This window comes from Rhipicephalus microplus, chromosome 10 (genome assembly GCF_043290135.1).
Source record: "Rhipicephalus microplus isolate Deutch F79 chromosome 10, USDA_Rmic, whole genome shotgun sequence".
In the NCBI taxonomy this organism is placed as follows: domain Eukaryota; kingdom Metazoa; phylum Arthropoda; class Arachnida; order Ixodida; family Ixodidae; genus Rhipicephalus; species Rhipicephalus microplus.
This window is the reverse complement of record NC_134709.1, coordinates 56,799,490-56,943,668: the sequence shown is the minus strand read 5'-3', so window position 1 is coordinate 56,943,668 and position 144,179 is coordinate 56,799,490. Positions and strand designations below refer to the sequence as shown.

Here is a 144,179-nt window from a genome sequence, read left to right as displayed (position 1 = left end):
TTTTCTACTCACCGCCTAACTGCGGAAACACAATTGAAATTGGTGATTTCACACTCTAATATTAAGACTCTAGTGAGCGTCATAATTCTGTGCGTGGTATTTCTCTTCCTACCTTTCTTTTAAAGAAGCCAGCAGTGTTATAAAGCTGAAAGTACTCCAGCCTCCATAAATGATTTTGCTAGAAACTTAGACAAATTTGGTTTTTACGTGAAACTCAAGTAAAAGCCCCCATTGGTAATTTTGAAGACCCTGCCCCACCGTAGGGGTCTAGCGGCTGAAGCATTCGACTGCTGACGCGCAGGTCGCGGGATTGAATCCCGACTGCGGCAGCTGAATTTTAGATAGAGGCGAAAATGCCGTAGGCCCGTGTGTTCACAGCTGAATGCACGTCAAGGAATTCTCGGAGCCCTCCCCTGCGGCGTCTCCCATAATCATATGGTGGCTTTGGGATGTTTAATACCACATATTGTTATCAATTTTGAAGACCCCAAACATGAACGCAGACACTAAATTTAACATTACTCGGCTCTAGTTGCGTCATCACCAAGAATCTCGAAGCTACTGTTGCGCTGCCCAGTGAACTCAATCCGGCATCTGTGATTGGTGCGGCGCACCATGACGTCAATACAAGAACTCACCATGACGTTGGCAGCTTCCGACCACGCAGTACGACGACGTCCATGAAGCTCTGAAAAGGTTTAAACGAAGTGATCAGTCACGTGCACTCTAAAATACGTGCATTTCTGGCTGCTTTTTGTCTGTGAAATTTTCGAATTATTTTACGTAACGCTTCATTAGGAAAACCAGAAAAAGGTACGAAGGGGAAGATGGAAGTTTGCTATAAAAAATTCGTAAACAGGGGTTGTGCTGAGCAAGCGTTTTGACAAGCATTCTTGTATTTCTCAAGGCTAGAACAGAACTGATTTCTTTAGCGCTAGCGAGACTACGTTTTATACCCTCCCCTTCTTTCGTTAAAATGGAAGAGATGGTACAAATCGTACACACGCTTGCGCTAAAAAAAAATCGGTTCTGTTCTAGCCTTGAGGAAGACAAGAATGCTTGTCAAAACGCTTGCGCACCACAACCCCTGTTTAGGAATTTTTCACTTTCATTGGGAGAAAAGAATTTCTGTCACCTGTGTATTCTGACCTATACTGATTGCTCACATCGCGCAGGTATAACCTAGCCAATCGAATTCGGAGAAGGTGGTTCGCTACCTCGCGGCGGACATGGCGGCGTCAACTATCAAGAAAGCCACCATCACTGCAGTGTTTCTCGCTATCGCTACGGTGACCGCCACGGCACAGAAGCCATTGCATTTCGGTAAGATACACCTCTGCCCTTACTTCGTGATCAGCACTCGCTTCGAAAACTTCAGAGTGGGAAGGATGAATTGCTACACAAACTCACAGGGTATCTTATGCATAATACCCTAATATGACTCAAAGTTCAAAGTCATATTCTCGTTCTTTCGATTCTCAGACAAATGTATCGCTTCAAAAGGGGCCAACATTTGGCGTGTTAGTGCTTTAGAGCCAGAGCGCAAAGGAGGAAACACCAGACAAGATGAAGACATGATAACCACTTGTGTTTCTTCTCTGCCCTGTGGTTTCTTAAGTGGGACTCCATTGAGTTCTAAGCCCCTTATAGTTGTGGAACGGGCCGGGTTACTTTCATTTATTTATTTTTATTTTCTGTGCCCCACAATAAATCAATGTATTGATTCCCACACACCCCAAAATTTTCTGCGCGCAAAACTTTTCTCGGCCAATTGTAGGACTGTCGTCTAAAAGCAATTTTCTCCTATCAAGACGTTACTGAACAAATGACAGAGTAGATGTCTGAGGTGCTACATCGGGATCTTCACAATCTTCCAAACGTATTCAGTTCAATTCAATTTATTTCATCTCAAGGACGAGGGTAGGTTCGGGAGAGAAGTGACGTGTGCCACTTGAGGAGAACCCGAACCTCCATAATACATGGCGAGCAACAAGGACATGAGTAAACATAGATCATGGATCATAGGCTGTGAACCAAGGCTGTTTGATTGCACTGGTGTCAACTTTATTTACTTCTGCACGGCGCTTTTGTGCATGAGTCTCAAGGTTTTTCTTGCTCGTGAACGAAACCTCATGGGCGTTACAGATAAGCAGGTTTTCTTTGTTATAAGCGAGCATGTACCTGTGAAGGCATTTCTCCTTAGGAAGTTTGCTGTCACACACAGCGAATCCACGGGATCCATCGTCGAAACGACGCACTGCACTTTTGGCAGATATGTCTATTATCGATCATGTCACCACTGAAACATCTTCAAATCTCTGCCGCACTGGCGAAAACCTGCTCGCAAGCGATGCGTCCCAGGTGTGACGTCATGCTGGATTCCTTACGGCTTGCACGATGCTTCCTCACTCTTTGCAGCAAACCAGTGATATAACGAATACGATGCATGACTGAGACGCTTTTGCTGCAAAAGCTTACAAAGTTCATTTTGAATTACCATGGGACAACTGAATGGCGAAATCCATTCTTTTCTTTTCATTAGATGTGTGGATCTTCTCCCACTTCCCTCTACAAGCTTTATGCGCCTAACAGGTTTTCACACTGCCTCTGGGATTAGAGACGTTGCAAGATATCGGCACGGCGCGTTTCTCAGCGATGACCAAGAAACGATGACATGAGATGAAGCTATTTGTGGCGTTGCGAGGGGAGGCGACGTCACCGTGAAGTCATGATGATGTAACAAGTTTTGGTCGCCCGTAACGTCGTGATTCAGTCACAGGCTAATGGCATCCAGATACTTTTCATGGGCGGAGCATCTTAAGACCTCAGGATGTCCATCCGGCCGCTGTAGTCTACATCAGATGTAGAGCTGGTGCATGCAGTCAAACCGAAACACCTGTGAACAACAAAAAAGGTTATTGAGAGGCTGTTAATCAGAACAAATAAAATAAAGAGCCGCAATAACGTAAAACACTATCATTTATTTACCTATCAATCAAAGCATATGACAAAAAAAAGTTGACCAGAATAAAATAAAACGTGAGGCTACAATTCATGATCTGGTACAACTGCTTCTTCCCATCAATAGAACTCATTTTGTGGGTATTTGAATTTTTCGTTCACGCCACCAACAGTGATGGTCACTTTTTGCGTTCGATGAGGCATATGTGCATTTATCTTTAACAAGCGAACATGATTACAGAAAAACAATTTCCGCAGAAGTATCTTTTTAGATGAGAATTGAGTACAGTGTGGAGTTTACACCCCAACCTGCGTGGGGCTTATGTTCGTGGATCGCTGTGTTATAGCTATCCTGCTCACTCTTCAGTAATATAACGTAACGTAATGTGAATAATAAAGCATGTGGATGCGTTCGTAACGAATACTTCTTTTGTCTTGATTGCAGTCGTTGTAGTGGAGAAAGGCAACGATGTTGCTGCGCTAATGATAACCGAAACGCTCAAGAAGAGCACCAAAGTAGCTCTCGACTACTCTCTCGTTGAACTAGACCCAGACGAAGCCATCATTGCAAACGGTAAGTGTTACGACCTACGTCTCGGCAGTTCTCCTTAAGCGTTATTTTGGAAGACTTCGCTACATTTACGGGAAACTGGATGACATTTGCAAGCTGAGTTCGCGCTCGTTCTTCAGCCGGCTTGGCTTGGTTAGTTGCGCTGTCTTATGAGAGCCGTGGTGTCACGTAAAGGATCTCATTTAAGAAGCTCTGTACGAGATTGTTCTAAAACTCAACGTTACCAAAGTGAACGCCAGACATGCGAACTACGGAAATCTGCACATTCGGAAAGCGAATGTCTGGAAAATGGATCAATGAAACTGGTGAGGACATTGACTCCGTCCAGCTCTGTGACGGTGCGTAGTATGTTCAGTGCGACAGCACGCGAACCATATATCGCCATCACATTCTTATGCAGCTTCAGATCTGATGTCGTCGATTTAATCTGGCACCTGTCCCTCGAGCAGCACCGAAGCAGATTGCCTGTTGAGGCGCTTCATGTGGCTGTTGGGGTCAATAGGCACGGTAGTGGTAGCATCGACCTCAAGTCTTCAGGCCGCTTTTTCATTCAATGGGCTCGGTAATGAAGAGGCTTGCCCTGGTGTTACGTCTTGTCGCCTTTTGGTTCATTACAAGTTCAAAACCGTCGTCCAATGGCCCCTCGTCTGTCAGCCAGTAGACATCAGTGTCCTCACTGTCGCAGTAAGGGCCCGTCCACTTCTTGGACGCGGCCGACACTGACACCGCAGCACCAGGCAGGTACCCTAACTGGTCCATGTTCATCACCGATGAACGCTGCAGTAGACTTCGGGAGGTGCACATAATATGGCACAAACGTTCATGAGATACTAGAACAGCGCACTGGTAGGCCTCAACTTATCGCAAAATAATAATACGTAAGCAGCTGCCCTCAGAATTCACATTGGGAAGTGTCCTAATAGGATGTAGATTTTTCGGAGAGTCATGCCTATTACCAAAGCTCAGAGAAAGGGGTTTATGGTGGTATCTAGGGAGCCTTCATTGACGACGAGTGCACTTTAGGACATGGGTGTATTTGTTCCGTCTTTCCATCACCCCACAATACTCGCATTTCTGTTGCTCTAGTTTCCGTTGCGACAATGCCCATTCCTGCTGCTTTCCCATCAAGAAAAGTCGCGCTGATATCCCATGTCATTAGTGACCTGGAACGGCCCGGTTGTTGACGATCACGCTAGAGAAGGCACGTGAGATAGAGAGCAGATATTACAATACTTGTAGTGCATATTTTTTTTTCAAAACAGCGCGTATTCGTTAGAAACATTACACAAACAAATCAAGGCCGTTTGGCACTGGTGGTGTCAAGCCTGTAAAAATAGCTGAACAGCATAGTGTTTCTTTGTGTGTGTTTATCGTGTCATTTTTTCTTCCTGTTTTCTCTCTATTTTCCTATCTCTTTTCTGTCGCTTCTTTGCGCTCTTTGTGCCCTTTCGGTCTTTCTATCTCTATTTGATGATTCATTTTTATTTCTAGCTTTCTCTCTATATATTTCGCTCTTTCTTTTTTGTTCTGTCTGCTCTAGACTTTCCTCTCTCTGGTTGCGTCTGTCCCTGCCTCTCTCTCCCTGTGTGTGTGTGTGTGTGTGTGTGTGGGTGTGTGTGTGTGTGATCTTTTTCTCTATTTTCTCCTTCTTTTTTTTTTTTGAACCCCATGTCTCTCTCTTTCTAGCGCTTTTTCGCTCTCTGTGCTCATCTTGGCCATCGGAATTATTGCATTCTACACCGGAAAAATCGGTGCAGCGGGAAAGCTCATGCCGCGCGCGCGTATTCGGGGAACAAATCCGAAAAGAAAAAAATTGACGAAGACAGCACGCACAGTTCGTGGTGATAGTTTTCTGAATGATCCACGCAAACAAAAAGCTTCTAAACAATGCTGCATGAAAAACACTTGAATCATCTCCCCGAAGGGAATTCTGATGGTATGACCCCGCCGCGGTGGTCTAGTGGCTAAGGTACTCTGCTGCTGCCCCGCATCCCACGGGATCGAATCCCGGATGCAGCGGCTGCATTTCCGATGGAGGCGGAAATGTTGTAGGCCCGTGTGCTCAGATATGGGCACACGTTAAAGAACCCCAGGTGGTTAAAGTTTCCGGAGCCCTTCACTACGACGTCTCTAATAATCATATGGTGGTTGTGAGACGTTAAACCCATCATATCAATCAATCAAATCCTGATGGAATGCGAAGCAGCAGCGTTGCGCACGGGTGGCGTCACGGGTTGAACGGCGCTAACACGGGTGCTGCGGTGAGTGCTGGAAGATTCGTATAAGCAATGGCTGGCGTAGGTCATTCAAGTGACACGTACACACATGTTTCTACGCGTACGTTAGGCACGCATCATGTTTATTGCACGGGAACCGACTAGTTGGCGGTGTAGCGAGTGGCGGTCGCAGCAGCTGTTGCGGGCGAACGGACGATGCGGCAGCTGCGGGAGCTGCTGCGAGGGCGCAGCAGGCCAGGGAGAGATAGACTTCAGCGCGCACTGCGAGAGGAGCGTTACATCAACGCGGAGCAGCGGCGTGACCTACTTGGCACCGCGCCAACGCCCTCGGTGTGCGGCGCGTTCGTGCGGAGGACCGCTTTACACAGGCTTAGTCAAAGTGCTGTTTCGCATCTAAAATCCCGCCATCTCCGCAAAGTTAACGTTGATGAGTGGGGCGGAGCTCGAGTGCATATCGGTAAAGCGTTGAAACTCTCTTCGGAGCACAGCGGTAGCTTTGACGGGTGACTGCTCGTTGTGAATGGAGGCGATGGTGGTGAGGTTGTTTTCATACCAGAAGTGGTCGCATACCTTGATGCATTGGCGGAACGAGCTATCGATCAAGTCACGCTTAAAGCCCGCGTTGGCACCAGGAACATCACTTAGCAACTGCTTTCGGTGCCTGACCACTGCTTCTCGCGCGCCACTCTCATTCAAGGTTCTCTTTCCGTTGTATGCGTGCCGCCTCTGCTTCGCGGGTACACACTTGCGGATCCGCTTGTCCACGAACCCATTTTGCTTCGGCTGCTTGGGCCCTCACGGCTGCCGCCGCCTCTGGATCGATGCTGGTACCGGCTTGCGAGTGCTGCCGACGCTGGCGTCTTTCTTCTGCCTCGCTAGCTCTTACCACGGAGTGTCGGCATCGGGCCCTCATAGCAACCGCATTGTGAGCTCGCGCCACTGTCTTCGCTTCGAAAGTGTTCATGATGAGTAGCTGCGTGTTAATGCAACTCACTGAGCTCCCGGCGATGAAAAGCAAACGACGCCAAAAGCGCTCATGCTTGCGCTCGCATCGAGAACTAGTGGACATGGCGCCCTCAGGGACCTGTCCTAAGCAAAAGAACTTCCCCCCTAAATAAAAATAATAATAAAGACTCAAAACTGTTCCACTCTGTGAAGGTCGCTGACCATAACAGCTAACATGCACGCACCCATCCCTGTTCTCGTCACCGCACTTCATTGCGCGATCTTCCCTAGGCGTTCTCACAGTTCGCGGCCGCACTTTCCACGGACGACTTGGCAAATGCAGCACCTCGATTCCGCGCACAACGCAAAATAAGGTTATGTAGCGAGAGCTACATTGGCCACATTGACCGTACGTAGTGAGAGCTACAATTACTGGGGTCCGCGTCGTGATCTGGGCCGTCACCTCACAACCGCCGCAGCTGGCAGCGCCGCTCACCTTGCCATCTGACATGACGTCAGAGGAGAAGCCCGCTTTGTGTCGTATATGTAGAAGAGCTGGCTCAGTAGGATTCATCGGCAAATATGGAAGTGATTCAGGAAGACTGAAAGTGGGCAGCCTTCGTTGTCGGAAAGAAAACGAGAGGCAGCAAGCCGAGGATAGGGAGGAAGAGCGAGCCGCACGTCTCGAGAAGCGTAGCTGCACAGAGAATCAAGACAAACTATAGGAATATTTGCATCTTACTAGTACAATGAACAATCCGTGACACTCTTGATTATTTACCACGCACTTCAAGTCGGGTACTTCCGGTTTGCCGAATATATTGAACACATTTTAACAGAGGTAGTAGAACATGGAATGTTCCAATTCAAGATAAATGCTGTATTGCAGAGACATTCTCAGTGTGTAAGTTTACTTCGGATAAATGCCAGCAATCTGTCAGAATAAATAAGAAACATTAACTGAACGAACCTATTCATTATATTCATGAACCTCGCTGCTCAAAAGTCCTCAAGCACGGCTGGGATGGCTGTCATACCTGGAAGCAGAGGCATTAACCGCGCGTTTCTTTCTGGGTGGCTTGTAAAGTTCACTCCAGCCCAGCGCGAAACGCGAAGATAATTCGAGCACTATCTTAGGCCACAGGAACGCCGTCATGCCAGTCCTATTATCAGACAACCACATCGAAGAATAGGGTCACTTCCATTTTTTTCACAGAAGAGCCGTGTATGCTCTAGCTTAGTTCCTTGACGTTGGTGAAAACTCCGTCGTCTGACGACGTCACCGTGCGCCCCTCAGCAACGCCTTCGAGGAAGAAAAGGAGAAAAATAAGGAGGAGGAGGGGGGAACAATTAAATGAGATGATTTGATTTCAAATGCAAAGCATTTCTTAGCGAACTTCGGCAACTTTGAGAGTATCTATCTATCTATCTATCTATCTATCTATCTATCTATCTATCTATCTATCTATCTATCTATCTATCTAGCCCCTTACGTTTCGGTGCTCTCAGGGTCCCCCCCCCCCCCTTAACTTGACGTGAACCAAAATTAGCATGAGAGGGTAAGATGGTTTGGCGAATATGAAGCACTGGTCAAGACATGAATAATGTGACAATCTCGCCGCGTACATCGTCAAACATTTCCCGCCAGACAGTGGCACATATCCGCGGCCATGTAGGTACCGCTGGTATGCGCATATGTGCCACTAGTGATTGACACTTATCTACCCAGGAACGAAGAGAACACACATGGGCAATTTTAACGTTCGAGCGTTAAGAAATACCCGACATCGGTAGCGGTGACCCCATGAATGCAAAAAGTAAGTGTCAAGGTGGCAGCTGGAATCGAACCCAACCATTCTTGGAATCGAACCTCAATCGAGTCGGGCTGGAATCGAACCCAAGCATGAAACACTTTACTACAAAGCTACGCCAGGTCTCGGAAATGCTTTTCAAATCGACGCTAATCTTCGCGAAACGTCAATAGTGGTTGCAGTACTGGCTACCCAATTTTGTAAAAATTACATATAAACCGCTTTGATACAGCCGTCACGTCGATTAACGTCAATTCTGGTTAGTTGCCATGCGCTCAAATTAATTTATGTAGCAGTGTCCAGGGCCAGCATCCTCGCGAGCATCAGCGCTTCATATCAGCATCAGGTTTTGCTAATTGGAATCGTTGTGGAAGTTCCGACAACTTGTTTTTTAAACATCTGCAACTCTTCAACATATGTCTGTGCATGCCACATTCGTGCATATATTTAGTGTCGTTTCATAAAGAGCCACTCAATATAAAACTTGCAACACGGTCACCTTCCTTCCGCATGCTTCTCATAACGTCGATTCTCAGGTACGTGGGATATCCCTAATTTTTTGGGGGGGTAGCATTCAACACCGGGTATTCACGCACCACAGACAAGCGTGGTAACCGTTCAAATATTCAGGCAGGCTAGCAGAACGAACGTTTGTGAGAACCATATATGAATACTTCGGTAAGGTCGCTATAACAAAAAAATAATGAATAAAAAAAGAAAGACATAAAAAATAAAAAAGTGAATAAATAGAGAGCCGGAACCTAAACCTGGCTTTCCGAGGCTTAACGGCTTCACTTTATGCTCATGTCACTATATCTAAGCGTAACTGGCTATCTTTAGACTTGACAGGCTATTTCTAGGCTAAGCTTGGCTGGTACGTCTAAGCCACACGCTTGCATATCATTTTTCCTTTCATTGCAATAGCAACTATATGTACACTGCCGCCGGCGTCGACGTGTACGTCACCGTCACTCACCATATATATATAATGAAAACGCAAGAAGAAAAATTCCAGAGCGTGTAATCGAACTTGGAACCTCTGAAACGTGACTGCGAGGTGTTAACCACTGAACCATGGAGCAGCCCTTCCTTGAACGTTCAAACGGCAAGCTATTTATACCTACCACTTCCTGCTGGTGAAGGGCATCTCGGGGGAGGGAAGTAACTATTGTGTTTTCAGCATTACCAGCAAGATGGCGCAATGAACGCGCGGCGGAGCACGCTGTCATCTTCTACGCGTACTTTGCCTCGCAGAGAGGAAGGGATGGACGTAAAGCCCTTAGACGCTCACTCGCGCGCCCTTATCTCGCGGTGGAGAGGATCGTACGTCTTGGCTTGCCTTTAGCTTTCGCCGTAACGATTCTGCTGTAGTTACCGGGCGCACAAAGGTGTAGCATACGTTGCACGGTCTCCCTTTGCGTAAAGAGCGCGCTTTTCAGACACAGCGAAGTATAAATTAAGACGCTCGACATCTGTAACAGTGAGCTCGTTTCATGCGTTATTTGTGCGTGAGAAACGTGGAGCGCGTTTCGATCTGCTTACTATTCTGTGCATGACCTTCCAATTGGTTGCTATCACGTTCATTGCTTCACCTTGGCGGCAAGCTGTGACTTTTTTGCATACTCTCGACACCAGCAAAGCTTTTTCCCCTTTGAAGAAGCACGGCGAATGGTTTTATTGAAACGCAGTGTGCAGCGCCATCTTTGATGGTCCGAAGAAGCCGGACGTTCTCATCGACGCCGTGCGCACCCCGGGCACTGCGCACAAGCTGTCGACGGCGGTGCGCTACTCGGCACGCCTGTTGGGGCTGCCGACGCTGAGCCTCACGTACGGCGCACACGACGACTACACGCTCAGCGGCTGGGATCGACTGAACGAGACCGAGGAACAGTTTTTGATCCACGTAACACCGCCTGGGGAAACCTACACGCAGGTGATTCGGGGCATCTGTGATAAGATGAACCTTGCCACAGCCGGCATCATCTACGACCGGAGCGTCAGTGAGTGGCCACCTTAACGCTGTTTCAAGTTCAGGTTGAGATGAAAGCTTGTAGATGAGGGATACTCTCGAACACGGGGTATACCTCTGGAGCGTACGTTTCAACTAGTGGTTGCGTATTTATTTGAGAAAGTAGGCAATACCATTGGTGAAAGAATTGGCACGACCGATGCTGTGTGTTCGAGAGTATTCATCTATTCAGTGGGTGCCTGCGTAATTTGGACAGATTCTCAGTGGTGAAAAATAAATAAGTCAATAATAACCTATGCATGCAACCCATTATAGGTAATGAAAATCTGTTAGAAGGTGTTAATGGAAAGTTCTCGTCGTCTCAGACCTATGCAAACGGAGTCAAAAAAGTTTATGCAGCATTGGTTGTATCCATGTGATTGATCTGAGAAGCTCATTTATTTGAGCAAAGGAAAAGCAAGCTGGGCTTAAATGTGGCAGACAAGTTTTGTTTCCTTGTCACTGTCACCAAATGAGTGGCGCTCAGCAGACGAGAAATTATTTTGAACAAAGACTTAATTCAAAAATACATCAGTCATATCTTGTATCGTGGAAAAAAAATATCGGTACAATCATGCAGTTCTTTTCAGGAAGCATGCTAATGGTCCTTTCAAGATTTAACGTGCTCCTGATAACAAGGTTCAGTTAACATATTTGTATAACTCAGGCGCCAACATTGTTTCAAGCGCTTTTCGGTCATGTTGCCAAAATCATAATAGTCTCTCACAGGCTATTACCTAAAAACATGCATTCGGCGCACAACGCAGGTAGAAAACTGAGCAGAGCCAAGACAATGACAAAGAGCTACAGAAACAACAAAGAACCGGTCTTCGTAGATGCCGCTCGTTACAAACACAACACCTGCTTCGTCGCGGCAGTAGTTAACCACAAGAAACAATGCAGCACCAGTCTGACAATACACACGAGACACGCTGAAACGGCGGAAGAGATATCTATGGCTTTGGCCATATCACAAAAGTGATGCGTGTTATATAATCAGCGATTCACAAGCAGCTACACGCCACTTTGCAAATGGCAGAATCTTCCTTGAAGCACTGCGTATTCTTAGAACAGGCAAAACCAACCAAGACGACAGAAGCGTTTGCATTCTTTGGTTCCCTGCTCACATAGCCGACACCACGGGAGATAGCAACTCTAACGAGGTGACACACAACGTAGCTCGAGGACTCACTTTCCGGACTCACAACTAATGTTGATCCCTCGTCAGAATTTCCGAATGTGTGGGAGTTGGAGGACCGAATAACAACGTTCGATGAAATTACGAAACGTTATAAATTACCGAGGCTGTTTACCCCTCTCCTCATCATAAACTCAACAGGGCACAGTCTGTCCAATGGCAACAATTACAAACCAGATCCTATAGGAATCCAGCGCTACTACATGCTATGTATCCATAGATCTACGCGACCGCTCAATGCAAAAATTGTCAGGCACGAGCTTCCTTAGAACATATACTATGGGAATTCCAGGGATTAAACACAGTAATGAGAACACGCCCTCCACCGACAGCCTCCGCACACGTTGTCTGGCCATGCTGCTCAGTTCAGCCCTGGATGATCAGCTATGGGCAATCCAGCTGGCCGAGGAAGCCGCTAGGAGGCACGACCTTCTAGCCGACACCTAGGCGGGAGCCCAGTCCACTAACACGCCGGATGCAAAATAAAGTTTATTCCATCCTTCCTCTCACAGGCTAAACGAGAACACGAAAGGGGCCTGGGAACTTTTGACGCCCCCCCTTTCCCCCCGCTTCCTGTATTTGCCATGCTATATTCTCTGTGTAGCCAATTACATTTTGTATAACGGGGATCTCGAGCTCACAGCAGAGAGCGGGCCGCACTTCTAAAATTCAGTCTCGCTGCCTGCAAGGGCCTGGACAGAGCAGATGGTTGGTAAAACGCAAAGGTGGGAGATGCGGTGGAGAAGAGGGACTGAACAAAATATGACTTAATATTGTCATTTGAAAGAACGCGTTTTCGATATCTCATATCGGTTAATAATTAAGCGTATTGGTGTCATGACTCAAGGTCGTAAGGGTTGCTTCATAAAAAAACTGCTAATGGCCAGTCCCATTTAGGTAGCCTATGCGAGCAAAGCGTTATGATTTGCAATAGGAGAGCAAATAAATATAAAACGTAGCAAAACCCTAAACTTGTTATCCTTCTGAAGCTTCGGGCTGCTGGTGAAGGGTCCTCGGGTGGCGTGTTTGAGACTCCTGATGTGGAATAATAAAACCAACCCTGCGTATTCTAAAGCTGTCTATCAATAACATGACGCTCTTCTATGATCCCACTATCATTCCAGTCATCGACCACAAGTACGCCCGACTGCTGGAAAACTTGCCGACTATGAATATCATGAGAGAGTTCGATGGCACTAAAGACGACTTCAAGAAACAAGTGAAGTGCATTCGCTCCACGGACGTGTGGAACTTCTTTGTTGTTGGCACGAGCAGCACGTTGAACATGGTCTTGGACCTGGTGAGAACCGTTTCTTCGTTTCATTGTCGAAATACACGCAATATCGTCCACTGCGGCGCTTGCCCTGCTGCATCACTCGTACACTGCAAGGTTGAACGTTCACAGGGCGTCGTTGGATGCACGAGCACGTCTTCACATCTCCTCTAGTGTTCTGAATGTTCCGTGGGACAAATTTATCCGGGGCTTGATTTGAGCTCTCATATACTCAATGCCCTTGAAAACACGAGTGATGCGGTACCTTGGGCATTGAACTAATTTTAAATTAAGGTCATTTCCTCAAACGATGGTTCACAATATAGCTGTTCGTTTTCTAGAGATTTAGCTGCGCTAATAAAGCAAGGACACAAGAAAGGTAAAGACAGCAGTGCTCTCCTTCACTTTTTTGTCTCCTAACTTCATTAGCGGAGTTAAATATTCGGAGAATGAACATTAACCAAGCAGCCCAGCTTAATGCTTTTCTGATAATATAACTGTAATCTAACTGAATTTGGTTGGTTTCTTTGTTACCTCAATGCTTCCGATGCCTTCCACTACGGCGCACCTCGCAATCCAACCATGCATGGTTCTGGCCCGTAAAGCCTAAGTTGTTATTATCAAATTTCTCATTGCCACTTCAGAAAAATGGCTATGCTGCAATGCACACCCTGACTTGAACCATCAATCCTCCCTCCCCCCTCCTGTCAATGTGCCGCTTATTAACATTAAAATAAAAGGCTTGTTTATTAACAAATCGCTAAAACCTGTTCCTTGTAGTAATGAAAGGATCGAAAGTGTGTGAACAAACGATGTGCTTTCATTTTACACCACATGAACGACTTCGCTCTGATATCGAAGTGTTTGAAAGTGAGGTGAAAGATATGCAACACTATTTGCGCATATTTTTTTAAATGCAGCACATACTTTCCGAAATTTCTAAGTGTCAAGGTTTATTTCGCGCGTGCTTCATTCCTGTTTCTCACATTGTCTTCCAGATTCGCCCAAATAAGTGGGACAACCGCCAGTATACCTGGTTTTTTATCTCAAAGGTAGGTACATTGCTTGTTCTTCGCTACCACACTTCGTGTCAGGCGTGCATGATAATGGTAAAGAAAAAAATTGGGCCCGTTTCCGACTTTATAAACTGCCCAAGTTGCGCAGTAGGGCTGAAGATTCGCCCAAAGCTCTTTGTACAAAACCGTCAAAACCGCGGAGCTCTTTAGGTGGCGAGGTGAATCCCTGACAATCCGTCGTCCACGCTTTCAAGACCAGCTGCTAGGGCGCAGGTTAAGTAGAGGAGAGGGAAACCTAGTGCAGCGAGTTGAGCCTGGCAGGGCAAGCGTAATGACGTGGAGAGGAGAAAGCTCGAGGAAAGAAAAGGCGAAGCTATGACGGAAGAGGAACAGGGTGGTGCGTAGAAGAGGCAAGAGAACGAGCGCGATTGGCTGTACAAGCCAAAGGAGCCAACAAATGGTAGTGCTCGCTCAAGTTCAGCTGGCGAGAGGGGAGCAAAGGCGCGCGGACGCATTGTTGAACCTGCGCATTTTTTGGGGGGAGGGGGGGGGGTTGCGCTGCACGCACCGCACGCTCACTCACTAATACATTCCCCCCATCAAGCGCAGCAGACGCTCTCCACACCCGCTCAGATCAGGGACATGGTCGTCAGCCAGATTCAGCAGCCAGATCAGGAACATAGTCGCTTGCGTCCCATTTCTAAAGAGTGGCACTCATCGGTAGTATTAGTACATGTAACTGCTAGTTTTGTTTTTATTCTCGTTATCTTTGCTTTACTGCAACATTATCCTACCACCTTCGCCCATGAGTATTTGAGTTTCTCTCATAAGGACACATTAGCCATTGCGTAAACTGTCATGTGCTACGTGTTGACGCTCACCCTTCACCGGCAGGAGGACTACGATCCCGAATGCTCGGACTGCGACAATGTCTCCTTCATTGTGGCCAAGCCGAAGGTCACCAGTAGGTCTCTATTCGCGGCAGCCAAGAAAGACAAAAACTTTGAAGCCCAAAGAGAACAGGTACCAGCACTCACTGCTGCTTTCCGGAGCCCATCGGGTTTATTTCCTCACACTTCGTGTTGAAAAGAAAGACAAAAACGTGATGAAGAAGAAGACGCGTACGTAGACATAATTTTTGTTTTACTTTCTTCGTTTTCACGTGCCCACGGAGTCACTATAGTTGTTGTTACACTGGAAGAGATAAATGGGGCTATTTTCATTAACGTTTAATCTCTTCGGGATTACTGGTTAAAAGATGACTTCCTGCACTGTTCCATTTATTTTCTACAGGTATACATCAGAGTGGTGTAGTTGGCCTATTGATATTGCTACTTGTAATAATTAAGATAACTTCGTACGAATATTCGAAAGCTATATATTGCTTTTGCCAAATATAAACTATTTGTAGACTTCTAACCTTACCTGTTGGTTTTAGTTAAAAAAAACTAATTAAATCATGTACTATCTACAAATTCACTGCGCGTATCTTTCATATTAACATTTTAAGGACGAAGCTCTTAAAGCCGTGGGTTTGTCCTATTGTGACCAGTTCGCGACCGCCTAGTTTATGGATGACTCAGCAGGGGCGCTAGTGCGAGTGACAGACGGAAAGATGGACGTATGGACGGACAGATGAACGAACGGATCCATAGATCCATCATAGAATTTTCAGACCAGGGTCTGGAGTGCAGAATGTTTGATATACATGACATCTGTTAAGTTTGAATATTTTACGCTACTAAAACTACTACTTTTACTTGCAACTTACCAACCCCTACCATCTGCACCACCTGTGACCCGTGCTGCACTCATCGCCCGGCTGCTCGTGGTGCGAGCACGAACGGGCCGATATGGCATATGTAATTTGGCAATGCTCCAAAAACGATGATAGGCCACAAGAGAGGGTGACGCCAACTGAAGGACCTTCCGAAATGGGGCGCCTTGATTGGCAACGGCTAGCCGCTCTTCTCAGCGTGGCCCTCGAATACCATGTGTGTGCCATCCACCGGGCCAGGGCCGTCACTGAGGACCTCGGAAGATGTTCCTAGAACGATGTATCTCTGGCAGCCTAGCACCGGGCGCAGTCACAACCGTTGGACAAATAAAGCTCATTCGACTCAACCGAACTTGTAAGGAGCTATATACTGCGTGAGCTTCGCGCTTTCATGCACGACTGTTTGCCAAGGTGGCATGGCGGTCACAATGGCCAATTGCTGACTCGCAGGTCGCTGGTTTGATACCAGCCACAGCTGTCGCATTGCAATGGAAGCGATATGGCGGAGGCCCGCACACTGTGCGATGTCTGTGAGCCTCTACTACGGCAGCATTATTTGGTACAGCGCGAGATCGATGAAGACAGAAGGGACGCAGACGAGCGCTATGTCTTTTTTTATACTAGCCCTACATTCAATACTATTCGACGACGGCGTCTCTCGTAATCATGTCCTCCTCAGACCCGAGCGAAATCGTCTAAACAGAGGTAAAGTCAAAACACGCCTAGGGAATGCACAAGCATACCCTATACGATAAACAGTTGTATCGGGCTGGTTATAGGCGTCCCTGAATTGCTACATAGGGACCTAAAGAATCAAAATAGGCAGCGTATTAACACTTCCCTGCATAGCAGTGTAAAACGACTGTTGTCCCCTATAACCATGGTGTGGCACACAATCTTGAAAAGATTGCAAATAAGGTGGGCGTCCGAGTGGTCACGTCTGCTCCATAGAAACTGTCAAAAATATGTCACAAAACTTGTGCTGTTTCGAAAGAAATTAAAGGTTGCCAAATAAAGCATCACAATAAATATGTTGAGTGTTCACTGTCGGTTGTTTACAGAGTACCCTTGCATGTGGTCTTGTTTGAGTGGGAACAACTCAAAGATGCATAAATGAGAGGTCAAAAGAGCACCACAATAAAGTGCAAAATGGTACCGATGATCACTTGGCGATCCACTGTAAAGAGTGCGGTTGTATGCCGTATTTTGATAACACTTGCGTGTTATATCGTATCGGGACAGAGATTTATTAACCCTTTTGATTATAGAAGCAGTGGAAATGACACGTGATGATTTTGAGTGTGTTAGTGCACCTTCTATCTCACTCACACGGAAAGACCTTTGTTTTTTGGATGGAGTGTTATAAAATAACGCATAAATAATGTACGGGACTTGCACGTGGGCTTTTTGTTGGTCTGCCTTTTATTATTATTTTTTCCCTTTCGCCCCCTTTATAAACTCGGACGTTTGCAATAAACGTTTAGTTGAAGTTAAGCTCTTATGTTGTGTGTTCTGTGTAACAGTTGCTGCGCTTCCTACCAAGATACCTTATATACCACCAGTAAAAAAGCGCAACTGTACGGCAAACATACTTTGTACACCCGTATGTGCCTCAAATGCACACTGGGCCTCAATGCGCAGGTGAAGAACAACATTGACCTTAAAATAGAATTTCCCATTTGCTCGCGAAAAGCACTTTTATTGCTTTTCAGATGGAATGCAAAGGAAGATTTTCTACGCGGTGCACCAGAAATTTGTTTGCCGAGAGCATCCTGAGTTTCGCTGAAGAAAGGCTGGATTTCGGTTAACAACTTTTGTTGATGCATGCGGCATACGTGCGCAGTTTTTAGCTCAGGATGCACCTTGGCTCTCAGCCGCTTCCGTGGTGGCTCACTGTGAAAATCTGCACCACACCTATCTTTTAGGATAGCCTCATAGTCGGACAATGAAAGCTCCGAAGGGTCCTTGCCGGTTAATGCCCCCAGTACACATTCCGTTTCTTTATCACACATTCTTAGAAGAAGCAAACACCGAAGCGTGATGCCAAGGAGAATACTAACCGCTAGAGACTGGCAAAGGTACACACGCAAATGCACCTATTGACACCAAATGGGTGTTATAATGAACATTTGAAGAAAATAGCTTGCTTTAACGAAAATACTCGTCGTTAAGGTTAGAAGACGAGTGGTAATCACTCCTAAATACTTCCAAGCAGATCGAAACAGCAGTTGAAAATTATGACTAGATCGATAATAATTTCAGACTTACTGAGACGCCATCAGTACAACGTCGACGTCATGAATTCCGCCATGTTTAAAACCGAGAAAACATGCCATCCACTGTAGACTGTTTCTCGTCCTGCTCACCAGATGGCACCAAATGATAGGGAATGTGATTGAACCATGAATGGCGTCTCTAACAGTTATTAGTAGCGCAAATATGGAAAACCAGTCATTTAAATGCATGCGCGGTCTGAAGAGAATATCGTGAATTTGGGGTGTAAAACCCTAAATATTATTATTACTGTTATTATCCATTTAAGACACTTTTGAACAAAAATTACTATTTCGGCCACCGTGCCTGCTGCAGGCTGACGCGGCCTTCTACATTGACGTGACGAAGATGATCATCGCAGCCGTTAACGAAGAGAAAGCAAGCGGCAGGCTTCCCGACCTGGAGTACCCTACGTGCGCTGACGCGAAGCTTACTAGCTCCATGATTGAGTCCCGCAAGAGCATCACCCTTAGAAAGACAATGATGCAGGTACGTAATGTGGTTCCCATTGCGGGCGTATATTGCATACACCGCATTTTCTTTCGAATATGGGCCGCCCTCTCTTTTCCGGAAAGGTTACCCATAAAGAGCTGTCGAGCTACATTCATGACCAATGAAGGTCGGTGACCTGAATTCGTCGGCTAATGTTTCGAAATAATGAAGTGCCCTGATCGCGTACGTCATATTCCAAAGTGCGCTAAGTTTCATGCTCATTTTTCTCTTTGAAATACAAAGAATTCTTAGCGAGAGAGAGAGAGAGATATAGAAAACTTTATTTGCGCATAACGCGGAGAATTCCAAATGGTCGGGCCCCTATTCCAGGGCTCCGCTGGCCCTAGCCATCATATCTACCCGTTGGACCAGCCAGCGCTGATCACCAAAGACCGAGCTGAACAGCAGTGCCTCCCATTGTTCCTATGTGTTGTTCATGTTGTGGTGTTCTTCATTGTGATGTGTACACTTCTACGTAATGTGAAAAGAGTTGGTGTGGCCCCACACCACGGACATATATCTCTGTATGCTGTAGGGTAGAATACATGTAGCCTGTGTAAGTTCGTATATGTGTTTGTTTGGATTCTGCGTAATGCCACCGATTCCATTGCTGTGAGGTTCTTATGCGGTGCTGGATACAGTTTTCTATTGTCCCTGTATTACTAAAGAAGTGTACCAAAGTTAGGGTCTAGGGGCGTTGGATCCTCTATTGTAGTGTGCAAGGAAGCTCGGGGATTTGTGGAGCCTCGAGCCGCCTCATCCGCAAACTGGTTTTCGGTGACGCCCTCGTGCCCTGGTGGCCAGACAATTGTTTCGGTGTATTCAGTTGGAACGTCTTTATGAGCTTTGGTTAGAATTTGGAAGGCCTTCATACATATTCTACCTTTTTCGTAATTTCTACATGCAGCCTTCGAATCCGTGATTATTGTCAGTGGGGCTTTTCGCTCCCTGCCCTCCTTAATTGCCAGCGCGATCGCTATCTCCCGCGCTTCTGTGATAGAGGCTTGGGCAATGGAGGCACAACTTGAAGTTTCCTTTTTGGTCTGTGACCACGGTCACCATGTTCTTTGCATTTGCCTGATATGGTGCACCGTCAGTAAATCTCGCCGTATTCAAATATTTTGTCTTTTTATCTAGGTAAGCGGCTCTTGCTTTACGTCTTCCAGCATATAAAACTGGGTCCATGTTCTTCGGTAGGGGGCATATTTTGTACCAGGCTCTGACTGAGCACGACAATTCCTTAGCTCTTCCATGTGCCTGTACTTGTTCACCGAGGCCGATCCTCTGAGGAAGTGTTCTGTCGGTTGGCATCTGTAGCAGGCGATTAATCTGGGTGGCTACTTGCGCTTCAGCCAACTCATCAAATGTGTTGTGAAGTCCGAGCGCTAATAGCTTCGCAGTTGAAGTGCTTTGTGGTTGTCGCAGAGCCGCTTTATACGCCATCCTTATTATTTTGTCTGCTTTTTCTTTCTCCTCTCTATTCATGTTGTGGTAGGGTAGTGAGCATGTTAGTCTGCTGATGAATAAGCTCTTTACCAAACGAAGCGCGTCTTGCTCTTTCAGGCCAGCACGATTCTTCGATATTCGAACAATCATACGAAGAATTTGTTGAGCTGTTCGTTTAAACATATTCAGTGTGTGGAGACATCGCTGATTGGACTGTAACCACATCCCTAGGAATCGAACGGTCGTTTTCTCTGGAATAATATTGCCGTCTAGCTTGAACTCAAGGTGGAGGCTCGGGTCTGTCCTTTGTTTTTTACTCTTCGAGAACCGAATGAGTTTCGATTTATTTGCTAAGCACTGAAGTCCCTTTTCTTTAGAGTACTCTTCAATGGATTTAGCTGCCAGTTGGAGCCGCTCTTCTTTTTCTGCCGAGCTACCCTTGGTTGTCCATATAGTGATGTCATCCCCATAGAAAAAGTTTCGGATATGTCGGGAATATCTTCGAGTTTTTTGGCTAGACCAATCATGGCTATGTTGAAAGCGTAGGCGAGACCACAGCGCCTCGTGGTGTGCCTTTGCTTGGTGAGTGGAAGACTCTGGATTTGTCTTCTCCGAATTTGATGACAGCGGTTCTTTCAGTAAGGAAGCTCTGTAAATATTGGTATACGCCTTCGACCACAGTTTGTCGCTGCTAGCCTATCTAATATGGCCTTATGACTTACACTGTCGAAAGCGCCTTTTATGTCGATGGCCATGACAATGTTCTCTCCTGCTTTTGGAACATTTGTTAGTACTTCCTCCTTTAAAAGCAAGAGGATGCCCTGTGTCGAGAGGTTTGAGCGGAAACCAAACATGGTGTTTGCCAACAAGTTATTTTGTTCCAGATGTCGTTGAAGTGTGCTATTTAATAATTTCATAAACACTTTGCCTAAGCACGATTTAAGAGAGATTAGCCTGATGTTTTCTGTTGCCAATTTCTTTCCTGGTTCGGGTATCATAATTATTACAGCATGCTTAAATTGCTGAGGTATAGTGTTATTTCCCCAGTGTTTGTTAAGGAAGTTTAGAAGCGCTGTTATGGCTTCGTTATTCATGTTGCGAATCATGGCATTGGTGATTTGATCCGACCCAGGCGCCGTGTTGCGCTTCGTGCTGATGATTGCCGCTCTGACCTCGGCATGCATGAAAGGTGCATCCGTTTCTGAGTTTGGGAGCCCAGTGTATTTAGCCTGGTAAAGGGCTGTGATAGTTCGGGTGCCGATGCACTTAATATAAATGCCTTGAAGGAGGTCGTCTCGTGTGCCTATATATATATGTGTGCAATAATCTTTCTAGAGATTTTTGTCCTTCGCATTTAGTTTTCAAAGGGTCAATCATAGCTCTGAGGACATTCCATGTCTTTTCTGTTCCTAGGGTTCCATTTAGCGAATCGCAAAGTTGTTCCCAATTGGCTGTCACGAGTTGAATAGCATACTGTTCGGCTTGCTGCGTTATTTCTTAATATTTCGCTTTGAGTTTCTTATTTCAATATTACTTTTTCCATCGTTTATTGAGGTTCCTTCTTGCTTCCCACAGGTGGAAAAGGTGAGCGTCTACTTCAGGCGTGTCATCTGTTCTAGCGACAGTTTTGGTGTGCATTTGCTTTTCATTTCGGATTACTTTGCGCCACTCGTCCAAGTCGTCTATGGCAGTCACGTGCACATTTAGCAATTTTTTATATGCATCCCAGTCTGTTATTTTAGCTGTGCCGATGTGTTTGCGGATTCGGCCGGTGCGGATTGTGGTGCTTATTATGTAATGATCGATGCCCAGGTTTTCAAGGGTGTTGTACCAGTCCACGCTGGGCATTTTTTTACTATCGTCAAGTCCGGACTTGTGTTCATGGATACGCCATTGCCTGTTCTCGTCGGTATTGCAGGGTCAGTTAACAGCGTCATTCCCCGTTTATCTATTTGTCTTACGAAATTCTTGCCTTTGGTGTCTTGCATCTTATATCCCCATCTTGCATGCCTGGCATTAAAGTCCCCTACTGTCATTAATGGATTCCCTTTCGCCAGTTTTGCTATCTCTTGAAAGAGCTTAGCAAACTTCGGTGACTTTGAGCGTATCTATCTATCTATCTATCTATCTATCTATCTATCTATCTATCTATCTATCTATCTATCTATCTATCTATCTGTCTATCTATCTATCTATCTATCTATCTAGCTGCCTACGACTTTTATCTTAGCTCTTCTGGCCGTTTCGATAATGGTATTGATACCAAACTTGGTATGGCATAACATGACTGTCTTGAGAACATATTTGACTAGTCATGACATGAAAATTATGACATGTATGTCATGAATTTAATTTCATGATTCTGCAGCTTTTGCGGTGGTTTCGTTCACATGGCATGTTGCAAAACTGGTATGGTATGGCATGATTGCATGGTGAACACAAGCGACAGACCCTATCATAAAAATCATAACATGCTTGTCATGTAACAACATGACTACATGCCATGCTCATGATGCGCTCGCGGCCATTTCGCTAGCGTCATATATACCAATTTTGGCATTACAGTACGTGAATAGATGACGAAGGTATGTGACTGGTGGAAACATGATAATCGTGAGATGCGCGTCACGTAACGACATGACAATATGCCGCGCTCATGGTGCTCTGGTGGCCATTTCGCTAGCTTCGCTTTTACCAAGTTAGGTATTACGGGACGTGAATGGATGACGAAGGTGTGACACTGGTGCAAACATGATAAACACGAGATGCGTGTCATATAACAACATGACTACATGCTACGCTCATAATGCGCTCGCGGCCGTTTCGCTGGCTTCACGTGTACCAAACGCGGTGTTATGCGACGCGAACAGACGACGCAGGTAGATGACACATCCAAACATGATAATCACGACATGTGTGTCATGTAACAACCTGACTACATGCCACACTGATGATGCGCTTGCAGCCGTTTCACTAGCTTCACATATATGCCAAATTTGATATTGTATACGTGACGCCAATAGATGACGGAGGTATGTGACTGGTGCAAGCATGATAATCATGAGATGCGTGTCATGTGAGAACATGACTACATGCCACAGTGAAGAAGTCAAGTCATTTCGACGTCACGCGGTCTTCGTGTTTGCAGGCGTTCAATTCGCCACGTCATGCCGCCGTTGCCACGCCAGGCGCCGGTCGTGCAATATACTCGCAGGCGCGCACCGCTTCATTGCTTTGACGCATGCGCGTTTCAGCACGTCCGGCGTCCCTCCGTCACGAAAAACGGGAGACGCAGTGTTGTTTGGGTAGCGCATCGGTACGAAATGCGGCATGTCGCAGTTCGCACCTGTTGCCGTCGGCCCACGCCGACAGACGCTGGTCACGCCTGGCGTCAGACTATTAGATTGCTCGCGTTTTGCTAACGCAGCGTCACCGTGCCCATGGAGCACGCGCGCGCGTCAACGCTACATTGGAGCATATTGGGCTTTTCATAATGCGCTCGCGGCCGTTTTCCTAGCTCCACACATACTAAATTTGGTGTTACGTGATGTCAATGGAGGACGAAATATATGACTGGTGCAAACATGATGATCCTGACGCGCGTGTCATGTAAGAACATGACAACATACCACGCTCATAGCGTGCTCACGGCCGTTTTGCTATCTCCTCATATACTAAATTTGGTATCACGTGACCTGAGTAGATGACGAAGGTAAACGACAGCTCGAAACACGATAATCATGACACGGAAGTCATGTACAGCATCATTTATCTCCGCCTCCTAACGTTGCACTGATTGTAAAGTGACGTATCAACCTTTCTTATTCGTGCTTCGCATATCATCAATTCCCGTCGTACGTGGGATCTGCCAATTTTCTTTGTACTTTTTTGTAATATGTTTGGGTTGTTTCAGATGGATCAGGGGGGACCATTCGGACCCATCGTCATACCGGAAAAAGGAAACGGGTACCAAAAAATGAGCATGGTTCTGAAGAGATACACTCCTTCAGGGAGGCCAGCAGCAATGTTCTACTTCGATGTAAGCTTCACAAAAGCATCTTTCATTTCATTTTGTTGTGGTTTTTACTTGCCACTCACAGACCTCACTGTCACATTTCCCAATTTATGTACAATAGGATGAAGTGTGAAAACTCCACTAACGAGACCTGGAGGGTCCAGGTTAAACGGCTAGGTCAAGCTAAATGATCTGCCCCCCACACTTATTTCATTTTGAATGGGAACATCTGAAGCGGCACTGCGTAGCATAAAAAATCACGTTGTCCATTAAGTTTGCCTAACTTATTCGAAGGCCGAATCCTTCTTTTATTTTATTCAATTTTGTGCTTTTTCAGTGTACTGAATGATAAGATGCCCTACATACCTAGTTTCAGTCCCCCACGGCTTGTAGATAGGGTGTTTCAGTTCCACTAATGTCATCGGCTACTCATTGGGCTAACTGCCTTCTTCGTTTTCGGTGGACCGGTGGCTAGTAGGGGGATTTAACCATTACTTGGGGCACAGCTGGCACACACCCGTTGTTAAGATGGACCGTGGTTTCACAACTCACCGTGATGACATTAGGCACCGACAAGCCGAGACCCTGAAGTGCTGATCCCGTCGTGCTTGCGTCACAAATTTCGAGCACGTTTCACCGTGATGTCTTGATAGGATGAGGTCATTTCGTGAAGTTAAGATTGTGCTGGAGCGCGACTACGTGAATCACCGGCACTTCCGGAAACGCCGACATGCCGAGCCTACAACGTGCATCGCACCTAATACACCAGGGTACACTCACGTCGAGCTTTTAGTACGCCTACTAGAAACCTAACGTGCAGTGTGGCATGTTCCGCTTATACTTAGTGGACTTGTTGAGTCACCATTTGTTGAGGTACGCTGGGTCACCACTTGTTGAGGTAGGGAGACGGTGGCGATTAGCCAGTGCCGAGGCCACAACTTTATTTGGGACGCAGGCGTAGGCGGAGTCCCAGCTGCAGCGTCCAGCCAGGCCAGGAACTCCGCCATTCTTTGTATCACGTGACTTGCACCTCACGAGCTACGTGGCTCACTTCTTTTTTTTTTTTGCTCGGCCAGCTGGCCAATACTGGCGTGGCGCTACAACTTCTTTAGGAGGTTGCTCGCCAAGCTTCTTATGATCGCACTTTGTCCATCGTGCCATACCTGCAAGTTCTAATTGCTCTTGCTAGAGGCGCATTTGTGCTCTCTCCGTAGGTTTAAGCACGCTCAATAGATGGCGCGCCGCTGATCAGGCGTCTAGGGTGCCTCTATATGCATGCGCCTCCATTCGAGGCGTCCTACAGGTGGCGCCGCACACCTCCGCTACACGCACGGTGCGTGCTCCAGTCAGATTAGTGACCGCAAGAGGGTCCCGTCCATATACAGCACTTGCTCTCTCTCGGTGCACTCCCTATCTCTTCTCGAACTTTCCATAGCATCCTATCATAGAATATCCCTTGGCCACGTACTTTACGGATCACAAAGCAAAACAAAACCTACAAAGGAAAACGAGTCATAGAGCTTATCGGGAGATGCCCTTGTTGTAATTCCTAAAGATCTATGTAATCTTGTGTGTATAATGTGTATATAAGCCACGAAGTTGTAAATCCGATATATGTTCTATCAAAACGTAAAGGTATGCATATAGTGCATCAAAAAGTAATAAAACAAACACTGTGGTATATTGACACATGAACAATGTCCGCTTGCTGGGAACATCGAGATCGCCGAGCTGTGTCTTCAAGCAGGATTTCGTATTTGACATCTGTGAGGCGCCGTAGTATTCTATAGGGACCGAAGCAGCAGTGAAGTAACTTTTCCGATCGGCCCCTTTGGCGAACGGGGATCCACCGCCAGACCAGATCACCGGGATGGTAAATAACATGGCGATGACGGGAGTTGTACCTCTGCGAGTCGATGCGTTGTTGTTTTCGAATCCGCTCGAGTCAAGCTGGCGGGCCGCGTCGGCGAGCCGGATAAAGTCTTTCGCATCAGTAGGAATATCGTTCATGTCAAGCAAGAGCATGGTTTCCAGCATCGTAATTGCTTCTCGGCCGTGAAGCAACCGGAAGGGAGTGAAGTCCGTAGTGTCTTGAACCGCAGTGTTGTAAGCGAAAGTTACGTATGGCAAAATTTCATCCCAGTTTTTGTGATCGCGGTCGACGTACATAGATAGCAGGTGAGCGAGCGTCTTGTTTAATCTCTCCGTCAGACTATTGGTTTGTGAATGGTATGTGGTCGTTTTGCGAGGAGCTGTTCCACTAAGTCTCCGGACGTCTTGCATCAATTGGGCTGTAAAGGCTGTTCCACGGTCAGTGATAAGAACTGTTGGCGCTCCAGGGCAGAGGACGATGTTGTTGATGAAAAAATACGCAATCTCATTGGCGGTGCCTCGTTGTTGGGCTTTCGTTTCGTAGAACCTTGTTAAATAGTCAATAGCGACTACTATCCAGCGGTTGCCATCATGTGACTTTGGGAATGGCCCAAGCAAGTCCATGCCAATTCGTTCAAATGGTTGTGACGGGGGTGCAACAAGCTGCAATAAACCAGCAGGGCGCACAGGTGGCGCTTTACGGCGCTGGCAATGGTATGCATATAGTGGCGAAGAGCTGGAGAATGCATTGGCGAAGGAGCGAGAGAAAACGTCAGCCATGGAGGAAAGGCTCCGGGCAGCCGAGAAGGGCCTATCGAAGGTCGTAAAGGGGAATGGATTTGCGAGGCGCCTTCGTCGAGGTCGGACGTGTTTTTGGAGAGCTCCGGAATGACAGCTACAGATAAGTGTTTTTGCATGTTTCCAGCTTGCCTCTGTATGTAGCGTTATGAGAACGTAAGGCGCTAGCGTAAAGCTTAATTAGGTCTAGTACGGTGTACGGTTTTTTTTTTAGTATTCTGTACTGTGTCTTTTTTTTCTCCAGCCACCACGTGGCTGAGGCCTGTGCGTAGACCGACCACGTGCATGCGCAGGTGCTGTGAAGTGTAGCGTATTTATTTATTATTGTGGTTCTTTTTGGCTTAGACCAGTGTATTTTAGTACAGTTTTCTAACACGTGGGCATCGGTAAACTGAGCTAGCCATGGTCAAAAAGACCGTAAAGTGTTCAGAGTGCGGGATAGGGTTGAAGGTGGAAATTAGTGCGGAAGAGAAAGCAGAAGATGACGCCAAGTGTAGACAGTGCGAGATCGAGGAGAAAATGAAAAATATGATGGCGGTCCAGAGTGGGCTCATGGAGAAAATCGCAGAGCTGGAGAATGCATTGGCGAAGGAGCGAGAGAAAACGTCAGCCATGGAGGAAAGGCTCCGGGCAGCCGAGAAGGGCCTATCGAAGGTCGTGAAGGGGAACGAAGACGCAGGTGACGGCGGAAGCATTATGGCGACGACCCACCGTGCGGGAGAGTTGAGGGAAACAGGCATGACAAAGGCAGATACATTGGCCACAGGGCCCAGCTACCGGGAAGTAGTTTTGAGGGAGGGAGGGAGCAAACCAGCAGCCGTGACTCACGCTAGTCACCTAGTCAGCAGCCAGGTGCAGGTTTCAGAAGGAATGTCTGAACAGGTCATCATCGCCGGTGACTCAAATTTAGTCCGATGCGCAGCGGCAATCAAAGAAAGGGTGAAAGGCGACAAGAGAGTTGCGATAGGGACGTTCCCAGGACAAACGCTGGGGACAGTAATGAGTCAAGCGGGTGAACAACTCGCAGCTAAAGCTAACAATCGTAACCTCGTTGTAATTGCGGGAGGGTTAAATGACGTCCTAAAAAAAGAATCGTCAGGACTAGCGACGACCTTGGCGAAAGGGGTGGATGACATGCGCACCGTGTCCCCCCAGGTGCAAATTGTAGTATGCACAGTACCGGAAGTACCAGTACGCAACATCAACCTGCAAAGAGCGGTAGTCGACGCAAACAAAGAGATATGGCGAATTAGTCGAGAGAAGGGTTTCGAGGTAGTGGATTTAAACAGGGAAGTGCACAGGTGGGGTGGATTCCAAAGAGACAAGATTCATTTCGATAAGAGGCTTGGACACGAGGTGGGCTGGCGACTGGCAGGACGCGCAGTAGCTTTTTTGGGGGGCTCACGGGCCCTTCGGAGTCCGGGGTAGCTCGTAACAGGGAAAACAAACAGGAGGACGCTTTGACAGGTAGAATTGCGAAAAACCAGAAAAAAGGTAAAAGAAAAAGGAAAAAGGCGCGTGTTGCAATTAGTTACATAAACATGCAGGGTGGCAGAAAGAAGACAAAATGGTTAGAGATTGAGGAGCAGTTAAACAAAGAACAGATAGGCGTGTATGCGGTTACAGAAACACACCTTAGAGACTTGGAAGAGCCACCACATATTAAAAATTATGTTTCGGAAGGGTGTAACAGGACCATATCGGAAAGGAAAGGTGGGGGTGTAGGAATGCTAATTCACCGCGGAGCCAAATGGGTTAGAGTGAAACAGACGTGTTCAGAGCACCTCTGGGTTCTGGGCACAGTAGGTGGAAAGGAAATGTGGCTAGGGGTAGCCTACTTGTGGACGGGGAATAACTGCAGAGAAAAGAATCAGGAGATAGTGGATTGCATGAGTGCGGATATTAAGGAATTTGGTAATGGGGCCGAAATCATCCTTCTAGGGGACATGAATGCCCACATACATGACCTTGACGGATATTCAGACACCAATGGGAAGTTATTACTAGATCTTTGCGAGCAACATAGTCTGGAGATAGTTAACACAGGGCCTAAATGTGACGGCCAGATCACATGGGAAGTCGGAAACAAGCAATCAAGTATTGATTATTGTCTCATGACTGAAGGAATTTACCACAAACTGACAGAAATGAGGATAGACGAGGAAGGCATTAACAGCTTGGGTAGTGATCATAAACGAATAACATTACAGATGGGATACGAAACTGAAAATATGAGCATGGAATCAAAGTCTGGCAGCTCGTATTTAAATGACAAACAAATAATAAATATAGCCGCAAGAGTCGAGGAAAAAGTAGGCGAAATACCAGGCAAGGACTGGGAGTATAGCGAGCTGTTACATCTAATGACGAAGGAGATAGGGAAAGAGAAGAAAACCGTTTGCTGGAAAGGAAAAAGGAAGCCAAAAAGTTGGTGGAACAAGGAAATCCGGGAGGCGATCGAGAAGCGACGCGAAGCATCACGGGAGCATAGAAAGGCAAAAAAGGAGAAGCGGCCGCAGGACGAAGTCAAAAAAATATGGGAAATATATTTGGAGAAAAAATCCCTTGTACAGAAATTGGTAGAGGCAAAAATTAAAGGTGAAAGTGAACGCTGGATGACAGAGATACACGAAAAAAAGGAGGCCGCGCCTAGGATTTTTTGGAGCCACATAAAGGCGCTAGGTAGGAAGTCTGTCACAACGCAACAACATATTCTAGATGAAGGAGGAAATCAATTGGAAGGGTACGAAGCGCTAGGTTACATCCAAAAGGTAACAGCCGATTCGTTTCAAAAGAGCGTCCAGGGGATCTCCCCAGTGAGTAAAAGTGTGGCGGAGAAAGCAACAGAGGAAGAGCTAGTACTAGATAATTTCAACTGGAAAAAGGCCGAAGGAAAAATTCCAAAGCGCACTGCCGCGGGTTTAGATGGGATTCCCGTTAGCCTCATTAACGAACTAGGACATAACACTAAAGAAGCATTGTTAAAAGCAGTAGAAAAAAGCTTAAAGGACGGACAAATACCGGACAGTTGGCGACAAAGTAGAATGAACTTAATCTATAAAGGCAAGGGAGAAAAGGACAAGATTCGCTCGTATAGACCACTAACCATTACATCGGTACTATACAGGTTGGCGATGCAAGCAGTAAAAATGAAAATAGAAACATGGGCCGAACATAACGATATTTTGGGAGAACTTCAGAACGGATTTCGAGTCGACAGGCGGTTAGACGATAACCTGTTTGTTCTCACTCAGTGTATAGAAATATCTAAAATAGAGAATAGGCCCTTGTACGTGGCTTTTCTAGACATCACTGGGGCATACGACAACGTTAATCAGGAAATTTTGTGGGATATATTGAAAGGAATGGGCATGGGCGACGACTGTATACAGCTTTTGAGGGAGATATACCGAGAAAATACAGTTTGCATAGAGTGGGAAGGAATGCGTAGCAAAGAGAACGTTGAGGTTAGCAGGGGTCTGAGACAGGGATGTCCTTTGTCCCCACTGTTATTCATGCTGTACATGGTGAGTATGGAAAAAGCGCTAGAAGGTAGCAACATTGGTTTTAATCTGTCACACAAACAGGGCGGCATGATGATTGAGCAGAAGCTTCCAGGTTTATTTTATGCGGACGATATCGTCTTATTTGCGGACAGTCGAGATGATATACAGCAGCTGGCGAATATATGCGGAAGGGAAGGTGAAGCTCTTGGACTAGGATTCAGTGTAACGAAGTGTGGTTTGATGGTATTCAATGATCCCTGTGATCAGACGGTGTCCATACAAGGCCAAGAAATACCGAGGGTAAGTGAATACAAGTACCTTGGAGTATGGGTAAATGAGAGTGATAGATACATGGAGGTACAGGAAAAAGCCTCGGCAGCAAAAGGAAAGAGGAATGCGGCAATAATGAAGCACAGAGCGTTGTGGGGATACAATAGGTATGAGGTGCTTCGAGGTCTGTGGAAGGGTGTAATGGTTCCAGGGCTTACTTTTGGGAACTCAGTGGTGTGCATGAGGGCAGAGGTGCAATCGGGAATGGATGTAAATCAAAGGACTGTGGGACGCCTCGCGTTGGGTGCTCACGGGAAGACGACAAACGAGGCTGTAAAGGGCGATATGGGGTGGGCAGGTTTTGAGGCGAGGGAAGCGCAGAGCAAAATAAGGTTCGAAGAAAGGCTAAGAAATATGAAGGAGAGTAGATGGGCAGAGAAGGTGTTCCGTTATTTGTATAGGAAGAGCGTGGACACACAGTGGAGAAAAAGAACTAGAAGACTCACTAGTAAATATACGGCTGGTATTGTGAGCCATATGTCAACAAAGAGCGTTAAGGGAAAAGTCAGGGAGGCGGAGAGGATTTACTGGATGGCAGCTATGGAGAAAAAACCGGCTTTGAGTAACTACCGAAAGGGCAAAAATGAAATAAGGAGGGAGGCATTTTACGATAATTCAAGGGGAAGCGCTTTACTGTTTGAAGCGAGATCGGGTTGCCTTAGAACGCGTAGTTATAAAGCAAGATTCAGTAAAGAAGAAGAACAATGCACATGCTGCGGGAAAGATAAGGAAACGGCGGAACATGTTCTGATTGAATGTGGAGATATCCACCCAGGTGTACGTTTGGGCACGAACCTACAGGAAGCCTTGGGTTTTAGGGACAACAATGGAAAGCTGAACACACCCGCGATTGAAATAAGTAAGAGACGGTTAGAGTATTGGTGGCAGAAAATTAGAGAGAAAGGACAAAAATAAATATTGGAAAAATAAAATATGGACAGTGTGCCGTAAATGGCAGAGAACTTAAGCTGAAAATTTACCTTTTTTTCATTAAGATGAAATTTATCGAAGTAGAGGCATTAGGCCAACATAAAAAAAAGGAAAAAAGATTTTTTTTTTGTCGAGCCTGGTGGCATACTTGTCACCACCCCGTTATAAAGGGGACGCTCATAGCATCCATCCATCCATCCAATGGTTGCACGTTTTAACGTAATGCTTGACATCTTCGGTGAGCTTTGGCTTGTAGCAGCGAGTCCGAATCCGGGCAAGGATATGTGCGAATCCTAGGTGGCCGCAGGAAGGCTCGTCGTGGCAGGCAGATAAAATGTCAGCACGTAGCCCTGGTGGAACGATGAGGAGGTATTCAATCGCATGAGGTTCGAAGTTCTTTTTGTAGATGATGTCGTTGCGCAGACAAAATGACCCTGAACGTGCGAACGCCGATGGTGGACTCAAGCTGTGACCTTGAAGGTATTTGATAAGTTGTGGAATCTATGAATCATTCCACTGTTGTTGGGCCAAGTCAGATTCGCTGACTGCACTAAGAAAATGGCCGTCGGTATCATCATCATTCAATGTCATCACGAGGGGAGCGCGCGAAAGGCAATCAGCATCAGTGTGCCTGCGGCCCGACTTTTAGACGACTGTAACCTCAAATTCTTGAAGGAGCAAGCTCTACCTCGCGAGGCGCCCTGAAGGGTTCTTGAGATTGACCAGCCAACAGAGCGTATGATGGTCCGTAACTACTCTGTATAGACGGTCATACAGATACGGTGGCAACTTTGATATCGCACAAATAACAGCAAGGCATTCCTTCTCCGTGGTCGAGTAGTTACTTTCCACCGATGACAGAATGCGACTAGCATAAGCGATGGGACGTTCGACGCCGTCTTGCCACTAGACGAGCACTGCACCAAGGCCGATGTTGCTTGCGTCAGTGTGAAGTTCGGTGGCGGCATCTTTATCAAAGTGCCTTAGTAAGGGTTCACTCTGAAGGCACTGCTGAAGCTGGGAAAAAGCGGCTCTCTGCTCTGGACCCTACACAAAAGGAGTATCATCCTTCGTTAAGCGGGTAAGCGGTTCAGCGATGTTGGCAAAGCTCTGCACAAAGCGCGTGTAGTATGCGCAGAGACCCAAAAATCGGCGCAAATCCAGTTTCTTTGAAGGTGGAGGAAATGCAGTAATGGTCATGGTCTTTTCTAGGTCTGGTCAAATGCCATCGTGACTGACAAGGTGACCGAGGAACTTTAGTTCTTCGTAGCCAAAATGACACTTCTCCGGTTTTAGCGATAGGCCTGCGGATTGAATAGCGACGAAGACGGACTGAAGTCGTTGTAAATGTTGCTCAAGTGTTTTGGAAAAAACAACGACGTCGTCTAAATGGACGAGGCAGGATCCCCACTTCAGACCGGACAGGCCGGTGTCCATCATCCTTTGGAACGTTGCTGGTGCAGAGCACAATCCAAACGGTAATACTTTGAATTCATAGAGGCCATCGGGAGTCATAAATGCTGTTTTTTCCCTGTCGCGTTCATCGACCTCGATCTGCCAGTAGCCGCTGCGTAAATACATTGATAAAAAATATCGGACATGTCGAAGTCGATGCAGTGAGTCATCTATGCGTGGAAGAGGGTAGACGTCTCTCTTCGCCACTTTCTTGAGCTTCCAGTAATCGACGCAAAATCGAAGAGTGCAGTCTTTCTTTTTAACAAGTACGAAGGGTGACGCCCATGGACTGTTCTAGGGTTGGATGAGGTCGTCGTCAAGCATCTTTTTCACCTGAAAACGTTGTCCTCTTGTTCTTTTTGCGACACGCGGTAGGCGTGCTGTCGTACAGGCCATTTGGTAGGGTCCGTTATAATGCGGTGCTTCACGGTTGGGGTCGGCTTGCTTTTGGAGGTAGACGCAAAGCAGTCACTACACGTGCATAAAATCATGCGTGTCTGCTGCTGCTGCGCAGAGGATAGCTGGCGATATACGTCAACTGTACTGGCTAATGCAGCGTCACCTTCGGCAGCAGTGGCAGTCGGAGCAATAGTAGAACATTCTTCGTCATCAATGGCTTCAATGTTCGCGATCGCTGTTCGCTTTGCCAAGTGTTGAAACTGGCCACCGGAATTCGTGATCAGAAGCTGAGTCCTCCGACGTTTCAGTTGGACGATAGCGCATGCGACACAAATCTGCCGAGCCAAGAGCACCGAGGGGTTACTTTCCGCGATGCCACTACTCTTGTCGTCACAGTCACTCTCCACAGTTACCAACATACTGGCTCGCAGCGGAAGTGCGATGGTGTCGTCAGCGATTCGAAGTGTTGTGGTCTGCGCAACTGCATCCTTTTGTCTGGGCGTATGGTCGTTAGAGAGTGTTATGAGCAGGTCGCGATGGTTAATAACGGCTCCATGCTCGTGGAGGAAATCCATTCGGAGAATTAGGCTTTGGGAGCATTCGCGCAATACAATGAAGAAAGCAATATATGTCGACTCATGAATTCGTAACCGGGCAGTGCATATTCCCAGCGGTGTCAATAGATGACCTCCCGCCGTACGGAGGTTGGTTCCATCTCTCCAAGGTGTCGTTACCTTTCTTAGCTGTGCAGTGAGGTCAGCGCTTATAACTGAATAATCGGCACCCGTATCTACCAGAGCGGTTATCGGGTGGTTGTCGACAAGGACAGAGATGCGAGCAGAGACACGTTTGTCGTCGATAGCACATGTCGGTGAAAGTATGTCGTCGGATGTAGGCAGGCAGTTCGGGGGAGGGTCTTGTAACGGTCGATCAACAGTGGCCTCACCCCCAGAGGTCACTGTTCTTGATTTCCCCGGCGCGGGCTCGTGGATCTAGGTGATCTTCCTGCAAGGACGTCCGCAAAGGTCGATTGTTGGCCAGGTGACGTGAAGCGCCGTGGAGACGGTGAGTGGGATTGGCGACGTGGAAGGATTGGGTACTGTTGGCTTACCAAGTATTCGGTGATAGCACTGGGCCGGTCACCATCTCTGGGTCAACGAGCATCCCAACGGAAGCCAGAAAGACCCATGTGCCTGTATGGGCACTCACGGTAGATGTGACCTGGCTCACCACAATGATAACAGAGAGGCCTGCTGTCGGGAGCACGCCATACACTAGATTTCCGTGTAAGGGTTGGGTTGCCGTACTGCGGTGGTCTTGAGTAGAATGACGGCGCCATCTGCAGGGTGGACGGACGGGACGGATAGCCAACAGCCGGTGCTGGAGTACGTAATTCTTCCACGTACGCCATTAGCGGAGCTTCGGCTGGACGCGGGGCCGTCATGGGTTGGACCTCGGCTGGACGCAGAGTCGTCATGGGGTGCACCAGCTGCCGGACCTCTTCGCGAACGGCATCCGTTAGAGCAGCAACAAGGGGCTGGGAAGACACCGCGTGCAGCTTTTGCAGCTCCTCGTGAACAATACTGCGCACGAGCTCCGTCAGGTCACTTATAGTCATGACATCGGATGTTGGCAGGGCCGATGACACTGACGAAAGCCTGCCAGGACGCTCATACTTATACGAACGCTGCCTTAGCATTCTCTCCATCGTCATGGCTTCGTGGAGGAAATCCTCTACAGTGCTGGAAGGGTTGTGCAATAGTCCAGCGAACAACTGCTCTTTCACTCTCCGCATCAGGATGCGCACCTTCTTTTCTTCCGTCATTGAGGAGTCAGCTCGCCTGAACAGCCACGACATGTCCTTAACGAACATGGCAACACTCTCGTTCGGACGCTGATTTCGGGAATGGAGGAGCCGTTCCACTTGCTCCTTTCGGTCAGAGCTTCGGAAGGTATTCCGCAACTGGTTGCGAAACTCTGGCCAGGTTGTCATAGCGGCTTCATGGTTTTCTAACCAAGTGCGCGCAGAGTTCTAGAGGTAAAAGTAGACATACCGAAGCTTTCGCGCCCGTTCCACTCGTTGATGCTGGCGCAACGGTTGTAGTCGTCAAGCCAGTCGTCGACGTCCTCGTAGGGGTCACGGTGGAACGGCTTCGGAGTACGCGGAGCGTTGCAGAACCATGGAGGAGGCAGCAACGATGTCTCTTGGGTTTGCGTTCCCGCACTAGCCATAGTACTGCCGAGTTGTGGAAGTGGTCCGAATTCAGGTGGTAGGCCTAGTTGTCGCCTGCTACGCCGTAGGTCAGCTGGTTCTTCCAAGTCGCGACTAGTTTCGGGATCTGGCTGCAGATTGCAGTGCATACAACACTACCAAGCACCTCCACCAGAAAATATCACGTGATTACAGAAAGACTACAACGTCTTTTCACAGGAGCAGCCGCACAGGACGTCGAGCCGAACCGAACGTTAGACCACGAGCACAACAAATAGACCTCTTCTTTTTCATAAAATGGCACTTACTCGCATTGGCATGGCTCAACCTCGTTCTATGCCTGTGGCAATATATATATATATATATATATATATATATATATATATATGAATATATATATATATATATATATATATATATTTAACAACGTAAACGCACTCACGTCTTTATATGACCACCGAGGAAATTGTACGGCTTACATGATCATTTTCGATCAAGCTCCTCTAACATCATACACTTCGTGGATATTTCTTCACCGTGTAACTTGCATGATTTTCCAAACGCTGATCGCGTTCTTTCAGCTTAATTACACTTCTTCAGCAAATATTTTAATCCTAGGGGTAATCACGTTCATCAATAGCACATTTGTCAATGACATTTAGTATTTGGGTGTTAAAGTAATTCGTAGGATGGAACCAGGAACGTTAACCATGCTCTGCCTAACATGTTTTCATCCGAATACTACTCTGTAGAAAGCGCCAGAAAGTAAATAAATGTTTTTATTGATATTTCCCTATATTTTTGTGGTACAACAGAATGGAAAGAATTGTCTGAACTCTCGTTCGCACTCCTGTGCAAGTATTTATTAAAATTAAAATATTTTGAATAATGAAAAAAACGCCATTCGCTTTCCGGTTCTTTTGTGCTAATCTTGTGATTATTGTTCGCTTGTTATCTCGGTAGCGGCGGGTGTCGGCGTATAACAATAAGGGTGGCCCAAGAAATTCAAGGTGGAAGCCTGCTTGCATGCCTCACAAAACGCTACAATTGAGCGTTGGCGTTAGCGGCATACGCCCAGGCGGCATCCCGCTGTGTTTGCGTCAACAGGTGGGGCTCGAAAATTATCATCACATGATTACGTCTTAACATGACGTTATCATGACGTCGCCAAGATTGAAGCTTAGGCTAACTCTCCGTCCTCACAATGTTACATCTCGCCAACATTCGTGACATTGCGATGGAGCAATCATCATAATTTTTGATCGAAAAGGTGGGGGGGGGGGTGATCACGGAGGCTGTGCAAATAATTCTGCACCTAATGTGCAGAAATATCAATGTCAGGTGCATAAATATTTCAGAGGAGAGCGGGGGAGTACCAGTACATCCACTCATAAAAAAAATAAAAAGACGGCTTCGACCTTCCAGTATTCTTCAGCGAACGCATGAGGAGCCCAACGAATGTTTTCTTTGCTCGTGAGCCGTATAGTACTTTCTCCTGAACAACGCTAGACCAGGCACCTAAATGAAGTATCGGCGTGCTTTAGAAATCCCTCGATCGTGTTCTATTTAATGTGTATCGCATTAACCTCATTTCCAGATTGGATACTGGTTATACGACCAACCTGACGGGTACCTGAAGGAAGCACCCGGAGGAGATATGAAGATGTACGCTGCGGTCAAGCTCTTGCGGGTTACCACAGTCGCCGTGAGTACAGTCGAACTCACTTATGTTGAAGTGCAGTGAAAATTTCATTCTTATATCCGATAATTGCTATGAACGGGTCCCACGAAAAAAAAAATATAGAGGGATGGCAGGCTTAGAGAAAAACTGTATAACAGATGAGATATGCCAACAGACATCAGTGATAAGGATGACAAGGCTGTAGATGTTTCGGAGATCCTTGAAATTGTCGACGCTTTCACGGTTCCCACAAAACACAGAGACAATGCCTGCAGTTTCAGATGCTGAAACACTTTCAAGCCTAAACTTTATACTCAAATTGCATGTTCGAAAGTGTACCAACATAAGTCAACGCCGCCCGCACTGTAGTAGACTTCAAAAATTAGCTTTGCCACCATGCCGAAACGCAATGGGGTAGACACCAGAACTCGGCAAGCTCAGGGCGTGCTGCCTTTCTGAAATGCGCGTCGCGCCATCTGGTGAAGTAACATCCTCCACAGCATGGCCACCCGATCCAGGCGGCCATGCTACGCTGTCACGGCAGCAGACGCTCCGCAAATCAAGCACGAAACTTCACAACCGGGCATTTGACACAGTCAGTCACACTCATGTTCTGCTGTGTATGTTGGAACACGGACTGTCCGGCAGATCTTTGCGGTGGGTATCCAAATTTTTATCAGGTCGTAAAATATTCATTCAGACGAGCGAAGGAAAAAGTGCAGAACACGACGTCAGACAGGGAGTGCTACAAGGAAGCGTACTCGGCCCTTTTCTTTTCAACTGTATTATGGCTGATTTAGCTAAAAAACTGCCTTCCAGGTTGAAATACTCCTTATATGCAGATGATGTGTGCATTTGGGCATCGGGCACGGACATACGGTTAATTCAGATTGCATTGCAAGACGGAATAAATATTATCAACAACTTTTTAAAAGAAAGAGGAATGATTCTATCGCACGCAAAGACAGCTGTATTGCCCTTCACCCGTAAGAAGTTAAAGAACTTCAATCTCAATTTAGAAGAAGAACCACTAATGATTGTGACACAGCATCGATTTTTCGGAGTAATACTTGATAGGCAGCTATCATGGGCACCTCACATAAAGAAACTCGAAAACGAGGTGAATACGCTAGTGAATATACTCCGCAGAATTGCTGGGACATCATGGGGTGGATCTGTATCATCCATGCTCGCTGTTCACAATGCTTTAATACGACAAAAAGTTGCATATTCTGCAGCACTATTACACGGCCTTTCCCGCACTTCAGAGGAGCGACTTCAAAGACTATTAGCTAGGGGACTGCGCGTCTGCATAGGTGTTCCACGAACGACTTCCAGCAGCCTTGTCATAGCAGAGACTCGACAACCACCCTTTCCAGTCATGAGAACAATTGAAACATGCCGCCATTTTTTTCGCTTACAGACGCAACACAGGGACCACCCATTGGCGCTGGAGATTTTACTAAGAGATAAAAGCAATGCTCATAACGAAGTACAGAGTAATGTACATATATTACCCAGACATGAATTTTGGAACTCTGAAATGAACTATCCTCCATGGGTGCTTGTTATACCAAGCATTGAATTCTCAGTGGACGGCATTATTAGAAAGAGAGACATGTTCATCCAAGCTGCTCAACAACTAGCGCTTTATCAGATACACATGCGGTATCAAGGGTACATACATATTTACACAGATGGCTCAAGTACTACAACGTCTTCAACATCGGCATTTATCATACCACAGCTCAATATTCAGGAATCATTTAAATTATGCCGCACGACGTCATCTACAACATCTGAGCTTTTCGCTATTCTGTATGCTCTAAAGTTTATAAACTCGGTAGCAGACGCTAGAAAATGGGTACTTTTCAGTGACTCACAGGCCGCATTAAGATCACTCTCCAGTAAAAACAGGACAGTAATAAATGATAGTATGACATACGAAACGCTGAAGGAGCTCACTAAAGCAAAGAAGGCGCGACATGAGATCAAATTCCAGTGGATACCTGGCGACTGCAACATTCCTGGAAACACAGCTGCCGATGAAGCAGCACGACAAGCACATTGTAAAGCCGTTACTGTTTCTTTAGCGATTTCGAAAAATGAATTGCGTAGTATTATAAAGAATACAACTTTCAGAATGAGCAAAACTGCTTGGTTTGACCAAAGTACAAAGAGCTGCGATTTATATCACATCGATCCATTTATTGAATTCAAAATTACGCTGGCATTAGATAGAAGGATGGAAACTCTAATTCACCGATTGAGGCTAGGCACCGCATACACAAAACATTTTTTGCACAGAATCGGCAGAGCTGAAACTCCCGAATGCGATTGTGGATTTATAGATGAAGACGTATGTCACCTTCTCATAGACTGTCCACATCATGACACGCCAAGACGCCGTCTTAAAAGCGAACTGTTCGCATTGGACCACAGACCATTTAGCATGAAAAAACTTCTGGGCCCGTGGCCAACTGGTGTTTTACAGTCCCACGCTTTGAAAGCATTAACACGTTTTTTACAAGACAGCGGGATTGCTGACAAGTATTAACAAAGAACAAGCTTTCATTTGTAACACATGTACTTATTATATACAGTATCATGTGACACCCATCACGTGTGTTTTGTGAAATGAATGACGTGTCGACTATTATGTACATACGAACGAATGCATCTTTATAAGGACCAGGCGTGTGCTTTGTTGTTCTGTTGTTGTGTTTTGTGTTTGTTTTTTGTGTTTTGTTGTTTCCAGAGACTTTTTACAATGACTTTCAAACATATACTTACCATTGTGATATGTACGTATAAGTGTGTCTTTGCATATCTGTGCCTGAGTTTTCTATTTTCCATGCACTGCTCTGTACGTTTTGCTTCAAGATACGTGTTCAAGTTTCAATCAACGGCTAAGGAGTAGCCGGCGCCATAATGGTGCGCCAACATCTCCTTATATATCATATCAATAAAAAAAAACTTCACAACCCGAGTCTGGCTGTAAGCATGTTTCGCGCTCTTCCTCTCACGGATTTTCGTGCTGACTTCTTGTTAGACTTAGAGAAGACTTTCCTCGACAGTCCTAAATGTCTACAGCACGTGCATCGCAGACTAAGGAAGCCACTTCATCTGGTAGGTACTATCGTGACTGAAAGCAACGTGAACAGCGGAAAGCGTTGCTTTTAACCCAGAACTGCGGTGTGCCTGGGTTGTGGGTATGCAATTCTACCCACAGGGTGATTCTACCAACAGGCAATTCTATACTCACAGAACTGTGGGGTAGGCGGTATTCCGGCGTCAAAGTAGCGCTAGAATCTCGCTCCGGCTTGCGTTTATGCACCGGGTGTGTTTATTACTTGCCAGTAATGTGCCGCGCACTTGGCACACACACGTGGTGCGAAAGTCCCAACCTGAGCAATATTTCATAAAGCTATGGTGACGACAGCTGAAAGCACAGATTCGCTTAGCGACAGTCAAGGCACGGCGCCGTTCTACTACGTAGGCGTGATTTCCGCGCCATGCATGTCTCTTTGCATCGCAGTATAGTGTGCCGTTACAATCGTACTAAACGGGCATGGTGCGTGCATCCACGCGTGAGTCGTGATATATCCTACTAGTGGTATGCTGCCTGCGAAAGAGTACGGCAATGATTTGGGGCCGCATACCACAGGTATACTGCATGCAAATCGCTCCTGTAAAGAGGAACACTTGGCGTCGCACTTTAATAAACGGAATAAGTATATTTACTCGTACACTTTTCCTGGGCTCTTAGTTTTTTTCCTGTTGGTCGCGATGATCCACTTGTGACGAAACTCGGCGTTTTTCCTTCCGTATTAAAACGAGTGCAATCCGAGAACACCGCACCAGCACGATTGCAGTGTTGTGATCTTCACAGACAGTGCTGAGTGAAGTCTTACTCTTGCGCTGGTTGGCTTTGGATCCAAAATGGCGCAGTGGTGCCCAGATGACATCTTGTAGGCGGTAGCGTTGCGAATATGCGCTTTCTCGTGCTTTAAAGTTCCAGATAGTCCACTGGCCATGTTAACTTGTTGCCACGGATACACGCTATGGCAGTTCAGGCGTATTGCAATTGGTGCGAAAGTAAGCGCCAGCAGCCTAAGCGCCTGGGTACAAGATAGGCGTCTATAATATATTATGAATTCGAAGAGTCCCTGGGGGATGATGAAATGATGGGAGGGGCTTCAGTAGCCTGAATTTATCCTTTTCCTTTTTTTTCCTTCAAAGATTTCGCATTTTAATGCCTTTAGGCACGGGCACCCAACAGCCAGAATTCATTCATTGATAATGCGGCGTGTGAACATTGTTGTACACAGATTATTTCGCTACAGCACCTTTTCATTGTTATAAACAATATAATATTAAAACTGGAATCTTTATAAGGAGGCTCGAGTTCATTTCAAAATTGCAGGTAGCTAAGTACTAGTGCTACCAAGCCTGAAGAAACATATCAGCTATAGGCTTCTTTCTTTAGACTACTAGCCAAGCTTAGCATGTAGAGATGGCCATTTAAGCCTAAAGATAGCCAGGTGAGCCTATATGTAGTAACAAGAGCATACAAGGTGGCAGGTAAGCCTGGAAGATCCATGTTTAGGTTCTCTGGCTCACTTTATTATAGCAGAGCTAATATTGTCCAACATTGCCGCATGTCTATTATGAGCCGGACGCTCAATGTCCAGGCAGACACTCAGTTTACAGATTGAATAGAGAAGCTGATACATTAACAAGGTGCTTGATTGGGCTGGTTGGTGCTGCATGGTAGAGGAAGAAAGTGTTCAACAGCGCAAACGGCAGGGAGGGGATAGAAGAGACGAGCGCTCTGTTCAGCGCTCTCTTCTCGTATCTTCCATCCCCTCCTGTCGTTTGCGCTGTTAAGCACTTTCTTCGTCTACGAAGCTGATACATACATACATACATACATACATACATACATACATACATACATACATACATACATACATACATACATACATACATACATACATAAATACATAAATACATACATACATACATACATACATACATACATACATACATACATACATACATACATACATACATACATACATACATACATACATACATACATACATACATACATACATACATACATACATACATACATACATACATACATACATACATACATACATAAAAGAGAGATGATAGAGAAACTCCACCCCACTCAGCTTGTCAACCCTGCTTCGTTCCCAGCAACCACCGTTCGTCATCCTGAAGAACACCAGTGACGGGGAGATCCAATTCGAGGGATACTGCATCGACATGCTCGACGAGATCAAGAAGATTCTCAATTTTGAGTACTCAATCTACGAAGCACCGGACAATACATTTGGTTCCCTCAACAACTACACAAAGGAATGGAACGGGATGATCCGGGAGCTAATCGACAAGGTAAGCCAAAGCGACGAGCGCTAAGGCTCGTTCGCACCAACGATCAACACTGCTCGCGCGACCAAGTTAGTCGCAAAGTGACAGGACGCAAATGGTCGCTTTGGTTGCTTTGGTCGCAAAACGACGGTTCTGCCCTGTCGATCACTGCTTCCAGTTTTGAGTCACACGACAGCAGCCTCAAAACCCTGAACCAATGACGCGTTCAGGAACAGGTTGTCAGCCTATTATACAGGGCAGTGGCGATGCGATCAGACGTGATATGTGTGGTGACACGCGTAGGTCACTCGCACTTGTGAACATCGTTCGTGCAGGGCCGCTATTTGGTCGTCAGTTGCGAATGATTGCGCGATCGCTCTTAGTCGCAGGTATAAACGAGGTTTTCAGCTGCAGATTATCGTTCAACAGTGCGAGCGTCAAGCCATCTAGAACGATTCGGCTGGACAAGGCATGTCCCCTATGTTCGTACTATACCTGGGCACAGAAAATTACCGAGAAATAGAACAGAAAACGGCTTACTCCCTGATATTTTAATACCTATAGTGCTGTTTGCGTGGTCCCACACTGGCAAATGAAGTTGAGTTGGCGTTAATGCCACTCATAAATTAATGTATTCTCTAGAACTCATTCGACCGATGAGTGCGCAGTCTCAATACAAAAACTTGTTCAGTGCAGTACGTGGCCCCGCCGCGGTGGTCTAGTGGCTAAGGTACTCGGTTGCTGACCCACAGGTCGCGGGATCGAATCCCGGCTGCGGCGGCTGCATTTCCGATGGAGGTGGAAATGTTGCAGGCCTGTGTGCGCAGATTTGGATGCACGTTAAAGAACGCCAGGTGGTCGAAATTTCCGGAGCCCTCCACTACGGCGTCTCTCATAATCATATGGTGGTTTGGGGACATTAAACCCCACATATCAGTTAATCAATCAATCAAGCAGTGCAGTACGTATGAAGCACTTAAAAGGACGCCTATGTTGCCAAACATGTTTCATACTTAAATTTTGACAAATGACACTTTATTCGTTAGTAGCACTATATATAGCGAAATTCACTTCAAAATTGCAATGGCTTCGACATGACTGGCGCTTCGTGAGATTATCCGCTACGGATTCGGCGTGCAATGAACGACCTTCTGAGAGAGTCTAGTAGTCATGGTGCTTAATTGATGACCAACAGGTCGCGGGTCAGCAGTTAATTCCTGAATTTTCCGTGGAATAAATATAATATCTTCCTCTGGTCGGTTGTAACGTTGTAAAAGGCAGCAATACACTCCAGCTAATGGCACCATAATATGCAGTCATCTACGTTTCACGAGCCATGAAGAGACGTATAGGGTTATCAAAATGCGTGTTCATGTTTATTATTACGCCAAACTGGCATGCTTTAAAGGCGCTCATCAAAAAATCAACAGGTCAAATTCTGTTAATTAGACGTTGGCAAGCACCGATAAAAAAAATGGCACTTAGAAGGTTAGCGCCTGAACTACTCAGTGTTTTTTCGTTGACAAGTGTGCCACGACTATTATTGTTACACCAGACGGTGAAATCTATTTGCAGCTTCACAGATCCGCCACTGTCGTCTAGTCATTGTGGTGCTCACCCGCTGACGTGGAGGTCGCGGGATTGAATCCCGGCTGCCCTCGTCACGTTTCAAGGGAGGCAAACTGTTGGAGGCGTGTGTACTGCGCAATCTCAGTTTGCATTAGGATAACCTCTGATGGTCGAAATAATCCGGAACCTTCTACTGTGGCCAAAGCATAAGTCAGTTTGTCATGTTAAATCCCTGCCAGCCATCATAGTAAGCATTAATAAAGTTTAATTAATTATGTTATTTATGCAGTAAATAATTGTTTTTGTGCGCCAGAAATTTAGAATCCTAATGAAATGATTGAAGTGAGTGATTTTCAGAAAACTGGTAATCGTTGCCCCATTTACTTTTCGCATAATTATATCGCATGACCAATTTGCACTGAACATTGAATATTCAGCAAAAAAAGTCAATAAAGGTAGCAAGTAAATTAATATGACTTCCGAACCTCAAGTGTGCGAAGTTGAACAGATATATCTGGTGTTGCATTGCATATATACCGTAAGTAATGTCATTATCAGGGAGGGCATGAATGGTGGAACTTTTTTCATTTGTTTTTATCACCAAAGTTATTTTAACAAGGTGGCACTGCAGTATAATATGGTAGAATTGTAGGCAACAAAACAAAGCAATATAGAATGCATTGCTTTTTAAACTTACAAATATGTGTAAGTACATTAAGTGTAATGGTTATACGAACAAGTACACTGTTTAAAGTATTCCCAATACAAATGCAATGCTTATGCAAACACTTAATTAAAACTCGGCAAAAATAATACTAAAACGATAAAGAATGTCATGTACGAGCTTAATAAAATAACTACGTTATTTCGACAAATTTCAAAAGCGATAATAATCTAGCGTATCTGCTTTGGCCAACTGCCAATTGTATTTTAAGTTTATTACTTTTCGCGGTTTATTTATTTTCGTTTATTATTGTAGCCTACATTGAGTGAGTGGGCTTTTATTTTGGATAGCCAAAAAATATCGAACAGTTGTATCACCGAAGGAATAAAGTACTTTCGCACAGCATTCATCCAATGCACGCATCTCATTATAAAGATATCCGGGCTGCGGCAGCTGCATTTCCGATGGAGGCGGAAATGTTGTAGGCCCGTGTGCTCAGATTTGGGTGCACGTTAAAGAACCCCAGGTGATCGAAATTTCCGGAGGCCTCCACTACGACGTCTCTCATAATCATACGGTGGTTTCGGGACGTTAAACCTCACATATAAATCATTATAAAGAATAAAATGCAACTTTGTGAATACCGACAACGCACGCATCTAATGCACTCTATTCACGAATCGCGAAATTCGTCAGTAGTGGATTTCTGCGTAATGATTAGAGATGTAACCTAATTACTTTTTAAAAGAACTCTATTTCCCCGTCGGGGTAATCAAGTGGTTATGACACTCGACTGCTAATCCGAAGGTCACGGGATCGAATCCCGGCTGTGGCAGCTGCATTCTCGATAAATGCCAAAATGTTTGAGGCCTGTGTTTTCAGATTTAGGTGCACGTTGAAGAAGCCCTGGTGGTTGAAATTTCCTAAACCCTCCACTCGGGCGTCTCTCGTAATCGTAACATGGTTTTGGGATGTTGAATCCCAGATATTGTTATTAGGTGAGCTCAGTTACTTTTTAAGAGAAACTTTTCCATCGCTCGTAACCTCGTTCGCGCGAGAGTTTCCATTTAACTATGAAAAAAAAAAAGTCTTGTCTCCCATTTGCGCTGCAGAATGCTGACATTGCCCTGGGGCCACTTTCGGTGACGGCCGAGCGCGAGTTGGTGGTGGACTTTACCGTGCCCTACTACGACATGGTCGGCATCTCGATCCTCATGAAGAGACCCGCTGTGAAGTCGTCGCTTTTCAAGTTCCTCACCGTGCTCGAAGAGAGCGTCTGGGGGTGCATCCTGGCGGCCTACTTTTTCACCAGGTAATTTTTCCGCGCTCTCGAATTTCGCGACAGGCTGCCACAACGAATCACATCAACTGAGTTCGGCCGTTTGAAAAAAGGAAGACAGCTTGAATGTTTACAATAGGTCACTCAAAAATGCATGACACGGTGAAGCGTGGGCACGTTGGAACTCGTACCATCCCTCAGCTGACCCGTCTAGCATCAAGGGGCGCGGCTTGCTCCCGCGCCCCTTGATTTGATGATGGAGTTAGCACTTTCTCGCGACGCCCCATGAGAGTGGCTTTGAAGTGTAGAGCGTAGGTTGCGCGCGTCACCTCTGTCGGTGGATGTGGTTTGAATTTTCTTACATCTTTGTTTTTCAATTTCTTTCACTCTTTCGTTGATGTTCTCTCTGTCCATCTTCTCACTCCATTTCTCTCTCTCTCTTAATCAATCTGTGCTAAGCATTACCCTTTCTCTTGCCCCGTTTCCTCCTCCTCACCACGTTCTTCCGTCTCACGTTCACTTCCGTTTCCCACCCATTGTTTCACCGTGATAAATAAAGCTATGCATCGCTCTGCTAGCGTGCCCGCGCATAGCCGAGTGGTCAGGACGGTCGCCCTCGGATCGAGGGCGTGTGGGTTCGAATGCCGCTTCGGGAAGAATTTTTAGGGGCAAAAATGTTTTCTCTCTTTGTTTATATATTTTTTCTGTCCGGCTCTCTGTTCGTTCGTTTGTTTGTTTTTCTCTCTTTCTGCGTGCTCAACCTCTCACTCATCAGGGTTATTAGTACTTATTACATGGCCGCATTATATCAGTGAGTTCTGGGATTTCCCGTATTATGTGGCACTTAAATCAGTTCGTGATAATGATAGTTTCGTTCAAAAGGACATTTTATGGCTCACATAAACAGCTTTGCTGTAAAAAAAAAAAAAAGGTTGCAATACTGGTGCAAGACTGGAGCAAACAGCCGAGCTGGGGTGGCCTTCCTTCTTTCTTTGTTCTTTCTTCCATCTCTTTCTTTTTCTCTCGATCTATTCTTTTTTTTTCTTTTTTTTTGACTCTGTTCTTCATAGTTCTTTCTGTCAGCGTATGTCTTTTTCCTTCTCGTTCTCGATCTTTCAATATTTCTTTTCTTTCTTCCCTTTCTCTCTATCTCATTCTCTCTCTCCCTGTGCTCGTTCTACCGCCAATACGACTTCTTTCGTATCGCGCCTGAAAAGTTGGCGCAGGGGAAGAATGCGCTGGTCGTTCGCATTCACGTAACGTATATGACCAATGACGGCCCCATCGTCATCGCACATCAAAGCTGCTTGTGACGTCACATCGCGTCACGTGGCGACGTCATCGCGAAGCGTCATCGCTTGGTGAAATTTGTGCCGATAGCGGCAAGTAATTCTGAAACAAGTGATGTGCAGAAACCTTAAGCTTGACAGGAACTATGCGATTGATTGAGAACGTGAATGTAGCATAATGCATGTCTTTCAAGTTGCGGCTAGTTATGTCTTTCGAGAGGTTTGATTCGCAATGAGGTGACTTAATGATTTACCGAGTTTGTAGCAGGATTCGCAACGTAAGTATTACAGGGTATGACGTGGTGCCAAGGTTTCATATCTATTGTAATAATTAGGTAATGTAATTATGGATTGGTTGATTGATCTATTGATCTGCAAAGAAAATGCATAGTCATGTGTAATGCATGTAAACAGCAGCATACCGGCAATTGTTAAATATTAAACGTTAAAGAAACGTAGCTGAAACTCAAAGTAAATATGGAAGCTCGCATTTGGAAACAGAAAGTGCGGATGGGTTAAATCAGCAAAAGAAAGGGTCCGACTTGTAAAGAAAGGGCTCAGACTGGTTGAAACCCGTTTAACCTTCCTTCAAAAAAGGAAAAGGGCTATAATTATCTGCTTTATAGTTCTGCTTTCGAGACGGTGATAATCGGGTTACATACACGTACCATTACAAGACATAAAGCCACCCCGAAAACACCTAAATCACTAAATCTAAGGCCAATGATTACAAGGCGCCTTTTATTTTTATGTATTTATTTATTCATAATACCCCTAAAGGCCCTCGTGAGAGAGTATTACATAGGGGGGGGGGGGGGGGGTTACATGAGCAAAATTACAAACAATAAACGTCAAAAACGAAAAAAAAGGTAAAAAAATTCAAATTAAATACATACTAAGGTTGAGATATATATTATAACAAGTAATTGGTAAAGACAGCAAAAATAGAGAAAAGAGTAGGCAACAAATCATTGGAATACAGATAAGTACACAGTGAACAACCTATGAAAATGCAAGAAAAAATAATCAATACACTTGATGAAAAAAACGTACACTCAAAAACGAATAAAAAATATACACTCACTCATCACACCTTAGGTGTTCCTATCGTGTTCATAGGTGTTCCTATCGAAACGGCCATCCTGTCTGAGGCACTTTCTCCCGCTAGTTCAACTTTATGAAACTCTGTGCTTTCGTTAAGCTACCGAAAATTTACTGGGGCAAGGTCTCTCTGTTCAGCATGTGCGATTACGATCAAGAGCCATTGATGGACAGCCTTACTTGCTTATTAGAAAAATTGATGAAACATTGAAGAAGTTATGAGTGCATCACGAATATTCTTTGAGATCTTAATTGACACGCATAAAGTGCCGTAATATTTTATCGATGGGGAACATATTTTTTAGCCATCTGTTTTTTTTTTTGTCGTTGTTGTTGACAAGCAGTGGCCCGTTAAGCAGAGTTGGAAGAGTTTTTTTTGGGGGGGGGGGGGGATTACGCATATCATGCGTTATTGCTGTCAATTAGATGTCAATTATTAAGGAAATAACTGTCCTTCACTGTAAAGTAGCCAAGTGCTGGTCTACCTTTAAAAACACATGGCGAATTCAATTGCCCTTGATTGTTCAACTAAAAAGCGGACTGCTTGTCTAGTCAATCATTTTAGTGCCATATAGTTGAGAGCCTGATTCGCGAACCTTTTATTCAGTATTTTTTAGTGAGGAGTCTTTCGACATTGGTTGAATAAACACTGAAGATACCGTTGCCTTGTAGTGCAGTTCGCACAGTCACGCTCATGATGATTATAACAAATGCTCGGTTATCATTCATATCTAGAAACAACTATAAGAGAGAAAGTTGGAAGAGTCAAATGACAAGAAAATAACTCATCAGCTTACGTTTGACAGGTTCATCAAATACAGTGGCAATGCTCTGCATGCCTATTTGCCATTACACAACCAATAGCCGGATTCACAATGAAGTGCATTGATGCTACACTTTGCACTACTTTCAGCAGTACATCATTTAATGTAAAATGTCAGAGTTATCACGCGATGCCCGTCACTGCGGTTCGTAGTTCTCATTTGAACACTTTTTTGTATACTACAAATGGCGGACATTTACTTTCAAGCTAAATTATGCAATATCCTGATCGCAAAATGCATGTCTCGTGTCGAAATTAACGGAGTATTGCAAATGAGTTCTGCGGAAACCGGCAAGGTGGTGGAAAGGTTAAGAAAGGGAAAGACGTCAGCCACCCCGTTTGTAGCGCCAAGCCGCAAGAAAGTCCTTCTGGATTTCTCGGAAAGAAAAGCCTCTTAGTTGCCGAAAAACTCATCCTGGTCCGTGGTTCAATCCCAGGACCAACACCTATCCGGGGCGGTCGCTCTTCCGATTGAGCTAACCAGGAAGCTAAGCAATTGACAGCGCGAGGGCGAATTAATTGCCAACTAGAAGCGCATGGACACAAGTTTTGTTTCTTAAACGGAGGGTCCTTTCTGACGCGAACGTCTCATTTATCGCAGTTTCCTCATGTACGTCTTCGATCGCCTGAGTCCGTACAGCTACCGCAACAACAAGGAGAAGTATGCGGATGACGAGGACAAGCGGGACTTCAGCCTCAAGGAGTGCCTCTGGTTCTGCATGACGTCGCTGACACCACAGGGTTGAGTTCACATACTTCCTATTAACGCGCGCGAAGGCCTCAGACGCCTCAATAAAGTAGCTGGCTGGCCAAGTTAGTCGGGCACACTTGAGAGGAACAGCGCATAAAAAACACAGCCACCAAAACTAAACGCACAGGACAAGTGCTCCTTGTCCTGTGTGTTTACCGGGATACCGCGGAGTTCCCGGGATATTCAATTCAATTTTTTTAGTTTAAACATGCGGGATGTTTCTGTTGAATTAAAAGCTACAGATGTAGCTTGACGGGACCCAACGACTAAACTATACTAAACAGGGCCGTAACAAGAAGCAATTCGGTGCAGTTACCGGCAAAACAACCAGTAAAACCATTGAAATAGAATATCTTAAGTAGATATTCATCAGACTACATATATTTCCAGCACAATAACTGCATGAAAAGAAAGTAAGAATATAACAGTGTATTTTTATTTTATTTTCACTTTTTTCATGCAGTGCGAGTATAAGTGCATAAAAAGCTGGAAAAAATTTACATACTGCGAAACACCGCTATAGCATAAACAATAAGCAGAAATGGTAACAGTACAGAATATTAACATCGTAATACTTTAGCAATACTAGCAATTCGGAACTCGAGGGCTAAGGAGTATATCCGGCACCATACTTGTGCGCCAACGTCTCCTTATATCTCATATGAATAAAAAAGAGGAAGAAAAGTGAAACTGAACTTGCAAATTAAAAATCAAACACAGGCCATATAACACATAACGTAGCAAGAAATTGATGCAATCATAATAAGTACGTTAAAATGGCATGATTTACACGCAGTGCAGTTGCACAGAATGTCACAGTATGTGACATTAGAAACGAATGAAGTATAAACGCAAGTCTTTTTACTAAGAATGAGGATTGATTCAAATTTATTTAAGCTAGATGACAGATTATATACCAACGATTGGTGTTTATAATGACGGGGCAAGAAGATGGCCTGTTCATCAGCGCGTCGTTACCTTGAGGACTTTCAATATTTTCATTTTTCTCCGGACACATGGCTTACTTTCCATGTGACCACAAGCAACGCGCGCGGACAGGTGGCGGCGTTCTACGGCGGCCACTGTAAATATATGCAGCTCCCAATCATGGCTTCTGGTGTGACCCGCGTGCGGCATGCGCCCGCCATCTCGAAAGCCATGCTCCCAATGCTCGATTCAGCCAATGGTTTTGGAGAGCGTTTATAGCATGGTCATTTGGGTTTTGGTGTCATTTGTCGAGAGAACCGAAAACAGCTTCGAGCTCACTGAGAATTACTCATGAATTCCAGGCCGCTTTCTGCCCTTAGATGCTCGACAAGCGTGTTCTCAGCCTCTTCTAGAGAAAGAGAGAGAAGCAACTTTATTAACGGCATAGGAAGGTCGTTCTCAATTCATCTTGCCGGTGGTTCGAAGGTTGGTGGCCAAAAGCTTGCCACAATGGTTTCGGTCCAGTTAATCACTTCTGCTTGAAGACGGCAGTTGACGACAAGAATGACTCCCACGCCTCGAGGGACTATATCGATCAGCAGCGTTTCCCGATCATGCTGTAGAAGTGCTGCAGGACCCCTTTGAAAATGTGTGCGCCTACACCACGTTCTGTGCTCGTTCCCTGATTGACTTTATCTCTTTTGTCACTCTTCTCTGTCTTTCGCCTGTTTTACTTTGCGCTGCAAGCATGTGATTATGGGTCACGAACTAGCTTAATCGACATTGTTGCTGCGTTGCAAACACGCAGGTGGTGGAGAGGCGCCGCGCAACCTTTCTGGACGGTTGGTGGCGGCCACCTGGTGGCTCTTCGGCTTCATCATCATCGCCTCGTACACGGCCAATCTGGCCGCCTTCCTGACTGTGTCCCGACTGGAGACGCCCATCGAGTCGCTGGACGACCTCTCCAAGCAGTACAGGATCAAGTACGCACCCCAGAACGGCACGGCTACGATGACGTACTTCGAGCGCATGGCCGGCATCGAGAACAAGTTTTACGAGTAAGCGAAGTTATCGGAGTTTCGAAATTCCATACGCGAAGCTGGTGAGCGTAGCCGGCGTAGCGTTGCGGGCGTCACCTAGCGGGAGCCCGCAAGAGGTTAGCGTATGACGCATGTTGAGGAAAGGACAAACCGCTGTGCCCATGGCGAAGCCCACCCGATGACTTCTTCCCCAATATGTAACAACGCATGAACAACTTAATATATATCATGGGAATAAAAATGAGGAAAGTTATTCTAAATCTCTCTGTTTACTACAACGTCCAACTCTACGTTTTAGCGCCGAATGCTGCGGCGCGAAATTTTACGCGACGTTGTTAAGCAACACGAGAAGCGACGCGAGCGGTCATCGCGCGGGAGTTCTCCAAGTCAATCACTCGATTCCGTAAATTTAGAAACGGTCGCTTTTAGCCCCAAAGTCGCATGACCGACTGGACAAAGCACATATCCACAGCATGGTATATGCGAGTGACGCAATGCGTGAACTGGTAAACAAAAAGCATTTAACCTAAACGCCCACGCACGTCAGCAAACAAAGGAATCGATGCACGACTTGCAGGAATAGTTTATTTTTGGCGTTGTAAATGAAAACGTTGTGCATTACATGAGATGCCACTTCCGTCCCGCCAGTTTCAAGGCAGAGTAGCCGCTCTCACATCATCGGGGCTAGAATTTCGTCGCCGTAGCTGTCGCCGGAATGGAGTTTGGTTTCTTGAGTGACATCGTGAACATCGCTATTTACTTCGCATTGCTTGTTGTCGTCACGTTACTTAATTATAGTACAAGAAATGGTTTCTCCCAAAGACTCGCCAAGACAGGCGAAACAGGGTCAGAAGAACGTGAAATGGTAAATAATAATTGGCGAGCATTCCTTGGAGTGAACACCGACAAATATGGCGTAAAAGGCAGGTTTCAAAACACAAAAAGAGCAAAACGTATCACTTTCTTAGCAACACATGAAGCTCCACATATAATGCAAAAGACCACCTATAATTGAATTTATGGCTTTTTTGTGCGTCTGTTTTCAGCATCTGGAAGAACATGTCTTTGGATGATAGCTTGAGTGACGAAGACAGAGCCAAGCTGGCGGTGTGGGATTACCCCGTGAGTGACAAGTACACCAAGATGTGGTGGGCCATGACAGAAACTGGCCTGCTCTCGAGCTTTGAGGAAGGTCTGGAAAAGGTCAAAGGGTCGAAGGGATCGCAAGAAGGTTTCGCCTTCCTCGGTGAGTCATCCACCATCAGCCGTGAATCGGCGATAGGCGGGACTATACTCTAATATTATCTGAGATTTTTAACGTCCCAAAACCACGACATGATTATGAAAGACTCCATATAGTGGAGAGCTCCGGAAGTTTCTATAATCTGGTGTTTTTTAAGGTGTAATTCACACGACGGACATGATTGCGAAAAGATCAGGGCAAGTGACGTGTGACGTAATTCGGGTCCCACTGCAGCCAGAATTCGCACGACAGAGAATAATTCTCGCTACAAGCGAGGACTTCGACATTGCTCCCCGAGAATCCCAACCGTGGTTTGGGATTCTGCCGTTTCACGAATCAGTCCGCACGTACCGAAGCGGGAACGGCTGACGTATGTTGACGTAGTACGCAATTCGCAAGCTCGCATCGCGATTTGGTCCGTCGTGTGAATACAGCTTTAAGGTGCACTCACATCCACAGTGCACTGGCCTCTACGATCTAGTCCTGATCTAAATGTGCACCGCTGCGGTCAGCATCGAATGCGAGACCTTCTGGTCAGCAGTCGATCACCCTTAACACTAAACCATCAGGACTGAAAATATGACAAGAAACGTCAGTATCAAAAAACAATTCACTTTGGAGATGTAAAAACACGGCTTGCCGTTGAAGCGAACGCTACTAACAAATGTTTCCTCTTCTTCAAGATTCTAGCTGCTTACCTTTTCGTGTACATCTGTGTGTTTCGTATGCCCTATCCGCCAACCCAAACAAAAGAACAGGCTTGTCCTTTTCCTTTTTTTTTCTTTACACACACACGCAATACATTTCACGTGCTATAGTAGGTAGTTGAATGCTTGAGGGCTACACCACTCGTCTAAACGTTAGTTCGAATGACACTACGTTTACAAGATTTTTTTTTCATCTCCTCAGGCTTCGATCTTCGATCTGAACGCCTGCTTTTCTTTAAGTTTCATTGAGGAACGCAGGAACACAAACGTCCAGCATTCGATCAAAGCACGCCAGCCTTGTAAACACACATCAACCATGAGAGACATATCCCCTATGCGGGTTTAAATTGGTGAGGAGGAGGAGAAGGAAGATGGAAGGAGGAAGGACAGGGAGGTCAGTTTAAATAGGTGAACATGTTTAAGCACGTATCAGCACAATGCACTATAAAGGCAACCATAACAAGGGCTAACAGTTTGCACGAGTTGGTAAAGATCGATAACCGCGCGCTTCTCTAACTGACATCGTCTTATTTCGTGGAGCCGTTTCATAATTGGGAAGACATCAACGAGCAAAAATAGCTGTCTTTGGTGGTCTGTCTCTATGGAACGCCACCCCCGCTTGACGAGCGAAATGGCTCTGTAGTTCCACGCCCGAACGGCTTAAAGTATCAGGCTTAGCTGCGTGCTGGAAATAGACTTCCTCGTTTTTCTGTAGGGAAAAGTGCACAGTCCTCAGGTTCATGGGTTTCAAAATGAAACCCAGTTTTCTCTATAGTACGGCTTCGCTCATTGTCCAACTGGAGATGCAGGGCTGTTGACAGGGCCACAATCACACACGGCCTCCGACTATCTGCGTACAGAACGGGTTTATCAATAAATTTGTGATGTTCTCACATCTCGCCGTACCACAAAGGGTTGCCAATTACTTGTCTCAAACGCAGCTCTTACGTCCAAAGCTCACAGTTTTCATTCCCAATGACCTAAGGGTCCGTCCGATGCGTGCTCTAGTGTGATAGGAGTGGACCAACCGACAGACAGACTTACTGACAGACGCTTCGCCCCACTCATTACCATTCACTCTGTGGATATGCTGTGAACTCGTGTGTGTGTGTGTGTGTGTGTGTGTGTGTGTGTGTGTGTGTGTGTGTGTGTGTGTGTGTGTGTGTGTGTGTGTGTGTGTGTGTGTGTGTGTGTGTGTGTGTGTGTGTGTGCCTGTGTGTGTGCCTGTGTGTGTGCGTGTGAGTGCGCGCGCGCGCGTGTGTGTGTGTATGCACGTGTGCGTGTGCGTGTATGTGTGTGTATGCGCGTGTGCGTGTGCGTGTATGTGTGCGCGTGTGCGAGTGTGTGTGTGCGGGTGTGCGTGTGTGCACGTGTGCGCGTGTGCGTGCGTGTGTGTGTGTGTGTCTGTGCGTGTGTGTGTGCGTGCGTGCGTGTGCGTGCGTGTGTGTGTGTGTGTAAAAGACCAGTCTTTGAGTCCCTGCTCGCGCACTGTGCTATGTCAGTAGTGCAAGTTACAGAACACCAGATGAATGTGGCGAGTTGAGCTTGTTGGTAGATTATTTGGGCACACTACCGCCCAAAAACCCTACAAGCACAGAATTAACAGAAACGACGACAATGGGCGTCCTTTGTGTTCCGTACGTTGGGTGCCATTTCGCTGTGTGTGTGCGCGTGCGTGCGTGCGTGCGTGTGTGTGTGTGTGTGTGTGTGTGTATGTGTGTGTCTGTGTGTGCGTGTGTGTGTGTGTGTGTGTGTGTGTGTCCACATGACGTCACACGCTGGATTTATAATTGTTGTTGTTTGCTCGGGTGATATTTAAAGCTTCAGTCCTAATTATATATTCTGCACTATGTTTCTGAAACGGCACGGGTTGAGCAAGTGCTGTCTTCGCGACTCTTGCTAGGTTTTCACTTATGCGAGTCAGGGAAACCGTAATGAGTATTGTGCCTAATAACATTACTGCATTCACATTACAGCGGACGCGATGCGAGTGCAGTACGCCACCATGACCGACTGTGACCTCGTCTCCATTGGCAGAGAATTCAGCAAGATGCCCCTGGCACTGGGCGTACAGCGCAACTCCCCCTTGAAGGACATGCTATCCAGCGCGTACGTATCACCTTGCCGTACCTTGCCGGACCTGTATACTGTTCGCAAATCCATAAAACGCTCCTTGTGCTAGCAGCACTGATAAAAAACAAATATGCAACGTTATGCCTAAAAGGGTCAAAGCAGCGCTTTCGTTTGGCGCTGTGCTGATGTTTCTTCATTCTGACGTTGGAACGCTGCCGCATCGAAGGCGAAAGTGCATGTGCTGGCCGTGGAACACCTCGTTTTCGTCGGCGTAAACGATTTCACTGGCGAAACAGCGGCAATGAGGCGCTCTGTGTGCGAACATCGAGCCTCTGCCTCTTTGGTGAAACACATCAGATTTACTTCAGGTTTGAGAACCTGTCCAGGGAGCCCCATCGTTGAAGAAGTCAACTGATCATGCGTAGCGAGTCTCTCCGAAAGGTGCAAAAGCACTTGTGCTCTGCGTTGCTGCGCTGCTGTACAGGCAAAGTCTTCGTAATTTTCGAGGTAACCACGCTGTGACTCATGTGGCCGATTGCATACGTAACCCATTGAGTTCCCTTGCACCGTTAAAAGCTGAATACGCGTGCAGTTCACGTGATTACATAACAGAGCTACATATGCCTTAGTGTATATTGACATAAGGCAAATCGTATATTTACTATAATAGTGGGAGTGTTTGTTCCTTCTTTCGCGCATCTATGTTATTAGGTTTCTAATAAATAACGTCGTGTGCTTCCGAACACTGACTTGCTACGGTTTGCAGCACTTGATATTCACAGCAGATATGTACATGCACACTGCGCGTGCTACGCACGCATGAACATTATACATGCACGCCGCGCATGCGGGAACTTACGTACAGGGTAATTGAAGCCCCCCCCCCCAAAAAAAAAGTGAGCCGTATACGGCCATGTGAAAATATTAATAAACTTAAGAGTCTCATACCTAATCAAAGTAAATTAACTTTCAGAGACTCTCGTTAGGTTGCCCGTAATTAGCCAGTGTAATGGTTATAACCGCATCCCTCGGAAACAAGCCTGTTCCAACATTAGCTGCGCCGCATTGTGTCGGAAAAGAACCCAGCGATGCACCCGTCTTCGAACGCTCCAAAACCTGGAACCGTCACTTTTTGCAGTTCGTCTTTAATTTCTTGCGAGCTGATTAACTTAAACTGCCAGCGCGTCGCGTTTAATAAGAACACAGCACCGTCTGTATAGACATCGCAGAGCAAACGCCGTCATAAACGCCGTGCGTTTGTCCACATTATATATTTCTCGAATTTCACCGCTACAGTTCACGTGAACTAAACGCGTACGTCAGGGACAAGGGTGTAGTGAGAAATGTTTTTTTAGGGGCGAAGCTTCTTAAAGCGGCACCCGTTCGTCCCTCGTCGTAGTACTTAACATGTCTTATGCTCTGACCTGCAAGGTGGTGCCGGTGGGAGATTTCTCCTGTGCGTTGTTGAACAATAAAAAATTCGCAGAGTGCACGTTAACTAAAAGCCGAATTCTGCTGTCTCTCATTCTCCATTAGCAGCCATTGTCATGTACAGATGAGTCCACTGTTAAAGGGAACACCTGCGTGTGTAGCATGTTTAGATTTCGCTATCTTACGGAATCATAGCGGCTCAGATATGCATGAGGCTACTGGTGGTTAAAAGCTACGACTCCTCTTGACAGACTATTGACTTGCATGAAGATTGTTTCTTAATTCATTTGCTCTTAGAGGGCCAGGAATATTGATGGTGTGCATTCGAGTGTTCCCTGTAACAGTCGACCATAGTGTACATTGAGCACTATCTGACTAGAAAGGGTTGCTACGTTATACTCGCTGAGCGTGCCCTCCTTGGTTTTAGAAAGGTATAGCGAGCGTTGGGCCGCAGTGCCATAAATACAGTGAACTATAGTATATACCATGAACTCGAGGTGGTTAAACGTGGGAAGTAGACCCGAAGCGCAAGCCGTAAGAAAGTGTGCGTGTGCCACTTCTCGTTTAGTCCTTGGAATGTCTGTTAGATGGCGGTGCTTCTGTATGCGGACTATATGATGAAAAGATGCGAGATGGCGGTACTTGGAGTGTTGACTAGATGGACGAACGGAAACACAGACCAATGAATGGACGGACGCACGGGTGGCTGCACGGACGGATGGACGCTGGGGCGGATGCATGGACGAACGCAGGGACAGACGCACGAACAGACGCATGCACGGACGGGCGGATGGACGCACGGATGGTCACACAGACGGGCGCATAGACGGACGGAAGCAAGAACGGATGGATGGACGGATGCTTCGCCCCACTCTCCATCATTCAACTCGTGCATATGCTGTCATTTTCTTCCATTCTTCTCCCCTCCACGGGCGTTCGCTATTCTCGAGGGGAACCACTACACTGCACGCGAGACGCGTTCGAATGGAAGCGTGCATCCGCGCCTAAACCAAACCACTATGTGCAGGGAAGAGAGGAGACTCGGGTGCCAAACGTCCGGAAGCACCATGAATACTAAAGCCACTAAAAGTAATAATAAAAACTGAAGTACTGAATAATAATATGAATAGTAGAGAGAACATTGCAGCGTAAGAGAAAATTGTGCGGGGCTCATACCACTTTGGAAGTTTAATATAGCATCGCTTCTTACAACATCTCAGTGCAGAAAAAAAATCACTGCTTAATTCAATGAGGAAAGGACGACACATCAAGATGGCAGATGAAAAAAAAAAAGGCTCAAATCTGGCGTTCAGTTCATTGTACTATATCTGGTGTAGTGAACGTCAAGGGGAGAGGGAAAAGGGTTAGGTATGTACGTTAACTATAATCTAAACCGCGCTGCACAACAGCGCTTCTAGAAACACGGAAAAGGCAATTCATTCTTTTTTTTAATTCGAAGCATTTGTTAGCGAACTTCGGCGACTTCGAGCTTATCTATCTATCTATCTATCTATCTATCTATCTATCTATCTATCTATCTATCTATCTATCTATCTATCTATCTAGCCGCCTATGACTTTTAGCTCTCTTGGCCATTTCGATGATGGTATCGTTACCAAACTTGGTATGGCATAACATGACTGTATGAAGAACCTATTTGACTAGTCATAACATGAAAATGGCGGAACATGGGAGAGGCCTTTGTCCTGCAGTGGACGTAGTCAGGCTGATGATGATGATGATGATGATGATGATGATGATGATGATGATGAACATGAAAATCATGATATGTATGTCATGAATGTCATGATTTACATTTCACGGTCCTGCAGCTCTTGCGGTAGTTTCGTTCACATGCACGGTATGTTGCAAAATTGGTATGGTATGGCATGATTGCATGACCGATAACCTGAAAATCATGACATGCGTGTCATGTAACATGACTACATGACACGCTCATGATGCGCTCGCGGTGTTTCGCTAGCGTCACATATACCAAATTTGGTATTACAGTATGTGAATGAGTGACGAAGGTGTGTGACTGGTGCAAACATGATAATCGTGAGATGCATGTCATGAATGTAAACATTCGACAGAGGTCTGTATGGTTGGGTATGAAGCTGGGAGATGATTTAGTCTCCAACCAGAAGTTTTGAAGAAACCCAACGTTTCGAAACCGCCTTGGTTCCTTCCTCAGGGGTGATTGCGGAGGCTACGTAGCAGCGGCGTCTTCAAAGCACTCGCGGGGTGGATAATGACCCCCCTCTCTCTCTCGTTTTTCCGTCGAGCGCGGACCGTGTGTATACACTGGGGGAAGGGTTGCGAGAGAGCGGTTGATGTTATGGGCTGTCCTCTGTATGTGCCACGACCCGAGTATCAACCTTTTCCTCCAGTTCGGCTCGCTTTCAAGGATGGCCGTCGCTTCGAAATTCATCTGGTGATCCAACGTGTCAGCATGTTCGGCGACTGCGCTGCGCTCTTTGTTGTAGAACTTCCGCACATCGTTGTGCGGAAGTTCTCCCATTAATCCTGATGTCACTTCACATTGTTGTTACTGTTGTTGTTGTTGTTGTTGTTGTTGTTGTTGTTGTTGTTGTTGTTGTTGTTGTTGTTGTTGTTGTTGTTGTTGTTGTTGTTGTTGTTGTTGTTGTTGTTGTTGTTTAACAGACTGCACGTTCGCACCCACAGCATCATCAAGCTTCTCAGGGAAGGTCGTTTGGAGGACCTTAAGGACATCTGGTGGAACAAGAACCCTGCCAGACAAAACTGTGATGACAAGGACCGTCAAAGCGACGCCATCGGTATTCGTAACATTGGTAGGTATGGTACTTTAAGGCGTACTTTTTACAGCGAAAGCTGTTACGAGACCACAGCAAGGCTACCGTAGTTGTCCGCCGCCGCTGGTGTCCGCTATAGCACAAAATAAGAAAAAAAAACGAAATGAGAAAAAAATATCCATGATGGAACGGGGTCCAACCCTGGGTCTTCTCTCTGCCCGCCCTGCATTCCCATGCCAATGCTGGAAACTCCTGCACACACACACACACACACAAAGCCAAACCTGCGCGGAAAGCGCAGCACAGTCGCAGTGACAGCTGGAAGAGCATCATTTCGAGAACGCGTTGCAAACTCTCCTAGGGCAAATAATACAATTATACGTTTGCAAGGTACCCATGAAAGCATTAAATGATTCGGTAGTGATGTACATGAATAATCACGGCTGAGCCCTCTGTATTACGTTGGAAGCATTGAAAGATCCTTTCGTAATGCGATTCACATTGCATTATACTCCTGGTTACACAATGCGCTTTCGGTGACGCCGGCTTGTTAATTTACTCTTCTACCACGTTTCACTGCGTGTGTTAACGCGGTTTTTTTCCGACATAACACTTGCATGAGGGTTTTGTGCGCAGGAGTTTTGGGCACCGACGTGGCTCAGAGTTAGAATAGTAAGCTGGAACGAAGAGAAAACTCCTCACCTTTACAATATTAGGCCAACATTGATTGTGTTTCGAGGTTTATCTGAGCGTATGAACTTTATAACTTGCATTTTCGACATTAGCAATTTAGAAACGCATTTATTGTTGACAAGTGGGCTGTTAGCCGGCTGATATAATTTCAATCTCCCTATGTAGAATGTGAAGAAAATGCAAGAAGATGATTTGGTTGTTGCACAGGTATTCACGAAGCGTCTAAGTGACGCGTGTAACAGTACTTCATCGTTTTTTTAACTTATGTACATCTAGCGGGGTTACCTTTAACTAGCCATGCATATACAATCTTTGTACAGGGGGCGTTTTCATCGTCATCGGCATCGGGGTCGTTGGTGCTGTCATCACCCTGGGCATAGAGTTCTGGTGGTTCGGGAACCGCAAAGCTGGCACCAAAGTGGTCACCGTCAAGGAGCACTCTGGCAAGGACCCTACCAAGCGTCCCATGAAGTACTAGTATAACCTATAACCGGGCATCTGTCTCGACAGAGCGTAAAATCGCTAAGCCAGACTGCACGACAGCACCTTTCCCCAGCCTGAATAGGAGTGCGAAGGGTTCCCTGTTAGGTAGATGGGGGTCAGGAAAAGGGGTCAAATCTATCCCAACACCCCCATCCCCTCTACCAAAAGTTCATAAGACAACATGCTCCACAATGGAACGGATGACGAAAGAAGGGAAAAAAACGAAGCAACATTGTTTGTCAACGGGTTAGACGTGTATTAGATCTACTTCTCAGAATAGCCTGCCTTGGGTTCTTAGTTTTACGGTAGTAAAGACGAGAAGCGAACAGATCTTTTAATGCAACATGAACGGTATCTGGTCGCCGTTACCGCCAAGAACCTGCCTAGCCATAACACCTTGCTCTGTGATCAGTAACGAGACGTCAGACTAGGACCACTTTTGCGGCCCCCCTCTCTTTGCACATGCCTGTGATTATGGCATTGTTCACTCGCTAAACCCTACTATAGAGTCCTTCAATGCTTGTTTTGGGCCAGAAACTTCCGCCCCACTTTCATACATGGGGCCAGCATCTGCCGCTAGAAGCGCAACTGACCATGAGAGGGCATGAGAGCACCGCCCGTCACTGTCGTTGAGCGACAAGGCAGCCTCGACATGCGAATGCTATGAATATCCGCAACAGTCGCTTTGCTAGCATGAAACTGTACTTTCAGCAATCAACATGCGCAAATGAACGGCGTTCTGAACGCGTCGATAATTTCATCAAAGTATTAACGGACTCCAACCTTTCGGAGCGACATATTGCTCTGCTTGCCAAAAATAGCCACGCGCGAGAAACTTATAGTGTGAGAATAAATGTCTGCTAAGAAGCGGCCTAGGTTTGAGCACTTGCGCACCGCTTGAAGCAAAGAATATCACCGAATCGCGTTGAATCAGCCTTCTTAGAAGGATTTCTGCTGGAAGAGAGTGGCACTGCTTCGAATGGTATACTTCTATCTCGCGTTTCCACCAAGATGTGTTTCAGCAACAATACCAATATTGGTCGCAAGGCACGGAGTGATTTTGCTAGCTGTCAGCGTAAAGTGTTAGAGATCAACATACGGCGCAGAGGTTGTTCCGACGAACGCAGCCGTATTGTCCACCGGCATGCAAGCTACCCTCTAAAGTCAAGTTGACGTACTTGGCACCAGTGGACGTTATTCTAAAAGCAGTCGCTGATAAACTGAACCACAACAAGGTTTTAGTGACGATGACTGCTGCACCTAAACGAGTGGTATAGTGTTCCACTAAGTTGTTACCGATAATGGACAGTTCCTTGGCCAAACTAAACAAAAAGCGCAGGCGATAGCACATGTACTCTCCAGAAAATAATTACATTACACCTTGAGATCTACTAAAATTAATGACACTCATTAAATTACGTTCTCGGTCATTTACACTGTCGCACCCGCTCAACCCCATCTGAAGATGTGTGCAGCTTGCCCACTTTTGCGTTCTGTATGCCTTCGAGAAAGGCCCACCTTTTATGTGGTCTGAAGAAGTCATCAAATGATGTCATTGACGAATTATAATGGTTCCTCGTTTAATTCATCATCACGTGACGTCATCACTGGGTTACCTGACTTTTGGTACTTTTCGAGTTTCCGAAGCCGCAAAACGCCCAATGCGCCGTATCAGTCGCAAGTCTGCCCAGTAAAAGATCGGTGAGAAATTCGAAATGAAATCCAGAAAGTCTATATCGCACCTATTGCGCACGTCACATCTGAAATGCTATAACCAGCTTCTGCTACGCAGTTTACATTATAGGCAATCTATTCAACCAAAAGTGCTCTCTGTTCAACCACTTTATGATGTGACTCTACCATATATATACTTTGTTACTTTGGGTGAGCCGGAACCAATCGTAAGATTTTAAAGAGATGTTTATGTGACAACAAAGAGACAATGCTTACAGGTTAGCTTATCGAAGCTGGTATACTTCTGGTTGGAAACAGCTTGAACTGCTGATGGAGAATTACAAAGGTAACTTTGCATTAACGGCGTGTGATGATTCGCACATACACACGTTTGTGCGAGGTTTCTAATCAGCACGACTGCACGACTTCATAAACCAACGCGACTGTTCATTAAACATCCCCACTTCGAGTTAAGCTTGAGCGTGCAATTCGAGAAGCAACATGTTGTTTCTCTTATTGTAAGACATATAAGATGAAGCAAAAATGAAAGAACTGTCTGTGATTGTGAATGTGTGAATGTGCCTCGTCGTGTGTCGCCATCTCTCAGCTCTGCTGATGCAAGTAACCTCATTGAGCAAAGACTCCTTCCAAATTTATTTCTATGACTTGGTTCGTTTGTTGTGGTGCTCCTAGTTAAATGCACTTGCAGTTTTACCGGATACGTGTGACTGATGAATTCTGAAATAAAACACACCTTCTGTGGTTATACCCTGCGCGTTATTTGCTACACACAATTTAAAGTGAAAATCAAGGGCCGAGAAACCCGCATCAAGCGCACTTTATAGGTAAGTATAGAGTATTCTGGATTAACTACCTTAACTATGCATTACTTCGCATGCCGTATATGAGCTTACCTTAAACGGAAATAGCGAGCGAACGGAACAAGGAGGCGAGTTGCGCCTCAACAACATTGGTTAAAATGACCTGCACAGGTACGTCACGCGTGACGTCATTGCTAGAGAGGGACGTCACGGTCGATCCTGGTTCTGGTGGTCGTGACGGTGCAAAATAGCGAGCACCTGCGAAGCGGTGTAGCGTAAGGCTCCTCCGTGACCTGGGCAGATCAACGATGGCTATGCAAGCCCAGGCAAAACCTGGCCTTGCATTCACATTGTACGGTTGGGGCATGACGTCATGCATGACGTTTCTTGCAAGACGCTGTGACTCCAAGTATACGAGGTCCAAATGGACTCTCTTGCAACAAATACATCGTTACTGGGCTGTGGTGGTTGAGCAGCTCGAGAAGGAACCTGCTGTGTCAGGGAGACGAGGGTCGAGAAAAATGAAGCGCTATACTTAGACACGCTACAGTCTGGAATCTGCAGTTGCTCAGTTGCTCCCACCTGTAAATATGTGTGAATATGCGTTTGCATGTAACTATATCAACTTGTTGGTCATTGACGGAGGCTCTACGTAGCAGTCAGCAATTTGTTGGCCGTGTCAAAGTAACAATGCTACCTTCAAAATGCTCCAGTCTCGATCCTGTTTCTTAGAATGCGCAGCACATTGAAAAAAAAAACCATTTTTAGTTAGCAATATTTTCGTAAAATGGACACACAACTAAGCGGCCCACCGTTTAGTCGACGTGTAAACATGCACAAACGGGAGGGCGAAAAGTATGCTGGTACGTATGGCCACTGCACGCAACAGAAAGATGTGCGAGACGAAGAGGCAGCAGACGCCGCTGACTTTAAGCTCCTCCAAATCATCAGCAGATCAGACACAACAAATTGAAAAGCTGATTAACAGAAGGTCCAATTAGGATTTCACCCACACAGCCTTGGAAACAGTTGAGCATTGCTATTTTTTCTTTCTTCTTTAATCATATTACCTCGAGATGTCGTTTATTACACTTTCGTTTTTCACTACAGCACGATGGATTGAAAATGAAGCTATTATGGAGCGGTGGCTTCTCGTCCCACTCTGCAGCTCGGTTTGAGTTCCCTCCCACACATCTTCCGGGAGAGGAGTGTCCAAACCTCACGTATACCTCCCCAAGTTTTAAGAGTGGAGTGGTTAAGCTCGAAGAAACTTCGTTGGTTCCGAACTAAAGTTGTCATCACCATCAACCAGAACGCGCATTTCTTGGTCCTCTTCATCATCTTCGCTCCCTGAACGCGCATGGCAATTTTTATAGTGTGGGAGGCTATAAATATGGTAGGGGAGAGATCTCGTACGCGGAATGCGAAAGATCAACCGCGAAAGAATTAGAAGAAAGACAGAAACAGAAACGGAAACATATAAGACAGAAATAGAAAGAAACCGACCTTTGAAAAGGTGAAAAAAGAGAAAGCACGACAGAACGAGAAAGAGAGACAGATAAAGAAAAAGAGGAAAGAAAAAGAGAAATGGGAGGCGCAAGAAAGAGAAAAAATTAAAGAAACCGCAATGAAAACACACGAAAAAGATATGAAAAACGAGAAAAAAGAGTAATATAGATTAACAAAAAAAAAAAACGCTGCCTATAGCTCTTCACTTCCTTCGATCTTGGCACTACTAATGCGAAGGTACCTCAATTAATTTATTTTTTAATCTTGCGTTAGTGCACACACATATACTACAACAACAGAATAATCCAAGAATAAACAAGAATAAACATTAAAAAATAGCGAAGTTCTCAGTAAGTGACGCAAGTGTTCAAACATCTCAACCGAACTATTCTGAAAACAAATCTGGTTGATGCAAGGTTGTTACTTAAGACCTTATAGGAATATGTATTTCAGGTGGTTTTTGCTCTCTTGTAAGTCGTCTATAGGCTTTAGCTAGGTGTGTTAGGTTCTTTCTACGTTGATTTTCAGCGAACAGACCTAAAACCACCATAATCATATGGTGATTTTGGCACATCATATGATGGTTTTGGAACATTAAACCTCACATACCAATTAATCAAGCAGTCAATCAATTCCGTTGCCTATATAGACGTACTCGAGGCATTCGGCTCACCGCTTTTGCTTCGTAGTCATTTGTTGGCCTAGCTGATACCTTCTTCATGTTTGGTAGACCAGGGGCGAGTAATGCGATTTACGCAATTTCTGTGGTACATACAAGCTTATTAATGGAATAAAATTTTTATAGGCTACACCAACGCATAATTTTATATAGACTACTTTACCCAAGTCATGTGGACGCCGCCATCTTCGGCTGTTAAGCTGATGCTTTCTTTTCTGAATTTCGACGTAAATTAATAAGATCATGGAACGTCGCATGCAACCACCTAACCATTTGCATGCGCCTGCACCTATACCATAACACTGTTATAGTTGTTGAAGACGCGAAACACAAAGATTACCCACCCAATATAGCGGCACTGAAACCCATCCGTAAAATAGTCTATACCTCCCACAAGTTACGGTTAGATTGAACAGCTTTACTGGTAATATAATTGACACGCCACCCCCTCCCCGCATATAATTTTCAGGGTATTCTTCAGCAAATTCCATTGTGGTTGAGTTTGTGGTTGACCGTAGCCGGGACTACTTTTATCGCTTGGCAGCACTTCATTTGGTTACCGCCTCAGGGATGTATGCTATACTCTGTTTGACTACATCAATTGGCAACAAAAAGATTACCGTGCTAGTGAATCCCAACCTTTTCAGATCTTCAGTTTATAATTCGTAGTTATGTTTGTCAGGAACAAGATATTGTTTAACCACTTGTTCAGCAACCATTTTTGTGTATTCGCAGTTCGATCTCCAAACTAATCTTTCAGATTGGTTTTAGTTTCATTTAAATATCCTGCCGCCCAGTTCTTGGCCCATATCCCTTTGCGGGTGAGTGCCATCCATCTGAGGTCATCATCATCATCTTTTTGTTCGATCACCCTATGTGCGCATGATTCGCTGATGAAAAAGAAGAAGAAGGAATACGCGTCCACGAACACGCGATGACTACAATCATTGAGGACGATGACCTGGACTACAACGAGCACTCGCCTGCTGCTGGCTTCGTACAGCCGAGATGTCCAGGCGCCGGGGACCATGCTGAACGAGGCGAGTTGTGGGCCCAACGTGTGGCCGCCGCCGAGATGTGGTGCAGGAAATACCACCTCCTCGTCTGCAGCATGGCGGTCCTCTCGGTCGCCTCCCTGCTGACAGTCATTACGTACAGGATTCTGATATATTCCGACCTTGACCCCGCCTTCCCGTCCTACGTCCGCAGCGCGCGTCGCTCTCAGATCGCGCATGGGGCTAACGTCAGCAACACGAACGCGAACGACACGCTGCTCCCTTATTCATTCGAGGAGTTGGACAACGACGACGAAGTCACGAACAAAAGTGTTCCAGAGGGGACCAACGCACCTGTCGAAGGCGCCTTCTACTTCTGCGACACAGAAGACTGCAGAAACATGGCTGCCTACCTGGAGGGCCTCATGGACATCCACAGCAACAGCTGCACTAGCCTTTACGACCGGGTCTGTGCGCAGTGGTCTCGAAGTCACCTACAGCTAGCCAAGTCCCACGGCCAGTACTACACCGTCGACGATAACGTCGCCGACGACTTGCTCGTTGAAGTCGGACGCCTTGTATTGGAACTGGAGGCGCCGCTCCAGGATGTGCGCACGTTCCTCTCTCACTGCGTGTCCGGCCTTTTGGTGGAAGAGCGAGACCTCAAGAACATCATCGGTGACTTGGTATCGCTTTCCGAGGAACTAACACCGTCATCGCTGGCGGAGGTGGTCGTCAGAATGTTATTCCTCGGCGTATCGCCACTTTTCGACGTACGTGTCGACGCAGTGAACGACACGTTTATCGCCAGGCTACTCAGTCCGGAAGCCGTACGAGTGACGAGATTCCTCAAAAACGACGGTGTTCTTAATCGTGTTCATAGGCATCGCACCGGAAAGAAAGGTCCTTTAGCCATTACTGAAAAACGCAGCTACCACAACGTCACCGAATTCTTCCGCTGCCTAGAGCGTCAGTTGTGTAATGAAATCGTCTCAATCGCCAACAACGCCAGCATACCATGCACAGTGGCAGTTGATTCACTTCTATCGTCAGAACGGGACTACGAATGGTACGCCGATAAGGTTCCTGCGTATTTAACGGCCGGCGTTGCGTCAATGCTCGAATATCTCTCAGCGTATCGTAATGAGCTCGAAGACAATATCAGCACCTCCAGCTCGTTCCGAATCACTGTTTCTTCTAAACAAGAACGAGTGATTAGCTGTCTTCGTTTCATCGATAACCACGATCCCGACCTCGTCCCATGGTTAGTCACAACTCGTCTGTTGCCCCGGCTGGGAGATGAGGTTAGCGACTTTTTTGGCCAGTTTAAAACTCATTTAGACAAGAAGATTCCAAACGCGTCCACGATCTCCTTCACGTTTCCCCCAGCCAGCCTTAGAGACAACGATGCGGCCCTGCATCTGCACTTCAAAGACCTCTACGGCAGCAACCCGACGTCGAACGTGTCTCGACTAAGGAGGTTTCTGAAGAGGTCCACCTGGAAGCGGTGGACAGGCGGCTACTCTACGATAACTTCATCGCTGTCGTCAGCCGCGACGTTTTCTCATGAATCATCCGTTTTAGAAGTTCCCATAAGCTTGTTCAACCTGACGATGCTGCGTGACCGATGGCTTCGAGATCTCAGCCTCGCCAGGGTGGGCCCTCGAGTCCTGGAGCCTCTCTTTCTTGGTACGCTGTCTCACGACCTCAGAGCCACCAACTTCTTCAACTGCGTGTTGACACGGACTGCTGCGTCCGGTCGCTTCACTCCTGGACGTCGTTTCGCGGACGTGGCGGGTCCATTTGCGGTACGAGGTGCCCGTTCGGAACACGACGACCGGCAACTCGACGTAGAAGAACTGGCCGCCTTTTACGTGTCTCTGCAAGCGTATCGCGCCCGCGTCGGCGATGCCGTCGCTATTCCAGAAAGTCTATTGAACAGTGAGTCGATTTTCTTGTTATACTACGTGTACAATAACTGCTTCACGGAACCGAATGGCAATGCCGGAGACAACCTAAACGCTGTTGCGGGATACGGTGCGAACCGTCAGCCATCTTTTGACTCTAGACGACATCGCGTGGACTCCGTGGCCGCCATGTTTGGCAGATTCCTTCCGGAAGAATGCCGGACGATTTCGGACCTGTCGGCATGCGAGGTGGAAATCGATGATGAATTTTAGATGTCGTCGAGCCTTCTTATTATTGTCATTGTCGAATCGCGTCTGCGTCACTCCACTGCCGCTGTGGACGCAATGTGACTGTGGGCGATCGAGGCTGGTGAGCTGTGAAACCATAGCTGGGTTAATTATTAGGAACAGAATTGGAAATTAAACTTGTACCCTTAGTATTTTGCATTCACCTGTGCTGTGCGCTTACTCCTTACACAGTACGAAATACTGCGCCTGATCACTCACTACCGATTACAGTGCGACAGCATTTATAGCGCCATATATCCATATGCACAAACTAAAAAAAAAATCGGCAGATCTCACGTTATTTGGGAAACGTCGTCATGCGAAGCATGTGGAGGGAAGGTGATGTAATTTTTCATTGAGTGACATGTCACGAAGTGACGTTAAATTTATGTACAAATGTTGCACGCACAGATACATGAAGAGTTACAGATGTTTACTTAACCAGTTGTTTGCACTTACGCAACGATGCTGACAATATGAGTATTAGCAACACTAGAAGCAATAAGCTCTTATGACGCGCTAGTGTTCGCGACGATGATATACCCTGGACACTTTTACATAAATCAATTTAGCCCATGACACCTAACTAGAATTGACGTTAACACGACGTGAGGGCTGTATCACAGGAGTACATAATGCAATGTTAATAAAATTCGATAGCCAGCACTGCAACAATTGACGCTTCTCGAACATTAGGTTTCATTTGAAATTTCGAGACCTGGCGATGTAACACACTAGGCGAATCGTCTCGTGTCCGTGGCTTTTATGCGCAACGTTATGCTTACTAATGGCAAACCAACATGCCGAAGTAGAAACCTTGGTTGTTGTTTTTTTGTTGTTGTTGTTGTTGGAATAAGTAGCTAACAACCCACTCATTGTGGCTGAAAAGCCCGTTTGTTCGAGCACGCGATGGTTACTTATCTGGAAAGGGTTTTATGCCACCCAGTCGCAGTTTCGGTTTCAGAGAGCGCCTATTGAACCGGGACCCAGAGCGGTTCCCGTGTAAACGCAGCTAGCTACGTGAGCACAAAAAAAGAAAAAAAAAATGGCGCGCCGGTGAACGCCGCATTAACAACTCTTTTCGATGAAGGTTCCCTCCGAGACGTTGTACGTGGACGCGAACCCCCAAATCTACACTGCCGAGGTTGTTGTTGTTAGTGGTTTATGAGGAAAAGGAAGAAGGCACCTAATTTCTGTCTGCCTCATAACACCTCAAATCTCAAAATTGCTCAACTTGATTTTTTTCGTTTGCTCTTTTTATGTTGTTTTTTTTTACATTTTTCTTATTGTAATATCAATTCATTACACATAGTTAAAATGATCACAGAAAAACTGCACTACACTTTCTTGGCCAATCCCCCTGAGTGGGTATGAGCCATCACCCCAGGGAAACAAAACAAAACAACTGTCTGCCTACAGGCGACACGGCGCAGTGCCTCTGCCGAGGTAAGGACACCAGCCTATGTACGACTGCTCAAGCCTGCCTCCCTTTCCCTTGAAAAGCTCTGCTAAGAAAGAGCGCTCGCAAAGATCGCGGCAGCAAACACAAACTCGTGACGCAGGGGGCGGTTGGTTATTGACAAGGCGTGTTTCGCGCGCGGTGCCGGGATACGCATTTGACAAGTGATTTTGAATACGTCCTAGGCTATATTATTAGTTGATATTTCGTAAGTGATGCGTGTGCGCCCACACAAGTCTATCCCACAGGTCATGGCGCCTTCAAAATGTTGTGTCACTGCTTCGACGTTACGAGATCAATTAGTAAATGTTTGTCTTCTATCTGTCTCTTCTATCTGGGATTGGCAGAACGCCCGCGAAACAAATTCCCACCTATGCGCAAGTGCGCGCATTCTAGCACAACCGAGGAAGCTCTGCAGCGGCATTATGCAACACACATCATGCACTCCTGTTAAGGCATGGCAAGTGTAGGCAAGTATTCTTATCAGTCACGCGCATTTCAGTTGTCCTGATAAAACCAGTCTGCCTGCAACCTGTCGGTCTTTCCTTGTTTTGCCAAAGAAGGCGAGAACAGTTTTCTGCTTTCCTTATTCAAATTTCAGGAACTGCAGCGTCGTGTGCCACATAAAAGGTCTCATTTGACAGCATTTAAAGACACACCGCACGTTTGAGGGGGTTTCGGGCTTTCGGCAGTAATAAAGATGCCACGTAATCGCTCTTTAGAGCCCTTATTGCGTAGGAGTCGTCTTCAATGTGTGCATTGTGACACCACGGCACAAGCAGCAAACGTTCGCAGATCATCCATATGCTGTTGTTGCCCCAACACAAGGCTCACATGAAGCTAGTGGAGGTGAGATGACTTATTGTTCGAAACTGTCACAATTGTAAGCACTAACCAGAAAAGCGAAAAACGCAGCAATTCAAAATGCGCGCTATCGACTCCATCGTAGCCGGAAAAAGCGTGACATGGTACCCGGAGTACGCCCGCGTTGCGAAGTGATATTCAGCTGAGTGAAGCAAGTTTGCGGGCCCTTACCCCAGTGAAATTCTTGTGCACGGCATTTACATGCGGGTTCAAAACTTCAACTTATGCCATCTAGAGGATGCGCACACAGAGCATACCGTTTGGGGCATGACCTACTACACTCCTGACCTGTTCAGATAGCGGGGTTCCTATGGGAGCGCGTGTCCCCGCTCTCGTTCAATCGCTCGCCGTAGGTGGCGCTACCTATAACCTGTTCGTCTGCTACTTTACGGCTGTTTGGACGGCGCTAGAGTAAGAACGGCTGCATTCCGTGATGAACAGCCGGCATATATGTGACTATTTTTTCACTTAGATGACTGGTCAAGTAAGCTGTTCAGTGTGACGAAAAATTTATTGCACACTGGTGGACAAATGCGAGAATCCGTAGACTTACATAGTGTAGGACAGCATATGTGATGTTGCGTCCATTTAATTGCAAAGAATTTGTGAATGACTTTTGAAATATTTGTTTCAAAATTATTTTTCATTAGTGCATAATAATTACGCAATATGAGTGCTCTGTTGGCCGAAATATGACCACGAACACTCAAGCTGACGTCAGCGAACAGGTGCTGACTAGCGCCACAGTGCTCCTAAGTTACGGCCCTAGCGGCAGAAGGTATGAACTAGAACGTGGGCGCTGGAAGAGGTGCTCTCTGGGCAGGTCAGGAGTGTAGTAGGTCATGGTTTGGGGCATACAGCAGCAACCCGATAGATAATCGAACGCCGAACTAGAGAACACAGTGGCCTGCCGAACTGCGGGACTGCGGCTGGCGGTGTTCAGTTTGGAGGTGTGGACGCCGTGGTTACGACGTCGCGACGGCTCTGCAAACATCGGCAAAGGATGGGACGCCGGCACTTTCTCTGCACTGAAGCTTTCAGGTAGCGAAACAAGCATGAGCTCCCTGCCCAGTCCCGACCGCGAAGCAGCGACGGCGTTGGTGTCAACGAACCCCGCCCCACGGTGTGGACGCTGTGTGACAGCGGCGCATAGCTGAAACGGGAGGAGGCGACGAACCGAGAAAAAAAAAAGCGAGAGCTCGGAACAAACCCAAGGAGGATGCCGAAACGCAAGACGCCCAAGCCTTTGTACCGGCTCTGCGTCGCCTACGTTGCCGGCACCATCCACTCTCTGTGCCCGACGCACGGAGACGACGACTCGGCGGTGGCCAGCGTTTTCCCACCGCACGTGAGTGAAGACCTGGTGGACGCTCTGCAGACCTACAAGCAGTCGAACTTCACGTCTATCCACCACCTACTCACGCACAGGCTGCGACGCATCAAGCTCAGCTTCATCGACTGTCACCTACCGATCAACAAACCGTCTCGCCTACCCCGGCTCCTTCGGCAGATCTCGGCTCACGGCAAGCAGCTTGTCGAGCTGTCGCTCGTCGGCGCCGTTCATCAGGACGACTCGACGCTGGTCGCGGCCCTGGCCGGGCTTCCCCGTCTTCAAAAGCTCACGTTGTGCCTGTGCAACGTCACCGATGGCGTAGTGCTCTCGATCGCCCAGCACTGTCACGATCTTGCCGAACTCAAGCTCTCCGGTCAGCGCCTGACGGACGACTCTCTGTACCTGCTCGTGGCCTGCGAGCAGCTGCGATCGGTGCTGCTCGAGAGCGACATGTGTATCGATCCGCGCATCACGGTCTCCTCGTCATTCCACCTGCTCCGAGGACTGCCCCGACTTCAAACGCTGAAGATCCCGTTCCTGACCGAGGCGTTGCTACTGTTCCCCGCCGGCTGCAAGCTCTCCTTAGTCGAGTACATAGAACGGAGCCGCAACCCGCTGCTGCAGTGCACCACTGCGCTGCCGCATATTGTCAGGTATACTGCGTAGTCCAGAGCATTGTCCAGAGTTTCGGGGAATGGGCCCGTAGTTCGCACCGCGTCCTCGTAGCGTTGGTATGTGCGCGCGTCATTTTTCCTAGTAAACTGCATTTAACACCGCGTCTGCGCGTGTATTTTACACACTTTGCAACCGGGGTTGTCTGCCGAGCAATCGTGATTATTTCCTGTTTCTTCTCGATGAAGATGAAAAGTGGTAGTTTTGGCAAGCTGCGAGTGTATCGATGTTTAAGCAATGCAAAAATTACTAATCTTTCCTACACTGTCGTATTGTCACGAACACTCACAGTAGGAATATTTTGCCTGACACATGTGACCGTTCTACAGTGTTATTAGCTTGGTGTTTGCCTGGGTAGACATCTGCAGTTTTCATTGGGCTATATAGAACTTTACATTTTGTCCATTGAGCCCTCTTAAGCATGCTGGGATGGGCATCAATATCATGATAATGAGCGTGTAATTTGGCTCTTTTGACCAGCGTAGGAGAAGCTTTACTTTCAATTCAATCATGCTCTGTTGGGCCTTGATCAGGAGAGGGTGTAGCATCACTGCGAACTGTTCTGTTGTGTACTAGAAACTATTTGATTGGGTCGTAAGCAGCCACCAAAATTAATGTGCTATTTTGATTGGCCTCTCTCATGTTTCCTCTTGATTCAGCACGCCTCACAAATGGTTAGACATTGGAACTGTTAGCACAAAGCACTTGGAAAATGTGCATATATCCGGTGAATTGTCTTTGCACCTGCCGCTAACTCCCTGCAACTTGTAAAGAATGTGAAATGTGTGTGCTTGGCTGCTACAATGGTGGTTGTATGAAGCACACATGGCTCAACCTCTCTGCACAGGTCATAGGGAGAAATGCTCGTAAGATCATGAAAGAGTTGTAAAATTCATTTGCTCAAACAAGCTTAAGGTCTTTGTGAAATTCAAATTGACAGGTTTCTATTGTGCAGTGCTTGTTGCCCCGGACATGGTGACCAATTATGACAGCTGCTGTAGCTGGCAGGTCATTATTACTTTCTCTGCTTTATTGGCATGCTGAAAGCATGGCACACACGTGTTTCATATTCTTCTATTTTAAAATATGGTGGCTACCGCTGTAGATCCCTGTAGATCGCTGTAGAAGCTGTAGGTTAAAACATTGGCATTGCAATAAGCACCAGAATGCTATAGCCCCTCAGTAACAGCATTGGTTAAAATTTCACTTAATGAAAAGGAATGTTAGTGCAACTTCCCCGCTCAATTAAGCAGGTGCAGCTTGCATGCAACATACGAGAGCTGTGCGCAAATAGGAGAGCAAGCCAAGCAAGGCTGTTTTGGTTGTGGAAATAGCCGAGCCATGGGGGCCCTAGCAGATTCTTGTCGTGGCAAAGCATAGTTATCATGCTGTTTTGTCCAAGTGCTTTGTTTTCGCAAAGATAATTCTGTCTTTGTTTGCGTGCCATCTGATTGTTTAGTGCTGGTTTTGTCCTGGGAATGGAATTTTAGTCACGTTTTTGGGATAATGTGAACAAACACGTTGTAGTTTATAAGCTGGTCACACTTATTTGCTGCATTCCAAAGGATCGTTTCAATTCATGATAATGTCAGAAGTCTGAGTGTCGTTGCAGCTGCAGAAGGGACAACTATAACTGCGTTGTGTGAAGAAACTATGGTATACGGTGTCAAGCTCTGTGTAACGCTACTCACAGCCTTTTGTGCCTCATAGCCCGGCCATGCTGAAACAGTTGCTCCCTTTAGGGTGTATTTCTCTCATAGAACAATAATAATTCCCTATTTTAGCATCACATTTTTGGTAGTTCGGGTCACAAATGGAGCGTGGGCTCTCTGCAGGACATAATGTGGTTAGAATGGAGCCAGTGGGCAGTCTTTGTGAAAAGAAACATGACCAGCCCAGATGGCTGTAACGGTTATGTTACAAAATATGCCTGAAAGAATGCAAGTATAATTAGTTGACTTGTCGCAAAAGCAACAGAAATTTCTCTCTGAAATGCTGAAACAGTGATTTTTGGATGCTTTGGAGAGCTATCGAGTGTGTTGACTGGCTTTAAAGGAGCCTTACAGCTTGTTTTCATGTCGCGACAGAATCACCTTATACAAAATCTACTTCGCAGTAATGTGAATGTCCTGCCCGAAAAAGAATTTTCAAATATGTTAAAGGGACACTAAAGTCAACTCTTAGGTCGGCGTTGATTGTGGAATAAGCGGTCCAGAAACCTCGTAGTGTTACTTTTGTGCCAAGGAAGGGCCTATTTTGAAATAAAATCACGTTTTAGTGGTCCCCATCGGGTTATCGCACTTCAAATTACCCACCTCAAGAAGCGGACTGACCAGACCAACTCACGTCACTGTTGCCGTGCACAACGTTGCCCAGCTTTACTACGCTAGTAGCAGCAGACCGAAAGCAGCGGGAGCCACAGCAACAACAACGGCCATTGATCAATTTCCCTTCGTTGGCTCCGAGATTGCAGATGCTTTTGTTTCAACTGCGCCCCGCTTGATGGCACCACCTGTCCCGTGTAACCACGCGAAAATTGAAATTTTGAACCACTCGTGCAATCCCCCAAAGTAACGTCCGGCAGTTTTTTTTTTTTTTTTCCATGAATGAAACAGAAAGGAACAAGTAGAATTTTATTGCATCTCTTGATGCACGGAAGACTCTTTATTTAGTGCAGTTAGATTGGTTACTAGTGATTAATTGTAGGCAGTCTGTCTGATGTCATCGGGATCATTTTGAAAATGTCCTACTGCGGCGCTTGTGTTCTTGTGCATTTACCTTAATTTCTTGGTAAGTAGGGCGCTGCTGTTGATAATATCGTCGTTTTAGATATTATACATTGAACTTTCACTCTGACGTAAATTGTTATTTGACTTGAGTGTCCCTTTAAGTACAAGCACAGTTAACACATGAAATCTGGTCTTTTTCTCTCCTTTATGCTCATGAACATGTTGAAGCCCCACGGCCAATAGTAAGAATGGGATGAATGGGCTCAAAATTTGTGTTGCTTCAATATCATGACCCTGAGTGTCCGTCTTTCTTTCAGTGGTCATAGTTGGCAACATTTCTGATTCAGATGTACTGTCTACTACAAAAGTTTGAGGGATCTGCAGTGCGTGGTGTAGTGGCTGAAAACTGCATCGCTGCGCCGCCTATCATGCCACGGTGTGGTGTTGAGGTACCCGGCCTCGGCAATTAGTAACGGTGCATTTAGTGAGAGCGCTGCTGCTAGAGCTAATCTTGAAAGCCGTTGCCGATAATCTCAACACCATGCTGTGTTACGATGGGCGGCACAGCAATGCAGTTTTTCGCCGCTCCATCATGCGCTACCCATCCCGCAAACTTTTGTGACCGACAGTACATGGTGCTGGCATGTAGCAACACTTCGACAGGCATTGGACGGATGCGATACAGGACATGACTGCCGGTATCGGCTGTTCAACACCGTTCATGAAATCAGCCGATACATGTTGCTCCCACTTGATGTGTTGTTGATCACATTGCCGTGCAAACGGGCAGTGAGTCTGTGCTGTTTTTGATGCAAAATTGTAAACTTCTTGTGTTCAGTACAACAACCTGTAGCACTGCCAGAAATTTGGGGGTTGGGCGTGGGAGGGAGGGGTTCAATTATTTTTTATGCATGTTTGTGTGTATATTTGTATGTGTGCTTGTATATTGTACGCGTGCAGAAGTCAAAAAAATATTTTGTTGAGTTTTAATTCCATGCCCCTATGCCACCTGCGGTGAAGTTTGGATTACATATTAGACTGTGCTACAGATTATGAGTTGTAGATTTCAGTGGTGGTCACGGCGTTGTACAGAAACTGGGCCCTCGAACGTGCGCCAATCGCATGCATAGTTGTATGTGCTATTTTGAAATAATTGATGCTCTTGTGATGACGTTTATTGAACCGGAGAAGTCGCAACGATGTCGCAACGAAAAATGGCCGTACGACAAGTCTGGCAAAAGGCGGCCCAGGTTCTCATGCAATCAGAGCACGGGGTTTTTCCTTCTCTTTTGAAGGCGCATACACGTTAGTGCGTATGCTCCACTACAATACCCCCCGGGTTGAAGAGTAGCCATCCTGGCGACTCAGGGAGTGGGCACAATGAGGGGGTCGTAGTAGGGCTTGAGACGGTCGACGTGTACGGTCTCGCGTCCTCGACGGCGCAAATCTGGCGATTGTGTTAAGGGCTCGATGATGTAATTCACCGGTGAGGTTGCGTCAACAACACAGTATGGACCATGGTACCGGGCCAGAAGTTTAGAAGACAGGCCAGGAACGTTCGGGGGCACCCAAAGCCACACGAGGGAGCCAGTACGAAACGCAGGCGCTATGTGATGAGCGTCATCATGTCGGGTTTTTTGTAGACCTTGAGCCTCACTTGTCATAGACCGAGCCAACTGACGGCAGTCTTCAGCGTATCTGGCGACTTCCGAAAGCGGGGAGCACTCCGATGCATCAGGGCGGTACGGGAGTATGGTGTCGAGTGGGCGGGATGGTTCGCGGCCGTACAACAGAAAGAACAGGGAAAAACCGGTAGTCGCTTGCGTCGCGGTGTTGTAAGCGAAGGTAACAAAAGGCAAGACAGCGTCCCAGTTAGTGTGGTCGGAGGAGGTGTACATCCTCAGCATGTCGCCAAGTGTTCGGTTGAACCGTTCAGTGAGACCATTCGTCTGTGGATGGTATGCGGTAGATTTCCGGTGGATGATGTTGCATTCAGCGAGGATAGCTTGGATGACCTCCGACAGGAACACTCGACCCCTATCACTGAGTAATTCCCGCGGAGCACCATGGCGTAGAATGAAGCTGCGGAGAATGAAGAGTGCAACTTCGTGGGCGGTCGCTGCCGGTAGAGCTGCAGTCTCAGCGTAGCGTGTCAGATGATCGACTCCGACAATAATCCACCGGTTTCCAGAGCGACTATATGGGAGGGGGCCATAGAGATAGATACCCACGCGGTCGAATGGGCGAGCCGGGCATGGGAGCGGCTGTAACATGCCAGTAAGGTGCCGCGGAGGTGTCTTGTTCTGTTGGCAAGTGGTGCAAGACTGAACGTATTTCTGCACAAAGCGATACATTCCTCGCCAGTAATAGCGTTGGCGCAGCCTCTCGTAGGTTTTCAGGACACCTGCGTGAGCACTTTGGGGATCTGCATGGAAATTCATGCAGATGTCAGAGCGCATATGAGTTGGGACAGCAAGGAGCCACTTCCGACCACCAGGCATGTAGTTGCGGCGGTACAGAATGCTGTCTCGCACGGAAAAGTGGGCTGCTTGTCGGCGTAGCGCTCTCGTGGAAGGGACAGCGGACGGATCGGTAAGGTAGTCGAGTAACAATGCAAGGTATGGATCTTTACGCTGCTCCGAAAGCATGTCAGTGGTGTCTATTGGTGACAAGGTGGTATAAAGTGGTGACAGAGAAGCCACATCTGGGGTTAATGGCGATCGCGAAAGTGCATCGGCATCCGCATGCTTGCGACCGGAACGATATACTACACGGATGTCGTATTCTTGTAATCGAAGTGCCCAACGTCCCAGGCGTCCGGACGGGTCTTTCAATGTGGACAGCGAACATAGAGCGTGGTGGTCTGTGACCACGTCGAAAGGGCGGCCGTAAAGGTACGGGCGAAACTTCGTCAAGGCCCAGATTATGGCCAAACACTCCTTCTCTGTCACGGAGTAATTCAATTCAGCCTTCTTGAGAGCGCGACTTGCATAGGCGACTACGTATTCGGCTTGGGTGCCTTTCCTTTGTGCCAAAACTGCACCAAGACCGATGCCACTTGCATCGGTGTGAATTTCTGTGGCAGCAGCGGGGTCGTAGTGACGAAGAATGGGTGGTGAGGTCAGCAGGCGGCGCAGCTGGCGAAATGCGTCGTCACATGCAGGTGACCATGCAGATATACCTTTGCTGTTGGAAAGCAGACTCGTGAGAGGTGCGATGATGGGCGCAAAGTTGCGCACGAAGCGACGAAAGTAGGAGCAGGGACGGATGAAACTTCTTAGGGCTTTCAGTGATGTGGGCAATGGGAAGTCAGCGACAGCCCGAAGCTTATTGGGATCCGGAAGAACACCGTCTCTTGTGATGACATGTCCCAAGATGGTTAGTTTTCGTGCTGCGAAGTGGCACTTCTTGGAGTTAAGTTGTAGGCCCGCAGAAGTTAGACACGTCAGAATCTCGTGGAGGCGAACAAGATGCGTAGGGAAATCAGACGAAAAGACTACGATGTCGTCCAGGTAACACAAGCAAGTTTTCCACTTATGGGCACGCAAGATGGTATCGATCATGCGCTCAAATGTGGCAGGTGCGTTGCAGAGCCCAAATGGCATCACTTTGAACTCATATAGGCCATCTGGCGTTACAAAGGCTGTTTTAGGGCGATCACATTCAGCCACTGGCACCTGCCAATACCCAGAACGCAGATCCAAGGATGTAAAGTACTCGGCGCCTTGTAAACAGTCAAGAGCATCGTCTATTCGTGGTAGCGGGTAGACATCTTTCTTTGTAATCTTGTTTAAGCGGCGATAGTCCACGCAAAATCGAACGGTTCCATCTTTTTTATTTACCAGAATGACAGGTGATGACCAAGCGCTTTGAGAAGGCTGTATCACTCCACGTTTAAGCATGTCGTCTACTTGCTCCGTAATGACGCGGCGCTCTTCGGCGGAGACACGGTAAGGACGCTGTCGCAGAGGCGAATGTGAGCCGGTGTCAATAGTATGAGTGATAGTCGTGGTGCGGCCCAAAGCAGGTTCTTGAAAGTCGAAAGAAGAGCGAAACTTGTTAAGGAGAGCAACAAGTTGGCGGCGATGCGAGAGGGGAAGGTCTGCGTCAATAGCATTGTCGAAGGCTGACAAACTTGATGGCTCAGACGCATGAGTTATTGCGGCAATGTGACGTGGCGTTTCGTCGGGAAGAATAATATCATCAATATGATCGACAGGTTGCACATATCCCAACGTTTCCCCACGAAGTAAGCCAATGGGGTAGTTGCAGTGGTTGGTAACCAGCATTACGGTTAAACCAGATGCAATTGTAAGAACGGTAATTGTAAGTGCGTATGCTCCACTACACTCTTTTGATTGTTCCCTTGTCGGCAGTCGCCATTTGTTATATGACAGTCGGATCTTTGAACAGAGTGGTTTGTCATTTCACGTTGTCACACTTCATTGTTCCGAAATATGAATGTAGAACTGTTGCCTGTGGCATCAGAAGAGTAGTGTAGCTAAGCACGTATATAATAGCTCAGTTCTCACCCTAGACGAAGGAAAAAAATTTAGGAGAGAGCACTGTGCAGTATGATAGCTAGAAAGAACAAAAAGTAGTAAACACGCATGCATGGCGTACTGTTTGCCCCCATTTTCGCAGCACAGTAGACTCTCCGTAAACGGAAATCTATTAAATGGAACTGCTGCTTAAGTAAAACAAGTTCCTTCATCACTGTTGCTTTCATACTTAAATTCTCCACATTTGTTTATTTCTCTCTAAACGGAACTTCTGTTAAATGAAAACATTTTCTAGTCCTTTCAGATTCTGTTTAACGAGAGTCCACTGAGCGTACTGCAGTGGAAGGGCTCCATAATCTGTTTCATTGCTAAGAAGTGTTGTAGGGCCTTTTACGAAACTGTGAAGTCAGAACATGTAACTTTTTTTGTTTAGTTATTTATTCATTTAACATACCTCACAGGCAGTGGCGTAACTAGGGGGGGGCAAGGGGGTACAAGTGCCCCGGGCGCCACTAGGGAGGGGGCGCCAAGCCGAGTCCTCGGGTTGGCGCCCCCTGGAAAGGTTGTCAATGTTTTTTTCCGTAAAACCGCCTGGAAGGGGGGAGGGGCGAGGTTGTAATGTACGACTGGAAGTGGGGATGGTGGTGAAGGAAAGGGTTGCCGCAATGGCTTTTGCATCGGGAAAAGGATCCTCTATTTTCATTTTGCTGCGCTACCTCCGTGCCTTCCCATGACCCTCGGCTAAGCTTTGTTTTGTGCTCCGCAGCACTGGGTTAGATGAGTTTCAGCGAACCCCACCAGCCTCCCAAACCACTTACTGAAAGCTTCCCTGAAACCAACCACGTACGTAAACAAAATAAAATAAAAAAGTTCGAATGCACCTTTTTTGAGTAAGAACAGAAAACTCCAACGAAATAGCCGATCGTCCAACGACTAATCGTCCACGCAGCGGCGGAAGGAAGGGCGAATATAATCCGTGACCTCGGCACCAAAGGCTAAACAAAGGCGTTTATTCGCAGAGTTCTCTGGAGGAAAGACGGAGAAAGCGTGACACGACGGCGACGTTTGTTGATTCCCTGCATCGCGGGCGCCAGCAAAGCAATAGAAGGGCGGGGGTCAACGTTTCCCACATGCCATCCACCGCCATGGGCAGGTTCATCCTTTGGCCCAAAGAACACGCACCTGCGAAAAAAGCGCAGAGCGTAGTGTACCCGACAGCATGTGCCGACTGCCCCGCTTCGTACGTTGGAGAAACCAAGAACTTCCCTGAAAGAATGCGGCCGCACAAGGATGACCTCCATCAATGGAACAGCGAACGGAGCGAAACGGCAGAACACTCCGACCAGTTTAACCCCCATACCAGACCCGAGGGCGCGGTGTCTAGCTGGTTGCTTTGTTTTGTACTCACCCTGCATTCCTTGGGATGCACAAATAGCGCGAAAGCTTAGGTACGAGAAACTTGGGCCTGGGAAGCGCCCGTGCCGTCAAGATTTTTGCAGTGTGGACTGGAAGAGAACAATGACGGGTAAGGGACTTCCGGAAGTTTGAATAAAAAAAGAAAAATACTATACAAAAACGCGGGCGTAGCTCATCGAAATCAGAACTGGTGGCCCTTGGCCTCCGAAATGGCCCGCCGCGCGCCAGTAGGCAATCGCGGAAGCCTACATTAGCGCTAATAATAATAATAATATAATAATAATAATAATATTATTTAATATTATTATTATTATTATTATTAATATTATTAATATTATTATTATTATTATAATTAATATTATTATTATTATTATTATATAATAATAATAATAATAATAATAATAATAACAAACATTATCACGGGCATAATGAGGGGCGCGGAAATATATTTGCCCTGGGCGCCGTCCTATCTAGTTACGCCACTGCTCACAGGCCCCGGAAGAGACACAGGTGGATGGGAGCATGCAGTACAATTCAATGCCATATATACACATATTGCAGATTTACATAGAGCAAAAAGAAAGTATGAATTATCAAACAATACAGCTGCTAAAATAAAATGACAGAGAAAGAGAAATCAACAGATTTATAGTGTATGCACATTTTTTTTCCCCTCAGACTGTCCCTGTAGCAGCCTGGGGTTGCTGGTCTGATTACATGAATCTCTCTCTGCAGCATCTGCCCCCTGCTGACACGTGTCAGTCTCGCCGTGACCGGCCAGGAGGCAATCCTGCCACTGGGTCTCCTGAAGTCGTTGTCTGATCTCACCCTTCGAGTCATTGCCAACTCGTCAGAGCTGTACTTTCGTCGCCAAATTGAACCAGTCCTCAAGATGGTCGGGCCTCACCTGAAGACTCTCACCCTGTCCCTGCCCGACTTGGATGTATATTCAGTTAGCAAGTGAGTGGTAATTTACTGTGCATGACACTTGCATTCGCTGCATTAAATGATTAGCAGTTACTGTAGCATTAGTCTGGCATGCTTGAACAAAGTGTTACGAGTAAAAGTGCGAAAGGCACGTGCTGGGCGCTTGAATGTGGTGCCCATGTGTGAGACCCCTCTAGGTGCGTTTGCGTGCCATGTTCACGTACGAGATTGGACAAGAAAGTCCAAGTCCTTGGCAACAGCCTCGAACCTCTCCCAATACACCTTTTTCGAAATTAAGCACCACCTATGGAACGAAGCGGAAAACAAATTTTTTTTCGCCATGTCTTGTTCACCCAATAGGCGCTGATTGGCGTGCCGTCCAAATGCGGTGCATGTCCTGCAGAAACCCAAATGGTGTCGATGTGCGCTGCAAGGAACGCTCATTGGCGTCGCTGGAACACACAGCCTGCCAGCTCGCATGAGTGAACAAATTATATATGGTGGAAGAGCCATGTTGCCAGACTGAATTTTCTAAAGGGTCTATTCATCTTGCAAACCCCGGCGATATTGTGACTGGGCCGCAAGAAGGTTAAAATCCTGGTAGGCTCTCCAGTTAATGTCACGACTTTATCTCGGGAGTGCTTACAGTGGATGGAATTGAGCGAGAGACACGAGTCTGAAGTTACACAGCAAACCCATTTTTATTCTACAGAAAATAGTAGAACATGAACAAACCTTCAACAATCACGCAAAAAAGAAGCATACACACAATAACTGGCTATACAGAGAAACTGGAACTTATATTAATCCTTGTCAAGTACGACCCTTAGACCTAATCTGCCTCTAGCCAAGATGGCATCTCAATGGTCGCTCTTATGTGCTCCCGCACATGAGAGTGGCATTATTTAGAAGGGTGGCACAGTTTAGATTCCACCCTTGGAACTACAACGAAGTGGTATTGTCTTGCCGTCATCGATGTCGGTGCAGATCCTCTTGATAATTCATTCGTGTTCATTGCCGGTGTCCAGGTCCTATTCGTTACCTTCGGCTCGCTTGGTCAAACCCAACTCGTTCATGGCCTCAATGATGACGCACTCCGTTGACTGGTGTAGGCCGCATTCGTTCTGGCTCGAAGTGCAAGATCTATAGACCTTTCCATCAGGCAAGGAGGTCTGGTCTGGCAACCAACGCATTCCTCCTCTCTGGCAAGTGGGCGACGGCTTGGAGTGCTTGTGTTGGTGCCGGTATGTGAGGCGTTATCCAGCAATTTGCCATGTATTAAGCCAATCTGTGGATTTTGTTTTTCTTCATTGCTATGACGGCCAAGAATTGGTCATCAGGGAACCACTGTGCTCTTTTGGGGGGCAGTGAAAACTACAGAAAAAGGAAACTGCTGTTGGAAGAAATATGCCATGTGCATCACCAGACGTAGAGTTTTTGTGGCTGTGGGCTGTTCAAGTTGCATCGTTTTCCTGTTGACGAGAAACAGCGGCTTCTATAGATCGCAAACTTAAACAGCACAACTTTTTACCTTTCGCAGGTCCTTGGGTATGTTCAGAGCACCTCTTCTCTGGTGAATGACAAATGAACCGCAACAACTTCAACACCGAGGCTCAACCTCGTCTATAAACTACACGTACGCAGCATCCAGCTATTCCAACGATGACAATATTTCCCCGATAAACAGCCCCATTTCTTTCTATCGCAGGTCAAAGTACTGCGGCACTGAGAGTCACTCAAGTAACAATTATTATGTTAAATTAAAAAAAAGATAAAAAGGGAACGCTCAGGCACGTCAGCGTCATTCGATGTAAAAGCTGTGTTCAAGTGCACACCTGTAAAAATAAACGAGCGATTATAAGATATGGTCACTTCTTCAGAGTTCAGAAACAATTTAGACAACAGTTAGTGTGCAGTAAACAAAAACTGTCAGTGCCAAGAAATAAAGACGAACCACTACATTCTAACGCATGGTTTCATGCAAGAGCGATAGCCAATGTGACAGCATGGCATAAAGAAATCTTAATAGAAAAGCGGATGCCTACAGCTCTAGAAAGATACTTACTATGCTCTCGAAGTGATGTTGCTCATTTTGGAAAAGAAAGAACTTGATATACTGCACATTCTTCGAACAGAAAGTCGGTGCTGTGAATATACAGAATCAACAGAGGCGGACTTGTTCGTGGCATTGTATAATAAAACAATTGACCGTCAACGACTTGAACCTTGTCAGCACGTCTCATATACTCATTTTCTGAAAAATTTGCATCATTTCAGTCTGAATTTCCCGTGTAAAAACTAAAAAGGAGCGATAAAATCTTCAGTCACACGCTTAGCTTCTATGCAAACAGCAAGCTTCCCGCATGCCAGATGGGTTGCCAGACCAAAAAAGCCCCCCCCCCCCCCCCCCTCTAGCTAGATGTCGGCACACACGAAAAAATTGTCTATAGTCCCCCCAGGAACTGATGTGCACGGTTGGGCAGTCTGGGCAGTCTCACTCGGGACCTTTGAGGTCGATGGCCACTTCCCGAGCCTCTCACGCCAACATGCTTCAGAACCGGATGGCTGTACTGTTTTCGTCGCTGTAGTGACTGTCCTGACCTTCGCAGTTTGAAGCACCAATGCACAGTGACAGCGCCATTAATTATGGCTCGGGTTGCGTGTCATGAGTCTTCTTGTCCACTCTCGTGCGTGAAAGTGGTGCGCATGTGCACCATCGGGGGTCTCATGCACGAGCGCCACATTCCGGTACCCGGCACGTGCCTCGTGCCCTTTTACTGATGACACAAAGCTTATACCTTTGCAATCAAAAGCATTTTCCCAGCTTCTGTTCGTTCAGGTTAAATGCTAAACACTTGAATCAAAAAGCTGAAGTAGATGTTTACTTTCCCTTTACATATGGCCCAAAATGTAGCGAGAAAATGTGCGTGTGAATCAACTGTGAAAGAGCTTGTCCTGTAGTGCCTGTATGCCAACTGACATGACTGTGTTACATTGTCAACAATACACCACCAAGGGATGAACTGTGTGTTATGAAAAAGAAACAACTGTAATGTTCTTGTGACTCTCGTATATCACGAAGTCAAGTACCTAATTAAACGGTTGCAATCTTTTGAACTTCAAATTCATCGTCACGCGTATGTATCAACACATCTCTTCTTGGCAGGCTGACCGAAAATTAAGCGCATTTGACGTGGTAGAAATTTCACTTGTATTTGAAGTTTTTGACACCACTGTTGCACTACAATCACTGGCTGATCTTTGAGAGCCACCGGGATTGTAATATAGAAGTGCTGAAGATATTGTTTTGTAAAATTATGACTAAGTGTCTGTTATGCTTGCAGCAACATAAAAACTGTAGCTGTTATGCCTCAATCATTCTCTGGTGCGGTCATATTGGCTCATGCTTGTGCAATCCTCTCCCTATATGCACTGGCTAGAGCGCTACCTGATTTGCAATCTCTGCTGCGGACAGTTATGGGCAGTCATCGTCACTGTGGTTGTAGCCACTTTAGCTTTGCATGCAATTTCAGCGCCTGTGAGCTCTGCACACAGTTTGCTTATGTTCGCTACTCCGGGCAAAGTGTTTGGACGACGTTGCTACAGAAACCAACTGCATCTCAGTTCATGCACCAGGGCCTTGCTGCCACTTCCTGTTTCAGCGGCAGTGGTTGTGGGGTCCAAATCTTCAGCTACCAGCTCTTTAGCAGCGCAGACGCCTGTGCGTTTAAGACGTTAAGGAGAAATATCATTTTCAACTTAGTAGTAAGGTAGCCTTTCACATTATTGAAAGCACGACTCCTATTGTGAGAAAACTCTTAGGAAGCGGTAAACCGCACAAAAATAATGTGAAGATCGCGAAGTCACCCTGAAGTTTCCGCACCGGCTCAACATGATAGCATATATTTTAATGGCATCCACTAGAACCTGCTCAATAATTTCTGAAGGAGCGTTCTTTATGATGCACTAAGTAGCTAATGGACCAGTTCATCTTGACCGGAAATGTGATATGCACAAGTAGATGACGGTTAATTATTTGAAGGCATTTTCGTAGCACACAATCGCACTTTCAGTTTCAGAAAGTACCGAGAGAGGCGGGACGAAGCATGTTTTCGTGCAAACTATGTGCAAACTAGGCTATGTGAGCCCACAAAATTGCTTACACACGAGCGCTGTTTTGATGACTTGTTTCAATAAAGGCCTTTTGGGTGCTGTTAGAGACCTCTCTAAGGTGTATATACAATAGACTCTCTTTAAATGAAACCTGAAGGGACCAGGAAAATGTGTTTCGCTTGAGTTTTGTTTACCGAGAAATTGTCACAAGCGAATGCTGGAACCACCCGCAAAAGCATGTCAAAAAAGACGCTGCCAGTTATGGTCACTTCTCCACAGTCTACACCACTTCGGCACTGCCACAAGCAATGCACAAACATAGAGAGAATTTTAGAACCCAATGTGGCTGCCACCGGCGTGAGTCTGTTTGCACAGTCGAACATGCTAGAAGAATCTAGTACATTCTTTGGCTTCCACTGTGCTGCGCACATGTTAGCGGTATGTAATAGTATTCTCGAACTCGACTGCGGCCTTATATAAGTGGGTGGCGACGGAAAGTCGGCTTGGTCGGGGAAGGGCTGCAAGAACAGTAGTGTAAAGGGCCAGCGACGGAGGGAGCGACCAGCGCCTGAGTCTCGATGTTTTCTTGAAGAGAAAACTTCCTCTGCTGCGCACAGCATGTGTGGCAACTGTCACAACAGGGAGGCACAACCTTGGGATGACATCACGTTAGTGCTGGACATGTGGTGCGAATAGGGGCACGCCCATCGCAGGTTTGTTCCTCGCCCTTCCAATAGTCCCGAATGCCCTTACTTCTGAATATTTTTTGGGGGGGCGGGGGGGGGGGGTCATAAAAAACATTGGGTGAACCGTTTTTGATGCAAAATAACTTATAATTAAATGAAGTGATGCTTGAAGTGTACTATTCCTGCTAGGCAGCATCCATTTCCGAACCACCAATTAGAAATTCAGCCGTGGTGGAAGGCCATTTCGTAGGCAAACACAAACGGTGGCACAGGCTGTTTCGGCAAACCGGCCCACTTCGTTCCTGCATTTTCTCTTTGCATCGCGGCTGTTGAGAAAACTAGTTGGACAAGTAAAAGCAGCTTATAAATGTGCAAGTTTTTATCATGTCGGCAAAAAGAAGCGCTCAATAATAAGCTCACGTTGGACAGTGAGCACCACTATCAAGAATGTCTGCCTCGCTAGGCTTACGCTCGGAGTCGAAAAGGAATGGGGGCTGTGGCCATGTTTGTCGCTCACTGAGGCGTAACTTTGTTGGCAATGTTACTATACAATGAAGTATGTCTGTGTGAGGGTGTTTATTCTGGACCTAATAAAGAAGATGCGATGTCTTCCGAGCATGCAAGCTTTGGTGCCATATGTGGGTGGAGACCCAGCACTAATAGTTCATTCTCCCCATGTGTTGTTAATCGCCATATGCCGCATGTAGCGTTGAACGCTGAATCGAATGCCAAATCACACCATGTGTTCAGCGCTTTTTAAGGCACATGTTCTTCGCCAATCTGAAGTCGGTTCGAACTCGGTCAATCCGAAGTTGGCACGCAACTGCATGTTGTGCGTGTATGCATTTGGAGTGAAAAGCAGCGAACAATGTAAACTCCGCTTGGTTGGTGTCCTGTCTTCACCTCGGCCGCAGTGCATGAAGACGACCCACACGTGCCTCAGTGCCGGGGTGAAGCACCTTAAAGCTAAGCTTGCGGCGTACACTCGGCAAAGCCACCTGGTTAGAGTTGTGCCCGTCAGGGGCGCTGCTGGGACCAGCTTTCAAAGGCGACCGCTTTTCTATCACACTCAGACTATGGATACGCACGTGTCGCTCGCCTTCAATGAACAGGAGGCTCGACAGCAAGCACTGAGGGCTCGCAAAGCCGGAGCGGCGCATAGATGTTCGCAAGCGTACGTTCACTTGAGAGCTCAGTAAGCGGCGGCAAAACGCCAACGAAGGCAAGTGAACGCGGAGTTTGGAGCTCTAAAATCTGAGGTGAAACGCAAGAAGCCTGCGCTACCCGACATGAATGGCGCTGACACCCGCTTCAAGCGTGAACTTTTCGAACGCAGCTTCGGACACAGTTTGAAATTGTGCGATTGTTGGTGGTTTGATAAAAGCGTCCCCTAGATCACAAGCGTTCTCACTCATTGTATGTTTTAGAGTGGGCAATGTACGAGGATTTGCGATTACCTGATGATCCCCACTGATTCGCCGACGCATCATTCACTTCGTGGGTATGCAGTGCTTTTTGTTTCCTGTTTCACTGGTGCAAGTTCATCGATAGGGCAAAATATTGGCGCAATGATGACAAATTCGAAATGAAACAGCTCTTTTGCTCTCCGATATTGTATTCGCGTTCCAGACTCTGCTAGTTCGCTTCACATGTATACGCTGGATGACAGTGAACGCACGGCGCACGCACAAGTTATATTTTTGTGTTTTAGTGCTTAACATCATCACAACTAGCCAGACTGCAGCGTGATGTCACCAGGATTAGTACTGTAGTCTGACGTCAAGTTAGTGCAGATGTCGGTAGGTGTGCCACAAGCAAGACCTGTTTTTAGTTGTTTACATTCAGAAGAAGTTGGTATCATCGTTAGGTGGGGCTTATTGCATGGAGTTATGTAGCATGCACAATAAATTCATTTCAAATATGTTTTAGGCTATATAACACATTGATATTTTGTAGTTTATGCATGTTTGTGTCTACACAAATCTATCCCCCCAATTATCTCGTCATCAGCATTTTGTGCCAGTACTCCTTTAAAAATGAAGTACACTGTCCCCTGAAATAAGCAGAGGCTTGATGCACTGGGTGTCGGGAAATTTCATTGAACCAGCTTAGCAAAAACCCGAGGGAAAGCACTTGGAATTCGCTGTGCCATGCTGACATTAATGTGCTACGCAAAACTTAAAAATAAGACTCTAACATTCATTTTCTCTTCTATTAATAAATCTGTGGTGAGAAAATTAGGAACAGCATAGTTTTCAAAGAATAATTTATAAGTCTGAACTGGTCCATTATTTCACTTAGGTGTTACCTTGAAGCACTTTTCCATTTTTTCCAGGTTAATCGCCAGCTTTTTGTTGCATATGTGTGATGAGGATGTGAGCTGAGGTGTCTCGCATACAAGTATGGCTCAACCGAAACACAGAGCCTTTAGTACAAGGACGGCGTGTAACTTACGGACGCATACCCGTCACAGCGGTCTAGTAGCTAAGGCATTCGGCTGCTGACCCGCAGGTTGCGGGATGGAATCTCGGGCGTGGCGGCCACATTTTTTATGAAGGTGAGCACGCTTGAGACCCGTTTGCTTAGATTCAGGTGCACATTAAAGAACCCCAGGTGGTCGAAATATCTGGAGCCCTCCGCTATGGCGTCTCTCATAATTATACGATGGTTATTGGGCATTGAACCCCAGAAATAGTTGACACACAGACGCATGACAGATATACATAATTGAATACATTTGAGTCTGTGTAGTTCATAGCACTTATCGATGTTGTGAAGGCACGTCTGGGGCTGCTCGACGATGCTGTTGCGTTAGGTACAGGTATTTTTATTTATTTACAATACTGCTAGCCCTTGCGGGCTGTAGCAGGGGTGGGAGGTGAACAGGTGAACAATACACAAACAATGTTAGGCAAAAAACAAGTCCAGCCGAGTTGGGCTCTGTAAAAATATGGGATGTTGACCCTGTGCGTCTGCTCAAAACAGGATAGGTAGCAGAGGACACGGTTTGGCTGGACCGAAACACACCGACATCACCTCACCCAGGAACATGAGCCATCGTTGGCCATACAGCTGGCTGGATCAGAAATGCAGGTCTCGTCAAGGTAGCTGAGCTCGCCACACGGCCGACTGTCGATCACGAGAGCCGCTCATCTGAATCTTCTCTCTTCACCCCACCAGAATACAGTGGGCTCCCAATAAACGAAACTCGCTTAAACGAAAATGCCTTATTAACGGAACTAAACGGGCTCATATGGCTGGATTTCTATGTGTTTTGCAGTAAAATTCATTGGTTAATTGAAACAGTGCTTATTGGTCACCAACGGTTAAACGGCACAAACTCTAAACACAGCATAGACTCGCTCATGCCAAAGGTAGTTTCACAACCATGGCAACATCTTGAGATCGAGATAAGTGAATCCAGTAGCCATTCTCGCTTGTGGCTGTGTGAGCCGAGTGTGCGAGTCAATTGTGCGATAGGCCTATTTGTGCGGCTAAGTGCAGTGAATCACGGTGTTATTTCAGCCCGATGGAAAGGAAGCGGCCGCACCATGCAGTCTCGCTTGAAAAAAAGCTGCAAATTCTTCAGGAGCTCGATCGAAGCAGCTTGCCCAAGACGGATGTGGCGAAAAAATACATCCCGAAATCGACGCTGTCTGAGATATGGAAAGACAGAGAAGAGATTGAAGGCAACGGGACCTTTACATCTAAACAGATGCGGATGCAGACGACGCCTTATGAACAAACAGAAAAAGTTCTTTTTCTGTGGTTCAAGTGCGCGCGGAGTTCAAATTTGCCCATAAGCGGACCAATTCTCGAGCAGAAAGCTCGAGAGATCGCCTTGCAAATGGGCGTTAAGAACTTTGTCCTAAGCGACGGATGGCTCAGCCGCTTCAAAATACGCCATGGCCTAGTCTTCAAAGCAAGCTCAGGTGAGAGTGGTGCAGTCTACAGGGGCGGCTTAAAAAAATTTTGATGAGCTTTGAGCCACAAGACGTCTTCGCCGTCGACGAGATGGGTATCTTTTATAAGGCCCTTCCATCAAGACTGTCGCCTTGAAAGGCAAAGCCTGTAGGGGAGGAAATTGCAGTAAAGATCGCATCACTCTGCTGGTGGGTGCAAACATGGCAGGAGATCAGAAATTGAAGCTGTTGGTAATAAAAAAATCAAGGCACCCACGTTGTTCCAAAGGCGTTCAACACCTTCCGTTGTGTACCATAGGAACGAAGAGCGTGGATGACCATGGTCATTTTCAAAAACTGGCTTCGGCAGGGAGACGCAGGATTTACGAGGCAAGGCAGGAAGGTTGTCTTCATCGTAGATAATTGACCAGCGTACGGTCAGGTTCAAGGACTCCAAGCCATCTCTCTGGACTTCTTGCCAGCCAATGCAATGGCAGTGATCCAGACAATGGATCAAGGGGTTATTCAGAACATTGAAGTTCATTACCGCAGACAATTGCTCCTTCAAATGCTGCTTAGAGCAGGCAGCGGGAAATGCTACAGCATAGATTTATTGGCGGCCGTCCACATTTTGGCTTGTGCCTGGGAGCAAGTGAAGGCAACAACAATACACAGATGCTTTCACCATGCTGGCTTTCAAGCGCAAGAAAGCAATACCTGATGAAAAAGAAAGCCTTGCTGATGCCGACATTGAGACAGTATTCAGTCATATCGTGCCCTGTGCCCCTTTCACGCTGCAGGACTATAAATCAATTGATGAAAATGTTCACACCTGTCGTGAAGAGACTGTCGAGAAAATGATTGCCGAAGTTCAAGATCAGGATCAACCTTCCAGCGATGAATGTGATGACAATACTGCCAGTGCAGTGGTGTCACGAGACCGATCAGCTAAAGAGGCTGTTGAACTTTTGCAGCGCTATTTAGAGCATCAGGCTTGTCAAGGATTTCTAGCTACTTTGTCAGGCATGGGTGCGTACCTTGTGAAAAAACAACTCAAGCTTGCCAAACAAACCACCCTTCACTCATTTTTTTTCTCCTACTCATCTTCATGAGTAAGGTGAGGTTTGTGCAATTTGAATGAAGTTTTTGATTCACTAAATAAGTGTACTTTGCCTAAGTGAAACTGATAAATGGAACAGTTTTATGGATCCCCTTCGAGTTCCGTTTTAGAGGAGTTGACTGTATATGCGGGCAAAACTGCCGGCACACTCTATGAGGGGGAGAGGGGTACTAGGAAATTCATGGTTAGTGTGTTCTTTGTTGCAAACATTTCTTATGTACTACAGAGCACAATGAGTGCTTCAAGATTCATGTGTTCCTGATGATCGGACTAATATCGCCTTATTTGTGTTAGCGACTTTCAGTTTATGGAGGCTGAGTGGGACATTGATGTCTCTGTGTAGAAAGCTTGAACACGTGATGCACAATATGCCGCATCGTCTGCTCTCACACACGCACGCAAGAAACCATTCATATGCCCTCAGCACATGCTAAAATTCTTTGATAGTGAATATAAGCCTGTAAGGTATCCACACCAGAGATATTCCAGAGTGCCGGGTTAATGGACGATGGTAGGGACATCTCGTGACATTTTGCACAATTACGTCTATAGGTGCATTTCTCAGTTTTTACTGAGTGACTGTGGCATTTAGAAGGCAACCCGTTCAGGACTACCCGCTGCCGAGAATTTACATCAACGGGGAAATGAAAGTCATTTGGTTTCTGCAACAGCAGTTTTGTGCTTGCCTTGTTTACATAAGTGCCACCAGGTAGCCCCAGCTATCCAATTTCTCACGTTAATGACTACAGCAACCCAAAGAAGTGTGCAAACTCGCCTTCCCTAATATTGCCTCCGCAGCTTTGTGTGACGACGCAATTTGCAAAATGCGAGCAACTTCAGCTACTTTGTCAACAAGCTGAGAAAAAATTTATGTAGGTGGCCAACGCTTATTTGGCTTGCCCGGTACAGTGGAGCTGTCATAGGTGTGGATCACCGCTCGTTGCACATCACTGGGATGTGGCCTACATCACCGAAACTTTCTTTATGCTACCCACACACTGACGTTGAGGTCGGTCACGTTAGCAATGGTTCTCAATCACAAGAATAGGCATTTAGGTTTACTTTGGAAGTGAAGTAAAGTATATTCTGCACAGTTGCGGTTTCCAACTTGCAAATGCAAAAATATAATGCATGAACAGGTGCCTGTAGGGAGAGAGAAAAAAACATGTGCATAAAAAACATGAATCAAAATAGATATGTATGAATGCAAAATAATGCATTTCTCGGAACTTTCAGAAAATAAATGAAAGATATCACAAAAAGTAGAATGAGAATATTTTAAAGCACGTGGGTTTTAAACAACACTCCAAAGAAGATACACAGCTTGATACTGCATCACCACGCTTTTTCATCTTAACACACATGTTAATCAAAAATAAAAGTAAGGCATTCTAGTAAGAAAATAAATTACTGCTACATACGCATCCCTAATACGAATGTGGAAACAAATGAAAAAAGTTAACTAAAGTAAAGCATTAGGTTTCTATAATTTGTGCTAGAATGTGGAACGTACCAGGTTTCTCTCTGACATGTAACAAGCATGGCCAAATTCAATTTAATTTCTTTAAATTGAATTTAAATTCAATTTAAATTCAATATCAGCTCTCAAAAATTTGGGCTACTTTTTATTTCCATTGGAAATCTGTGTAGGGAAATTGTATTGTGCAATGATTTTATAAGCATGATATATAACTGGTAGAAAAATTGGATGTGTGTGCACCAAATGGATCATTTGCGATCGTACCAATGGCTGACTTCTGTAATAGTAATAGAACGTTGATGTCTCCGCTGGTTGTGTTGCCTCTTAAGAGATGCACACAGCCAGTATGGCATAAAATAGGGAATTGTAAAGCAAGAGCTGCACCTTTAATGTAACAGGACACATAATATTATTATACTATTCCTGTAACTTGAGCAAGTTCATTGGCAATAATGTTGACGAGTTCATCCCACAGCATGTTTTCCTGAGAAAGAACAGCCAAAGGTCTGAATGAAGGTACTATTTCTGTCATGGAAGTTCTTATATGAAGATATCCATGGATCATTTGTTTTTTGTTCTCTAGCTAAAAAATGTACCTTTTATTTTCATAGCTATAATAGTTAGCTTATTGAGATCCACTTATTTATTTGTTCTAGTGTGTCATTGGCAGTAAGTACTACTGAGAAGTTTTCCAATGTTTCTATAGGTCAGAAATGAATTAGTGTAGTTGGTATAAATAACAAAGTTTACTGTGGTATTGATACTTGTTAAATGCAACTGCAACATGCAACAAATCTTTGTAACTGCGCTCGTATTGGATGGATGAGGCAATAAGCTCTTTTGGTGAATACATTCTATGGATACCCGAAAAGGTGTTTCAGGGTCCCTTTAAGTAGTCATTGCAGTATACTGACGTGTACTGTGTTCTACTATTCGTTACTTTTAATCGCACGCGCTCTTGATCGGTAAAGTTGATTTCCTCCTCCTCGACTAGCTTCTACACTAGCTAAGGAGGGAAGATGTTTGAGGTTCGGAATGGGTCCCCTTAATGACTCGAGTGCACGGTGGCAGCGCGAAGGAAGAGCTGTAGTTCGGTGAAGAGACGCTTTATTGCAGCCTCGGGCGTCTTCCCGAGTCCAAGCCTGAACCTCCGCTCTTTATGTCACATTCAAACATCCTCTTTTCAACTGTTGGTTGAACAAAGGGTCTCGACACAAGCCAATCACACGTGTAGGCTCGCATCGCCACAACCAATCGGGAAAACATTTTCACAACAGGCACTGCATTGGTGGATATCACATTATGAAGTACAACACGAGAGGGGATAGGTTCCCCGCGTGTCGCACTCTCTCTCATACCAGGCCGACCTCCCACGGTAGCCATTCTCACGCTCGAGCCCCATCAGCTCTCTCATTAAATGTTGCTTTTGTAGAAGCCTCCTTAAGAGCGGTGACTACACCGTTGGGCTCTGTTCGCTTACCAGGTGTGCATGCCACAGCGAGGCGCCCCGCTATCCTAACGCTCGGTAATGACGTACAGCGGCGGAGCATATGCTCGTTTGCGTGTGGCAACCATGGTCAGCCCAGTGGTTGCGTCTGCGCGACATTCTCAACACACGTGCATGCCAACAATGACTTAAATTCAGACGGCGGCGCCTGGCCTGATTCTTGCCACACTCTTCCGAGTAAGCCTTCCCCTTCTGGTTCCAAATGGGGGCAACCTTGACGGCTCCGCTCGTGAACCGTGTGAACGAAGGAGTCTCCTTTATTTCCTAAGCACAGGTCTCCTGCGCTTGCCTTCACGGAACCGATCAGTTTTATTAGTTGACGGGTAAGAACTGGCTCCGTGTTCTGCATCAGCTGCATTAATTGTGCTACACAGAACACACCGCTAATAGTTACCTCATACTAACTGTAACATTCACATCTTGACTGCCTCAAGGTTTAGTGCTTGACCTCTATTATTATCATTTTAATTAATGATGTGGTATGTGTTATTACCAACACCAACATTAAATTGTGCCTATATAGAGATAATTGTGGCCTTTACTGTACTGTTAGTGATGCTAATTATCTACAAAAATTAAACAAGGTATCTTCAGTGTTCTGCGGAAGGAGTAATCTGTGGCGGATGAAAATTACTTTTACCATGACAGTCGCCGTCGCTTTTGGTAACAAAAAGAAGCCGCTAAATTACTCTTATAGTACAAATGGTAGTCACTTGTCTGAAGTTAGTGATTTTAAACATCTGGGTGCCATTTTTTCTTTCTTCACATAACCTTAAATTACATGCCCATATCAACCCCTTCTCTGCAAAAGCACTTCAAAAACTTGGTTACTTGAAGTAAACTTTGAAAAACGCAACGTTAGAATGTAAGCTAACTGCCTACAAACACTAGTTCGTCCGATACTATAATACGCTTCAACTGTGTGGTCTCCTCGCCTGACATTTGACGTAATGCAGCCAGAGTCAATCCAGAAAAAAGCTATCAGATTTGTTTATGGTCGCTGTGATCACAGCCTCTAACCTTCACCACATGGGCAGATCTTATCATTGCAGATTTTGGAGCATAGGCGCAAACATGAATGCGTTATCTTGCTGCACAAGATCGTCTGCATGCCATCCAGTGTTCAGGCACCTTTTTCTTTTGTACCCGCTAATGCACGTGTCACTAGGCAAACCCACAGACTAACATTATTGTGTTATATGTGTCCTTTCAAGACACATATTGTCTATTTTAAATCTTCATTTTTTTTCCATTCACTGTTGAAGTTTGGAACGACTTGGATGGTTCGCTTTGCACATTGTCTCTTGAAGAGTTCGTTGAGAAACGTAAGCATATATCTTCTTCTTGTTTGTATACTCTTGGCAGTTTTTTTTTTTTTTGTTGTTGTTGTTTGTACTAAAGCATGTACCCACTCCTGCTATGTCTGGAAACCGAGACTACAGTACTTACAAGAAAATTAATAAAAAAAAATAAAGTAGTTGCTTTGCGGAAGATTGCTTAGCGATTCAGGCTGACTTATGCTGTACAGTTACTAGACCATAATAACCATAATATATTACGTCATTAAGCTGGTAACATTGCTTTTAACTATTGTGCACCAAGCTACATTAGGCATTGCGTGTATGTGCTTGGACAGACCATTTTGTTGTGGTTAGTTATGGAAGAATTAGTACTATTTCTGGTAATGTACTTCCATGACGGTCAATTCAGGTGGCTTAATGTACGAGTTATGTTTGACTATCTAATCAACATGGCCACTTGCTGCAGTGGACCGTGAGATTTCACTGACGAAGCATGGTGTGCCAGCATTCCGGTATCTTGGTTTTGTTTCTCAACCATGGTGACAGTGTGTGCTTGAGAACTTGCCGAAGTTGAAATGCGAAGCCTTGCATTACCGCGAAATTCCCAAAACACAACCATATTTCGGGTACTAAGGTCCAATTATTGAGCCCTTTATTTTGTGAACTGTCCATGAAATAGCATCCTCACGATTCTCTCCTTAAAGCACGACCGCGGGCCCTTTGCCGTGCTGTGGAGCCCTAGGTTGTTCTGAAAAGAGATAAGTCATGAGAATAGTCTCAGTAGTAAACAGAGTGAATAGACAGTTTACAAAGATTGTGCTTTCAGTACTGCAACTGAAGAAGCATCAGGGAAAGACACGTTCATTCGCAAATACGAGGTGGATGCTGGGAAAGTGCCAGGTCACACATTGTTATGGCTCCTAAAAAACTCGAAGCCGTGAACAAAAAAATGATGAGCATCTCGTTTAGCCCTTGCCAGCGGCACGCCGTTTTGTTCACATTGCTTTATTTACATGTTCAGCCTCGCCCACATCTGTGTAGAGCACATGAGCAACTGTTTTTTGTTCTGGGGGGCAACACATTGAGACACTCACGGGCTGTAACACGGTCTGCGTGACTACTAGGCTGTGCATGCTCCCGACACATCATGCCAGATCTCGGAACTGCCTGAAGGGGTCACCCCGTGGAGTGAAAAGCTAGAGTAGCTGTATATGCCACCGTTTAGTAGCAGAGTAGGGCTTTTTTTTTTTCCATCGCTGCTAGCAACCATGCACTATGGAGAAGCTGGTAAGCTGGTGCACAGGCCACACCGCCGAAAGTGGTCGCTGTCCATCTGGAGTCTATCAAGCGACTGTCGTGCGCTCTGTAGCTTGTGAGCTGTGAAATGGTGCTTTTATTTGCTTTAGGTTCATGTATTTGCTTGGATTCAGCAAAGTATTTGCATGGGCTCGGCACCATTTTCGAAAAACATACCGAAATGATCAATACTGCAGGCTAAGGAGGACGCTCCTTGAATCTCGCAGGACCTATATTTTGAGAGTTCATCATCATTTATTTGACCCTTAAGGGCCCCTTAGGGGCATTACATAAGGGGGGGGGGGACATTTTTCTAAATACAAAAAGAAAGAAAAAATAGAAAGTTGTACAAACACACGAGCAATACTTTTGTAGGATCCAAGAACAGACGCACAAAAAATGTACTTATACAAGTATAAAAACATGCGCGCACAAAATTTACACATACAAGAGTGCAAAATACAGTGACAGTGGTAGAGTTTTAATGGGCTTCCAAGTTTAAGTGAGCTGTTAGTAGTTGTTTGAATGCGCACGAGTCACGCTCTGAGACGATGGCTTTCGGTAAGTTATTCCATTCCATGATGGCGACAGGAAGAAATGACTTATTGAATGCAACGGTCGTACCGAAAAGACGTTAGAGGCTTCTGGAATAAATAGCCGGCGAGAATAGCGGGCGGGAGAAAGCAAGAGAGAACCATGCAAGTAAGGAAAATAATAGTATAATTTGTGAAATAAAGAAAGTCGAGAAACTATACGTCTGTCAGCTAGATTCTGCAAGTCTAAAGACTCCTTTATAAAAGTGATGCTTGATGAGTGATCGTAATTGGACATAATGAACCGGGCAGCCCTATTCTGAACGGATTCCAACAGATTAATCAGATAGGTTTGGTGAGGGCTCCAAATGGACGACGCGTATTCGAGCTTCGTACGAACGAAGGTTACGTACGCAATTTTACGGACTGTAGGAGGTGATAGGCATAACGTTCTTTGGATGTAACCAAGCTTCTTTGATGCGTCAGCAACTAAGTGTGTGATGTGATCCGACCACGTGAGAGTGTTAGAAATAAGCACGCCAAGGTATCGGTAACTATCAACATACGCCAAGGTTGTTGAGTTTAAATTGTAGACGTGTTCCGAGTTAGACTGTTTGCGAGATACGCGCATGACTTTGCGTTTGGAAACATTGGTCTGCATCATCCAGAGTGAACACCAGTTTTCAATTAAGGATAGGTCATTTTGTAGAATTTCGTGGTCGTCAGGGGTGGTTATTCGGCGATAAAGGACGCAATCGTCCGCAAATAATCGAATGGATGATTAAATTCTTGATTCCTTCTGGAGATGGCCGTTTGAAAGAAGAAACTATAAAAGCTTTCCAATTCGGTAATGATTGCGTGGATGTTGGCTTTGTTGTAGTCGCGTATGAGCTTCTTTCGTGAATTATGCCTAGGTACTGGAATAGAGAGGTTTAATAGTATGGTACAGTGATCACTCAGGCCTTCTATACACGTAGGTGAGTGAATAAGGTCGGGGTGGGAAGCAAAGACAAGATCGAGTATGTTGTCACCACGAGTCGGAGTATTAATTATCTGCGTGAGGTTGAATAGTTGTTGCTGCTTATCTTCCATAGCTGGCACCACTTGACCATGCGGCAGGGGCGGTACATGTTATTCGGCACCATGCCACGCCTTTGCGCTTTGCCTTGAGGCAGACTTAAAAATGCTTTTGAACACCCATGGCACAGTCCCGAAGGCAAGTGTTTCTTCCTTCTTTGCCTTACTCGCTGGATTCCGTGCCGACCGGTCGTGCCCTCGCGATCTCCAATGACAGCGCAGCTCTGGCCGACTGGGTTGGTCCTACGGCACCTTCTACCGCCGCCCCCTGACGACTACAGCGTAGCTCTGGCCGACTGGATTAGCCCTACGTCATCTCCTGTTGCTGACAAGAGCTCTCGCCAGTGGTGCCTCGTCCTCAGACTCCTGCAACCGTGTCCATCTGTCCTGTCTTCTCCTTTCGTCCCTCCCTGTCCCTGTGCCTCGCTCTCTGCTTCCTCTCTCTCTATCTCTCTACCTTTTAATCCCATCCTTTTGTTCCCTTCTCTACCCCATCCCTCGTGAGCTACTGTTGAAGTGTCCTCCCCCTGAGGGACAGTTACGGGGCTCACTTTTCTCTTATTTTAATTCATAATCACTTCCCTCCCCCCCTTCTTTGCCGGTCGTTGACACGCCAGGCACGTCGACTGACGATCGGGGACACGTTTTGTCTATCGGGGACAGACTAGGTCACCTACAAAAAGAGAGCGCGGCGTTGCCGCGTAACTATGGTTGCTAACCAGGAAAGACTGGAACATATGCGCTACTCTGCTCCTGTTGGGAGCATATACAGTTACTCTACAAAAAGCAGCTGCTCGCGCGCTCTACACCACGTGATCGAGGCTGTACATCACATTTAGTACAATAGAGCTACCACAGGAAAATTAACACCCCCTTACCTTGTATGGCTTCATTATCTGCTGGTTTTTATTTAAGGTTATGCCGAACAAAGAGAGGAGCCATCAAAATGTTCTTCCTTCATTCGTGGGTGCACTAGGAGGCAGCTTTATTGGCTCTGATTTCATTTATGCTACAAGAAGAAGTGGCATGTCAAGCATGTAGATAATCGGCACTCTTTTTTTTTTTTCGCACCTTGATATGCCGGTTATTTTTATTAAATGCGAAAATGACCGAGATTGCTTCAATCCTACACCTTGTATCAACTGCTGCTTAGGGGACAGTGACATGTTAGTGCGGTTACTTCTGTGTTGTGGTATCCAGCATTATCGTTTTGATCTCATTTCCGCCCTTGGCATTGGGGTCTTAAATATATAACTACTTTTATCATTTGTTTGAAAGCTAACCATCTTTTTACTTTTTTTGTTTTACTTTACATTGATTGTTGTCTGTGACACACCTTTTTGCGAGATGCTTCAACGATGCTGAAAACTCCAGGAGCTGTATGGAATGTTCTGCGGTCTGCTCTGACGCACAAATAGCTCCACCAAAGTGATAATTCTGCTTCAATATCTGCTCTAAAAAATATAAGTTCGGTAGCATCATAAATGTGTGCTCCTTTGAGAAATTTAAGGTTTTCTGAAAAATTTTGTGTCTTGTCACACAGGCATTGTTCAGTGTTAATGGACCTGGAGATAGAAGACGTGCGGACGCTGATTCTGTCAGACCAGCCGCCCGTCCTACAGCACACCCGGTTCAGCCGGCTGCAGCGGCTTAAGTTTTTCCCCGACGAGATGAATGCAGTGACGCCAGAGCAGCTTTTTAGGATGCTGTGCAACACCGACAAGCTGACCGAGGCTTGCCTCGGGTGGTGCCTGCTGACGGACGCTTCTCTGGAGGCCCTTGTGGCCTCCGGCACATTTGCCCACCTTCGCGAGTTCGAGCTGAATGAAGTGGAGTACATTTCTGGCGTGGGGCTACGTTCGCTCGTGGCTGCCGACAGTGACCTGGCTGCCCTGACCATCTTTGGCTGTGACTTCGTGACGCGGGCTGACATCGAGCAACTGCGGGAGCAGGTGGCTCAGCAGAACTTGGACCTTGTGATTCGCTACTTCGAGCTCTGAGGCTTGTCGTCATCTGTGGGGCCTCTGAGCTGCAGGTCATCTGCGGGGCCTGTTCACATTCCACACGGCATTTTTCGAATAATTTAATAAGAGTGCATTTCTTTTTGCCATATCACTAATGTGCGACTTTGCAATATTATGCGACCAGTCGTCAGCAGCTTTAGTACCACACTGCTCTTTAGAAAACCATGTTTTGTGTTCCTCTTGTAACACATTTCGGTAATGCAATACCTATGTCGCCCTAAGCAATTGAAATAAGCTCTTCGTACATGTCGTTTTATGTTTTGGTAATACAATTGCTGTGTTGCCCTTGGTAAATTGTTTGCAAGCTGCTTAGTTGGAATTCTCATACCAATTTGTGAACTGTATTGTAGATACATATGTATATGTATAGTAGCCCGAATTCGTTTGTGTAACTATATTTTTGGCTGATGTTGTAATTGATGTTGCGTCGAAAATGTGAATATATTCTGTATTGAATATATCAATTTCTAGATAAATGGCTCCCTTTTTTTTTTCATTCAAATATTCCATTGAATAAACAACTTTCGCGATTCATGAAATTTTTGGCTTTCCTTGTTGTCAACTTTTAGCACGGCTTTGTGTTGATGTTCTAAAGCGGTGCTGTAGATATGTCGCTCGCTTCAAGCACAATTCAGGGGGTTGCTTACTCCGCTTGCCAGTTGTATGTCTGTTTTTCCTCACGGCAGCAGTTATACAAAAGCCAAACAAAGGTGTTGCATCACACCATGCTGTGAGTCGTGTAGAAGCCTCAGTGCATCTACAGTATAACTTCATTACTGCACACCTCCATAGTGAAGAGGATTTTGGTCTGTTATAAAAGAAGTATGTAAAATTCAAGTACTGGGGTTATAACAGACATTTATTAAAACACTGAATGGGTCTCTTATAACTGGAGAGAATTACGAATAATATACAAATTTGTTCTCAATGGTGTACTAAAAAAATTTATTTTTGGATTGATTGATGATAGATATGTGGGGCTCAACGTCTCAAAACCACTGTATGATTATGAGTGACGCCATAGTGGAGGGCTCCGGAAATTTCGACCACCTAGGATTCTTTAACGTTCACCCAAATCTGAGCACACGGGCCTAAATTTATTTTTAAAAATCTTATTTTCAGTTTCTGTAGCCCTTTTTCTGTCTGATTCCATAATATTTTCTACTGAAAACTACATACAATTACTGTGACAGGTTTTAGGCACCTGCTGAGGTGGTGAAAATCATTGTGCGAGTCTCAAAAAGACAAAAAAAAACGACAGCGTTCTAAAAAAAAAATGTGTGGCTTAGCAACGCAACCTTTACCTGCCACCGTTCTGGGCTGTTCGTAAAGGTATTTCGTAGAAAGCAACCGGAGTTCAAATAACAGATTCATAATAAAATATTGGGAGCGCAAACTAGCGGGACACAAGAGAGGAGACAAACGAGCACAGACTGAAACTTGATTTATTCATCAAAGACAGTATATACCAGAAAGATAAGAAGGGAAAAGGGATATTTAGGTTTGTCTTTCTGGTATATAGTATCTTCAGTGAATAAAGCAAGTTTCAGTCTGTGCTCGTTTGTCTCCTCTCTTGTGTACCATTAGTTTGTGCTCCCAATATTTCATTATGAATATATTCCAGCTAGCTCGCCTATCAACTCTTCTACAAATAACTGATGTGTGAAATTCATTTTGAAGCCTCCGATTGGCCGCTTCTGCCACGTTCCTCCAGTGCCCCTCGCCATTGATCTGAAGCACGTCTCAATATCCTACGCCTCCGGGATCGCGTCGTCTGCTTCTTGTGCGTCGCGAGGTTGCGGCTGTCTGAAATCGCGCTACTTAGTGGCGTATTGGCACTCGTGCTGTATTCACAGGTCGACAACCATTCAGGATACAATCACGCCTGTAATGCAGCTTCAAGCAGAAGTTCAGTCATCAGATTACGGTCAGGCGTGGCATTGACTGTCATAGCATTGACCCGCTCGTGGGAAGGTTCTGCTTGTTGGTGCTTTAAAACTTGTGACAAAGACTGCCTCTGGACAAATCTTTGTACTCTAAGGTGCCAGCGGCTCCTTAGAGTACAACCGCAAATAGCGTCTTCGAGTACAACCGCGAATAGGCATCTCGCGCATCGGTAGCAGACCCTGGTTAAGCGTGCTACACACCGACCGCTTCACAAGCTAAAGGGGTAGTTTGGGATCAATTTTTAGATAAGTAGCCTGTTCATTTGCAGACTAGAAAGTATTGTGAGTACTTGACGTGTGCTTTTTTCGCTGTTGCTGAAAATAATCACCGCTCAAGCACTCTGTACAAATGGTTAACCAGCAAAAGCTGGCACATTTGGCCCTGGTGTTTAGCAGGGTGTTAGATGCAACGCTGCTTTGAAGCTTTTCACAATTATTGGTAGCATGTTTGTGCTTCTCAATGAGGTTAGACACACGTTTGGCTTGGGTTTACCACAGTTTTTATTTTACATGCCATACATTGTGCCTCACATGATCACGGTCATGGAAGAATGTAATGAGCGGTTAAAGGCATTTTGTAATGCCTTAACCACAGTGGATGTTCTTGAACCACAGGTGGTCACAGATGTCGCAGCCGAAGTCAATGTGCCGCTGGAGAAACGGACATTCACCCAGGTGAACGGGTTCCCACAATTATCCCGTTGACACCGCATTGTTGCAAGCGCTTCACATGGCACTCGTGCTTAGGTATGACGCTGCGAACGACGTAACTGATGACACTGCCAATAGAGACTGCTCACGGTACCGCTGCCGGAGGGCTTTTCGTTTCTTTTAGCCATATACAGCTTTCGCTGTAAAAGGCCAGAAAGCAGGGTGTGCAGTGATGATTCATGCAGTCATGTGAAAATGAGGGAGGAAGGTAAGAAGGGTTGCCAGTTTTGGGCTGTACACTAAAGGGTCACAGAAGTCGTACACATACACATTAGTTTTCTTTGACGCTGGCCTTTCATTGCTTGTGAGGTCTCCAAAGAAAATGCCACATTTAGAAAGGTAGTGCGATTAGAACTCGTGTACATTTGCTGCCTGTGTTCTGTTGCATGATGCACAGGCTGTATGTGGAGCGCAGTTGTGTACAGTCTTTGTAAAAACAATGTGGGCTACTTTGTGCCTTCACTGGACATGCGTGTCATTTGATGTAGTGTGGCTCCTGTGGTCTCGGTCATGTGTACAACCTCCGCTTTGCAAGTGCGATAGTTCCTTTAATTTTGAGTCTTTAAGCATTCTGTACATCACTGAGAGTCCTTTAGGAAGCCTATAGTCAGTGCTGTGGTTGCAGGCAGCATACTGTAGCCTGTTTATTTTTGACGAAAGCTGCATGCAAGGCAACATTTTTGTTTTGCTGTGTTTGATGAAGAGCCAGTGGGCATATCACGTGCAACCAGGGCATGGAGTTGTTGCCGACTTTGTCACCACAGAAGAGCCGACAGACATATTTTTGTGCGTAGTTGTGACATAGTGTCACGTTGTGCACAGCAGTGAACTACTGAGCGCACTTTGCGTAGTGCTCTAGGGCATGCATGTAAACTAGGACGTAGGAAGTGCGTTGCTTTAGTGTCTTTTATGCAGTGCTTGTGTCAATCTTGCCGTCACCGTTAGTACTTTTCGGGCGTGTGATGGGTTGAATGCTTACATAAGTTTCGTGCATACTGAGTGTCTTGGTATGTCGAGGCTTTTTCTTGTGTGTTGTTTTTTTTTCACCATTTCACCTATAGGCTTCGTTATGAATGTGGTCACTGAGAATTCATGTGGCAGCTATCAGGTAGTTTCTGCGCTCGTCATAGCAGACTAAAAGCGATGCACGCTAAAAACATCGTTGCCAGCTTAAGCATTGCTTTTTATGCTCGAGAGTGTTACATGAAGGCACTTGCAAATTTTTCACGCAACGAATTTCGACATGCACAAAGGGTATTTTGCATACTAGAGAAGGGTTATTGCTTCATCGTAGTGTTTCCAGTCTCAAAGCTTGATGTGCATTCACGCCAGTAATATTACCATTTCATTATGTTGTGCCTAGATTAGAGAAAACTTGATTTTCAAACACTGAAAACAAGTTTGCTGGTTGGATTCTTAGCTGCCTGATCTTTGGTAATTTCGCGTTACTGGTGCTTACCCACACAGCAGCGAGTGACACCAACCAAAAATATGTTTAGCCCCAACCAAATATTCAACCACGATTACTCAAGTACCTCAATAACTGATAACCACTTTTACACAGATAGTTCAAACTGAATGCATGTACTGTTAACATGCATGCTTACATATATAAGCTGTTGCCAGCATCCGCATGGAATGATACTTGTGAATACTTCAAGGCAAGCTTCTGTAAAATATCCAACGACACTTCAAGCCTATAGAAGCTCACATTTCAAGATTCAGCGATCACCAAAACACGAGTCAAAGTGCTAACTTTAATATTGAAACTGCGAAATGAGGCGCCATAGCAACAAATATTACCTTAACAGTCAACTCGGCATGACCTTTGAGGTAAGGCAGCGCCTTTGCTCAAAGTTCCCTGAAATCATCCGAGGGTGATACGCTGGGAGTCTCATGATTATCGTCACTACCCAGATGCAGACTGCTAAAGAAGACAACTGTGCCAATACCCACCTCGTGGCATTGCCAGGGTTCGCTTATTGGTACATGTCTATTCATGTACGAGAAACTAAGCCATTGTGATATTTTATTGTAGTTGACCTTAATAGTTGTTATCTATATTACTGGCAGTATTTAGTATTTTTCACTAAATTCTGGTATTTTTATTGTCCGCAACTTCTTTTATGCTATAGGTAGCAAGTTCGCTGCTGGGTAGGTGTGCTACATTAAAACCTCGATATAACGAACCCGGATAGAACGAAATACGTGTTACAACGAAGTAAAGGAAAAAAATCTTGCAATAGATATAGTGTTGGAAATAAACTTTCATAGCAAATTTTCAAATAGAATGAACTTATTTTCGTGTAATTTAGAACTTTGTTAAATTATTATATTGAGGTTTGAGTGTATATACCCACTTTTGAGCTGCCTGCATTTGAGTGAAATTTTTGCACATACAAAATGCACAGACATGTGTTGCCAGTTGTGTAAAATAGTTGCCACATGTGTGCATTTAGCTGGGAAGTTGCAGAAACGGGCATGCACTTGGCAGCTGTGGCTTTCGCCACCAAGTGTTCAAGTGCGAGCGTTTAGGCATTGTTCTTCAGGTGCAGACATGCCATTGGAGGTATGTTTGTCATCTGCTGCATGTTCTGTAGTTCATTTACACTACTTTTCAAGCATTGCAGCTGGTCTTGTTGACAAAGAAGAGTTGTGTAATTCAGATATCTTCCATAACCAGGTCGTACATGAAGTGGCATTCTATCTGATATTCTCGAATGCAACGAGTTGTGGGGTTTGACCTACTGTGCAATGCAGTTACAAATGTTAGAGATTTGTTGCATCGCAATGAGTCCTATTTTCTCGTTTTGCTATATTTGGACAGCTCTAGAAGTGTCTATCAATGCGTGCTCACTAGTAGAAATGTGATTTTAATTTCCTGATTAAAGAACAATTATATGGTTTTGTGCTGTCAGCTGCTTGTTTTACGGAGACGTCGTCCAACCCTTGAACACCTGTGCCCTTTCATCCGGTGTTCATATAACACTATTTTGCAGCAGTCCTGCCATGTCTGACTTCGCTGCGCCGATTAGTGCAACTCGTAGCAACTGCGGCAAAGTTCAGCACATTGACCTAGAAATGAATATCAGCTCCTTGTGAGTTTAATAACTGATCTTCGTCATCGCTGTTACTGTGGGTGCTCTCACAGCCTTTTATGACCAGTAAAAAATCGCCATAATAAAGATGGTTTCTTTCAACATCGTTATTGAAAGCAATCCGCAAAAGTGCCGCCATTGAGAGACTTCGGCCTCTGTGTGTCACAATTTTTATAGTTGAATGCCCGAGCTCTGAGAACATTTTGCTCTCAGAGCTGTGAACAAGAAAATCGCTTCCAGTGTGCTGCCACCTGTCGTCATATTTTTTAAAAAATGGCGCGGCGCTGGCTACGAAGGCAACAAGCGGAGGACGGCGTTGAGAGCACTCGCCCCACGATATCTGTGGTGCGAACCCATCTTTAAATGACTGAAACGCCCCTAGGACTTTGAGCACCTTTCTGAGAAAGGATAAAGCGCCATATGATAAGCTATTGCCAAAGGCGTTTCTTATTTTCACTTTTGTTTCATACAGTTTTTGCCCACAAAGCCTGTCGGGAATGCTCAGCTCAAACTGTGCCTCTTTGTGTGTGCAGGTTCGCGATTATTGTAGATTGTGCTGTTAAGATTGCACGCAAAAGGCGAACACTCAAGTTAATTCTGGAGCTTGCACTGCGACTAGGGATAAGGCTGGAATATTCGTCGGCACATGTATAAATGGCTAAGCGCTTCACCGCTTGTCACTTGATCTACGCCTGACACTCTGTTCACCACCACCAGGGCCAGTGTGTATTGCTATAATCTAATAACATTCCGTTTAGCGGCCACAAGTGTGGCCAAAGAAACAGTTTCATTTAGGACAAGCTGTTTCTACCTTCGTCAGCGTCGCGTTCGGCCAAATAAACAGTTTTATTTTGGACAAGCCGTCCCTGCCTTCGTCAGTGCCAGTATCGTCAATTTGAGTTTCCAAAAGAGGACATCGCGAGCTCGCGCTGATTCTTGCGTACAATCTTATGGGACTCATGCACTGCAGAAATACTGACGAATGCTATACACAAGTAAAACAGCGTGAGTTTCAACTGAACAGATGGTAGCCTTTATTTAAGTTCACGAAACTGGCATGTGCATGCCGCGCAACTTAACTGCCATGTAATTGAACAAGAATATCGTGGCTTGCAAGAACAAATCAGATTTATCGTGTCTAGGAGGGCGCGGTTTGTTCACTGATGCTGGAAACGTTGAAAGTCGCAGTGTTTCGTTGCTTCCAGCATGTTCACAATCGAACTAGCATTTAGGAACAAGGTAGCGGCTTTCAGAGCTGCCACTTTCTCGCCTGCTAACCTTCCTCAAAGGTGTTCTCCTGACATCCACTCTGTGACAGGACAGTTTATGGGCACTTTATGGGTGCATGTAGTCGGAAGTGCAATCAAGAATAGATGTAAATCAAAGGACTGTGGGGCGTCTCACGTGACGACGACAAATGAATCTGTAAATGAGGATATGGGATGGACAGGCTTTGAAGTAAGGGAAGCTCAGAGCAAAATGAGATTTGAAGAGAGGCTTAGGAAAATGAAGAGTAGATGGGCAGGAAAGGTGTTCAAGTATTTGTTTAGGAAGAGCGTGGACACAAAGTATAGAAAAACACTAGGAGGCTCACCAATAAATATACCGCTGGCAGTGTGGGCGATATGGTAATAAGAAGCCTTAAGCGAAAAGTCAGAGAGGTGGAAAGAATTTATGGGATGACAGCAATACAAAAAAAAGCCGGCTCTCAGTAACTACTGAGGGGTAAAAACGAATTAAGGAGGTAGAGGTCTAATGATAATTCAAAGGGAAGTGCTTTATTGTTCGAAGCGAGCTTGGCTTGCCTTTAAACACGCAGTCACACAGCGAGATTCAATGAAGAAGAACAATGTACATGCTGGGGAGGGGGGGGGGGGGGGTGAGCTAAGGAAACGATAGAACTTACGATCAAATGGGGCGATATCCGACCAGGTATACGTGTGTGTACAAGCCTATATGAGGCTTTGGATTTCAGGGGCAACCATGGAAAGCTGGAGAGGTATGCGATAGAAGCAAGTAATAGACAGGGTATTTGTGACAGAAAAGTAGAGATAAAGGGCAGAAATAGTGGGGAAAATAGAAATAGTGAAAATATCATCTTGTCTGAAGAAGCAGAGAGATGGACTGTGAATTTATAATTTTCTTTGTTATAAGAGTGTTTTATTCGATGTAGATAAGGCATTAGGTCACCATAACAAGAAAGTTTCCTTTTAGGTGTTGCTCTTTCGAGCCTGGTGACACACAAGTTGCCGTATTATTATAAAGGGAACGCTCACAGCATCCATCCATCCATGCACTTGAAGTGCCTTGATGCGCGCATCGAGGCTCCCTATGGGAACTGCGAAAACGTTTCAAAATTGGACGAATTTCCTGAGGACGAGACAAGAAAATAACTAGCACGAGCGCAGTGGGTTTCTTGATTTCTTTGTACCATCCTCACGCAGGTCACACAAAGTTCAAACGTTGGTCCAGGACTGGTTGATTGATATGTGGGGTTTAACGTCCCAAAACCACTATATGATTATGAGAGACGCCGTAGTGGAGGGCTCCGGAAATTTAGACCACCTGGGGTTCTTTAACGAGCACCCAAATCTGAGCACACGGGCCTACAACATTTCCGCCTCCATCGGAAATGCAGCCGCCGCAGCCGGGATTCGAACCTACGCCCTGCGGGTCAGCAGCCGAGTACTTTAGTTGGTCCAGGACAACACGCTTCCTTCGTTCTACCTGTCGGGACTCGGTGGCCGAGATGTTACTTGAAGTTGCATTCACCCTTAATCCACCTTATGCACAGATCATCATTCTAATAAGAAGAGAGCTGATGTATATTTGGTAAGTGTTTATTTTAAAAGACAAGGGCGTGCAAACGCGCGCGAGAGGGAAGTCAATACACCACACAAGTCGACTAACAAGGCTTAAAGGGACACTAAAGTCAAATATCAATTTACGCCAGAAGGAATGCTCAATGTGTGACAAAATCTAAAATGACATTCTGTTTGGCGTTTCATACCCCAGTTGTCAGACTTTGTGGTGGTTGTCGTCAGACTGCCGCCAAATTTAATAAAAAAAAAAGTTTGCGCCTGTACTTGTGGCTTCTCCGTGAGAATTTGGTGCATTTCGCGAGTGCGTGAGCTACGTTTTAATGAACGGAATGAACGTAAAACGCGCGTTGCAGAAGTCGGGGCCCATTCTCTTGCTGTGTGCGCTGCTGTGCAATTAGGAGATTGTTAGGTAATCAACGAAGCGTCGTCCATTGTTCATTTCGCGAGTGTGTCTGCGATGAACTTGTTCGCGAGTTCCAACCTTGGCACGTTTATTCTTCATATGTACACAGTTCAGAATGATATGTCTTGTGCTGACACAGCTAGGGGAAGCCCAGCATCCCCGTCGTGGCGCGTGGTCGACGCGGCATGATCAGCTGTGCAAAAAAAGGGGGGGGGGGGGCAGTGCACCGCCTGCTGCGACTTTATTCAGTTTTCCCGTCGTCGCTAATACTGAGACGCGATCTCTTAATTGCACAGCTGCGCACACAGCAAGAGAACACGCCCCGACTTCTGCAACGCTTGATTCACTCCGTTAATTTCGTCCCACACACTCGCGAAATGCACGGCGGACGACGCGTCATTGATTCCTAACTCTGAGACACGATCTTTTAATTGCACAGCTGCGCACACAACAAGATAACGGGCCCCGACTTCTGCAACGCGTATGTTACGTTCATTCCGTTAATTAAAATGACCAACGTAGCTCACGCACTCGCGAAAAGCACCGCGGACGACACCAAACTCTCACGAAAAAGCCACAACTACAGGGGCAAACTTTTCGCCAAATTTGGCGGGAATTCGGCAACAACGACTAGAAAGTCTGCAACTGAGGTATAAAACGTCAAACAGAATCTTGCCAATATTACGAACAATGGTGGCCTACTTACCGAGAAATTAAGGTGAATGCACAAGAAGACATGCACCGCAGTAGGACATTCTCAAAAACATACCTATGACATCAGGCGAACAGCCTACAATCAACCTCTAGTAATTGATCTAGCTGCACTAAATGAAGAACCTTCCATGCATCAAAAGACGGAATAAAATTCTACTTGTTAATTTATGTTTGATTCATGAAAAAAAAGAACCGCCCGACGTTATTATGGGGAATGACGCAAGCATAAAATTTCGTACAATGATTGTATGAAGTTATAAGGGCGAAAATGATTCAAAATTCAATTTTCACGTATAGTTACACTGGACAGGTAGTGCCTTCTAGCGAGGCGCAGTTGAACCAAGAACGTCTACAATTTCGGAGCCAATGGCATAGAGTTTCCTCCAGGAGGTTCTATATAACTTCTGGTTAGTATACTCTGGTGTGGCAGTTCCGGCCCCCGCCAATGGAAGAAAGTGAAGCCGGCAGCGGCCATATTGCTAGAGGAAATACAGGGCGGAACCACAATAAACCCTGATGTCATACGCGCGTTGCGCGCGTCGGTTTGCAGTTCTACGGTCAAAAAAAAAAAAAAAAAAAAAAGAGAGAGAGAGAGAGAGAGAGAGAGAGAGAGAGAGAGAGAGAGAGAGAGAGAGAGAGAGAGAGAGAGAGAGAGAGAGATGGAAACCACTTTTAGGTTACACCGACGAATAAATGCCTCTTGTTTATGAAACAAATCATTTCATGCTGCCATTATCATCTGCACGCTTTCAGATTAAAGTCGAGGGATGCTTCGCATATCGACCTCGCTGGCACACTATTGCGGTACAAAATGGTTGTAGTATATATTGGGTGTATTAAGAAATGTGCCTGCAGATACTCAAAATCAAAGGGAACGTGACATTTGCTTCGTCTCTTTTATATATCTGATTGTGTGTGTGTCGGCAGATTACCAGAGAATACATATAAGAAAGTTGAAATAATTAAAGCTCAAGTTAGAAAAGAGAGGTAATTAGGTGAACTGGGAGTCACCAGTAATTTTTTTAGAGTTATCGAATTCTAACAAATATACAGGTGGAACCAAAACCGAAGCACGGTATCGTGTGCAACCGACAAACTCGAGGAAACGTGCCCCAAACGAACCATTTATAAGAACGATTGCAGTGGCGTTAGTTATGCATAATATTTATCAACTACCGTTGGCGACGTGTGTTCGCATGGCAAGCGCAGCCTCCAGAACATAGAAACGAGGTAGCAATTGATGTTTGCTATAAGGCAGAGACTGCTGCGCCGCGCGGCGCACAAGCCACCCCCACACAGAAACGGCTGCTGCGCCGCACGGAAGTGACGTCATGCAATTTTGGTTAGGCGCTTTGTTTGAATAGTCGGGAGTGTCTAGCGGTACATCTAGACATAACGATAAAAGCAGTTAAAATTACGTCCAAACGAAAAAGTGAACAAAAATGTTAGTTAGGTTTAGCGTGACAAGAATAACAAATCGGCTTGTTTGCAATCTTAACCTGGTCGGCAGTTGTGGCGTAGTTGGTTAAAGCAACACATCAACTGGAGAGGTCGGTGGTTGAAGTCCCATTGCAGTTATCGATACTTTCTCTTTTTTTTTGTTCACGCAAGTAATGTTTTAACATTTGCGCCTCCTCATCAGCCTGACTTGCTGCTGGTGGTGGTCCCATCCACAGGCCCTTTAATATTGGATCTTCGATGACTCTTGCAGGATTGACTATATTTATTATGATAAAGTGTTTTGCGAATTAGTGCTCTTAATCGGTGAGACGCAAAAAGACACAAAAAACTCGAATGCAGCTGGCTGCATTGGTTTCTTCTGCACAGGTGTCAGGACTGTTGATTTCCACGGTTTATGAAAGTTTTGATGACAGAAAGGTGCACTGCAACGTAGTCTCGGGCAACTTTTTTTATGTCGCTTAGTGTACCATCACCTGACGAGGTAACCGGCAGGCCGCTTTCTTTAAAAATACTGGCGTGTCACCGCAATGTTCTAGGCGATCAGCACTTGATAAACAATGCCCAAGGGCAAGTGCCGACTGCGTTAGCCCATCGAATAACAAAACAGCTTGTCTGCCTTGCTCAATAACACGCGCGGCCTGTGACAGCACGAGAGCATTCACGTAGCAACGGATGAGAACGGCCATACGTGTTCGCACTTGACAAAACAGACGGCAATGCAGTAGCTCTGGCCTTCGTAGATCACAGGCTTCATAAGAACATTACAATAAAGTTGTTTCCATCCACCGTATGAACACTTTGCCGACGCACTGGGGTTTCATGCATGTGCGTCCGGTAAGTCACACGTGAACTGTGCGAAAGCATTTATTTCATCGTCGACCTTGTCCTTCGCGACAAGCAAAACTCGGCAGCAAGAACACTTTCACCGCGAACCACTAAAACGTGATTTTATTTCAAAATAGACCCTTCCTGGTACTCAAATAATAATACTACATGGTTTCTGGACCACTACTTGAACAATCTACTTCGACTTAATAGTTGCCTTTAGTGTACCTTTAAGGCCTGAACACACGTACCCGTTGTAGCGCGTCGGTGCGTGTCTGACGCGGAGTCGAACCCTCCCCCATACGGAGAGAGAGCGGCTGCTATAGCCACGTGCCCAACGGCACCACGTCAGAAAGCCTGGCGCTGACGCGTGACGGTGCATACATGGGGTCAGGCCTTAAGGCGCATATAGCGGCGGAAACGAAGGAAAAATGCGAAAACTTGTCTGCGCACAAGGGCGTCGGCAGGTGGTGCAAAAGAAGCACTTGCCCCCATGAAACCTCACCAGCACTTGCCCTTACCCAAGCTACACCAGTGCTCTCCCACTTCCCCACCCGCAATGCAACACCCCTCCCCCCCCCCCCCCCCACTCAACCCCTCACGAGAAAATCATGCCGACGACCATGTCTGCGCATGTCTATGCAAAGGAGAAGCTATCGATAGGTCGTCTTTTTTTGTGCTTATACGACATTTGTTTTCGAAAACAGAACGGCGATTTCACTGATTGCCGTACAGGTGTGGTGTATCAGGTTCCTTTCAGCTGCGGCCACTTCTATGTGAGATAGATGGGCCCCTGTATCAACCAGATACTATTGGAACTTAAGTTATCTCTAACCGGAAGATCGCCTTCTTATGTATATTCCTGTACACTGCCGCCGACGTTTGATGAATGCGTCATTTTGTGCCGGTATATAGGAACGAAGAAACACGTGGGAGAGCACGTGCGCCCATTTTCTCTTTTGCAGTGCGATCGCAATGTGGCGACGGGGACAAACAGGAACACCATCGCACCATTTCTGAGAACCTCTTCAAGACCGCAGCCAGCTCGTGGAAAGTGAGTACCCTACTTCAGCAGGAGGGAATGGGGACGAGAAAGCATAGTTTCACCGATGAACAAAACAGCCGACGGCACAGCGGAGAACGCTCGCTCTTGCGCCAGTGGTCACTGTGGACTTCTGAAGCCGCCGATCAACGAAAAGAGTAAGCTATCACCCTTTGTTTTCCTTAAACAGTGGAGACTCCCTTCACACGACGTTTAAGCGTGATTGCTAACGTAGCAACAAAGTGTGGTTTGTTAACCTAGCCTGTCGCCTTAATCGCCCGAATCATTACTCGTCCTACGGGTAAGGGATGTTACAAGTGGACTGGCTGTGTGCAGCTAGAGCCGGAGCCTACGCTTAAGCACCAGCCGTGCATAGCCATTCAACATTTAACGATTGAGGCTAGGCATATCGATAATAATGGTAACGCATATGTAGGAGCCAACCGTTGATTAGCTATACGCAAAGAAAGAATCAAGTGCCACAAAGGGGTCTTGCAAAAAATTTTCAAGTAGCCTTGGAACGCATTTTCTCGATGATCTTATCGCCTCACGAATTCGCCGCCGCAAAAGTGTTTAGCATTCGTCCAGTACGAGTGCACTTACAAAGATTAGTCGCTCGCTGCAATCTTATCATCTCGTCTCGAGGAAAGCAATGGAAGCCAAGCAGGGAAAGATGGCATCGAGGAAGAAGATACGTCACGCGCATCTCGTGACCTTGAGCATGTTTTTCTCTCTCTCATTGAATACGCGGTTGTTCGTGCGCGCACACGTGTGGACCGGTTCGCGGTGGCCCCAGTAACGACCTAGCACATCACCCTCAAATCACCCGATGGCTGATACAATGGCTGTGACAAGTGACTTTAGAGGTTTGGTCATCATTTGTTGAGGAGGAGGAGGAATAAACTTTAGTATAAGAAACCAGCGGGTGTAGGTGGCTGGGCCTAGGCCTCCCATAAGGAGACATGAGAAGAGAAAGTTTTTTGATGAGTTTGAGAATTTATCGTGAATTCTAGGCCTCGTGCTGTCGCAATAATAACTGGCTCGCGAGTTCTCGGGAGCCTCAAGCACCTATCGGCAGCATTTTTTTGACCATGCTCAAAAAATGTTGCAAGGCCCCTTTAACCGCTACCAGTCACGTAGACATGCACGTGCACCGGATAGATAGGTTCGCTTAGTGCATGCGCATAAAAGCTGTCGTGCCTTTCATCTTTTCCACCGTTGTTAGTCAGCATTTGCGGTGTTTTCACTTCCTTCATGTGTCCATGTTTGCACGCCCTACAATTGTTGCTCATTCAGCTTTCGCTGTGACTGGGTTGCACTTTAAGCATAGCCCGGGCGGGTTTTTCTTTATACGTTATTGAAGCATCCACCTTCACGCACTCTACACCGTAGTGGGTAAGTGCCATTCGTTAGGAACAAGATCAAGATCGCCATGGCTGAAGTAATGAGTTCACTGGCTACAACGATGAGTACGGGTGGTAAGTCACGTTACTTCCGGAGCAGTTGAACTTTGTTGTATAGACATGAGTTTTCCGCTACACAAAGGAAAAAAAAAAAACGGCGTACGTAGCCTTCACTAATGGCAGAAGGCTAAACACACTATCTGACCGGTGCCTAGCTGGTCGTGGCGTGCCGAGGTTATGCCGAAATGTTGAATGGCCGATCTGCATATGCAGGTGTTCCACGTCTCAGCAAAGCATATCAATGTGGCCCTCTGCAGAAGTGCTTCGTGGTTGGCGCCCTTTGGCGTTGCTCTACAGCAATCTCCCGTTAAACAATTCGAAGGCCTGACAACACGTACGCTTTGCAGCGCACGAGCGCATGTGGCTTGGCTTTCGTCGCGGCACCTTTCCCTACGTAGTGAGAGGGCGTGCAGCTTTGAGTATCCGCGCGCCCTCTCTCTGCGTAGGCAGTGGGCGCTACGCCGCGTCAAAAAGCCCCGCGCTGACGCGCTGCAACGAGCACGTATAGTCAGGCCTCAAATTCGATGTAATTTTGTCTTTCCCGACCCCATCAAAGGCGGCCCGGCTAGCTCGAATAATCGTCCCGTCACGACTGGTGGCGTATAGTGGTATTCTGCAGTGTCGAGGCACGGCCACCTGGGTCGGCGCGCGCGGCGGTGTTGTCGTGGCCAGTCGGTGGAGCCAAGTGAAGGTGCCCCGCAGTGACGTCACGGCGCATGCGCAATCACGCGCAGCTAGCAGGAGCTCATTGGAGGCGCATGTTTGGGGTAACCTCGCGAAGCAGGCGCGAAGTTACGCTCTAGCGAAGCTATGCACAGCTTTGCAACTGATGGCTAGCCGACGCTTGGGGACGTCATAGCTGCACGGAGTTCTCTGTTCGCGACGGGTGGACCAACGCTCGTCTCAGATAATTCCGTGTTGCTAGAGCGCGTTGTTGGGCTGGTTGGTTCATGCTGAAGATGCCCTTACGGAACTGAAGATACGTTAAGGACGCAACTTGTGTAGACCAAAAAAGAAAGGGAAAAGATAGGGTGCCAATTGTGCTCTTTTTTGTTTCGTATACACAGGTTGCGTCCTTACAGTTTCTTTAGTGCCGTGTTAAAATAGAAGCTAATGAGACGGATGAGCACGTTCCTTGCCGATGTTCGCGTGTGCTGACGCATCACTTACCGACAACTCTGCATTTAGCGATTGTTAGAGAGTTTCGGAAGTGAGTGCCTTTGCCGCATACTCAGTTAGGTGGAAGGGGTGCGGGATAAGGGTAACTGCAGCGTCACCGTACAAAGTTAACCAAGTCCCCCCCCCCCCCCCCCAAAAAAAAAAAACACGCACCCCCAAGAGAAGCCAAATGAAAAATCAAGCGACCATGTGCTTCTAGCAACAATCATGGTCGTCGGTTTCTGCCATTTCCGGAAATAATGGTGGTAAGCAAACAGGCAGCGCAACACGCATGGCCTTAGCCCTGCACCGAAAAAGATCCGAGTCAAGGCATGGGGCAGAATCGACGACCACTTTAGATGATCAGGGGTTCTGTGTTGCCTAACATATATAGTGTGCTTGAATCCTATAGTAATGCGTTTTTGCATTTAGGATTTATCGCGAGCCAGACTGATAATTTGTAAAAGGCGATTTTCGTCTCTACTGTTAGAACGAGTATCTGGCGTAACGAACTAATCTAGGGTCCCCATCCTACTTTGTTACTGCGAGGTCCAACTGCATACTACCTTTTTCGCTTTACAACTTCGGGATACTCTCGTTCAAACAATAGATAGCTTGTTGATAGAAAAAAAAATACGTGCTAAAATACTTCAGGAGCGAGGGTGAACTGGAGAGAGATGTCAAGACACCACAAACACCCGTATTTGTAGTCAAGGTCTTGATGCACCATGGCGTTTGTGGTGCCTTCACTTCTCTCTTGTATATTTGCTTTCAAGCTCAGCCTTTTAGCATAGCATGCAAGAACTCGCTCAGATTATTGTTATGCGGAGGAAGTTACGTGTCTCATTATTATACCGATATACGGGTGATTGGTGACTCGATGTTAATAACAACAAGGACGCAGACATGTTCGGGTTACGTCTTCCTCACGCCTTACCAGTTTGGCATATACTGTTCTTATCGCATAACAACGGTAAGTGTATACGTGGCTTCGATCCGATGATTAAACCAAATAGACGCAGCCTTGAGAGAGCAACTTATGGGATTGGACTTTTAAGTCAACAGCGTGGAAGAACTCGTTTCGGAGAAATTCCGGCGTTGGAATTGCTGGTGAGAAATGACCTTGTCCGTGACCGTAAAATCGAGACAAATAAAAATAAAATACAAACCACGCATCTCCATGAAGCCATGCATTCGTGACAAAAGGTTGGAGGTCTGGGTATCGTGGATGTGTTACCGTATACGCTGCCCGAGTGCTGCCCCATATATCATAGATTGAGTGACGAAGTGACATGGAGGGTCGACAGCAAAGCTAGGTTCTAATGTTCATAATGTCTACGTTAAAGTCACCGACTAGTGTGAAGGCTTTCTGCTCTTAGGTGTTTTATATTATTCCGCCACAATTATCAGTGATACCTTTTTCCTTTTGTGTCTCATTTTACCATACGTTACCCAAGCGTTGCTCCGTGAAATTCGGGCGCGACGAACGAACACCGGACAAGCATCGCCCTTATAAGGTGCTTCGCCCCTCGAATTTTCGGGTCTGAGTGAGGATCGAGCTCGGGCCGCCTGGAGCAACTCAGCCATTGTTACTAACACAGTGTAACTGCAGAGGTCTCAAGAACCACAAGAAGCAGGCTCATTTCCGCCGCTATCTTGAGACCTTTGAGTTCCTCGTTGCCGTGGTTGCCCTTCAGGAACCCGGCACGGACGTCAAACTCGCAAATTAGACTACATTTCAACACAACCCGGAGACATGTATACTTGTTCACAAGCAATATACCGCCCAGGAAGTCACACTCCCCACAACACCGCCTTTCCCATACACGATGGTGTCGGTGCTGCCTATAAGGTGATCCGACCCACCTGTTCATAATTTAAACATTTACTGTCCCCCAAAGCTTAAGAACGTCATGTTCAGCGCAACTTTCACACAAGCTATGCAGGTGGCAGGAAGGGACCCCCTCCTGATCGTCGGCGACTTCAATGCACCAAGCAGGTTATGGGGTTATCCACGAGAGGACACGCGTGGAAGGAAGCTTGCGGAACTTCTTTCTACACTTGGACTCACCCTCCACACTGATCCCGCCAGCCCAACACGTGTAGGCAACTCTGTTCAACGAGATACTTGCCCGGACCTCACAATTACACGCAACATACGCCATGCCGACTGACTGAACACACAGGACACTCTCGGTAGTGATCATTGTGTATTAAACACAACCGTGTACATGCGTCCCTTAAAACGCCCACTTACACAAGCTCATATCCCAGACTGGACAGCTTTCCGCACTACTCTACCTATTGTAGACCCTCTCCAGTCGGGATACGACACCTGGTCTAAATCACTGACGTCTACACTGAAACAACACCAACGGCTGATACAGCTCACGGAAACTCAAACGGACGTGGACAACCACCTCCTCCATCTTTGGCAGGCCCGCCGCAGCCTCACCTAACGATGGAAAAAACAGAAACATAACAGACGCCTCAAGAAACGCATCCTAGAACTCACGGAGCAAGCTGCGGAATATGCTGCTCAGCTAGCCGACACTAACTGGGTGAACAGGTGCAACACGGCTGCACGCCAGATGTCTGGTCGCAACACGTGGCGCCTGTTTCGCGCTCTAATCGATCCAACACAAACACGCACGGAAACTCAACGTAACTTACATAAGGTCATGCACAACTTTACAGGAACGACAACACAGCTGGCAAACACGCTCAGGGACCGATACCTGTGCACCACCATGGACCCCCGGACGGCCGCATACTCCTACGCAGGCAAAAAGAACACGCAGTTGGACACCCCGTTCCAGCTTCACGACCTCCAGGCGGCCTTACGCAAGATGAAGCGTGGCACTGCACCAGGGTGTGACCAGGTTACGGTCAAACTGTTGGCCAATCTTCCCGACGCAGCCTACGCCACGCTCCTCAAATACATCAATAGCATTTGGGACGGAGAAACTCCTCTCCCTCTTGAATGGAAATCAGCTCTCGTGACCTTCATCTCGAAGGCAGGTAAACCTATTGACGTGGAGAACCTTCGCCCCATCTCCCTCACGTCTTGTGTCGGCAAGCTGATAGAAACGATGGTGCGCGACAGACTCTCCGAGTTTCTAGAAACACAGCCCACTTTTGTGGACACCATGTTTGGATTCCGCCCTCAGAAGTCAGCCCAGGATATACTTCTACAGCTACACCATGACATATTAGATCCTGTTGAATGCCCCCACAATGACAAGGTAGTCCTGGCCTTGGATCTTAAAGGGGCATTCGACAACGTGAAACATGAGGTAATCCTTCACCACCTCAGTCAGACCAACTGTGGTTATAAAACATTCAATTATGTTAACAGTTTCTTACAGACCATCAAGCCTACATACGCATACAAGACGAGGAACATGGGCCTTACGTCATCGGCTCGAGGGGAACTCTTCAAGGCGCAGTTCTCTCTCCCCTCCTATTTAATATAGCCATGCTTCATCTTCCCCCCAAATTGGCTTCTCTACCAGGGGTACATCACGCTCTTTACGCGGATGATATCACGATCTGGGCCACGCAAGGTAACCTGGGTCACATGGAGTCATGCCTGCAAGCAGCAGCGACTGTAGTCGACGACTACGCAACCTACTGCGGACTCCAGTGTGCCCCGGCTAAGTCAGAATTTGTGCACGTACGTCCCTCCCCTCAGGACACAACTCAGCTCCATATCAGTCTTCCCTCGGGACCGATCCGTGAGGCCAAGGAGATCCGCGTCCTTGGCCTCTTCATACACCACCAACGCAAGGCCGACACCACAATAGCCAAACTTCGCATGGTGGGAGACCAGGTGGGCCGTATGGTCCGCCGGGTCTCCAACAAGCGGGGCGGATTACGAAGCAGGAATGCAATGCGGCTTGCCCATGCTTTCGTAACGAGTAGAATACTCTACTCGACTCCCTACTTGCACCTGCGCAAACACGAGGATGATCAACTCGAGGTCATCCACCGTAAAGTTATCAAGCGGGCTCTCGACCTCCCTATCACCACGTCCAACCAGAGACTTCTGGCCCTAGGCGTGGTGAATACCTACCGGGAACTTCGAGAAGCCCACCTCGTTAACCAATACACGCACCTTGCACAGACCCATTCCGGTCGCCGCCTCTTGGACCGAATACACATCAAACACGATTACTATATCGAGGAAAGGCTGAGAGTGCCAGAACCTTGGAGACGCGCCCTCCGGGTCCAACCCCTTCCCCGCAACATGTCCAAAGAAAACCACAGTGGTCGCCGCCAGGCGCGCGCGGAAGCGTTGCAGCGACACTTTGGTCACGAGGAACACGTGGGCTACGTGGACGTTGCCGGCCCGCACCATTGGGGGTGGTATACTGCCGCAGTCATACACAACGCAAACACCGTAAACGGGCTTACTTTCAAAGCCTACAGCGCAACACACGCGGAGGAAATTGCCATCACTCTGGCTCTCACCTATCCCTCTTCTAAACATATCATCACCGACTCACGAGGGGCCTGTCGGAACTATTAGCTAGGGTGGGCTTCACCGCTTGCTCAGCGCATACTGGAACCTAGCTGCCGATACGTTAATCCAACTCCGCGAAATCTGGTTTGGGCACCCGGTCACCAAGGACTCGGGGGTAACGAACAGGCCGATCAGGCCACCCGCGCACTCTCTTCCCGGGCTATCTCCCTGTCTTTGGAAGCCTACTCGCAATCAGACAATTCGGCCCTTTCATTCAAAGATACTACCAATTACTACAAGGAGGAGCACCGGCGCTATCCAGACCCTTGTAAGGGACTGCATCGCGCTGACGAGCGCCTCCTTTTAAAACTGCATACCAATACTGTACTGTGCCTGGCGGTGCTAAAACATTTCAATTCATCCTTTGATGGCACGTGCCCGTTCTGTGGTGAGGTGGCTGACACCTCTCACATCGTCTGGGCGTGCCAGTCTAATCCATCTATCCCCCCCAACCCCAATTCCACGAGAGAGGACTGGGAGGCAGCCCTGCTCGACTGTCAAGACCTGAAGGCCCAAGAGGCTCTGGTTCAACGGGCGCGGGCGGCGTCGCTTGCCAATGGAGCCCAGGAATAGGGGTTCCACCTAGTGCTTTGAGGGTAGGAGGCCAATAAGGCCCCAACCCAATCACCTCTCTGTAACCATTTAATGGTTATTAAATGTTTTCACCACCACCACCGGGCCGCCTGCGTGGCAAGCAGTGGGCGGCCTCGCCAATAACGACAAATGCATTCAGCGGGAGATTAGAATAATTGATGACTGATTTATCCATTTATTTCAGTCCATGAAGTGGGTGGTGCCAAGATCAAGTTGCCAAAGCGGGCGGTCGAGTCTGCTTGGGTGCTGTCACGCTGATTTTTAACCACACTTACCGGTGGTTACTGACAGAACAGTTCAATACATACGACGTAAATGCGAAGTAGATTTGAACGTACCACGTATCGATGTCGCGCAACAGGTTCCAAACAAGCACAAATTTCCCAACCACTCCGGCTTATACTGTAAAGTACTTATACGTACTATACCTGTGGGTGATTCCACGAGAGATCGACACGGGTCCGAAAGTTGATATTTTAGATTTCATTGAGTATTTTATATTTCGTGCACCTCTCACCAGGTAGCCCGGAAGTCAACTTTGTTTTATTATTAACGGCATAACTTACGAGAAAAGAAATATTAAACTTCACCAACATGGAGGCACCAATTTGGCCACCTGTCATTTTCGAAAATCGCAGATGCTATAAGAATTGTTTCGAGGAAGATCTTTTTTACCTGAAATGCATGTATAATGAAGAATGAAATCATACGGTTTCAAGTTTGTAGACCATAAGAAAATAGCTTTTAAAAATGTCTGATTTTGCGACAGTTTAAAATAAGTTACGTAGTCCCCATTTTTTTTCCGAAAGTAATGCAAGCAGCGTTTTCAAACTTGACACGTTTTAACAATATAGTGTGTTCATTAGGTACGTAAATTATTGTTGCCGTAGGGCAAATGTAATTTTTTCTATATTGCCTCAAAGTTCTCATATTGGCAAAAGTGAAATTAGAATAATAAAAAAACCACATCTTCGATTTTTCTTAAAATCTCGTAATTAGACAACCGAAGGCCATCATACAGTAATATAGAAAAACATGTTGCATTATTTTGTTTTTAGCGACAATATTCGTGGTACAAATAAGAGCTTTTCGAGAATGCACTGATAAGTTGAGAAATCTAGAAATCGGAGCGGAAAAGCGGCAATGAGCTTCAAACGCGAGTAAACGTGACCGCATTTGGTGAAGAAAGGCTGTTTTAGCACTGTGACAAATGCGTACCCATGAAGGCGCATTTATGCTCTTGATAACACAGCTCTAATGGAGGAAATCTTCGACGCATTAACTCAGCTGCAAAACATCTGTCTATATTTGCAGATAAACTCAAACATGAAAATGTTCCAACGCGAGTGTTGGGTCTCGCTAGAAAAAGCATATGCGCTTGAAGTACCCTCACTGGTATTTTGGTGGTGACTGCGTGAAACAAGAGATGCGCTCCAAATGGCTGCATCTTTTGCAGATCACATTTAGCAGTACGTGACGCTAACAAAACACGACCACGATCAGTGCCCTCAGATGTGCTTAGCCAAACATGCCAAGAACGTATGCCTGGAACACGTGGCAACGATTTCCACTGGTTCTTCTTAAACTGACGGAATGTTTCTAGCTCGTCTGCATTTGCACACAGCAGCTTGACATTCTTGAGCTTCGCGCTCATTTGCGCCACCATTTGGGATGATGACATAATCACAGCTGAGCTTGCCGCTCTGAGGCTGTAGAGCGTAGCCTGATGCTTTAGTAGGCCACCAACGCCGTCACAAGAGTTATTGCCATGTCCTGTGGCCGAAAAAATCCAATTTGTTGATATATAATCTTTCTGACATAACTCGAACAACTGGTACTTGTTTTTGAAGTGAGTGCATGCACTATCAGAAACATAAGTAACATGCGTGTCAGGCTTAAGTTGTTACTTCATATAGCTGTGGATTATTTGTAGAGCAAAACAGGCATGTGCAGCATCATAGCATGTGTCATCACTGATGACGGCAAAACTTTGAATTGATTGCTTCCTTGTGACGACGCACGTGAATATAGACACCTGTCTTTTGTGCCAGTGATACGACTGTACCTCATTCGGTAAAATGGCTGTCCAATTTTCGGTGAAATCAAAGTGAAAAATGCGAGATTCTTTTTCTTGGTTCTCTTTCGCCTGGCGTATTGCTGATTCTTGAATGTATCTTATGTAATCATGGGTAATCCACTTCACGAACCATAGACTTAGCTCTCGCAGAAAAGCACTTGCCTGGGCTGTTTTTTTTTACTAGATCGCCCTTTTCCCATACTGCATAGGCTACCTCAATATATTCAGGGATTCCTAATGGCTGTCAGAGCGTCCCCTTAGCACAATAGTCACAATGGCTTAAAAAAGAATCGCTTGTAGGGGAGCTGCAAAGACAGTTCTTTCAAGAAGTCCAGCGTGTAGGCACCATCGGTGATGCCTTGTAGAGCAGAAACACACTCCATGGCATTAGCACAGTATATACAAAGGCACACTTCTTGGTGTGGTGCAAGAAGAATCCACTTCGGCCTCAGTGAATAAAACTTTCAGAGCCCAATAGACGTGTTCGGATTAGCTTCTCTAAAGAGACGGTAAGCCTCTCGCTACGAACGGTTCATAAACCTTTCGAAACAAGCTCCTTTTTTCCGTCAATGATTGCAGATAGTACATCTTTTTTGTTGGGACTCTGCCGAGAGCAGCTATACTCATCTTTGGAGTAGTAAGCCATAGCTGCCTGGACGTCCATTGGGTTCAGCCGTGTCCTTTTTACCGCATTTGGTGCTAACCATATCCCGTGCTTTGCGCGCCTGTGTCGTGGATCTGTATATCATGTAAGCTGGCAAGTTTGGTATAAGCGCTTGGAGTTTTCGGCGCTCTATATCACTCGGCAACAGTGTCAACAAACGCATGCGCTCGTGATACGATGAACACGCTTCATAGGCTTGCTTGAAGTTCTTGAACCACTGGGAACACACACTGCATTTTAGATCTGATGGTTGAAAGTGGCGGTTACACACGTTGCGGTGGCATTTCACGGTTACTGTAGAATTGCTGCTAAGTTGTCCTGGCTCTGCATAAACTTTGCTATTTTGCGCATGCAGCTTCTCCAGTCGCATATGTGACAATGCTTCAGGCGTGTTTACGCACCGCTCTTGGCTTCTGCCTTTTTCTTCTCCCGGCAAAAACTCATCAGCTGTTTCAGTTGAGAAGCCAATAGACGAAGACAGTATATCTTTGAGGCGTCTGAAGCAGTTCCGGCAGACGTGGTCGTTGTTATGTGCATGGCGGGCAGCTTTCTGCAAAAGCTTCTGGAGGGCAAACAGGCCGATGTCTTCGACCTTGCGGAAGTTTCTTTGATAAGGTATTTTCTTTTTATGCAACATGAGGTAATCTGAACAAAAAACTCTATCCCGGCTGAAGTAGTCAGCCATCGCCACGCTTCTTGAGGCTCAAATCACTGGCAATGCAACTATGCGTGAAACCAGCGGCACGAAAGTGATCTATCTGTCGTCTGTTCCTATGTTACTCACCATTAATGCGAGCAGACGTAAAACAGCGTGCGCAAGTATCCACAGTGCGAATGCAAAACTGAAGTATAGTACGTTAAATTGAATTTCACAATGTTTTTGTCGATAAAATTACGGGAGGCGTAATCTTTGTCCCTACTTTGAACCATATGATCATATGAGCATTGCCTCCGAGATGCGGCGCACAGCAATTCATCTGTAGAGCAGACGACGGATGACAACTTGCCCTAAAGCGTGTTCTTCAGTCTAATGCGGCAGTTTTCGTGCCTCAAATGATAAAAATTTGTTATGAATCGTTTATGAACTCATTCAACATTCAATTCTCTTACCCAACGTGTTGCAAACACATGGCCATCACAGCAGCTCCATCTGTAGGTCAGTAATGGAGAGGCACCACATATTAGAAGTCTCAGTGCTCTACGTATAAGAGGAAATTCAGATACTGTAGAATATCGTGTTCAAAATAGTTACTTGTATCTGCTAAAACAGCCTTTCTTCACCAAATGCGGTCACGTTTACTCGCGTTTGAAGCTCATTGCCGCTTTTCCGTTCCGATTTCTAGATTTCTCAACTTATCAGCGCATTCTCGAAAAGCTCTGATTTCTACCACGAATATTGTCGCTAAAAACAAAATAATGCAACACATTTTTCTATATTACTGTATGATGGCCTTCGGTTGCCTATTTACGAGATTTTAAGAAAAATCGAAGATGTGGTTTTTTTATTATTCAAATTTCACTGGAATACACTTTTGCCAATATGAGAATTTTGAGGCAATATATAAAAAATCACATTTGCCCTACGGCAACAATAATTTATGTACCTAATGAACACACTATATCCTTAAAACGTGTCAAGTTTGAAAACGCTGCTTACATTACTTTCGGAGAGAGAGAGAAAACATTTATTGAAAGAAGCTTACTTTCGGAGAAAAAAAATGGGGAATACGTAACCTATTTTAAACTGTCGCAAAATTAGACATTTTTAAAAGTTATTTTCTTAAGGTCTACAAACTTGAAACCGTATGAATTCATTCTTCATTAGAGATGGATTTCAGGTAAGAAATATCTTCTTTGAAACAAAAATGTTTGTCTTTTTATAGCATCTGCAATTTTCGAAAATGACAGGACGAAACTGGTGCCTCCGTGTTGGTGAAGTTTGATACTTTTTTTCTCGTAAGTTATGCCGTTAATCATAAAACAAAGTTGACTTTCGGGCTACCTGGTGAGAGGTGCACGAAATATAAAATACTCAATGAAATCTAAAATATCAACTTTTGGACCCGTGTCGATCTCTCGTGGAATCACCCATGTATTGCTGCACAAGCATGTGACCTGCTTGTATACCCCCTACCTATGGTAGTGCTGAACGGTAGTCGGGAGGTAGAATATAAGTTATCATGCCACTCAATCAGGCCCGTAGCCAAAAGAAAAATTTGGGGTGGGGAGAGGGGAGGGTAAACTTATCGGAGGGCACTATAACAATAAAAACACCCTCTTCATAGGAATTTAGTGTTGGGTGGAAAGGGCTAGGGCACCATTGTTGGCTATGGGCCTGCTGTCAATGATATATATATATATATATATATATATATATATATATATATATATATATATATATATATATATATATATATATATATATATATATATATTGACCCACTTCGCGAGGTTATACACTATTCGAGGAGTTGGTCTGCCGGCTATTAACAGACTGGATTTCTTGACAATTTTAAGGGCGTGTTTTCATTTCAAATGATACGAGCAAGTAAACAGCGCGTACTGATTGGCAGGAAGTTTCTTTACTCTCAGAAGCTCTGAAAAACACGCATTTCATGTCCACCCTTCAAATGCCTCACTATTCTCCTCACGATTTCCGCGAACCATATTCTTTCCTGGAAGATAGGCATAAGTGTCGCACTTAAGTGTTCATTCAAAAAATATTTGCACCACTTGTGATTTCGAGGTGCCAGATTGCAGAGTAAAAAAAAGAAATAGTTATTTCTAAACATCTAGGGTTGATTGCCTGCTTTTTTTTGACAGATACCGTGCCAGACACTGTGCCAGATATGGATCCGTCGTCAACGTACGCAGCCGAGCCCGGTGAGTGTCGTCACTTTCGCATGTGGAATAAAGAAAGGGCACGGCAGTGTTTTAATAGATTTATGTTAAATTCTCGGGATTGGCGTGCCTGAAGCACGACAGGATCATAGAGCACACCACAGTAGGGGGACCTCCGATAAATTTGGGCTACTTCTTGAAGTTCATTAACGCGCAACTGAATCCAAATACTTTGAATTTCAGTGCAGTACTACAATGCCGTTACCTAGGTAGTGGGGATCAAACTTGCATCTTCTTGCTTAGCAGCGCCCCATTTTAGCTGATATATAGCTAAGACACCATGGCGCGTCGAATGTGATTGGAACAAACTATAAGCAACGCTGTTGAGGATCAAAACGGATTGACAGGTATAAATTACCAGACGGCCATACTGCGGTTGTCTAGTGGCTCAGGTACTCGGCTGCTCGCCCGCAGGTCGCGGCATCGAATTCCGGCTGCGGCGACTGCAGTTTTGGTGGAGGTGGAAATGTTGTAGGCCCATGTGCTCAAATTTGGGGGCACGTTAAAGAACCACAAGTGGTCGAAATCTCCGGAGCCCTCCCCTACGGCGTCTCTCATAATCATATGGTGGTTTTGGGACGTTAAACCCCACATACCATTCAATCAAATTGCCAGAATACGCTGGAAGCTGGGTATAGTTCGTTTATTATCTATATTAGAACTCTTAACTCCGATCTCTATCTTTATACTGTTAAAAGTGATATCGCATACGACGAACTAGTTTATTGTCCTCGAGATGCTTCATTGCTATAATGATGTTAGGTTATACTTCACCCATGCTAACATTGTTTCGCGGTTGAATGCTGTTTGTTTGAGGGTCACAGACTTTTCTCACTTGTTCACGGTTCTTTCGCAGAGGCGTGGTCTGAAAGCGGCGAAGACAGCTACGGAGAGTACTACGAGCCAACCGAAGAAAGTACGTGATTGCTTCATCTTTAACACTAGAAGCCGGATTTGTAGGCGTTAAAAATCGCGTTTCAGACGCCAAAATTAGGCGGGCAACGCAATGTTTTAGTACCCCAACGTCGTAAATATTCGACCATTTCAGCGACTATAGGGGGAGCAGCTGTAGGTCAAAATGGCGGACGAGACGGTGATGTCACGAGCGTCTACGTCAGCGTCGCAGAGCGTGAAGATGCGTTCATTGGTTTGTGACTACTGAGAGACCGAACTGTGTCGCAGTTTTATCCACGTGTGACAGCTTCGGAGCACGGCTACATGGCACCACCTGCGTCGCTGGAATGACCGAATAGGCGCAATATTTGTTTCCTAATAATTCGAAAACAAGGACGTGCATGAACTAGGACAGGAAAGCAAAAAAAAAAAAGCTATTGTTTGTGATGGCACAGTGGCGCAAGCAGTTCAATATCGCTGCGCAGTTGCCCTTTGTCCCGCACGATTCGAAGAACACAGATCTCCGTTTATTCTGTAACATGGTGAGTCAAGTGCTCACTGTTAAATAAGCGAACTCCCTGGTCTCTCCCTCTCTTTTCGCCATAGCGAGAAGGGAAACATGAGCAGTAGAGTCAGAGCGCTAAAACACAAAATGCAGGGATGCCTCGAATCACGCAGGGATGATTTCTCCCTGCCGGTGATTACTCCAAACGGTAAATTACAAACAAAACAAAAGCAACGTGCACGCCTAATTTTTTTCTTTCTATTGCTTTCTGCGGTTTCGAATTGGCCGACTCTTCATGGAATAAAAGCGCGATGGTGCTTGCTGGCAGTTGTTTTCCGCATATTGGCTTAACTACAGAACTTGGTTAGACCCTGCACCGTTTTGAACAGTAAATATGGCCCGGTAACACGGATAACGACCTCAAGCTGCACTCGAAAACGAAACTTGAGGCTAAATAGTTTTCATATATATCTCCCTACCCTGAAAATAGGCATTTAGGTCTAAACGCCAAAAATAGGCATTTATAGGTACCATACAAACCTTATTAAAGTCATTCTAAACAGTTAATACATGTTGATATATCGAAACGGAGTGATAACCAACCCAAAGAACAAAGGAAGCATTTGCCTGAAATTCGGTCTCTACTCATTGCACTGTCGCAAGCCCAAGTGGTGTACCCAGCATCTCCCAACGAACCAAAGTGCTTCGTGTATTACTTCTTCAAAAATGTTTTGTCAATGCCTCTTCTGTTTGCGTTCGTTTATTTTTTCTTCGAGAAAGGCGTTTCACAAGAACATTGTGCGTTGTTTCAGCGTCATATCCTTTGTAAGTACACAGCCGAGTTATGTTCTAGCATATGATTTCAACCGACAGATTACGCTTGACGTATTTTGATTGTCTAGGTTTATGATTCGATCGTCTCATTAATTTTCGGTGGTTGGCCTGCTGTACGAAATGTTTTCAAGGTTGCATTTTAAAATCGACTTCTAAAGGAAGCTTTTATATGTCAGAGATAGCAGCGTTGTACGAAAAAAAAAAAACCTCGGTATGGCAGGCATAAAGAAATGCAATGAAAAAAAAATGCGAACACAGAACATTCTCGGAAATTCGAAAACTGAATTAACATTATTGAGCTTTTAGCGGCTTATAAAAAACGTCTCTACTTATTTAAACCAAATGTGGTATTGAAAGGAGAAATAGTACCCTGAGAATAAATTGTTCGATAAATATCGCCGAGACAATGTTCTGCAAAATTGGAGAAGCTCCTACGTGTTCGCTCTGAAATATTCGAGTAATTTACCGCTTTCAATAGAATAAATCAAGACGTTTTTAAAATAGTTGAAATGGCTGTCATAAAGGCTGGAATAGTGTGGAATGAGTCTATGACAAGCCATCAATGTCCTCGGGAGAAAGCGAAGAAGTTATGAGTGTGTGTGTGAAAAACATTTATTTGTGGAGAGTTTGCAGGACCATAGGGGCCCTTTACACAGGGGGAGTCCTTATTCCGGGACAACGCTCGACATGGCCGCTACCCGCGCCCGTTGGACTAGAGCTATTTGAGCCTCAAGCTTTGAACAATTGAGTAGGGCTGCCTCCCATGCGTCTCCACTGGGGTAAGGGTTAGATGGAAGGGAAGGATTCATCTTACATGCCCTTACCATGTGAAAGTTATCCGAGACTTCCCCACAGTGAGGGCACCGCTCATCGACTTTCGGGTCAAAATGCTGTATACTATTGCAGGACACAACAAAGTCTGTTGGTCTGCAGGCGCCTTAGGGTTCGTTCATCGGCCTTGCTCAGGCCCTTAGCAGGCACCGCGAAAAGCCGATGTCGTTCGCAATAATACCACAGAATTTCTTACACAGAAGTGTTGACGCAGCTGCTTCGCGTGTTCGAGCCAGCACGAGAGAAGAAGACGCCGGCAAGAACGACCGCCTTTGAGGACGCCCACGTCAGAGCGGGGATAATAAAATGAGAAAAACCGAATGCCGCACGTCAACTGTACTAAGAGTTAACGAACAAAATAAACAATGAAAATTAGCACACCTGTTACGCATGCGCAAGGCGTCGCCCATATATGTATTTCTGACATGGCAGGGGGTCTTTGTTTATTTTTCTCTTAGACCGAGGTGCATGCAGCAAGTCTTGCTTTCTCCGCGTTAAAGGTGTATTCACATGACGGCCGGGATCGCGGACGGATCAGTCACGTGACACGTGACGTGTTTCTGATCCCCCCGCAACGAGCATTCATACGACAAGGGAGTAGCGAGGATTCTGTCATTGTTCCCCGATGATCCCAACTGCGATTTTGGCTTCCGTCGTTCCATCGCTCCGCGCGTATACCAAAGCGGGGACGCGGAAACAAGTGACGTATGGTGAATAGTACGTAATCCCCTGGGTTGAATCGTGATTTCGTCCGTCGTGTGAATAAAGCTTAAGGCGCGTTAGAACATGTGAACATCTGCTGGAAGATTTGCTGAAGAACAAGTCACCTATCACTGACTGCATGCCAATTTTTCAGGGTCTCTTCAACAGAGCTGGACAGCTCTGGAATCAAGCATCGCATTAGTGGTTTAACCAGCGTCGGCATCTTCCTCATCGCAGTCGTTGGAATAGTGATGGTGATCATGGGATTAGGTACGTCAAAAATATCGCGCTTAAGGACCCTCAGGCTTAAAAGAAAAACAATCTCATCTTTGAGCTTTCGCAGTGAAAGGTTTGTTTACAGACAGCCACCGCGGCAATTTGTCGACGGGCGTCTCGTAATACTCTGTGACGCAGCGTTGTCATTTAGAGATGCAACTTACCATTGCCATTTCGAAGCGCTATTGGCAAGGAAGAGGTCACGAACACTGAGGTAATTGTAAATTAACCATTCTTGTTACCTAACGCCTTTTTTTATTTATTCAATACTGCCGACTCAAGGTCCAAGCAAGGTAGTAGTAATACAGATGCAAATAAAATAATAAAGATATAAATAAAATAGCAATTGTAACACTGAAACAATAAAAGGCGAACGTTGTCTAGCAACGAAATTCATTCATCACATGTAATAAAAAGGCAGTTCTATTCACATTTGGTTCTAGGAATGTACAAAAACTTAAATAGGTCTGTGCGACCAAAATATAGAATCAAGGTTTTTGTGTCGTGGTGTTGGGTGGGCCAGCTACTTAGGCGTGTCAAATACGAGGATAGGTCTAGAGCTAGTTTTTTGTTCAAAAGTTGATCAAGAAAGTCTAACCTAACTTTTTGTCTTCGCGTCTGCAATGAGGGAATGTTGTTGAGTAGCATTAACTCTTACAGTGAGCTGACTTAAAGCACTTGTTGAATATAAATCTAAGAGCTTTTCTCTGAATACGCTCAAGAGTGTATATATTACGTATTGTATAAGGGTCTCATACTATGCTCGCGTACTCTAGTTTTGGTCGCACAAGGGCAGTGCAGCAAAATAGTTTAATGTAGCACTTCTAATGGGAGCACTTCTAAGTTTATGTTTAAGCAGACATAGTTTGCGAAAGGCAGATGAACAAACATTATCAATATGAAGATTCCTAGATAGGTTCTGATTTGAATATTTTGTGCTAACCGATTGATTCGCTGAAGACAGTACCGTGCCTAAAGGGCCAGTCAAGAGACTTCAACATTTTTTCCCCACACCCTCCGAAAAATCTTAGCAGTTCGTAGACTAGACAGCGGCGATCACGCTTTTCGTATATTACAGCGCTGCGCACCACGCAGAGACTCCATGTTGAAAAAAAAAAAGAAAATCACGCATTCTTTTTCTACGCCTGACCAAGTTTCCTACGCGCATTGACGCAATCGGTGAGTTGACGTAGCACGCAACTCGTCGATTGGTCTGAACCAGTCACGACGACAGGCTACGCCTTTCCCTCCCTGTGAAGGAGAAGAATGGCGATGCCGCGCGAAAATTTGAAACCACCTGAAACCGATGTTCTAACCCCCTGTAACTTCCTTATTAAAGTGCGTATTCGCGAAATTCTTGCGGCAGCATCTTAACGAACCAAAAGAGCACTTATGTCCCTACATAACGTTTTTTTGGACCTCGTGGTTGTTTACTGGTTCTTCAACTGTATGTTGCTCAATAAATTACTCATTAATCTAGTGTAATTCTATATCAGGAGTAATTTTGTCACCTCTGGTAAGCTATCTGTTTAAAGAGAATAATTCGTACGGCAAGTCTGGACTAGCCGAAAAGACATAAATGACTCATTGTTTCACGTTTTTTTCAGCAAAAGACTCCTTTTTTTAAAAAATAATGTACATAGCATAGCAAGCACGGTACAATAAATTAAAACGCGCTTCACGCCTGAAAATTTCTCGTAGGTTACACGAACGAACGCGGCATGCGCGGACCCAGCCTACCGTACGAGGCGGAGACGGTGGCACCGGAGGTGAGACCACGAGCGAGTCGACGGCGGTCATTCGTGCCCGCGACCTACAAGTCGTCGCCGTCGCCGATGTCACCTTCGTGCATCGACGATGAGGATGACGACTGCGGCAACACCACTGACGCGGCCACTACCAACGCCGGTACCAGCGGACACCTCGGTACCACCACTACCAGTGGCAACAGCTCGCACGGAAGCAACGGCACCGGTGAAGTGACGGTGGTACCATCGGCTAAGCGACTTCAAGAAGACGACGTCGACTCGGTTCAAACCGACAAAGGTGTACCTACGCTTGCAGAGAGTACTACTCGTGCTACTACCATTATTCATTAGTTGAATGATAATTAAAATAATTGCAATGCCTAGTGACGTTAGAGGGTTGGTCTGTAGATTGTTATGTAATGATATGCAAGGGAGCACGGAAAATGTTTGGCCTGGGTTGTTGCTGAAGGAGGCGGAGAGGTGGTTCAGTTTACATGCTGTCTTTAGTACAAAGAGATCCAGGAAAACGATCGTCTGCAACATGACACTTGGGCCTTGAAGTCCTGGTTGATTCGCTTATTAGATGTCTGAGTGGCTGGCGAAAGGTTATTTTTTAAATTCTGGATTCTTAAAAGTTAAGTGTCATGGAAGAAGGACGAGCGGGTGAACTTCGTTTTTGATGACAAGTCTGGCGGATCAGGGTTAGTTTTTATTGGCGGGTATACTCGCACTGGGTTTCACACTATCAAACCGTTTCTAAACAATTTGAAAAAAAAGAATACCATTACCACTTTGCTATTACCTTATTCACTCCATTACTACTACTTCAGCCCCATCTGTAACGGGCAATGACACCGTTTCGTCGAACGGAGGCCCTCAGACGCAGTCGAAGCTCGGAAAGGAGGACTCGGTGGCCAAGGGTACCGTGGTCAAGGATGGCGGGCCGAAGCGCACCATAAGGACAGATCACGCAGCCAAGGGTCGCTCCTCAAACGGTCACCGAACGAAGGGTTCCGTAACGAAAAATGTCCCAACCAAAGTTTGGACAGCCAGTGGTCCCGTTGATAAGAGTACCACAAGCATGGACTACACGACCAAGCGATTTACCGGGCGGGGTCACGAACCAGTCGTAAGCCCAATGCCCCAAGGTGAGTTCTTGCCTTATCTTTTGATTGTTAATACTCATTTCTGTGCCGACCTGTTGAGGTGTCTTCTTAAAAAAAGACAGTCAAGGACGGCACTTTTGTTTTACTTATCAGAACCACTTAGAGATACCACGCATGCGGTTTTGGTTTTGTACCCTGTTGATTTGCACATAAATGTACTGGGTTTACGTTTGCCGGAATATCATTACAGATCACTAGAGATCAGTGCACCTTTGTACAGAACAGTTTCAATGAACAAGAGATTATAGGACACTGACCAATAAAGCCTGCTGGAGAATACCGACAAATGACTTCATTTCTGGAACACATACAAAGCTAAGGTGACACTTTCATTATATTGAAGCTCGCATTAGTGAACAGTGATCTAAAATCATTGCACCAACATATCCTTTTCATGGTAGAAATATCTTTAATATGCCAAGGAAGTGGATGGTTTTGGTGAAAATTCCTCGTTGAAAAAGTTCGTCTTAACTAGACTGTGCTTTCCTTCGATTATTCAGCAGTATACAGATTACAGTCATGAGGTTAGGCATTGCTCTAGATAATTTTTTCGACGGTTGGTTATATTTCACTTGCATGTGCTGATGTATACAGGCTGCCTAGGAATTTAGTACTGTGGGCGTGCATTTCATAATGAAACCCCGAGATCGTATGAAAGACAGTGTGGTAGCTGTGTGTAAGCTTATCCGAGAGCGCGGCTTAACAGGTTCTGTCTGAGCGTTCTCATGCCTAGTTTTAGGTTTATATTTACTGTTCAGCCACTCTCTTTTATCAAATATTTCTTTTGCTGGGTTGTCACATTACGCTTTAAAAATTATATGAGTATGAGAAACGCCTTAGTGGAGGGTTCCGGAAGTTTTTATTGAGGGGCGTTTTTAAATGCTCGCCAAACTAGGTACACAGACCTTTATTTCGCCTTCATCGAAACACGGCCGCCAAGCCCGGGGTTTGATCCCGCGACCTTGGCTGGGAACATTCGTAATGTGTCTATTATTTTATATCAATAAACTTACCAAGCGTTGGGTATTATACAATAATGTCATTAAAGAAGGATTTTCATAGGAGCTTTCAGAACGACGATTTCCTCTTCAATTGACGTGCCATTAATTGAACACATGCTTCAGACCACGCAGCATCAGCACACTCGGTACGCACTTCGGCCACGGTTCTTTGCGCCTACGGCAACTGGACGAGCGTAGACACGTCGTTCCCGGAGGACGGCCTGTGTGACTACACCTTCTTCGACGCCCTATACCGTGGCCTTCCTCGGGATTCCGACGTGGCCCGGCTGGGAAGGCCTAGCGCCGCACTGCGCCGTTTTCTGGCTGGAACTCGCCGCTACAGGCGCACCCAGACAGGGGTGGCGACGAGCTACAAGTAAGGACGGTGTCATCAAATGTTAAAGCGAAAGCCTTGTATTAACAACTGATTTATTTAGGCCGAGCATTAAATTGTTCCCATGTGAGAGACCTCCAGGTCGCGCTGAACTTGGCTGGACGTTTAGTAAAGTTGTATCCGTACATCTAGGCAGGATTCGAAGCCCCGTAATCGCTAGGTGAGTGTCGTAATAACTGGGCTATCCATCCACGGTCTTTTTCATTATCTATGTGCTTACTTACAGCATTGACAAACAATATCCGTGGTCCAGTGGATAGCGTGATCGGCTATCCAGACACACTAGCAGAACCTATGATATGTCTTGTAGAACAAACTACCGCAAGTTTACGACAAAGGGAAGTTATAGTAAAGAGGTGAGACAGGAGAAAGAGAGGGAGTAAAGCATACCATAGAAATGAAGACAAAGATAAGGAAATGCAGAAAAAGAGAGAGATTGTAAAAAAAAAACGAAAGAGGAAAATAAAGAAAGAAGAAGCAATGAAGTCTGTAGAGAAATGAAAGAAAGAGAGATAGAAAAGGACCAAGACAGATAGACGGACGGACGGATGAACGGATGGATGGAATCATAGATAGATAGGTAGATAGATAGATAGATAGATAGATAGATAGATAGATAGATAGATCATAGGTAAACAACATATCTTTACTGCTTTTGAAGCTGTTATTTTATATCTTTGTTTAGATGAAACTCATGGCTAACTGTAATCATCTCTTGAACTTAAGTGTACCGATCTCGCAGGTATGACAAAATCAGGTCAAACGCAGGAAACTTGAGGCGCGAAACGGGCGGAAGGAGTTATGCAGTCGACTAAGAGCGTCAAAAATAAATTAATGAGTGTTTTGTGTAGGAACACACTTGCGCCAGCGCTCTACTCAGCCTTATCGAACTTTCTGTTGTCAATTTCTGGGGTGTTATGAGTGAAACCCACATTGTTCCCGTAGTCGTGCACGCTGAAGAGAGCGCATGAGCTTCTAGATATCGTTGTTCGGCGTCACCCTGCCAGTAAGCCTGTTTTTCTACTTATGACTTCGTAAATCGTCAGTTTCCAAAGATGTTGTCATGTAGGCTTCGTCAGGCCAAAGGCTGGGCGAGCGGGCTTGTAAGGATAAGCAGCGAAATGCAGGTCGAGGCGAAATCGCAGCGTTCTCTACTAAAAACGTTTCCCTGCGTCCGCTGAGCGGTGGTATGTTCCCCATGTGAAGATTACAATCTTTCGAATGATGAGACGCGTACATGCAGCGCACCATCCCCAATAAGGAACTCGCGATCTCCTCAAAAGCCCTTCCAAGTCTCTCTTTATGAAGTTTCCATGCAATTCGGTCTACTTCGCAGAGGGCTGAGATCGGCCACCAAAGCTATGGAGTCCTCACGTGCCGCGTCGGACATACGGACTCTGTGGAAAAGTGGAGTGCGCCACTTGGGCGTCCTGGACTTCGTGCCTGGTGCCGACGCTAGCGAGGCCACCGTGGAACGTTTGTTCAAATTCCTGGAGGTAACGTTATAACTTGGTGACGCACAATGCCATGCACAGTATACTTGACGATTGAAACGTGATACACGCATCGCGTGGCTGCTGGCGGTGGGAGTGAGGGTGTTGGTGACACGAGGTGACTGCATCCGGTAAGCAGTCGTTAAGCCAGTATTATTATTAATGGTAACGGCGGCAGCGCGCCGCAACCCGGGGAAACGCGCCCCGGCCAGGGTTGACAAATGCTTATTTTCTTGCACGGGAAGGGCTAGAAAGATCAGGATGTGTTATATCAAAGTTCACAATACATCCTGACCCGGCCTGGTAGTCTAGTATCTAAGGCACTCGGCTGCTGACCCGCAGGTCGCTGGATTGAATCTCGGCCGTGGCGGCCGCATTTTAGATGGAGGCAAAAATGATTGAATCCCATGTGCTCAGATTTCAGTGCATGATAAAAAACACCAGAGAGTCGAAATTTCCGGAATACTCCACTACAGCGTCTCTCATAATCAAGGTGGTTTTGGGACGTTAAACCCTATAGCAATTACCAGCATACATCGTGGCTTCTGGACGCAAAGCAGTGCTGGGAAACATGAAATACTTTCTTGTCTCCAGTTGTATGGGCAATGAGGATGATAGTACACTTGGAATGTTGTTCACACTGCATGGTCATTGCTCGGGCCTGATTAATTAAGCATCCACCGAGGTGGATTAGTTGATATGGCAGCGCACACCAGGTTACACAATGAACACATACACAAATGAACGATACAAGTGCTGTGCCATCCATTTGTGTGCGTGTTCGTTGTGCAACCTGGTGTGCGCTACCATAAGCTGTAATGGCTAGCAAACTAATATGCAAGCACATTTTAAAAAAGATTAGTGGACACGGCGCCAGGCTGCTGACTCTACGGTCGCGGGTTTGATCCCCGCCGTGGCGGTTGCGTTCTGGTGGATGCAAAATAGTAGAGGCCCATGTACTGATCTAGGTTAGTGTAGGTTCAAGAACACCAGGTGACCAAAATTTCCGGAGCCCGCCACTACGGTATCTCTCTTAATCATATGGTTGTTTCTGGATGTCAAATGACTGAAATATTTCTGATTAATTAAGCAGATGAAACGCAGCGAACGGAAAAACGACAGTTGAGTTTGTTCTGCGTATCAAGTTCCGCATAATCGGGTTGGCTCGAAAATTTCCTCGTGGCTTTCTGCGCAGCTATGCCAAAAACTTCAAGATAAGGTCATTCCCAAGACCGCGCTGCCAAAGGCGTCGCTGGCTCTAGGGATCACGTTTATGTCCATCAACAAGCGTGAAGTCTACGCCAGCGTCGAGAAACACCTCCGGTCGGGCTGGTCTGCGGGGTAAGTGTCCCGTATCTTCTGCCTGAATAAAGTTTTGCTGGGCTGTCAAAAATGCTGATGAATGAGATCACTGGTGAGTAGGTGAGTCGTAGAACTGCAGAATTCTGAGCTGACGGTAAGCGTGAGAATATACTTTTACCCCATTCCTTTCGTGCTTCTCAAACTTGCGCATCCATGCTCTTCCTTCCATCTCCGGGGCTAGCCGGCACAAGATAGACCTGGTCGTCTTACGGACTCACCTGTCGGGCAGGGATGACACGGACCCTTCATGCACCATCACAGGATCCAGCATGTGGGGACGCACGCTAGCCGACTACCAACCCAGCATGGTGAGCGTATCCAAAAAATGACATTAATTTGGCAGTTTTAGAAAACGGACGACCCAAAATCAGAGCTCCACTATCGACCATCTCAGACTTGTCTAACAAAAGTTTCGAAAATTAGGCTTGGTGGTGGATAGAAATATATGGCTTGGTATCCGCAGACCAGATAGTAGTAGACTCATGTTAATAGACAAGTAAAGATGGTGTCGCACAGAAAAACTGTCTATGGCTACGCATCCTCTAAAGGGGGCGTTGTATATGTGTGATAATCCCCCTTCCGGCATTGTTCTCAGTGGCCGTTGCGTGTCTGAGTAGTGTAGCGGCGACCTTTCGCTGCCGTGTTGCCTGAGCTTCGCGAAGTCATCGGAGGCAAGACAAATCGACCATCAAAATGAAATTACGAGTTAAAAGAAAACGGCTTTCTCCTTTGAGTATACTCTTAGCAGTATGCACTAGGGACCGCGCGGTATTTATCAAAATTTGATACACCAAACTTTTTCGTCATCTCTTACCTACCTCTCTCTTGTGATGTACTTTGACTGTGCCCACTCTCGTGGGTATTGTGTGTACGTTGAGTCCGATGGGGCTTGTGCGCCTTGTGCTGCCCGTTGAATGTGTTCACACTTGTGGATGTTGCGTTCAAGCGGACACCAAATTACTAAGCATGCTGCTTGAAAAACTGAACGTCCCGAATAAATATATGCACCTCTTTTGCTGAGACTGTTCGAAAAGATGCAGACGATCAAATGTGTGACCAATTCAATCACGTCGACAGTGTTTAAGGTGTCCGGAAAGCACACTATCTTTCGCTGTAGTGCCCTACACTGACAATTACCGAGCCTTAAATACATGCCATACACGTGGTGTACCATGATTCTACGGCTTCTTTCCCGCACTCAATTTCCTACAGATGGACACCTTGTACTATGTGGAGAAGAAGCTGAAGCCGCTGTCGTCTCAGTTGCTTCTCTTCATTTCCATGTCGGCAGCGGTTCGTCGTTACGTTCCGGTAGGCCAGGACAACCAGGCGAAGAGCTTCGCACCGGGATCCCGTTGCAGGCCTTTCGATGAATCCGACTACGCACGAGAGATCGAGAACTTCGCATCGGTGCGTACATTTAGGACGAAACGTTCTTTGTCAACCTTCCTCGCCCATGTGATGAGACAGTTCGAGTTTAGATGTGTTGGTGGAATGGCCGAATTGCAATGGACTTGCGCAGTAAGCTAAACGGCTGGTAGCGTTTACCATGCGCTCGCTATTTTAACATCATAGTGTTTCATGCTGAGCCGGGTGCTATGAGTTGGAAGGCGGTGCTCTGAAAGAACCAGCCTAACGTATTCAGAGCACTATATCGACCAGCTTAACGGGATGCGCGTTGCGGAAACATCTGGATCACTCGAAAGCGGCCAGCCGAGTGTACATGTCTCGCCGCATAGGCCATACTGAGGCAGACACATCAGCATACCCTCACTAGAAGCAGTAAATATGTAAAGACTAATGATAACTAATAATTAGCGGTTGAAATGAATCAAGCGTCAAATAAAGTGGATCTATAACGGTATGCGAGTCAATCAAATGTAAAAAGTGAACAGTAAAATTAAAATTCACCAAAAAGGGTGCTGCACAAGGCGAACGTGATGCAAGAGGGAAGTCATTTATTTGGCCGGTTGTCGTGATTTCTCGTTTGCGTCCGTATTGGCGCGCCTAGCATTTTCTTCCATAAATGTGTACCTGCAAGCGCGGCTTTCCGTAGTTACAAGTCACTCAAAACATTGGAATGCAGAAGCAATCGTCTGTGGTCTCCTTTACGTCACCTAAGACAACTGTAATAATTTACGTTCCTACGTATCAGGTAATAGTAAAGTACATTAGCTGCCGTAGCGGTATAGTGGGTACGACTGCTGTCAAATGGGTTTGCGGGATCAAATCCCAGCCGTGGTTGCGTTTCGATAGAGGCGCAATGCTAAAGTTTCACGGCATGCTTGCTGGTTTCTCATAGCACCCGACGTTTAGCGCAGCTGGGACAAAACAGAGCAAGAGAGACAACACGCACACAGTGCTGTGTGTGTTACGTGGCTCTTGCTCTGTTCCGTCCTAGCTCAGGAAGCACATTAAGGAACCCTAGATGGTCGAAATATCGGGAGCTCAATCCTACGTCGCCCTTCGTAACTATATAGATAGTTGTACGATGTAAAAACCCAGTCATTCATATCATAAACATAATATGCACTGACGCTCCACAGTGTGCGACCGGTAACGGCTGATTGTCTCGCTTGTGCCATGCAGGTATGCGGCGACGAAGAATACGTGGCGCACATCGTGCGCGACGAGGCGCATGAAACGATGCATTCATTCCGGCTCACTCCTCGCTCTGCCGTGACTTTCGATAGCGAGGACACAATATTTGCTAAAGTGAGTGGCAGCGCTTTTTTTTTTCTTGACAGATTAGCTATTAAAACTCGACATTAGCCCTTGCAAAGTGAATAGAAATTATCATCATGACTCATTACTGGCCCCTACTTTTTAGTTACTTGCTCGGAGGGTTCGCACTCTCTTCGTATTGTTCTTAACGTAAGACTCCGCTAATTAAGGTTAATTAGAATGTGGTATAATATTAGCTGGCTAATAGATGTCCTGCAAGTCAAGACTTTGAAAGTTAGACAGTGGTAATTAAGGCAACCTTAATTGACACTATAAAGAAATTGCTAAATATAGCCTAAATTAGTTTCATTTATTCAAGATGCAGATTATGAATTGCCCTTCGGTGATACAGCAGTGGGGGTTACAACATAAATACAGATATTGTTTAAATTGCAGAATGTACGTGCTATTCAGACACCTCGTTCCATTCTGCTACACATTTCGGAAAAAAAGAATTGGTGAACTTGCATGTCATGGGCCTGTTCTCACACATTTTAAGTTTGTAATCGTTCCTTTTAGAAAGATAAATATGTGTATTTGAATAAGTCGTAAGTTGAGTAAAATGTGTTTAAGTGAGTAAGCTGAATACCGTAGGAAATCATGAAATGAAGAAGCTGCGCTGTGCTTGGGCTTTGCGCGACCTATAGCGAACAACCACTCACTTCTTTTCGCCTTTTTCCCGCGCAGTTACGGCAGGTCACCATTTCCACCGACGAGACATGTGCTGTACGCACACGTCACCAAATCTTGGCAATGAGAAACAACGAAAAACACGGAAGATAGGTAGATGACATGTAAGATATTTGTGCAAGGGGTCGTGAGTTTAATGAGTGAGGCCCCCAAGGCCGAGGCCCCACACTGGCTGTTGTCGGGAGCCTGACGTGACCCAGAAACTTAAGCTGTACCACCGGCACAGAGCTGGCAAGCGGGGCCTTCCGTTGCTCAATAGTTTTGGAGCTCATACCAACCTAAAAGCGTATCTGAATTTGGTGGTCTGTTTAAGATTCCTCGCAAAGTGTGAGAAATCAAAAGCGACTAGCCGCGCTACAGGCAGGCGCGTCCCTACAGCGTTGGAAAAGCTTTGTTTTATCTTTGTAAGTTGGGAAAGACCCCCCTTCCCCCCGTTTCAATTGTAATGATTTGTGGGGGGCGTGGTATTGCAGTCATGTCTCTTTTCATCTGGTATTACAGTTACTCTTGAGTGTTGGTAACGTTTACACTAAAGACCTCTTTGTTATTAAAGTGGTACTTTGTGAAATCCTTGCTCGACGTTACCGTAACAAGGAAGAGGAAGTATTATCTAACGAAGGAGGCTGCCCTCACCAACTTATCTTATGGCGTGAAACTGGCTGTAAGTCATTTCTTTTACTGCGTCCCTGTTGTGCAGATGTGCAGGGCTCGCAAAATGGTGGCCTCCGTGCCTTTCGGACTGGCCCTGTTCGACGCGGAGTTCGACGATACTTCGAACGAGTGCGCCACCACGAACAAGTTCGGCAACTTCACCCTGGTTCGGGCGGCACGCCGATCCATCGATTACGTCTACGGTCCCACGTTCACCAATACCTCCCAGT

At 46.0% G+C, this 144,179-nt stretch overlaps 4 protein-coding genes across 4 annotated transcripts in view; all 4 read left to right on the top strand.

Annotated features, from left to right (window-relative positions):
- Positions 1 to 1,180: 1,180 nt before the first annotated feature.
- LOC142774257 (ionotropic receptor 25a-like) lies at positions 1,181 to 25,244 on the top strand. Its single transcript, XM_075874646.1, has 9 exons — positions 1,181 to 1,323; positions 3,407 to 3,535; positions 10,214 to 10,525; positions 12,856 to 13,031; positions 14,003 to 14,056; positions 14,915 to 15,043; positions 18,387 to 18,560; positions 23,923 to 24,048; positions 25,239 to 25,244. Exons 1-9 carry the CDS (start codon positions 1,230 to 1,232, stop codon positions 25,242 to 25,244), a joined length of 1,200 nt encoding a protein of 399 aa, XP_075730761.1. The 5' UTR covers positions 1,181 to 1,229.
- An 11,885-nt stretch (positions 25,245 to 37,129) lies between these two features.
- On the top strand, positions 37,130 to 63,900 carry LOC119181681 (ionotropic receptor 25a). The gene is made up of 9 exons (XM_037432923.2): positions 37,130 to 37,231; positions 42,437 to 42,634; positions 45,956 to 46,155; positions 49,937 to 50,076; positions 51,822 to 52,071; positions 53,100 to 53,299; positions 55,980 to 56,112; positions 60,196 to 60,323; positions 61,298 to 63,900. Exons 1-9 carry the CDS (start codon positions 37,184 to 37,186, stop codon positions 61,453 to 61,455), a joined length of 1,455 nt encoding a protein of 484 aa, XP_037288820.2. The 5' UTR covers positions 37,130 to 37,183; the 3' UTR covers positions 61,456 to 63,900.
- Positions 63,901 to 72,494: 8,594 nt separating this feature from the next.
- Positions 72,495 to 107,848, top strand: LOC119180603 (uncharacterized). Its single transcript, XM_037431715.2, has 3 exons — positions 72,495 to 73,642; positions 83,044 to 83,268; positions 101,794 to 107,848. Exons 1-3 carry the CDS (start codon positions 72,876 to 72,878, stop codon positions 102,248 to 102,250), a joined length of 1,449 nt encoding a protein of 482 aa, XP_037287612.2. The 5' UTR covers positions 72,495 to 72,875; the 3' UTR covers positions 102,251 to 107,848.
- Positions 107,849 to 134,431: 26,583 nt separating this feature from the next.
- Positions 134,432 to 144,179, top strand: part of LOC142774412 (uncharacterized) — a 12,170-nt gene continuing 2,422 nt past the window's right edge. The window contains exons 1-9 of the mRNA XM_075874773.1: positions 134,432 to 134,766; positions 135,299 to 135,616; positions 136,759 to 137,011; positions 138,366 to 138,525; positions 139,718 to 139,863; positions 140,066 to 140,192; positions 141,097 to 141,294; positions 142,474 to 142,599; positions 143,996 to 144,179. The exon at positions 143,996 to 144,179 is cut by the window's right edge and continues 2,422 nt beyond it. Coding sequence (XP_075730888.1) covers positions 134,442 to 134,766; positions 135,299 to 135,616; positions 136,759 to 137,011; positions 138,366 to 138,525; positions 139,718 to 139,863; positions 140,066 to 140,192; positions 141,097 to 141,294; positions 142,474 to 142,599; positions 143,996 to 144,179 — 1,837 coding nt within the window. The 5' untranslated portion in view covers positions 134,432 to 134,441. The remainder of the gene's footprint in view (positions 134,767 to 135,298; positions 135,617 to 136,758; positions 137,012 to 138,365; positions 138,526 to 139,717; positions 139,864 to 140,065; positions 140,193 to 141,096; positions 141,295 to 142,473; positions 142,600 to 143,995) is intronic.

Coding starts and splice junctions, on each gene's coding strand:
- LOC119181681 (XM_037432923.2), top strand. CDS start 37,184: ATGAAGATGTACGCTGCGGTCAAGCTCTTGCGGGTTACCACAGTCGCC. Junction 46,156..49,936: donor GCGGCCTACTTTTTCACCAG/GTAATTTTTCCG, acceptor CATTTATCGCAG/TTTCCTCATGTACGTCTTCG. Junction 56,113..60,195: donor AAGGACATGCTATCCAGCGC/GTACGTATCACC, acceptor TCGCACCCACAG/CATCATCAAGCTTCTCAGGG.
- LOC142774257 (XM_075874646.1), top strand. CDS start 1,230: ATGGCGGCGTCAACTATCAAGAAAGCCACCATCACTGCAGTGTTTCTC. Junction 1,324..3,406: donor ACAGAAGCCATTGCATTTCG/GTAAGATACACC, acceptor TCTTGATTGCAG/TCGTTGTAGTGGAGAAAGGC. Junction 3,536..10,213: donor CGAAGCCATCATTGCAAACG/GTAAGTGTTACG, acceptor ATTGAAACGCAG/TGTGCAGCGCCATCTTTGAT.
- LOC119180603 (XM_037431715.2), top strand. CDS start 72,876: ATGCCGAAACGCAAGACGCCCAAGCCTTTGTACCGGCTCTGCGTCGCC. Junction 73,643..83,043: donor GCGCTGCCGCATATTGTCAG/GTATACTGCGTA, acceptor CTCTCTCTGCAG/CATCTGCCCCCTGCTGACAC. Junction 83,269..101,793: donor GATGTATATTCAGTTAGCAA/GTGAGTGGTAAT, acceptor CTTGTCACACAG/GCATTGTTCAGTGTTAATGG.